This window comes from Nelumbo nucifera, chromosome 6, assembly GCF_055504915.1.
Source record: "Nelumbo nucifera cultivar China Antique chromosome 6, China Antique-T2T, whole genome shotgun sequence".
Lineage (NCBI taxonomy): Eukaryota > Viridiplantae > Streptophyta > Magnoliopsida > Proteales > Nelumbonaceae > Nelumbo > Nelumbo nucifera.
In genome coordinates this window covers 6297875-6433492 of record NC_142654.1, presented here as the reverse complement: position 1 = coordinate 6433492, position 135618 = coordinate 6297875, and the positions used below count along the sequence as shown (strand labels likewise).

The window sequence follows — 135618 nt, the reverse complement described above, 5'->3', positions numbered from 1 at the left end:
GAGTGTAAATCATTGCTACCATTCAAAACTGGACTGGATGTAATATTTGTATCTGGTTCAGATTTGAACTGCAACCAAACACAGCTTAAACATAATTCAGAAAGTTTTTTTTTTTTTTTGTAATCTTAGAGAGTGGAATTTATGAGCATGGAGACCTTTCTATGATCCCTTCCCCCCACACACCAAATGAAAAAAAGAAAAGGACAAAGAAAACAGATGCAGATCTTCTAAGAATACAAAATGTTCCTCAAAATGCCTTAGTTGAGTCCTGCCAATTGCCTCAATTTAGCACCTGAAACACTATGATTTTCAGTAACATTTTTTTTTTAAATTTCTGCTAATTTCTTTCACTTTTTAATTCTCAATATTTTCTTGGCTTAACAGAAGTTGCTCTTCTTAGACACTGTTGGAAGAAGCTAAGCTTAATCCGATTTAACCCAAGCTTCTGCACAGGTTGGGTTTGAAAATTTGGGCTCCAGGTTAAGCCTAGAAAATTAAAATTGGACCTAACCCAAACTTGGGTTGGGCTCGGGTTGAGGCCTCATGTAACCTGAGCCTGATCAGCCCAACCTGAGCATGTCCATTTGTATATATTTTGGATTAAACTTGGTGAACTTGGGCTTGACTTGTTATTTAGGTTCTCTGATTTCCTTCATTTTTCTAAATATATAAATAGTCATGGGTGTGGGTTTTGGTCATTGCTTGGTAACTCCAATGTTAAAATATTGGGCTGACAATCATGAAGGCATGCATTCCAATCAGAATTTCCACTTGGCACAAAAAAAAAATAATAATAATAACAAAGGTTAGATGGATGTATGACTCTATATCCAAGTCCACACCTCACATAAGTATTGAGGGATATCTAAAAACCAACTAATTTTACAATCTATTCCCATTGTAATTTGCAACGCAAGAGGACTTGCGTTTGACATTCAATGGCAGTTTATCCTTCAAAGATTGAGGGGATGGTGGAGGGAAGACATTAGAATTAATCTGTGTATCCAATAGAATAGACCCCGAGTCCCGACCCATTGGAGATACGGTTTTGGCAAAAACTTAGGTGAGAGCTATCCTTTTAGGCCTTAGGCAGCTAGCAAATTAGCAATAGAATTATAGAAACCCCCCATCTCCCTTTTGACTGAAGATACTTTGCAAATGCCATGAGAGGTCCTTGGAAAGTGTCCATGTTAAACAAGATATGTTTACATTTGAACTCCTATACTCGTGCCTTAAATGGATTTCTAGGACAAGGAGATTGCCGATGGCTTGCCTAAGGTGGGGTTAATTGGGTTGAAACTTGAAATGTGTCATGGCTTCCATCGATGACTTTGAATGACATGTAGAGGTTTTTCATCTGTAATGGTCGCAATGACAGTTATACTTCAAATAATTATACGTCTAGGAAATTCTATAGGAATTTAAGCAAATTATATCTATGACATTCCCAAAACATCTCTTAGTAATGAATTGATAACCCTGTGCATTATATGATTGCGGATCGAAATTATAGCAGATGGTGCTCTGCTCCTGCCTTTTGTAGCAGGATTAATCCTACAGTTAAAAATATGATCACAAAAAAGAAAGGAATTACCATTTTGTTGGGCAGACTAGAGGGAAATGGTCAATGAAGTGCTTCATCCACAGGGTGCTTCCTTCTTGTATTTTTGTATAATTTCCTAATTCAAAGAGAGGGAAGTGGCCCTTCTTTCTAGTCCTTGGGTGTAATATTGCATCTAAGATTGATGGATGAATTTTTAGGTTGAGGAGATGCACTTGAGCAAGGGGGAAATCATGAAGTCGATGCACAGATGGAGATCTCCTAAAGAAATCAGTTTCTTAGACACAGAATTTGATCCTCTAATCAGGATTCCATGGTTACTGTAACCATTCAATACATTTTCCTTTTTTTTTTTTTGTTTTTGGGAAAGATAACTGTCCAATCATCCACAAGTTTGCTCTGATTCCCTGGTCCATAATTATCTGCTTCACTATACGATTACATACAATTTGCAATTTCCCAGATCTTTTCAGGTAAGAGAAAATCATCCACGACAATTTGGCTACCCAATCTGCTACTGTTGTTTTGCATTTGGCCAGTGACTCAAGTTGGAAAAATAATCTCAAATTCCTCTATGCAGAGGAATAGGAAGCCTTCAGCAACCCATGAAGCTATTTCTCTTACCTAGCAATGAAAAAGAGCTCCTTGAGGTCTTCTTCGATATGAAAGCTTTAGGAGTATATGATTTGTTGGTGTCCAACCCACCATAGCTCTTAGACGACTTCATTTTCTTTTTGTAGGGATTCACTTTCTTTATCAGATCTTCTATGCACCTCACATTGGAAAGAGATGTAAAAGACTGGGATTTGCCTTGATAATGCTTTGAAAGTCCTCTCCTGAAAACACAGAATGCCCATAAATCTTTGTAACGAGAGTATTTGATGCTTCAGGCGTCAATAACTTACAAGTAACCATCGGATGCTAGCTAATTTACTCACTTGATGGGAAGTTGGGCCATCAGCTCAGATAGTTCATACAAGGGCCCCTTTGAAACCGGCGGTGGTGGTGAAGACGAACTCGAGGAAGAGGCATCCTCTGTGAAGTCTAATGAAGAAGATGAAGCAATGGAATTTGCTGAGTCTTCGAAGGAAGATGCAGTAGATGAAGAGTCACAAACATCGTCGTCACCATCCATGGCCGCCCATTGATCATGCCTTGCAGCACTGGGAGGAAAAGAATGAATTGCTGTCAAGATTGGGCCTCGAAAATTTTGATTTCGGCCTTCACCCATCATGAAACCAAGCCTGAAGAAGGAGGAGATGCTCAAAGGGCGTTGGTCAGAAAAGACTTATATATCTTTTTGTCATGCATACGAACTAGGCCTTTGCTGAAGCAGAATATATATCCGTATACACGTAATTTTTCTATGATTTTGTAATACAATAATTGATTAGAGTCTAGAGAGAGAGAGAGGTTTATCGGTTTATGTTTAGACTTTAGATGGGAAGTGGGAAACAAAGTTATTGATGAAGAATTTTCGAGAATAAAGATTGATTTAATGTATTGGTGTTTTGCTTTATCTAGAGATTCGAGGTTATCATCGTTGTGGTTAGAATTACTTGGCGTTGTCACTGTATCAGAGAAAGAGGATAAGATCCAAAGGTTTGAAGGCAATCACTTCATATCCCAGTCACCATCCTCCTCCATAACAAAGTATTGTCCTTTTCCTTTTAATTTTAATATTTCACGGAATCCATGGAGAGACTTGAGTCCTGTAAAAGAGGATCTTCTAGATTTAACAAAAACACCAACTGCTGGCTTCACCTACTTAGCAAGATCTATGTTGCAAATGCATCTACCTCCAATTTTTCTTTTAAACCAAACTTGGAAATTATGCAAATCCCATGGTCAAAGAATAGACCATGGGATTTGGGCGACCACTCTGGCCATTAAATAGAAGTGATTCTGATTAGGCGGTTTCAACCATTTGATTTTACTCCATTAGCTCCTTGTTTGTGCCTTGTTCAATTCTGGGTCCCATGATCAACCCCTCCGTCTGACCCTCTCATCTCAGAAATCTGAATCACTCTTCTGGTTATACCCAAATCTCAACCCTTTCTTTTTCTTACTTATTAGATAAATCACTTCACCGCAAAAGTTAAAACAACAATGGTGATTTTTCAAGAAAAAAAAAAGCTCAGATAACTTGTTTTGCTTCTTTTTATAGAATCAAAGAAGGTCTTTGACTTTGTGGCAGATAAGTTATTGTTAATATAAATTAACTGTAATCATAGAAAGTTAGGGTTTCGTGGGTTTGAGTCGAATCAGTTCATCATAGATGAGAGTAGAGAGAGATAAGAGAAGAGGGTAGCTGGATAAGGCGGTTGACGAGAGTACAAGTCATAGTATTTGATGGGCACTAAAATCTCGGCCATAAACTTGAAAGGCTCGTCTGATAAGCGTGTTCTTATCCACACCAGCAGCCCACAGATCGGTCTCTTGAACCCATCAACTGCCACACCGCGTTCAATAAAGTCCGACATAAAGTTCATTTTGGTCAGAACTCCATCGCTTACGCTTAGGTGGCAGCTGAGATAAAACCCTTTTTCCCATGTGGAAAGTGTCAACTAAATAATTCTCTATCGCATTATTTATTTATTGATTGATTCATACATTTGTGTTGGAATCCGCGTGTGTTTTATTTTACATTTTGTCAATTTTTGAAGAAAAAACTTGAAAAAAAAAAATTTCTATATAAACAATGTTAACAGAGAGAAATCCCATCGAATGATCAGCCAATATAATTCCCCTTTCCCATTTCCAACAAGTTTGGAAAAGTCCTTCCTCTTTTCTTCAGAGTGGGTTGTTGTTAATAAAAGAATTGAGGATTAGCAATTCCTTTCATTAGAATTAATTGTCATAATTTTAGCAATATATAGTCCAAAAATGCAAGGAATTGGTAAATGCGATGAAAGTAATTTGAGGCTTTTGATGATATTGTTGGTGGACACTCAATGGTTATAGTAATAGAAGAAGAGAGATGTAGTGAAATCAAATATTCAAAATATCAAACGGAAAGGTGAGAGGTGGTCAATTTTATTTTTGACATAGCCAGATTCATGCGTGCATTTACAGCTTGATTGGCTTGGTTAACTAGTTGAAAAAGATTGGCTTCCAGCTTCCCCCACTTAAAAGTCAGGATTCGAACCAGGTCTGTACCGATCTGATAGCTGCCCCTAAAAATTCAATTAATCTATGAATCCTAGACATTTTATCTACTTAAAATGCGTATGTCCAAATTAATTGAAGAAAATGACATCTTTTATTATCTACTCATGGAAGATAAAATATGGACTCTCTCCCTTCCAGCTGCATAATGGGCATCTAGTCCAAGATTCCTTTCATGAACCATGTTAGCTTGCATTTGGTAGGATGAAGAGCCCTAGGTCCATAACTACAAACTTCTCGTTTTAACAGCTTACGTTATGTGTGCACATAAATATCTCTAGGAACCCAATGAACAATTGTTTGTGGGTAACCTTGGAAGCAGAAAATGGTGTGACGCACGATTAGACTCTAGCTGAATCCGCTAGAAACATCACATGTAAACCAGGTTGGAACTAGAAACACTAATAATTAAGGAGATCGGATCTCTTACACATAAGATGTGCACAAAGGGATACATAATTTAATCACGAGTCAAAACATAAGTGATGATCTCAATAGTCATCAGATGGTCTGGCCGTCCAATTCGAACGAATGGCCCACACTCACAGAAAATTAAAAAGATTAAAATAATAAAAAAAAAACGGCCAAAAAATATTGTCTGAATCAATGGTTCAACTGCTCGGGTCAGCAGTTCATTGACCAAATTAACGGTTTTTATTAAAAAATGGTTTTAGGGTAAAACAGAACCAATTAGATGACCAATTTCCGGTTTTTCTAGTCTGACAGTCCGGTCTGATCTGGTTTTGAAAACCATAAACGTGTTTACTTTGGATTGGATTTCATAACCCTTGTTTTGTGGCTGTCCCAGAGTCCAATTAGTAAACCGTGAGATGTGTGGTGACCATTCTTGCTAGTTTGGCAAATGATAATATAAAAATTTGGGCAATTTCTATGATGCTATAAATGTAGGATACCTGAGAAAATTTAGGCCCTGTTTGGCATGCCTTTTCATGTGGGCTGTTGGCTGCTTAAAAATCCAGTAGTTCACATTTTGGTTTTTTTCCGTTTGGTTGGAAAAGACTTGGCCACCAAAAAATACTGCCATAAAAAGATGCATGAAGCTCATTTTGGACTATATTCGGGAAACTCCAAATAAAATATATATATTTTTTTTACTTTTTTTATTATGTTTTTGTATGGAAAGACGTTTCATAATCAAATGGTCTTCAAGTTGCTAAGATCTTAATGCAAACACTTACATCGTTTTTTGACAATCAAATTTACTGAAAAATCTTTCAAAAAAAAGACTTACCAAAGCGCACCTTAACCAATAAAAATTGCGAGACGATTGGCTACTATTATTTTGGGTATGATACCGTTTCTGTGTCGATAGTCGGACACAAAAATGTGTTATGTTTCTTTGAATGTTCACTCACCTCCCCTGTTTTTTGAAAGATGTATTTGATTTCTCCTCTAGTTTTAAGAGATTCGTGAATGAAAAATTCAAAATGACATTAACAGTTACATCATTCCAACCTGTTCCATGCCAATATCCACTGCTAAATTGTGGACCCTTAAATCATTCTTCACTAATTCAGTCCCCATCAATTTTTATCATGGCATCATGCCCTTGTGTAGATGGTCTTCGAACCATCGTAGTCCACCTTTCCTCATCTTATCACCTCTTGGGGCCACTTTGCCTAAACAACCCCTCTCCCAAGACCCATGCCAGACAAATGGGATCAAGACCAACATCGGGTAATGGACTTCTTATTGCTAGGGCTTGAGAATGAGCCCAGGTCACCAATGTGACAAGTCGGAATTTTGACCACTATAATACACCACAAATACTTTGAACCTTGATCAAAACAACACACAGAGTACAACACAAAGTTCGAACAGGCCATGATCCAAAATTAATAGTCAGTGTTATTTTAACATGACCCAGGAATATTGCTACGTTACATCCAATCCAAACTCTTAAGCTGTTTTTCTCGTACTCTGCTATGTTATTTCTCCTTGTCCCTACACACTCTAAAAGATTGTTTTATCAGCAGTGATGAAGTAGGCAGCAATTGAAACTGTTCATTATCAAATATTAATGATAAAGGTAAGAGGTAAAATTTTCATATATAGAAACGAAGGCTTTAACCTTATAATAATTAATTATGCAAACTTTGCTCAAAAGGGAAAAGCATTGAAATAAAGACATCAAGATTACCAAGCATGAGCATGAACACAATTAAATATTTAACTTATCAGTTTATCTCCAAGCAAGATCAAGGCCTAACTTGAATGCTAGTTCCGCATTGTTTATGAGAACAGTAGACTCATTGCCCAAAAGTCTTCAAATTTGCAACAGCTTATCTCCCAAGTCCTAACAAAAGATAAAGAGGATATTATGCATGTGGTCCAGGCTCTCTAGGGTCTTGGGAGGAGTGGACTAGAAACGGATCTAAAATTTCTCTCCTCTTTTTTTTTCTTATCTAGAACTTGCATTCTCATGCTTGTTAGCCTGAGAATTTACCATGAGACCGAGCAATGGCCCCACAATCTTAACAAAATATGAATAAATAAAATAATAATTTGTCCATATGGCATAGATGTTTATTGTGGATGGCTAGCAGTCAATATTTATCAGTTGCCATAGATGTTTTATAAAACTATTTTTGTAAAAGTGTTTTTATAAAAATACTTTCGTGAAAGTGTTTTTATAAAAGTACATTTGTAAAAGTACTTTCATAAAAGTACTTTCATAAAAGTACGTCATAAATTTACTTTTATAAAAATGCTTTCGTAAAAGTAATTTTGTAAAAATGCTTTCGTAAAAATACTTTTATAAAAATACTTTCGTAAAAGTGCTTTCACAAAAGTAATCATCTATGACAACAGTTTTGTAGGCGGAATTTCCTCAATGAATGAAAATGATCAAGATGGGGCATGATTATTTTTCATGTTGTGGCTATTCAATTTTTGTGCTATGGAACTAATTTTTCATTCTAAAAATAATGTATCTCATGGAAAGAATTTTGTAACCAAATACTATAATGTTATTCATTCTTGTCCATACATACTTATTTAAAATGAGCAAAATTAAAAGAACCAAGCCCAGAAAAATTAACCACACATGGCCTTAATGGCTTAACCATGTCATTTTAGTCTTAATCAAATTATAAGGTCAAATAAAGTTGAAATGAAAATTTGATTTTAAATTAAATGGGGTGAGCTACTTTTACAGCGTTTTGATCTCAAAATTTTATCATCTTCACCGGGAGAAGCAATCAAAATCGATTTATTTCTGTTTATCCGGGCATGTCTCAAATCTGCTGGGATTCCCAAATCCCAAACCCATTTTGTTCGTCCTTTCAGGGTTTTACCGTTCAGATAAAAAGTTAAAAACAAAAATGGCCTAAAAGGATTCAATATCACGCTGCTTGAATCAACTCGGGCCCTTCGTAGGGGAAATCTTTATTAATAAGGGCATCTTACACCACACATCTCGATTATTGAACGGAGCCCACATATACATCTCGAGTTATGGATTGGGCCCGTGTGTGTGTACCGACATTTGACTAACTATTGACGGATCAATTAGAATTTGACATTTCATAATTGCTTAATCGGATTCACCTGATATACCCGAATTTGTCTCAGCGAGATCAGATCCAATTCGCGTGCCCCACAGCCTATCCCATCCGTGTATTGGGAACATCTTTCCATAATTATGGGAGATATTCTCAATCCACGGTGAAGTGTGCATGTGGGGCGTCAATCTAATCTCGATCACATCAGTGCCCCACAGGTGCCACTACAAGAAAAACGGTCAAAGCTGGTGGTCAGAGGACTGTCGCCTTTGACACTTAAACTGCTGCCTTAGACCTAAGGCAGCAGTCATGAGTCCGCCCCCTAAGACATTGCCGGCTTAAACAGGAAAGATCGCCGCCTTTAAGGACCGGTTCGATGCGGTTCAACCATACCTAAACCGGCGGTATGTCACAACCACTGGCTTAGAGTTAATAAAGGTGGCAGTTAGGTCCATCGATATGTTTATTCCATTTTTAGGTGGTGGTCAGAACTGCCGCCTTAGGTCTGTCAATATGTTTATTCCGCTTTTAGGTGGTGGTCAGAACTGCTGCCTTAGAGTTCTTTTATGTCTAAGGCGGCGGATGCATGACCGCCGGCTTTAATTTTTTTTTTTATGTCTTTTATTAATATCAATTTGATTTCAACATTTTTTGCATATATTTAATACAAATCTCATGATAGATAATGCATAAAAATCAAATTAAAAAAGTATTTAATTAAATTAATAATTATTATAATATCTAAAAAAAATTGAAAACAATATAAATGCAATTTAAAAGATGTATTTCCATTCGAATCTGTTAAGTCTAAAATGAATACAAATTAATACATGAAAAACATCTGGCATTATGCTTGTGTGGGCTCAAAAACAATAGTCAATGGAACACCAACAACTAGAATGGCCGATGTCAGTGATAAAGCCTCTTGCATGCTTCCCAATTTCATGCATGCCTAGATTTTCCGAATTGAACCACTCCTAAAGCATCAAGAACTCTTCCATGTTGCACATATGATATGATGATTAGACTAAGGAATGAGACTCTCTTTATGAGGCTTAGGTCATGGCCGTCATTCTGCAGGCACATATGATATGATGATTAGACTTTGAAACAGACAGAGAGAAAGAGAGATGCCAACAAAACAATTTGGGTATTTTTTACAGTTATCTATAGGTATCATAGTCAAGAATAGCTTTATTGAGGAATGAGGCTCTCTTTATGAGTACTTCTTAAGCTTATGATCCAATTAATCACCATTATTAAGTATCTTTCAAATACAAGTTCCAACTTATTAAATATCAGATCAAGCTCATGACCTTGTAAGATAGGATTTACTCCGTTGTCTATCAGATCCAAGCCCACAAGAATTGGGCCCTAAAATGGTGATCTCCAATATTGATGGAACTTGGTTCTTGAACATATGCCCAATAAATCCAATCTGGACTTGCTCTATTGAGATGGTTAACCTTCCTTATGTTCCAAGTAAAAAGACATGTTCCTGCTATGGACTTTGATGTGGAAATACATGGGTAGAGATTAAATTATACATAGTGTTTTACATGTTTTTGATACCAAAAGCAGAAAGGATATACATATTAATTCCTTCTACACACTTTATTTGTAGTGAACTAGTGATACCAAAAGCCTCATCCATCTGGCTAAACTAAGATCTTTCTTTGAGCATTTCCCAAACTAGAAAAAAATTAATATAAACGATTAAACCGGTTCATTGTAAACGATTAGACCGGTTCATTGTAAAATCCGTCAAGTCTATTAATATAAACTGCCGCGGCAGCATTTAAAACCAATGTAGGCACCGCCTCAGATATCCTTATAGCGGCGGCCAGAAAGACTGCCGGCTCTAAACCACCGGGTTAGACCATTTTTCTTGTAGTGTGCCCTACATACACATCTTTTGTGCATTGAGAACATTTCCGATACCTGTCATTGGGAACATAGTTGGAATGTATTGTAGGGCACCCATATAAATTTGGAATTGGCTGCTACATTTGATGGCTGTGCCAATGGCTATTGCAGAAACAAACTAAAAGAGTAGGACGCTCAAACTCTGATAGTGAGAAAGGAACTGTCCTCGATGAGTACAGGTGCAAATGGGGTCAGAATATGATTACAGGTGCAAATTGTTGAACCCTCAACCTTAACTCTAATTAGTATTGGGTTGGGTTGAATCGGTTGATGCTTGGGTTGGTTCAATTTCTCTATTTTCTGTCAAATGTATTTATTTTTATATGAATTCCTGTTAAATATTAGCATTATTATGTGTAAAACAATATGATTATCATGTTTTAAAAATATTTATTTTTGAACTTAAAATTTTTAGCATGCAATATAGATGAATACTTGTATAGATAGATAAATACATAAATACTTACAACAAAAAATACATAAATATATAGATATATACATTTACAGATACATAATTGCATGTATATACATGTTTGAATAGTGAATAATATGAGCATAAGTATATATGCATAAATACATATCTATATAATATTCATACATGTAAATATGAAGTTAAATCAGGTTTGAATTGGGTTGAAATCGGTGAAACTGTCAAGGGTTGCAACCCTAATTCAATCCAAAATTAACTTGGATTCATACTTTTCAACTCTAACCCAAATTTCAAGCTAATCCAATTCGACCCTAATTTTTTCAAGCTGATTGGGGTAATTCGGCCCAAATTGCAGCCCTACTTAGAGCTAAGAAGTAACAAGTGGGCTACACTGTTAAAACAAATGTCAGTAAAAGAGAATATAACATAAAAAACTGTTCGAAAGAGCTGAAATATCCTGAAGATGAGAAATAACATCAAGATCAGCACAAGCATCAAACCTTCCTTTCCCTACATTTTCTTTCAAATCAAACACAACCTAAAGGATAAGATAAAATATTATAATTAGACGAATTCTTACCAAGGGCTCTACTCCTCCATGTATCATGTATAGTAATGATAAGGTTGGATGGTGATCTGGTGAGGGCCCCACCAAACAGATATCAGAATTTAGACCAATGTATTGTAGGTATGGATCAAGTTAGATTAACCAGCGGATCAGATTCCATCAGGCTTGCTATTATATCAATTACTTGCTATATACCGAATAAATTTGATATATGAGAAAAGATTCCCTAAATGGTCAAGTAGGGAGATTCTCAAAATGATCTATCCTATTTCTGCAGCGTGGACAATTGATCTGGCAGAATGAACCACTACGTGAAAGGCCATCTGGATTGACCACATATCCCATTCTTTTGTCCAAATCAATACTATATACCCCACCTTGCATGGATGGCTTTCCCCAACAAATTCTAGCCATCCATGATCCATCTAAAGGAAATTCTTAATATATAAAAGTATGTACAAAAGGAGTGGCTATTATTCATGCATGAATAGTGCTATAGGTTGAAACGGTCCAAATATTAATATATTCGAATATGCAAAATTTGTGTATTAAGGGTTTATTGTCACCATTTTTTTTTTGTTTTTTTTAACTTATTGTCTTGGTTTGATAATTATTTGTTAGTGGGTATGTCATCTCATTCATTAACATATCACATAATTCTTAACATTTAGAGGATCGATGGCCAATTGATACATATTATAGGTCCGTTCTAACTCCATGCATTTTAAGTGAAGGTTATAATTAAATAAGCACTTATAGAATAAATAGCTTACCAAATACTTCAATACAAGTAAGTGCTTATTCTTAAAATAAGAATAAGCAGTTTGAAAAAAGAACCTCCCAAACTCTAATAAGCTATTGCTTATTTCATAAGCATATATATTAGTCTAATTAAAATAGACCTTCAATACAAATATGTAGGGACTTTTTGACCTCTCTACTAGATTGCCACATGTTCATGAATCAAATGGGGCTATCCAAATCTACTACACTTTTTCATGCATTTCCATTTACTAGTTGTCCAATTCAACATGTATAAAAATAGGATATTTGTCACAGACTGAATGGAAGCGCAGGATAAAAGATTAGACATTCCGGACTTCACTCCGGCTGTGTTTGGTTTGAAGGAAAAAAAGTAAGGAATTGTAGGAAAACCTATACAAGGTTTGTAAAGGTTTCCCTACATTTCCCTTCCTTTCCCTACCTTTTCCTTCAAACCAAACATAGCCTTAGGGTAGGGGTGTATGATATGATTTGATCCTATTTAGTCGAATTCAGATCACCCCTATCCGATCCAATATATGTTATAGATTTATTTATATAAACATACGTATATATAATACATATATATGTTATTTATTTATTTATAAATATATTATTTATATTATATTTTTGTAAATTTATTATATTATTTGTTTTTTATACAAATATTATATATATGATGAAAATAATTAAAAATACTTGTATTTTTTTTTGTTTAAATTGGTATATTTTATTTTTCTTTTAATAATTTATTAATTTTTAAAGAAAACAAATCAGATCATATCCGAAGATCTGACTTCTCGATCGGATTCAAATTCAGATCATTGCCTATTAGGTCCAAATAGATCTACCATGAACAGTGCCACATCAGATTCGAATATACCCAATTTTAAATCCAATCTGATCCGATCCGTTTGCATCCCTAAGTTAGGGGAGCTCTCAGCTCACTATAACTCAATTAGATAAGCTCCCATAAAGGTTTCGTAGTAGATCAACCTGGAAATCTCCTGTAATTCTGTAACATGCATGGAGGAATCTTGTGAATAGCATCCATTAGCAAAAGGCTTTTTGGATGGAATCGGATATGCTCCCCACACCAACCCCACAATACATTGCACTTGCAGCCACAGATTAGAAACATTTACTGGGATCCTACACTCACATCAGCCTGGAGTTTTGCCCATTCAGCAATAGCTTCTTTTTCATCACATGGCAATGTCCTTTTACCAAAATTCTTTTTCTATGAGAATAGGGAAAGAAGAGGAACAAACTAAATAGCCACGTGGGTTGTCTAAGACTTTGTCACTAAAAGACACAACTAGCAAGCTCATTTTTATTAACTGAGATGTCTTGTTTTTCTATTACAATAGTAGGCCTAAGTCTCATGAAAATTACTTGATTTTGATAAACAACGTATTCTATTTGAGCTAGATCCAAATGCAACAAATCAAGTTCCTAATATTTGATAAAACTTGCATGTTTTCATTACAGCCAATGGGCCTTAAGGTTGACTTATGTGGTTTTGTTAAAAACTTGAATAGATCCGGCCCAGAAAGGCAGAAACCCAAATTAACCTGAAGCAATGTAAATTCTTCAATTTCAAATCAGACCTGCACCCCCAGACACAGACCTGATATTTGGCACTTCTCCACAAACTTGAACCTACATTCTCGCACAGTTGGAGATGTGGATAATGCAATTATTCGAGCCAAAAATGTTAGAATTATAGTCAAATCTAATTCAGTTTGAATGGATTTGTAGACCTAGCTTGCTATCGATCTACTACCGTGACTATCCTCATAAAAAACAGTGTCTTTAATGAGGGATGAACTTATACATACATCCTAATTCCTAACCTTTGACATTTTTTCAGCCCGCCCAAGCAATCAAATTCAGCTAATCCGCTCTCCAATACCTACAAAATAATTCAAAATACAAATTGGTCATTTATATTATGTGCAAACTATGTGTATCAAAAAGTCAGTCATGATTACAACCTAACAAGAGGTGAATGGAGCCCAAAATTGGTCCTTTTAGTGTGCCTCATTTTGAATTTGCCTTAGGCGAGTACTGAAAAACACTAGTGCCTTAGGGTCCATTTGGTTCTTAATTGGAATTGGACTTTCGCTTATTTGATTTAGACCGGAATGGAAGTCAGCTGGGATGGGTTCTCATTATCATTCTCTCAAATGGGAAAAAATGCCATTCTGCTAGAAATGAAAATAGAATTTTAATTCCACCCAACCAAACAGTTGAACCATTTCGATTCTGATTCCATACCCCCTTATTTTCTATGAATCAAATGGACCATTATTAATTCTTTGTATGACTTTGCCACAAATCCCTCACTCCCCCACCCGTTTTTCTTAGGCTCAGTTTAAAAAGAATACAAATACAAATACAAATGCAAGGTTTTACACTCTACATATCTATATTTGTACTCCTTCCAAACTGAGCTCTCTGCGACATATTCATATGCTGCGATTTCAAAAGGTGAGTCAGATTGTTTGTCATTTCTTATGCTTTCTCGGGCCTACATGATGTTCAATTGTATCACATACGGTCCAATGTGCCATGACATCACCCCAAGCGCTAGCGCTGCGCATGGTAGATTCCAGTAATCCGGTCCTGACTTAGCTCCTGTTGGGTGGTCTGAGCAGCAGCTCGATAAGGCTAAGTGGTGGGCCAAAGGGATTTCAGATAATCCTCCAAGGCTCTTGCCTCTAATTCAACAACACTCGTCCAATTTGGTCCGCTTTACATGACCAAAACAGTTGTCCTAACTACAAAAGTATTGGCCTCAACTTTGAAGCAACTCTAATGAGGGTCCCCCTCCCCCTTCCCCCATGTCTCATGTCTCCTCTCCAGTCTCCACCCTAAACCCTGGACCGGTCCTTGGATTTGGAGTACAGAATCCCTAACTCATCAGATTAATTAATACTTCTCTTAGATGGATTTGGATGCCACCTCTGGCCCAAAGGCCCCCAAGGCCCAAATAGAGAGTTGGGGATTCTGCGACTGCGAGCCATTCTCTCGCAGTCGCAAATGGGTTTCCATTATCATCAACATTCAGAATGTCTCGTCCTGGAGCCTGGAGGCTGCATCCTGAATTCCCGATTCCTGAAGTAGAGATTAGAGATGCATCAGATCATCAAGACGAACTGTCAATGGAAATTATCTTTGTTATATGATCATTGATCGGTCATTGAGGAAATGGTGGTAGCCCACAAACGTTATCATCTCGTTGTTCAGATGTAAGGGAAGACAGATCATTCCCGTCCTCCCTTTCTGCGGCTGCCTGCCCCCGAACCCGATTATTATTTTTTATATTCAAACTTTCTGATAGAAATCACGAAAAGTCCAAAACAGCTGAATTCCAAACGCATCAAACAAGAAAATTTTGCTTTATTAATTATTTCCCCCATTTCTTTCTTACCGTTGTAATGGCGTGTAGTATTCTCTCAAAAAAAGTAAATAAATAAATAAATAATGGCGTGTAGTATTATTGTAGCCTTCACTCTTCAACTTCTCAAGGCCCAGCCCAGACCAACCAACATACTCTAGTTCAACTACGGGACCGAGATGAGTTCACTAAATCCAATTTCATAAAACCGTCTGAAGTCCGGTTCAAGTGCTGACAACACCAGAATGTACGACGTCGATGAGTTTCCTTTCCCCTCTCTCTCTCTCACTTGGAAGTCGGAACTCGAGAATCGAGTGTGAGTGAGTGAGTGGAAGTGTGGAACTGTGACTGAGATACAGAGAACGAGGGTGAATATCTCGGCAAAGCCAAAACCAATACTATAATCGGAATTTCTGCCCGAAGGAAAAGGGGTGGGGGTGAAGCAATCAAGCAAGAGAGAGAAAAATAAAGAGAAGGTAAGGAGTAAAGTTGTGGTCGGAGGAGGGGAAGAATGGCGAAAGGATTTGTATTTGCGACTCCGGTGGTGGTGCTAATACTGCTACTTCTTTTCTATGCAGGTTCGTCGTGCATTCTCAGCTTCTTGCTTTCATATGCATTTCCTTTGATGTATGAACCTGGGCAACGCTGTTTTCTCTTCAACTGTTTTGAGCTTCCTATGGTTATGTTCTTTATGTTATTTGACATCAGTCCCTATAAAATGAAAATCTGCAGTTTCTGATGCTTATGTCTGACTTCAGATTTCAGAAGAAAAAGGGATTCTTTTTTTAGTCTCCCCTCTTACCGGATTGTTGAATGTTATCCTACCTTCTTCTTAAGCTAAATTTATATGCATTTTGTTTATTCTCACTCTGATTTGGGCTATTGTTGTTAATACTTTTTTCTTCCATTGTTTTTTCTTCGATGTAAGCTCATGCTATAATTCCTTACTTTGTTTCGACTCAATAGTTTTAAACTGCCAAGCTTTGTCGAATGTATTTCTCCATTCAATCATCGTGCTTCCCCCCTTTGGGCGCCCCTTTACAGTTCTCTCCTTCGGAAATCCTGCAACCCTACTTTCTTTTCCATTGATGTCGAGACTCTGGAGGTCTTTTTCTGTATAATTTTCTTTGGAAATACTTGAACACAAAAGAGTTTTCCTTTTTACTCTCCTATTTATTGTCTAAGTCGATTGTTTGTAACTGCTATATGTTCTTCGTTGTGATGGTTTGGTGCTAATTGCTAAGTTCTGACGCCTACTGTGGTCTTTGTGGGAATTAATGGTTTCTCTTTTTTGGCACATCACTTAAAATAATAACGCCAAATTTGGCCTCCATGGTGGTCCACATTTGCTGCTTCCATTAACTGCATTTGATATTATTGTTCGTTTTGTTTTGGAGGACTTAGTTATTTGCGGTCACTTATCTGTTCTTTTTTCTGTTCCTTGTCTCTACCTATTTTCTGTTTGTGCTTCATGAACTTCACCATTTCAAATGCACACTTCCGCTTGCTGCAATATGTCGCACAGGACAGTTGCACATGGGATGCATCTGTATCAAACTGCATCTTAAATATTTTCAAGTGGATTCAAGATTCATCTTGAATCATGATGTAGCATGCATACATCTGTTTAGCTGCGGCTTAAAAATGATGATGAATCTTGAATCATAATGTATCAAGCATGTCTATTTTGTATCTTCTCCTATCCATCAATAAGCCATGAAAGACTAAAGCAAGGAGTCAACAACCAGGGTTTGTTGGAAGGATCCTTCTGTTGAGTGAAGTAGTGAATTTCATTGTATGAATGAAGCTCACAAAGGTACATTGTGCACGGGAAAAAATAAACCCTAGTTTGTAAAGAGAATTTATTAAAAATTAAGCAGAGGAAAAAGACAAAAATAAACCCTCGCATTTGTCCTTCCTCTTTTAAAAAAATTTTAAATTTCTTTCTAACATGCTCTTTATGGATTGATTTTGTATTCTGCTCTCTTGCACTTGAAGGTCCCTCTCTAAAGTGGAATGTAATCACTTTGACCATAACATCTTCCATCCCTAGGGGCCCTAACTGAATCAATTTTCTGACAACTAGTTGAGTAGTGGTTTGCTTAGTTGTTTTTCATGAGGAACAAGGTTCTGCTTTTAAACCCTCTAGTTCTTGTTCTTCAGTGATGCATAACTTCACCAACCTGAGTGATATTGACGTCATGGGCTGTGCTTGTTATGGAGCCCTTGTATCATAAAGGAACAAAATGAATAACCCTATAACCCTTGTGTATCTGTTACAGAATGTCCTACTTATGTTTTATTCCTTTGCGATCTAAAGGTCCATTGAATTGCATGCATGTGACGCTAGCTTTTTAGTCAACTATTAAGCTTTTAATTTTCCTTTTGTTTCCATGCATATGGCTTCAAACAGGGACCTGTATCTCCTACACCTGACACACTGTGCTAAGTTGTAAACTAACCAATGAGAATTTATCAAAATTCATGAGGGTGGTTTTGTTTGGTCCCACTCTCAAATATGAGAGTGGGTGGGTATGATACAGGAAGAAAAGGCTCTAGTAGATCTGGATGGTTAGTGTACAACTTAGTAGAAAGCATCAAGATTTGTAGATCTGGATGGTTCAAACAGTATAGATTGAAGAAAAGGCTCTAGGATTTTGCCTCAAGGACTAGGCCTCAATTACATATTTTAAGGCCTAAGTCTCCTGGTGAAAAGGTGGATGCCCTTAGGCACAAGGTGGGTATGCAGACTAAGGTGCAGAGAAGAAGTTATTGTTTTTATTTTTACTTATTTGAGGTCTACAGAAGTTAAATTTGACATATGTTAGGTTGTATTGTGGCTATCCAGTTTGTTCTCTGTTTGTGTATTTAAATACATAACAAGACTCGTGCGCATGTGATTTATGGTTGGCAGTTTAATATTTCCTTGTAGCCAAGCTCATGTTATTTTCCTGTTTTTATCTTCCTGTAGTATCTGTTTATAAAAAGCACCAATGTTTGTTTTCTATTTTCTTTTCTCTTTTTCTGCTTTCACAAAATTGTTGGAATTGCCCCTACAATCTCACCCAGGGCCTCTAAAAGTTTCCAGTTTCTATTACAGAACTCTGCAGGGCAAGTACAATTGGAGTCTGCTATGGAAGAAATGCTGATGACCTTCCTACCCCTGATAAAGTAGCCCAATTGGTTCAATTACACAAAATTAAATACCTGAGGATTTATGATTCCAACATTCAGGTTCTCAAGGCCTTTGCTAACACTGGGGTAGAACTCATGATAGGGATTCCAAATTCTGATTTGCTTCCATTTTCCCAGTTTCAAGCCAATGCAGATACATGGCTTAAAAACAGCATTCTCCCCTACTACCCTGCCACAAAGATTACATATATTACAGTTGGTGCTGAAATCACTGAAAACCCTTCAAATGTCTCTGCTCTTGTCATACCTGCCATGCAAAATGTCCACACTGCTTTGAAGAAAGCTGGCCTGCATAAGAAGATCAAAGTCTCCAGTACTCACTCACTCAGGGTCTTGTCTAGATCTTTCCCACCATCTGCTGGGGCCTTCGACCCCAAGTATGCCTTCTTCTTGAAACCCATGTTGGAATTTCTTGCAGAGAATGAGTCCCCTTTCATGGTTGATATCTATCCTTATTATGCTTATAGAGACTCCCCTACAAATGTTTCTCTGGATTATGCTCTGTTCCAGTCATCCTCAGAAGTTATTGATCCAAACACCGGTCTGCTTTATACAAGCATGTTTGATGCCCAGATTGATGCTCTCTATTTTGCATTGATGGCTTTAAATTTTAGAACTATAAAAATCATGGTTACTGAGACTGGGTGGCCTTCCAAAGGATCACCCAAAGAAACAGCTGCAACTCCCGATAATGCTCAAACCTACAACTCCAATCTCATTCGCCATGTCATTAATGATACTGGAACTCCAGGAAAGCCCGGGGAGGAGCTTGATGTCTATATTTTTTCATTGTTCAATGAGAATAGAAAACCTGGCTTGGAATCTGAGAGGAACTGGGGCTTATTTTATCCTGACCAAACTAGTGTATACAGCCTTGATTTCTCTGGAAGAGGGGCTGTTGACATTACACAGGCAAACATTACAAGTTCAAACGGAACCTGGTGCATTGCTTCATCAACTGCTTCAGAACTGGACTTGCAAAATGCTTTAGATTGGGCTTGTGGTCCTGGGAATGTGGATTGTTCAGCTATTCAGCCTAGCCAGGCCTGTTATCAGCCAGATACTTTACTCTCCCATGCATCATATGCATTCAACAGCTATTACCAGCAAACTGGAGCCACTGATGTTGCTTGTAGCTTTGGAGGTACAGGGGTGAAAACTAATAAGAACCCAAGTAAGCATGTTGTTCATCTATTCTTGTTATGATTCTCTCTCTCTCTCTCTCTCTGACATGAATACCTTGTACTGAGCCAACTCATCGTTATGAAAGGAAGGAAACAAGAATAAGAGCTGCACAAGGGTCCTAGAAAATACAATTATTAGTGTAGAAGATCTACTATAACAAAATGTTTCATGGTTGATTGATCATGACTTAGCAGACCCTATTTGTATGTCCATTATCCCATCATCAAAACTTTTTTACTTTTGAAAACCCCTTGTTGAACCATCTTGAGTTACGTTACATTAACTTGCTATTTAATCAGGATTTTTCACTCAAGCTGGGTAATAAGGTTTTAACAAATTTCCTGTCTAAGGTCTCTTGTAAAACATGAAAACTTATTACTCACAAGTGTGTAATATGTGCAGGCTACGACAACTGCTTGTACATGACATTTGGGTATGTCTGCTAGAGATAAATCCCTTGTTTCATTTTCAATGGCAATATATATATATATATAACTTTGTTTCTTCTGTCAACTACTCATTGGAGTGGATTTGATTTTGCAATTTTAAACAGGAGCAACACGAGTGCTGCAAATAATGTGACAGCATCCCCTTCAAGTTCATCTTCTATAGAATTCAATATAACTGCATGGATATCTGGTTGCCTAGTTGTGGTTTTCCTCTCATTATTCTGACATTGTGGCCATATCCAAATAAGCCTGGTTCCAGAAGCCTGTGGAGTTTTTTGCAGAGAAGAGGTATCCTGCTGCATGCAGGTAGAGACGACAAGGAGGGAATTGCAAGACAAACCTCTTATCTTTTGTATTTGTAGAGTGATCTGTTTCCATTTGTTTTAATACATGAAAAATTGGTCTGTCCAAGAGATAGGATTGGTTGTAGATCTGTGTTGCTCATATGTGGAAATGTGACAATGGGTAGTAAACGAGTATAGGAATAATTTGGTGTCATTTAAGAGTTCTTGTATATCAATTGACAAATCAAGGTCCTATCTCAAAACTTATGGTTGCTTTGATTATCCTCTGGCATAGTGACTACCAATAACGTAATAACTTTACAAACAGCAGTATTTCAGAATTCTTGGTTCCAACCAAGGTTCAAAGTAGCGACACATTGTTTCAGGAGCTCCCTAATATGCCCCTACAGGGGGTATATCGGGATTCTGACCGGTTCAGGGGGTGGAGGAGCCTTAAACCAGTCCCTTGAATCGGTTTTGAAAAAAATAAAAAAAAGTACCAATATATCTCTTCTGGCGTATCGAGCGTATTGATATTTTGAACCTTGATTCCAACTTCCAATATCAATGTAAGATGATGACAAGGGTACTGGGAGTCCAGATCATCCACTTTGAAACTGAATTTTTTGTTTCGAGATCTCTGACCTTCCGAAGCTGAACATGTTGGTCCTGCCATCAGTTCAAATCTACAATGCCATTGGATATCCTGAGAGCTAGCTAACTGAAGTCTTGGGGAGATGCCTTGGCAGTTGGAACTTTATAGGATTGTTGGTTGAATGGGTCGGCCTGATCAGTCTGGACTCGATCTTTTTTATTTCTGCAGAATGCGAACTGATCGAGCAGAGCCTATTCAATCAAGGTATGTCATGGAGTAGAGACCTACAGTCTGCAAATCTCGGCCTTCTAATCTAGGTTAGGATATTGGCTAATTCCGCTTACGAGAAAACTCACGCAACGGAAGAGTTACATGCATCTTGGTCCATGGTATGGTAGAAGCTAAAAAGTCTACAAGAGAAAACATCTTTGGGCAACCATGCCCCCATTAGCTGCATGGCTATGACTTGTGGTAAAACAAAGCATTGAATCGAACTGAGCATAACTTTGCAAATTGCAAGTCGTCACGGTTCTTCTGATACACCAAGGAGATAAAACAATTTTCCTTTAGAGCAGCGATTGCAACTTAAGCACCTCACTCTAGTTGGGTACACCCAAGGTCAACTCTGCTGCGGGGACCTCGAGACACGCCTGTGCTTCATTTTCATTTCCTTCAATGGTAGAGAAAGAGGATCTATGCACTCTTGTCATAACAAAATTTCCGTTGGAGTATCGGATCGGAATGCCCAGACTCCCTACCTTTTTTCAACGTACCGTCTACACTCAGTAGGAGTTTTCATTCATCGGGTAGGACTCAAAGCTGAATTTGGGACGTCTACTTGACAATTGACATCTGAATAAGGATATTAAACAGAACTCAGGTGTACGTGCGAGAGAGGAAAAAATGGAGTAAAATTTTCGGAGAAGTACGTACACGTCTAATGCAGATTTCTGAATTCTACTGCAGATTTATAAACATTCAAAATGTCAAAAACCCATACTCCATTTTTTCAACGTACCATCTAGAATCAGTAGGAGTTTTCTGAATTCTACTTGACAATTGACATCTGAGTAAGGATATTATACAGAACTCAGGTGTAGGTGCGAGAGAGGAAAAAATTGAGTAAAATTTTTGGAGAAATACATACAGGTCCAATGCAGATTCTTGAATTCCAATACAGATCTATAAACATTCAAAATATCAAAAACCCCCATTTTATACACTAATGTGCCCATGAATTGGCATCAATTCCGAACTAGCACCTACACCAACTGTACTTTGGGCCTAAAAGTTCTGACCCTGGGCTGAACCATCATTCTCCCTATAGATTTCAACAAGAGGGCTAGGTATCCCGAATACCTCACAGCACTTGCAGCTGTGCATCTAGGGATGGCACCCCGAATGGGGCAGGGATGGGGATGATTTCTCCCGCGGGGACCCTAATCCCTGCCCCATTCGGGGTGAACCCCCACTAATATATATGTATATATGTATGCATATGTTGTATATGTATATATATGCACACACACATATATAATATATATAATTATAAATTTCAATTATTTTATTTTTATTTTTTAAAATAAAATAAAAATAAATAAAAATAAAATGGTTAACATTATAAAAAATCACAAGGATTGGGATGGGGATAACCTTATCCCTGTTAACAGGAATGGGGACGGGGACAAGGATGGAGATTTTTGGTGGGGATGAGGATGGGAATGAAAAAAATATATAAGTACGGGAGAGTTATTCATATTCCCCGATGTGCAGCTGTAACTTGCTGTGAGAACGATTCTGTAAGGAGGAAATCTTGAACTCCCAAAAACCATCCTAGACCCATGAAACTTAGCAAATCAGGCCATTTAAACCTTGACGAGTTGAAATCCGTTGCTAACGAGATCACATTTGCTGCCGTCACACTTCCTTGTGATGTAATCCCAACAATTTCCTTGTGAGTTCCCAATAAACCAAAGACACCAGCGATTAAATCATCAATTAGTTTTGAATTTCTGAAAGCAATGGGGTATAATTAGGGTTAGCTATGAAGAGTTTTTTACGAGTTATTCGAGTTTGCTTCGTGAAAAGTTTGATTCGATTTAGTCTAAACCAAGCTTTGATCTGAATTTAAACCTCCTATAAAACTCTATTCATAAGGCCCACGAGCAGTTGAGTTCAAGCTTACAAGTTTTTGACTCAAGCTGAATTCGAACTCAAGTCTCTAGTTCGAATTAAACTCAGGCCTGATGGTTTACTAATGAACTGAGCTTGAATAACTGATATTCGACTCGGCTTATCCACCCTAAAAATATTGTGTTTTTATTTTGTTGATGGTCACACGACTAAAATCATGCTGGGCAAAGTTTAAAATTGCATCGGCAGTAATAGATTTGCTCTTTCACTATAACTGATGATCATTATGTAACAATTCAAATAGCATACGTTCTATAAATAAGGTTTCTGTTCTGCAGCCATCGAATTTGCATTGAATTTACATTGGCACCCGAGAGCACATCCCAACTAAGTATTGGGAACATCTTTCAATGACAAGTATGGGAAATATTCCTAATGCACGCTAAGATATCCACGTGGGGCATTGATGTGATCTTGTTCACATTGTGTCAGATTGAATTAATAAATACCAAGTTCCCATAAAATAAATTATTTACCCATGAGTTCACCATGGGTAAATTGGGAAGTGTAATGTGAAAATTCCTACTTCATTACTCTCAATTGTATCAGATATCCTAAGTTAGAACAAAAATTCAGATTGATGATTTGCATATCATAGGAGGTGTTCTATAACGTGGATGGAAAAATTGATGGATATAAATTGATCCACAACACATGATAGGGGCCAATACATATCACATTATATCCACATAGTTGTTTTGAACTCTAGACAAATTGTATGGATTGAATCAATTTACACACATAGTGTTCTACAAGTGTCCATACTTTTTACTTATATGCACTTTACATACAATTTGTGAAATAGCTACAAGTCGATTATAAATGAATAATTATATCCAAACTAATTTGGAAATAGTATCAATAAATTCATATTAGCCAATAAAAATTTATTTTAACAAAAATATTTTTTTTGTTAAAAAAAATTTAAAATTTAACATAAAAAGCTAATAAGTTATTTAAAACACAATAAAAACAAAACTTATGCTAAAAAAACTAAAAGGAATATCATCAAATTATAGGTTCCATTGGTTCACATAAACAAAGGGCATGCGATGTGCTGAGATTTTGGATTGAGATGGTTCTCTGCCCATGAGATATTAGGGACATGAATCATCCCCAATGAACCAAACTGCGTGGACAAGATCAAAATAGGTCCGTCCATGATATGAAAACAGTAAGACTCTGTTTGTTTGCAATACAAATGCCGAACCAAGGTATTTATGTGCTGTGGTTCACGTTTGCGAGTGTTTGTTTGACATCTGAAAAGTAATGTTTATTATATCAAAGATGTATTTTTTTGACATTTTTGTACTTTGAAAAGTGAGCATTACCATGCCTATTTTTTGGATACAATTTTGTATTCTTTTGATAATTTTTTAACCAAAGTTATGGCGTTAGAGCATAAGGTAATTGAAGCCAAGGTTTAAAGTATCGGAAACGCAAGGTGTATCGGAAAGACAATTTTAAGAAACGATCGGGATACGTTTTGGATATGCATGGATATGGACGAAAAATCAAGATACACATAAATATGTTAAGAAATTCAAATATATTATTAAAAAACCATAATTTAACTTTTATATAAAATGTGACATATCGATACATAATTAGTAGCCATTGAAAAATGATGGAATAACTAAAATGTGAAAAAAATAAAAAAAACTAAAATATGAATTTATATACATAAATTTTCAAATAACCGATATAATTATCTTAATATTTATTATATATAAATTTTAATAATTAATTTCAGCATTTATTAATAAGCACCACTAAGAAAAGAAAAACAATTGACTTAAAACTAAAAATGCATGTAATTACAATAAACAAATCGTACTGGTTTAGTGGTGAAATTATATGCATTAAAATTTGGTGACTAGGGTTCGAGTTTTGCTATTGTTAATATTTGTAGTTTACACTAAGAAAACGAAATTAATGAGAGAGAGAGAGAGAGAGAGAAAGAGAGAGTCATTAATTAATAGAATTAATGAGAGATGTAATTAGACGCTAAAATTCAAATTTAAATTTAACTTTGCCTTAAATATAGGAGTAATTAACTAATTAATGAAGTTAGACTTAAATAGATAAGTAATAAAAGACATTAATGAGAGAGATCCAGTATTAAATATAGATTAATTGAATAAGGGAAACCAAAATGATTCTGTTTCGGGATTGCATCGTCCCATACAAATCCGAAACGGGCTGATACGGGCCTGTATCAGCCAATACAGATCCTAAACGGCCTGTACTAGCCGATACATTCGAAAAGAAACGAAAGACATGAATTTTACATGTTCTGTGTATCAGTTTCTTATGAAAACGGTACGTATCAGCTGATATGGGCTGATATTTTAAACCTTGATTGAAGCATTTAATGATGAGGCCCACACTTAACACTAATTTCAAATAAACAAGATGAATGCAAAAACGATTTAGAATCTAAACCGTATTTATATTCATGAACCATAAAAAGGATAAATATGCAATGTACTGTATACGTATTTACATTTGCATTGCAACCAAACACAACCTTAATATCGTTGTCTATTTCAAACATGCCGGGAGGGACGAAAGTCTATCGGCACAATCCAGGTTTTTCTCATGAACCGGCCGTTCCCGGTTTTCACCGATTCATAATGACCAATAGAAGTGGGATTCAGTGACAAATGGGCTAGGAAGAATTAGAGATGCTTGCGTGAATGGACATGCTTTTCCACATCTGGAAATTTGTTTTCAGTGGTATAAGTTCTCGTTTTCAATGGGTCTCTTTCTCTTCTTGACAATTACATTGGATGGAAGTTAACGCCTTATTTGAAAAGGGATCAAATTAACAAGTTGGACTATAGGTTGCACCTACTAATTACTGAACCAGGGGGTTTAGAGGATCCGGCAACCAGGAACATCCTTATGACCTACCATTTTCAGAAAATGTTACCTCCGTTGAGGTATATGATCTCAGGTCCGCCTTGGTTCATTCAAGGCAAACCTTGTATGGTTGTATTGGCATCTGATCTGACAAGGGTCTGAAGTTTTAAACTCTACCACCCTCGAATGGGAACACCCAGATAAAGGAGCCATAAACCAACCAGACAACGTTTCAACTTTCAACTTAAGGTGATACTTAAAGTACGTTGGCTGCAGCGAGTGAATAAAAAGGTGGTGAATTATATCGAAGATATCTCAGAGTTACATCACACATCCAACAGCAAGCTAACGTTAAGGGAAGGTGTGTGCTTCTAACAGACCTGGGCAGCTCATATTGTTCATGGTTTGTGATGGAGTTGGGGGGCTTATGGGTCCTCACAATTTAGCATTCATGTTTCAGATCGTAGGGATTCTGGAATTATGGAAAACGTGAAAGGGAAAAAAAACCAATAACTTGTTCTTAATCAGAGGCACAGCAATGAGAATAGATACCAGAAGAGTCTCAATCTAACAAATCCATTATAAAGAGAACCCAGAACCCACTATTAAACAGAATGATAGATAAGACCAATAGGTATCTCACTTGAAAACCATCATAACCCCTTCAACAGGGAGAATACAAAGACAGAGCATAAGTACGAAATAGAGCATTTCTACCACGCCCAAGAACCAAATACCTTTGTTTCCACACAGTTTCCCATGACCTCAAATTATGTAATATTATTCACTGCAACCATTACAATGGCAGGTAGGTAGAAGCAAACCCATAAAGAGAAGCCGAAAAAAAAAAAGAATTGCTATAAGTAATAAAACATACCAAGGCAACTAAAGACCCTGCTCAATAAGATAATCGCCAAGCCTCTCGACAATCATGTTACACTGGCCGGGAGCAAGTGGCTCATCATAGACACCAAAGATCAAGGCCTGATTGGTCTTCTTGACAGTAATACCACCGGCGCCCTGGGTTCAAAGTTCAGGAAAGTCAACAGCAAACAATTGCTAGATATCAAATCTGACAATGTTATGACATAGGACAACTGGAGAATCAATGTTAGAAAAAACATAAGGCATTGAAGAATAAATAATTTACTTCTCCTTCCCATCAACCAACACAACACAGGCACAGATACAGCATACAAGAATGTCATTACATAAAAAAAAAAGATTCTCATCTAGCTCTTTTTGAAATGTGAACTTCCAAAGAAAGCTACAGCGAGATAATGAGGTCCACCATGTTTACAGGGAAGCCAACTCGGCAGCTCATGAGTTGGCTCATTATTCTCCTTCTTCTTTGGTTTTCTACTCTTGAATTCATTAATCATTTTGTATCCTCAGAGAAACTAAACCCTGGATCCCTGTAAACTGTTTTTATTAAGCTACAACAAGAAACCATGATTACAAGCTACAAACATCTGGGATGACTCAAGATGATGGCAGTAGCATTTTCTGTGAATTGGATGTCTTCTACATAGACAGTAGAGTATGGCCTTTCTTTTGCTGGTTAAAATAAAGATCTAAACTGAACTGTCAGATCAATTGCTTCAAAGTCCCTAAGTGAATATGGGATGACGCAAGATGATGAACCTATGAATTTATAACCACGCACAAATGCCACCTAAATCACCAGTATAGAATTTTACCTGAGAATTCAAAAAAAAAGGCACTTCGATAGAGTGTTAGCCAAATGGATGATTTGAGTCTTAACCAATCTGATACTTGAAAACTTAACTTCAGGTTTTGGCAGTTGGGAACATCGCATCTTAGATTAAACCTTAACATCATTTACTACTAGCTATGCATGTATGCGTCTACATACTTGTGTTGTACCCAAAAGAAAGAAAGAAAGAAAGAAAGAAAGGAAAAAAAGGAGTTGCGAGGAAAGGAATATAACGTATCACCTTCTTGCCTCGAATAACAGCCCCTGGTTCTCCTTGGATCACCATATACTTTGTGCCACCGAGATGTAAGCCAGTTGGAGCAAGGGATCCAGGTTCATTAAAGTCATTCATAATGGCAGTTACTTCTTCAGGTTTAAACTACATTGCCACAGATTAGATTAATGAGTTGCAATATGTTAACTAAAAACAACAGGCATAAACACGAACATACATGTATATGCTGCTAATTCTTCTAATACAGAATTTAATCAAGACAGAAACCACTCTCTCAGTCCAAGTTAACATCATAACATGGAATCTCATACAACGTGAATTTCCTTTTGTGTAATCAGACCATACATTCTGTGCATACATGATATAAAGCATTTTAAAGAGAAGCAGAGAAGCATACATACGATGAAATATTTAATAGAAATATATAACTTGTACAAATATTTATTAAGGAAGAAAATGATGCAATGCGAATATCTTTGCAAAATCATGTTACGATATTAAGACAATGTGTTCATATCCAATCGCAGATGGCAATTTAGCTTAAATTGAGCAGTAAAGAAGCCCTGATGTTCTATATCCATAAAAATCTTCAAAATATCCTCCTCTGAAGAAAAACATCTAAAATATGATAAAAAGGGCAACTTGGAGATTTAATTGATGCTCTGGCGGGCAATGCCCAAACCTATGATAATTAACTGTTAATTGTGTTACCATTAGAAACAATTGATAAAGAAGAAAGACCAGGGCAAGTGCAGAAATGGGAATCCATTTAGTGCCAATACACATCATTTGCCTGAGATAAATCCATCTCAATTACATGAATACATGAAAATATACAAGGAAAGCTAATATTTCAAATATCATAATAATCCGAATCAAAGCAGCAATAAATTGGTAACAAATCCAAACCCTCGGACATATCCCCACTAAGCTAGTTCGGCTAGACAAATACATCCATCTCGTTACATACGGATTGGGTCGCTTCAGAATCAATTCGAGAATATGAAAGATACACATCAAATTGACAAACCTCAACTCCAAACTAGAATATAAAATAAAAACAGAGGCCTCAGAAATAATAATAAAAAAAAAGATAAGTGGTGATCTTTTTTTAGATTGAAACAATCAACAAATTAACAGGGGTAGTCAATAAAAGAAAAAAATAGAACAAAAAAAAAGATATATTAAAGTAATGCATGTAAAACATAAAATCGGGCATGATTTCAATTGAAACCAATACGAATCTCAACAGATCCTCGTTAGATCCGCATAATCTAAGAAACCCATAAGTAATCAACCAAACCCATCAATTAAAAATCGCAAAACAATCGAACTTTAGAATCTAAACCAGGATAGAAACAAGAACTCTACCTGAGGAAAGGTGGCGCTTTGGGCCCAAACGCTGCCGTCTTGGCCGATGATCGCGGCGGCTGTGAGGTGATTGCCCTCGATTTCGCACATCAGATGGTCATCAACGTAAGTTTGCCAAGACATCTTGTTCGATCTCTGTGCTTCTTCTTCGATCTACTACTGAGTTTCTTTGGTTGTTGTTCGAGTTTCCACAACGAGGGAGGCTTGAGAGCGCGAGGATAGTAATATAAAGAGGGTAGCGTAGAAACACCGAAAATGTGAAAACAACGAATCAATAAATAATTTTTTCCCTTTTCTTTTTTTGGTAATCTGAATTCTAAATGATAAAAGCTCCTGCCTTGAATTTTTATGGCATCTCTCCCTCAAAATGCGTATTTAACGCGATTTCATAAGTGCCCCTCACGTCCGCCAGTGTTAAATTACAAGTTTCTCCCTTCGTGTTATATGGAAATGGAACCATGCAATATAAAGCTGCTGGTCGAGTCGTATAGCGGAGGTGAGGAATCTTTAATAAAGGACAGGGCATAGGAGAATCTCCACGTGGCAAGATAGTAAGTGTCCTTTTCCACCTATTTCTCTAGCGTTCCTCTATTACAGGCTTTTATTTTTGTTGGTTTAAAACTCCTTACACGTGGCTGAAGTATATCCATTAAAATTCTGAAAAATTGGAGCCAAGAACCCGTTTGGCAGGGCTGAAACTTTGATTGAATTGCTTTTTCGAGGAATTAAAAGAAATTTCACAGCAGAAAGTCTTTTTTTTTTTTTTTTGCTATAAGAGGGCAAATGCAGGCTTTCCTAGAGTTTCACAAAGCAAAAACCGTTATGTGAAGCCCTAATGCCCGTTATGGAGGGCTTAAACACAGCTGCACTGGCTTTTTAAGGTGGGCCTTACATAGTCCATAAGCTATGTTTAGTGAAAATTAGGAGAGCCTTTTAAATCAGCTGTTCATTTGAAGGCTATCCACTTCAGCCTCGTTGAATAATTTATCTAAAGCTTTTTAAAGCAGTTGAACTCTAATTTATAGGGCTGTTTACGGATTGGGTTAGGTCGGTTTATTGATGTTTTTTCAATCAATCCGATCTGGTCGGGTTACTTGAAATTGAAACCAAAACCGGTCTTGTGTTAAGCAAAATCGATCTGATCGGTTTGAGTTGGTTTGGGTCGGTTTTGGCTCTACTTAGTGGTGATTTAGTTGTTGTTCAAGTGTTCATTTTTGGCTCTACATTCCCAAAGAAAACCAGTATTTCCTTAATGTTTTGTGGCCCATCTATAGATCCAGATGTGGAGGGAGCAGAGTTTGAGAGACAACTTAGTTAAGTAGGTTGTAACTAGGATAGAGACAACTTAGTTAAGTAGGAACTAAGTAGGTTGTAACTACTAACTAAGAACTAACTACTAAGTCAGTTCGGTTCGAGTTGGGTCGGTTTCGGTTTTTACACATGAAAACCGAAACCAAACCGAATCATCGGTTTGTGATTTTTTATAACCCGAAACCGACCGTTGCTGAAGAAAACCTGGTTGACTCGGGTTGGGTCGGTTTGGGTTGGTCAATTTGGTCAGGTTGAATCTTCTTATGAACAGCCCTACTAATTTAGCTGAATTTTAAACTCAACCCTCCCAATATAGGACCTAAGGGGCCGTTTGATAATAAGAGCAGAAGTGGCTGAACTGAAAATTTTGAAACAATTCAACTATGTCATGTATTATTTCATTATTTAATTACTGTCTCCACTAAATTCATCAACTTAAACTGTTATCAATCTTTTTCTTCTTTTTTCTTAATAACTTTGGTATTGTATGGTTGAGCAAATTCCAACTCAAAGTTATCTTGCCCTGTGGAAAGAGGGAACAAACTACAATGTAAGGATGTCGGTGGAGAGACGCATGATCATTCTAGGTCCCTTCTCAATGGAGGGACCAGCATTAGATTCGTCCACGTGTCAGACATAGGTAGTTGGGGGCTTGGGGCCTTCCGAAGGACCTTTTCCATTAGACATTAGGAGTCCTGATCATTTCGAAAAATAGAAAGATTATATGGTTGGTGAGCTAATAATATTTCCCACAATTCAACTAGTGATAAAGGTAATTAAGTTTGATTTTTGACATTAAACATAATTAGGTTACATTTGGCGTTCCTTAAATTTATTTCTTTTGGCCTCAACTGTTAAAAGGAAATAAATCCTTAAAATAAAAGACAAAATTAAATATTATGTAGTGAAATTTAATTTTTATCGTACATTAAAACTAAATAAGTATCCACTTTCTAATAGTATAGATTAGTATAATCTTTTTTTTTTAAATATTTTTTTACATGGAATAGCAAAGGTAGCAATTCAAATGCTTTTACATATTTCTTCCATGGGAAAGTGAGGTACAATATGTCACATACGTATGTAGAGATGAATGTGCTTACTCTATAATATTGAGTTCGGTTTCTGTTAGGGCAACGCCTGTCCGAACAGCCTTTGAAACCTTGCATTGGGAATATCTTCTAATATCTCTCCATTTATATGTTTTATTTCATGGGAAGATATTCTCAATTCAAAGTTGCAAGAGACTGTTGGGATGGTGTGAGCACAGGCTTGCCCTGACCGAAACCAATCTCCTATGACATCAATTAGGTATAAGTGGGGATGCAACTTGGATTGGGTTGAGTTGTTAATTTGTTATTTAAAATTTCAATGGGTTTGAATCCAAATCCAATAGTAGTGTAGCCCCATGTTGGATAACACGACTTGCAGCTCTAGATTTAAAAGACTCCAAGGATAGAATAAGAAACAGTAGTAGTGTAGCCCCATGTTATGGGTCCTTGCGTTATCTTTTATTGCTTAATCAGGGCCTTCTATGGTCTCTCCCTTACTCCTTTACAACCTTATATTAGCGTCAAGTCAGTTGTCGCCTTCTCCTATTATTATTATATTCATGGTTCAAAATATGAAAAAAAAAAACTAGAGAAATTTTCATTTTATCCCACCTCACAAATTTTCATTTGTTTTCTGATTTTATTTTCTAAAATCTCCATCTATGATACAATACCATACCATGGTACCACTCCCATTTATTGTGTCAAATTCGCCTACCTGTATAATTATACAGGAAAAAAATGTGAGGTGGGAGAATCTGAAAATTCCTTTTGAAATTGACTGGGTTTAAATATCTTAAATTATAGTTGGTGATGTAATATTAATCCCTGAAAAAATGTCATAACCAAAAAAAGTAAAGCAGAACTAGAGTTTTAGAGTTTTGGTTGTTTGAAACTAGATCTGTCATACTTTGAGCTTTGATTTATTCAACTATATTAAACATATTTCTTCCGTTTAATCACCTGTTAGAGCATTAACTATGGAACTTAAAGAATGATGGAAGGGAATAAAAAGAAAAGAGAGGGAAAGGAAAAAAAAAAAAGTAGAATCCATATTCCAAATGAACAAATTTAAACTTGGAAAATTATCTTTCTAGTTCTTGGAGAATAAGGAGAAAAGGGATTAATCGAAAAAGATCTCTTGTTCTTATTATAAGACTGTCCTTCCAAATGTACTCATTTCTAATTCAATATTTCTTAGACTGTGTTTGGTTTAAAAGAAAAGGTAGGCACAGTAAGGGAAAGGTAGGGAAACCTATACAATTTCATATTACTTTGCTAATACTATTCTTCCTTTCTTAGGCTGTATTTGTATAAGTTTCCTTACCATTTCTTTCAAACTAAACACAGCCCTTGGTGTCCATCTTAGCAATTTCATCTGTCTGCACAATATTTCTTAGTTCTTACCATATTGCATTGCTAACTACTGTTCCTCCTTTTAGCCTCTTAGTTACTGAACTCGTTTCTTTGACAGTTTTGAGTCTTCTGACTAGTCAAAATTTTAATTGCTAATCTTATAAAACAGTCCTCTTCAGTTTGAGTTTGACTACTCAAACTCTGTAACTCTGTAACTGTGAGACCATGGTTTATAATTCACCACTATTTAGGTGCAATTTTGGTCAGGTTGGATTGTAAATTTGTTAAATTTTCAATGTGTCTAAGCCCGAATAGCTGAACCCATTAGTTAAAATTCTACAAATCTGCAACCCCTTATTCGTGCTTTACACCCATCTGTAGTAATTTCATGTCTATGTAAAGAATTTTATTTTTCTTTTTTCTTTCTCAAAAGTATGGAATAGCATATATATGAAATTTGCAAAGAAAAGCAATCTAAATTTATAAACATTAGAACCTTTTTCAAAATATTCTGATAGGTGATAATATGCACACTGATATCTCTTTTATTATTTGAACAGAAGATTTCCTTTTTGAAGAACTTTTTTATTAAGCATTTACCGTGTTTTTATCCCAATTTTTCCTTGTTATAACATTGTAAAATCCTGGACCTACAAAAACCTCAAATTTGGGTAACTGGAGAGTTCTAAAATCATTGCAGATTACAGAATTAATGCTAATGTGGTACGTAGTTTTATTAGTGAAGCATTGACCAAAGTAACTCAGGGGACAGTAAATATGATATGCATCTTTTCTCAGGATTGAACTTTGAACCATTTATGTAATCGTTGGCAGCTCTTTTAATTATTAAAGTAGTGGACACTAGACCATCACCTTTTTCATGGATTCCTCAATTCAAAACACGTAACCGGATTCATCATAGATAAGGGCGGAGACAAGTATCTTGGTGCCAAACCTTTTATTAAAACCATCATTTATATGCGCTTAATATGTACAGATTGGATCAAAACCTAATAAAGTGATAAAATATAAAGGATTATTCTCTTTAATACTCTTTCCAATTCTCAAATGTATATAATTTAAAATATTTATAATCTACTTAAACCTATTTTCCCTCGAACCCTATTTTTTCTACTCCTTATCTCATTTTATTGTTTAACATTTTAATTTGCCCTCCCCACCCACCAAAAAAAAAAAAGAAAAGAAAAAATCCCTTGACTCCACCACTGATCATAGCAGTCTTCAAATGGATGCCTTTGATCCAGACTAAATATCAACCACCTGTCCCATAAAGAAGTGAAACATGGAGCCTGTGTTTAGTCGCTGATGTGGGGTCGTTCATAAGGGTTCCTTTTCATCAAGAGTGAATTGAGCACATCCCAATTTTGGGATGAAATAAAATATCCTTAATTATTTATAAAATAATGATTTTTTTGTAATTAAAAATAAAAATAATAGTTTTTTGTGAATGTTATCACTTACCATGATAAAAGGGGTATGCCCACAAATCAGTTGCCTTCCTTTTCTTTTGATTGTAATAGTGGAGGTTAAAATGAAAGAGAGGGGATGATCTGCCAATAAAATACATTCCAACACTCTGTCAATTTGATATGACACCACACATCTTACTATAAAATTGGGGCCAACTATAAAAGTGAGATCCGTCATGTATGAGATGTATGATGCCAGATGATGTTGATAGGGTGTTAGAACATAATCCGGGTTCAAAATGAAAGCACATCAAATTTTCCATGTTATGATAACAACAACCTATTTTCAAAATCCACAATTAATCTACTTTTCAGAAAAAAATGCAAATCCACTAATTACCGAAAAGAAATTCCAAATCCATTTACTAATTACATCTGTCCGTATCAAAGATTAAAACATTGATATGCCTGATAATCTGTTTTTTAATTTTATATTTTTAAATTTAACAAGTATTAGAGGATATTACAGAGTATTTTAATGTATATTCTCTGGATGCACCGATATTGGTGTATATATCAAATTGATATTATAATACTTAATTCTAAATATTTTGAAAGCATATTTTATTCTTGTCCATACCTTGTTCGATTTATTTGAAGAATTCAATCCCTTTCACTTTCAGGTGACTCATATTTCTTTGACTGAATAGTGGACGCCAAACGGACTATTTTGAGGGCATAATTGTAAAAATATCTACGTTAAACGACACAATGTATCATATATGGGGACATTGGAATATATATATAAAATTGGGAATTGGACCCATAAATCTTCACTAGGATCCACATAAATCGCTGTTCAGTAATTTAGAATTAAGAGACGGTTGTATGGACGCCTTCAACTTCATCCAACCAGTCAGCTTCCTTAGTTTCCGTTTCATGGATAAAGTATTAAAGTATAGACATCACCTTTTCTAATCCAGACTCAGCCCGCCTGCAGCAAAGCGAAGCATATCATTGACTAAACATCGAGACTTTATCTATCATCGAGTTGCTATACGACGATTCCAACTATTAATAACCCATTCACTTGGAAAGTTGGAGCCCCCCTCAAAGCATTTTTTAGGAGATTAATTTCCAATTAACAAATTATGGTAATAATTGAGGCAAACAAAGTATTACAAAACTCTTTTTAGAAGAGACCGGATCTGCTCTTCACACAGGGCTTCTCACACCGACCTCACACACATATCCTATCATGCATTGGGAACATTTCCCGTATTTATAAGTTATTATTCATAGGATATGTTTCCAATGCATGGTGGATGTGCTTATAAGGCGCCCATGTGTGAGGAGCAAATCCCGTTCCTTTTTAGAACCCCACTACTTTGTTGGGGTTTACTCACAGATTGCTGCTCACCAACTGTGGTCATTTGGGATTTTGAGATTGAGGGTGTTCTTTGGTTTGAATTATGGGGTAGAACTATCTACATTTGTTGTTGGTCATAAAAAATTTGTATGAATTAGTGAAGAGGGATTTTATGTTGGGAAATAGGGTCATTGAGACTTGGAGGAGAAGGTTTGATGCGCGTATTGTCTTTATAACGTCATTTGCCCCTATTCAATTTTACTGAATTTGTTGTTGGGTTACAAGTAAATCCATTCCCAGGATACAACAGAGCCTTGTGCGAGAATATGCAACCAGCAAAGTGGAAGAGTCTTCGAAGAAACCTTCTGTGAGATAGTAATAGATCGGACTGAGAGAGAGAGAGAGAGAGAGAGAGAGAGAGAGACAAAGTGATTTTTGAAATTGTTTGTAAAATTCTTAATTCATGCTCCTCAAATAGTTTCTAAAGAGTTATAGAGTAGAGGAATGTGTTGCTTCAGAGAATGCACATTGAATAGTCACAATTTCAAATATTGACTGTTTAAAAGGTAATTAACAGTTAATGACTCTTAACTTTGAATTGTGCCTCTTGATCACACCTGATCGAATTGTGATCGTTAATCCTATCAGCGGTCAACCTCGCACCAAAAGTCAAAGCCTCCATCCGCGAGCCACGCAGGTGTGAGCAAAGTACCTCTAAAGCACCTCATTGCACCACACACACGCGTATGTGCACGTTGCGTGGTAGCAAGCCTCCATACTCTCATTTCTTTATCTAATAAGTGTAAATAAGCTCCTATTAAAAGACCTAAAACAAAATTTGTAATTTTCAATATGGAACAAGTTGAAAAATTGTTTTTAGTAAGAAAAGAAGCTATTTTCAAGACATATGTATAAGTATAATTTTTCATGTAATTGACCAATCAAACCCCATTAGATTTAATCTCCATTGAGATTAAAATCCAACATTTTATTAACATGAAATATTTTGGATTGATCAATACAAAGTCCTCAGCCCCATAAATGCAATTTTTTTTCCAATCGAAGGGATTATTACCATTGTGATGTAATACTACATGTTTCTTACAGCTGTGTGTTGATCAAGCTAAAACATTTTCAGGTATAAACAATTATAGTACCAAAATATAACCTAAATGAACAGAAAAATAAAGTTTTTTTTTTTTTAAATTATGTTATCCAAATTATCTTAACTTTTTTATTCTCTCTCTTGATAGGGCCCATACACAGAAGGGTGCACATGACTGAGGCCCACTAACCATGCCACAAAGAGACTATAGTTCCACAGGTCCTTTTAGATTGGAACCGAGTGACTGTCAATTAGGGTGATCCACGCAACATTTTCCTTGGAAGATCCATTGATGATCTCTCATAAATCACTATTTATTACCATAATTGTTCTGCCACCTTTTAACCCAAAAACTTATCTAGGTAGGGTAGTAAGACTGAAACTAACCGTACAGTGCAGTGGAACAGGGGCCTTTACATCATTTTCACCGCTATCGGACTCTATGGGAGTCATGATTTCCTCGGAATGGTGTAATTCTGTCTCCACTCTCCATGTACACAATGCTGAAGCGGGCCCATCTACAGAACTGGTCAGCCACATGAATCACTTGACTCGGTAAGGACGACTGATGAAATCTAAAAAACAGGCTAACCCAAAAAAGTAGTAATTATGTGATCAAAACAGAAATACTCCATTTTTTAAAATACGTAATCACAATGGAATGTTCAATTGACAGTATCGATCATACAGGTAGTTTATTATCATTTGTCCAAACTCCAAATATGGCTGCCTTCATCCAAATTTGATTCTATTAACAAATTCGATCTTACCCATTGGATTTCGATAATAATATAATTTGATAAAGATAGAGGTCCAATTAAAAATGGATCCAACCGAATCCTCTTTAAATGGATTATTTTTGAATTCAGTTTTATTTTATTTTACTTTTTAAGCCCCTTTCAATTCAGGATTTCAGGTTGAACAAGTGGATACTAATATGGTTTTGATTTTTTGAACAAGGTTCAAACTTCAAAGATACTTGATTTTGAAGCTTGGCGAGTCATACTGGTTGCCATGAGACTTAGGTCATTATCGAAAAAGATACATATCTCACACATTTGGGTATGAGCCATTTGGAAGCCAAAGTCTGAAGTTTAAATATAAAAATATGTATTTATTTAGATATTTTTAATATTTTTGGAAGTTCAAAATGTGTATAGAGGGGATCATCTTGGTTATTTGAGCAATTTTATTTTATATATTTATTCTTTGTATGTACCGACTACCGACTTATTTCTTTTATCATTTTAACAATTTTGGATTTTGGGACTTGGCAAAAAATCATTGGATGGTCCAGAGGATGTATGCTCGCCCTATACAGGCTCAGACCAGGGGCTTCAGGGGACTGGCAGTGCTGAAGACCCAAAGTAAAACGTAAAAATAATAGTGCTACAAAGCCTTGTAGACAGTAGTGGCTGTCGGAACGTGGACAGCCAAAATTTTCTCGATGAATGGCCAATAATAGTAAATTAGTAATATGTAGCTGCAGTTTCCAATTCCAGTTTACCACATGATAGTTAATCGAATGTCAAAACCAATTGAAATTTCAAATTTATATTGCAGGGAAAACAAACGAGAATTCAAAGATCAATAAGACTTTAATGTTCAACTCAAGTAGAAACTTTTGGGTGGAAAGGAGGAACAACCATAATCCAGAAAAATATGGTGACAATGCAAAAAAATAAAACAAAATAAATAAATAAAAAACCCTAGGATTCCAAAATAACCGTTCATCTTCACACAGTTATTGTCTGCAAATCCTCCATTGCCATTCCCGGCCATAGAAGGAAGAAATTGATAAAAGGAATTACAATCCAAAAAAGAAAGAAAGAAAGGGACCCATGATTACGATCCAGACCTACAGGCCCTGCTCAACGAGATAATCTCCCAACCTCTCAACAACCATATTGCACTGTCCAGGAGTCATGGGCTCTTCGTAGAGACCAAAAATTAGTGCTTGATTGGTCTTCTTTATGGTGATGCCACCAGTTCCCTGCCAAATTAAATACATGAGCAGATACTAAATATTAGTTATTCCCCAGCAAATATCTGGTAAAGTAGATAAGCAAACTGCAAAAGTAATTTGAGCCTGTTTATATGTAACAAAGACACCAGCAGCAACTAGAAATTGCTAATGTGATTTTAGATTCAACTACTGGTGATTAATGGTTGCCGCTTAGACTGTCAACCAATAATTAAGCTGGCAACATCTAATAGGTTGATTTGGGTTTTCTTTACAAGCATGAATTGAACCATGCCTAGAGCATATAGCTCATCACGTCCCCGGTATGCATATAACAGAAGTACACAATAGAAACCCTTGTGTTTTTGCTTGTGTTTCAGATTGCTATACGTGCACACATGTGCATATCATAAAATCACAAAAACAAGAAAAAAGATACCTAGATTTATTGTGTGAAACTAAAAGCCAATTTGTTCGTGTAGATATATTGAAGATCTAAGTATAAATTAAATCACCTTCTTCCCACGGATGACAGATCCCTGCTCTCCTTGGATAACCATGTATTTTGTACCTCCAAGAAATAAGCCAGTAGGGGCAAGGTGGCCTGGTTCAGCAAAATCTTGCATGATACCATTGATCTCCTCAGACTTAAACTGAAAAACAAAACAAAAAAAAAAGCAACAACGGGAAAAAGGAGGTTAGTGATTTATGCCAAAAAGAACATTTTGGAAGAAGCGTCACACCATGAAAGTAAACATTTACAAGTGAAGAAGTCAACCGGCATGATGAAATACCATCATGTTTTGTTGACAGATAATCAAAACATATAGAGAAATACCATCATGTTTAAATGTTTTTCCCCTAACAGAATAAATAAACAAATAACAACTCTGCAATATAAAAACAGAGAATGCAAAAAGGGATGAACCAGAAGGGCAAACACTGTTATTGATCGGACCGGCATAATGTATCACAATCATAAAAAACGAAGTCGAATTAGAAAACTCAAGGATCCTAGCAAAAGTGGTTGAACCTAGAATACATATTTCAACAATGCAGCATCTCCTCGATGAGGATGAATTCTTTCATTCTTCAAATCATTGTATTCGGATCATCAACACTAAACCACCAAAGAATAAAGACAAACGAGAAATAACAATGAGTGTAGATATGTGGAGTTGACGGTTGATCAAAATTAATCAACTAAATAGATCAAACTATACGGACAAATCATTACGAGAATGCTTTCCTGATTCAATAATAAAACACCAAAGGGATATTCAATCAGAAAATAGCCATAATAATGACCATCCGATTGACTAAAATCATCACTCAAGGGAACATCTATCAATACGGAGTCGGACTAAGAAAACACCAATAAGAACATAGTCAGATCATATGGAAATCACAACAACAAGGAAGAAGAAAACAATCGAAACTCGAAGAGAAAGGAAACCTGAGGAAACGACTCGCTCTGAGCCCACACGCTTCCGTCGTGACCGATAATGGCAGCAGCGGAAAGGCGGTGGCCCTCGATGTCGCACATTAGGTGCTCGTCAACATAAGATTGCCACGACATTTTTGCTCTTCGTCTTCTGTTCCTTCTCCTCTGGTTTTTCTCTTCTCGTGCGTTTTGCGCGTTCCTCTTGTTTCTTCTTTCTCGTTCGGAGTTCAAATGAACAGAACAAATAAATAGAGGTCGATTTGAGAATTGAGAGAGGCTTTGGAACGAGGTTAAAGAGAGAGAAGATGAGTAGAGGTCACGATGGATGGATCCCGCTACTTCTCCTTCAACCGTTCATCCCATCCGATTCAATTCGTGCCATTCACGTCCGCAAAATACGTCCTTCATGGTTACAGAAAAATACGCCCGGATTTCATTGGAAATACGAAAATACCCTTCTACTTTAGTGTTTGCACGATTGCACGTTAAAATGGTAACCCCACAACTCTCATTGATCGGATGCGTGCCTCGTGTCCTCTGACTGTTGCTTTCTTAATGCAGAGGCGATCTTCCCCATGATGAACCCCCAGGGGAGTGTCGTGTCTCGTGTGGAATTCTTCAAGTACACTACAAGCATAATTTGCCAGAGGCTAAACAATAATGGGACCCACCATGTGTTCGGAGATCATTAACGTCTGATCACTGAAGGTGGGGGAATGCATGGGAAATCTGTGTGGTGGGGTACCACCTCCAGCTGGCCAGCTCAGTATCACATGAAGCCTCATGATGAGATGATTCCGAAGTAGGGCAATTAGATCTGTTAGGCCACGCCGGGTTTCAATTCCATCATGATGAGATATGCTACTTGCTAGTGATGCCCGCGTTGCAGTTGGACCGTACACGTGTCAGGGGACCCGTGCCTTGGAGCACTCAGACTCTGAGCTCACCATTAGGTAGGCCCTACTTAGCTGGCCCAAGATTAAGCTCCTCAACATGTGATATTTTCTGAATCCAGATGGACTATTAATTTAAAAGTTTGGTTCCAATCAGTCGTTTAAAATTGATTTGATTAAACTGATATTAGTGTACCAATAGTTGTAGAGTTCTAGTTGGGACCGATTCAACGGTCGTTCACAATTCTTGAGAAAATTGTTGGCAGGTGGCAGCAATTCATGGGCCCCAAACACGTAGGTAAAATAACCATCTTTTGACCTAGACTCCCTCGTGCATGCAAGGTCCCAAATCTCAATATTCTAAAGAAGGAATTAATCTTCTCCATAACAAAATTTCAACTAAATTTTCTATAATTCAGGGGGTGTTTTTTTTCATGTTAAAAAAAAAAATGGTTGTGTTTCAAAATTATACCGCCACTTTTTCTAAAAAAAAAAATGAAAAATATTGATTTTGAACCGTAAGTGTTTATAGATTATTGTTGTGATTATGACCATCAATAACTTTTTTTTTTTGTATGATTTACATGTATATAAGTAATTCACCTGCCATCATTTAATTTTGATCATACGGCTATTTGTTTATAATATGTGAAGAATAATATAAGAATATGATCATCCTTCATTTTAAACCACGTATTTATGCTCAAAAAGCTATATTTCATAGATTAAAAAAATGGGAATTTTTCTGGTTTTAAAATTATATTTTAGGAATGCTGGTTGCGTTTGTGAACCAAATGAAACACGATCATGAAAAGAACAACCCATGAGTTATTTATTTATTTTTGTGTATTTAGACCCGACCAGTAGACATGATCCTTTTTGTTTAAGCTATTAAATTCAAAATAAGGAATGATCTTCCTTTTTGAGTTTGAAAATATTTGCATCCAACCCTTGAAAAGGTAGTTGAAACGGCAACTGTGATCCTCTCCAACATACTTGTTGAGCCATATCATGAGCTAACATGATATGTTTTCCACTTACATAATAGATATTACAAGTATCAAACAGCCTCTTGATAGAATAGATTCTGTCTCTATACATTTTTCTTTTCCAACCAGCTATAATTAATATTACAGTAATAGAATTTATAATGTCTATTACTGCCTTTGCATCACATAAAATAGTAATGTCCTTTAATATTCCTACTTTTTGCTTCCTGTAAGCCCATAAGGATTGCACCTATATCAGATGGTTGGTTTGTTTGGATCCTAACCCCTGCAACTGCCAATACCTTGCATCCATTTTGAATTAACACATGCTGCAGAAGCTATGTGAGCCCCATGTGGATAGGCTCCATCAGTATAAAGAGAATATTGGGTGCTAAGATTGACATCCAATATCCTATTTTGAGTTGGAGTAATCTTTGAAGAGTAAGTATATTTTGCTCACAAACTTAACAATCTATATGGGATCTGGTGATATATTTTCATATATTTTCTGATCCCTAGAGTCCCATATCAACCAAAGTGCAACAGCTGCTCTTCCTACTAGAAGAAATTGCTTCTCCTTTAAAAAAAAAAAAAACTAGCTGGCAACATATTTAACCATTGCTAAATATGATAGTAAACATGAGCATCATATGATAGTAAACATATGCAAGCCACACTAAACTTTTCTTACAAAATTACTTTTGAAGAATAGATGTTGAGGTGTTTCCAGATGTCTATTACATACATAACCCACACATCACATCTTGGAGTAAACTAAAATTTGTTTCTTGTAGGTATAGCATCTCAAAAGATTTTCCAAAGGAAAATATGGAATCTAAAAGGAATTTGTAGATTCCATATCTTATTCCAATCAACTGTTTGACTTGATGGGCCAAGCAAGTCTTTAATGAAGACTGCATAGACAGACTTGACTGAGTAAATATGTGAAGCATAGTGTTTCCATAGAATCTGATCCTCTGGTAAGTGTGAAAAGATTTGAATTTCTGAGATAGAAGCTTGATCAAATATCTGATAACATTTGCATATCCCAATCCCTATTTGGTTGTAGTAAATCCTTGACTTTTAGACTGTTGTAAAAATCTTGGAAGCGTTTACATAACCTCCATGCATTGTAGGCACCCAAGGATCATGAAACACAATAATTGAGGCTCCACTCCTCATAGATCTGCCATATAAAATCGTTCTTCAATTTCTACGAGTGTGACTGTTTTGGTTTTTGAGTTGATTGCCGACTATTTTTGTTATGCAGTCAAAGGGATTGGGCCATTTAGATGATCCATGATTTTATAATTAAATATTTAAGTAATTGCAAGGAATACTTGTAAAATATTTTATAGAAATACGTAAATAGAACTATTTTTTTTTCTGTCCAATGTTGTTTTTTCCCCTTATCCTTTCTAGCTAGATGCTAATAAACATTATTAAATGTATTAACTATTAAGCTAACATGATCGAGTTGAGTAGGCTGTTTCTCAAAAACCCTTTTTTTTCTGCCTTGTGGAAAGATTATGTCGTCAATCCAAGACTCGTTATTGCAACGCATCATACTTAATTGTATAATATCTGATGGGTCGGTACTGTTTTTTTATTTTTTTTTCGAATCTGGTTTAAAGGGGCCAGTCTACCCCTGAACCACTCGCCGACCCGAAACACTCTCTGTAGGGGCGTATCGGGAAGACTCCAATACGGTCCGATACATGATGATATTTTTGAACCTTAGGAATATCTAAAACTTTAGCTGTCAAACATGGACAGCCAAACTTCTCACAGGATGGGATTGTCTCTCTAGCCTTAAGACCCTTGCAACGGGGATCAGTGGCAGTACACAACTTTTTTAATCTGCAGAGAACAAAGTAAAATACTACAAATTAGACACAAACAAAAGGTTCAAAATATCATTACATATTGACCCGTATCGGCCGATACATATCATATTGGGGCCTTCCCTATATGCCCCTACAGGGTGTGTATCTCTGGTCAGGCCATGGTTCAAAGGGTAGCTAGGACTTAAACCAACCCCTCTAAACCGGTTTTGAAAAAAAATTAATAAAACACAAAAAAAGACTCCAGATCTCCTGCCCACGAGAACTCTACCCACATTTATTACAGCCACACATGGAGAACATCTTATCCTCTACATAGTATTATGCAGGGAGATGTTGCCAATTCAAGGGGGGTAGTGTATTGTGGGTAGGCGTGGGCAGGAGATCCGGAGCAAAAAAAAATGGCACTGATACAGGCCTACCGGCTACCGGCGTGTCAGACTGTATTGATATTTTAGAACCTTGCGCAAACATATGGGAGATTGTTGGGTTGGGATTTGTAAGTTGTGATCACATTACTTCATTTTTTCCCATTTTTTTCAAGCTCTTTATTTCATGGGTTAATTTCAATAGATCTGTTGCAACATCCACGAGTACAGCAAAATTTATTGATGAAGAAAATAAACAGTTCGGAGGATGTATAAAAATCAACATTCAGAGCTTTTCCCTTCATAATCTATAAATCCCATGCGACTAAAATGCGAAAAACAAAAGGTGAGAGAAATCAGTAAGAACTCAATTTTCAGTTAAATCTTCATTGGGATAACATCAGATCCGTCTTTCAATGATGAATGTTATAGCTCAGCCCGAGGTACTGCACTGTGAGTCCATTCAGGTGAATCTTTTTCCCCGCAACATTGGTTGCTAATTCTTTTCTTCAGCAGTGTCATCAGAAATGCTAGCAAGTAGAGATAAGAGTAGATGTTTCGAAGTTTCCACATAGCATAACTGTCCTATCAATTTAGCCGATAGCTTCTGCCTCTGAAAGCAACTCCAGCTGCCCTATCAGACTGGGAAGACATACTTGGCTGATGTCCTATACCCCACCGGGCAACAAGCTTATGCCTATAAAATAGTAGTGAAGGAACTTGCAACAGAGGAAAGGAAATGTACACATTTTACCAGTTGATGTTAGTTGTTTTACCTCTCAAAAAGATTAATTATTAGGGCTTGGCTTTTATAATCACCTCTTCAAAGAGAGAATAAATGGCTTTAGCAAATGGTTTTACAAATTTAAATTTCATCTTGGGGCATTAGCAAATGTTTTAGTTAAAAATTAATATGAACACTTAGAAAAGGGTGCAAAAGATATAACGGTAAGACATGCAGTGTATTTAGAATTGTAGACATTATATATACATATATATATATATATATATATATATATATATATATATATGTATATTTACACTAGCATGTTTATACCTTTAACCAGGGGCCATTACTTGTATAATGGCAAGATCTCAGGCTATCATGTGTGAGAATGCTAGTTCGCCAGGATGGTCATTCTGTGCAGAAAAATGTGAACGGTGAAGACCGTAACCACTCTACCCCTCCCAAGAACCCAGATAACTGGGACCAAAATTGGTTGTAATGGCCTTTTATATGTTTGTACGTTTAACCAGATCAAATCCTAAGAGGATTGAATTAAGGTTTGGTCCATCCTCAATTTGATTATTGATGGAGCCGTAAAGTGAGCTACGTTGCTCCAAACTCCAGGATCTCCTTATTGGGACCCAAACCTGTCCCAAATCCAAAGTAATAGGATTGGATCAACTGACTCTGGTTGGTTGATTGTAGGATAACTGCCTTATACGGGTGCAAGTTGGGTGGGCCTGACCCAAGCCCAGATCAGCCTAGCCCACACTTTTATGGATTGAGCTTGGATTTTTGGTCCTTGGGCAGGGCCTGGGGTCAAAAGTTCAGGCTTTCTATTTTTTTGGGCTGGACTTAGGACTAGCCCTTAGGTAGCCCGAGCTCACCCTGACCTTATCCCAACCTAACCCCGGCTTAATATATAGACACATCTGCATGCATACATACATATGGGCTTAGTCCGGGATAGGGCCCTAGTCCCAATTATTATGGTTGGGCTTGAGCCTGGGTTGAGACCAAACTCGGCCCAGCCCCGACTTGTACATTTACTGCCTTGATATAGCTAAAAGAAAACCTTGATTCCAGGTCAGATGGCCATCCACTCATAAACTCCCAAAGGCACCAGGGGGTAGGGGAGGGGGAGAATGAAAGGGCATTCCAAACAAAGGAAAACAAAAGGAAGGATACACCCATATTGGTGTCTTCAATATGTTCTTTCCACCAGACAGAGGATGTAATACCGTAATGAAATAATATAGATGTCCTGCAATGATCCCAAGCAGATCTGGCATGAGAGGTGAACCAAAAATTACATCCAAAGCGAGCATTGTCCAGGGTAGATAAAATGCCTGCAAATAGGTACATGAAATACGTAAGACAAGCATAATAGCGAAATGGACAGTAATTCATATGCAAGAATAAGCAAGAAAGAAACAGAACTTGGCATACCTTGAGTGTAACGAGTCCATATATATTGATCTGAGCATTTGGGAACTCTCTACTCCAAACATAGAGAAGCATAAACACCAGTGAAATGCCTAAGAATGGGGTCCATAATAGAGGAATGGCAGATAAAACCTATGACATCCAAGTGCAAACAAAATAGGAGAAAAACAAGTATTACTTTATTTTTACATGCATGGATAAAGATAATAGAAAAGAAATGAATTTGAATTTGGGAAACATGGGAACGGAAATGCAAAATGAAAGGACTTTAAAATGACACCCCCAACTTCCCGCATAAAAAGACACCACCTTAAAAAAGAAACACACAATGTCAGAAAATGCAATGCAGCAAAACGTCCACTGCTCTCCAAATTTACCAAAGCTCATTCTTTAGAGCCAAAAGAGCCAAACAGTGTAATCCAAAAAGTAACGGATTTGTGGTTCCTTTTCTCATCTTGCCTTTCCATTTCTATCCCAACTAGTCAACGGGCTGGGGGTTAACTTCACAAAGAGTAGTATAGTGACAATCAATTCAGTTGAAGAAGCTCTTGTGGAAAGGTTCAAGGAAATTCTGAACTGCCGAGTGGAAAACCTTCCCCTAACCCATTTAGGCTTGCCTCTAGGTGGGAACCCAAAAAGTCCAAGTTTTTGGGAGCCGGTGTTGGAAAAATGTGAAAAGAAGCTAGCTACTTGGAAATGATGTTATTTGCCAAAAGGGGGAAGGCAATCATTAAGACTTCCCTTGCAAATCTGCCCACCTATTTCTTCTTAGTGTTCCAAATTCCTGGCAAAATCAGAACACAGATTGAGAAACTTCAAAGAGACTTCCTTTGGGATGGTGGAGGGGAGAAAAGAAGTCATCTAGTAACTTGGGCCTCAGACTTGTAAATCTAAAGAGGCGGGAGGGCTGGAAATTGGTCACCTGAAAGAGAGAACACTTCTCTACTTGGAAAATGGCTGTGGAGATTCCCTAAAGAGACAAACTCTCTTTGGGCAGCTGTCATCACCAGTAAGTCTCGGTTGGACACCAATGGTTGGGATTGCAACCTTCATCCAAACTGTGTAACTTCATCAAGCCCTTGGAAAGGTATCATCTCAACCTCTAACAAATTCTTTCCTTTCGTAAGGTTTAAAGTGAGCAATGGTACTAGAATAAAATTCTGGACTGATCTGTGATGGGGCAACACTACTTTAACAGTTTCCTACCCTAGACATTTTAACCTCACCCTAAACAAAGAAGCAACCATCTCCCAGTGCCTCCTCTCTTCCCCCACTGAAAGCAACATAAACTTGAGCCTTAGAAGACCCTTAAGGGATTCAGAGATCAATGAGCTAACTGAACTCCTCCTCTCCCTCAGAGAAGCCTACATCTCCCCTAATTCCCTAGACTCCTGTGTCTGGAAATCTCACCCTATAGGCGAGTTCTCCTCCAATTCTTTCTTCAAGGTTCTAGTTGCAGAGGAGCAGAATTATCACTTCCCTTTCTAGAAGGTCTGGTGCAACTACATCCCCTCTAGGGTGTGTTTCTTTGTATGGGAGGCCTGTCTGCACAGGATACACTTGTGAGCTATTGCAAAAGAAGAATTTTGGCAGACTTTTCATCTCCCCTCATGTCTGCATCCTTTGCCTGAGAGAAGGGGAATCAACCAACCATCTCTTCATTCACTGTCAGGAAACCAAGGACAACATCTGGAGCCGTTTTCTACAGCTAGCTGGGTACAGTTAAGTGTCTCCAAATCACCTCCAGGACTTGTTCCATCAATGGCAAGGCAAAGGACCAAGTAAAAGAGGTAAGGTATATTGGCAAATAATTCTGCATGCTGTACTTTGGGGAGTTTGGGAAGAAAGGAACAACCACTTGTTTGAGAACAAGGCTAAGACAAAGACTGATCTGATCTCTCATATTACCTATCTTTGTAATCAATGGGCTTCCAGCTCAGACAAGTTCAAAGGAGTCTCTATAAATGACCTAAACAGGGATGCTGGTTTTTTCCTTTTCATCCCCCCCCCCCCCCCCTTCACCCCTCCTCCCCATCCACAAGGGCCCTTTACCTAGGAGGGAAGGAACTTGAACTCTAAGTTTCGATGGAAGTGCTTCAGATAACCTGAGAACTGCTGGTATTGGACGAGTATTAAGGAATGAACACTTGCTGGGTGTACAGTGGGCCGATAGGTATAGCTGACTCCACAAAGGCAGAAGTGACAGCTGCACTTACAGGAATCCAATCAATCAACAGACTAGGCATTCAGCATCTATCCATAGAGGGAGGCTGGACTGTGGAGCTACAAACGTACACCTGTGCTGGATTCCAAGGGATCTTAATGCTCATGCAGATGAGTTAGCAAAATTAGGTGTTCTTTTAGAAGTGTTGTACTGTGATAAGATCCCTCCTGTGTAATTTTCAGGGGTCTGATCCCTGTTTGTTTGTCTTCTTTGTACACCCTCTTTGTGTACCCCTCTCTTTTCTTAATGAATTCAGTTAACTATTCTCAAAAAAAAAGCACGACCTAAATGTTTTCTTATTGTTTTAATTATCAGAGCAAATTTCTGTATGCATAAAATTGAAATTTAGTCATTCATAAAAAAAAAATTGAAATTTAGTCCTTATACTACTGAACAATAGGATAGCAGACTTTTGCACATACTAGTAATGAAATGGCTCCAAATATCATCATCCACAAGAAATCTGCAGTACGCCTTTCAAAAGGTCCCCTCTCTAGTTGGACACCATACCTTGCTCTGTAAGATCAAAGCTGTCTTGTTAGAAGTGGTTAACAAAAATGTATGTTCTGCCAATCCAGGTTTCAATGATTTCTATAGTTTTCTTCTGCCAAAAAAAGGGTCAAGGATTACATAGTCGAAAAATAAACACCTTATGGTTGAATGATTATCTTGGTGGACTATTACTTACATCATCAAGAGCCGAATTCCAAAATTTATAGAAAACTTGCCAAGGAAGAAAAAGTTCGTAACCAGCCTCCAGACCTAGAATAAATGTAAAAAATAACAAAAAACTTTCAGAAATGGACGTATATACTAAAAAGAGGTCAAAGAAAAGGATTGCAACAAAGAACAACTCTCAGATCAGTAGAAAAGAAGAGTCCATGAGAATTAAATGACAGCACATTCTTGCAATAAAGAATCTTTACAAATTCAATCCCTTATTTCCAAATTTATTTATTTATTTATTTTGATCGGTAGAAAATTGATTCTATTAATTAATTAGTGTGAGAACATTACAATTTGATGATCAAGACGTCATCCCCATGTATATAACTATGTTACAAGGATGCCCAAAACAATTGCTGCCTTGCTGCTCCTTGTTTAGCAAGGGAGTCAGATAAACCATTTGCACTTCTTCTAACCCACTTGAATTCATCAATCAATTCTCTTGCGAGCCTTTCAACTTACCTGTAAGCATTCCTCTTTTTTGTTGGAAACACTTTCATTTAAATAACAGTTAAATACAATAGTGTCAACCACTCAGAGCCTGAGAGTTGACCCCATACAAATCTCAAATCTTACAATACAGCCCAAAACAAGCATTCCCTGAGAGTCCCTTGCTTTGCCAAATTGTCAGCCACAGCATTGGCTGATCTCAAATCTTACATACACCCAAGCTTTCTGTCTGCAGCCATCCTATTAGAAGTTTAAAGTCACCCTCTACCTCAAGGTTTGATATCCCCATTGCTTAGCCAATCTCATACCTTGAAATAGAGACATAACTTCAGCCCTCAAGGAACCTCCCACGCCTACTGGGCTAGAAGAAAGTGCTAGCATCCTGCCCTCCCCATCCCTGAAAACTCCTCCAACTCCAAAGGGCCCCCGGGTTTCCCAATGAGCTTCCATCAAAATTCAATTTTACTCTTGGTTGTGCTGCAGATGTCCAAAGGGGCTGAACCACACTTTGTGTAGCCGAAGAGTTAGCCACTATTGACCATCCCCTTAGGATATCTTCAGCTGAGAAATTTTTGAACATTTAAGTTGCTTTCAGCCAATGTATGACCCTAACAACTATGAAGTCAATGACTTGCTCCTTAGTTCTTTCCACTCCTTGGAATATCCTGTTATTCCTCTCTTCCTATAAGGACCAAAGGATGGCAGCTCTTGTTGCCCTCCACATTATTCTGCCCCTTTTCTTTGGTAATGTGAAAAAACTCAGATCAAAAAGAGTTGCCACATCCGAAAGAGTCCACCTGTAACCAAACAGAGAAGAAAACCAATTCCACACAACAGAAGCAAGAGGACAAGATAGTAAAAGGTGTAATTGTCTCTTCACAACCCAAGTAAAGGCAACAAACATGAGGGGAGAGGCAGAAATTTGGCCTTCTTCTTTGTAGCTTATCCAAAGAGTTGATTTTCTGTACCACTTCCCAACAAAAGGCTCGTGTTTTTGGGGGTACCGAGTTACACCAAACTTCCTTTGTGGGGAAGGATCCTAACAGATGAGAGGAATGGAGGAGAACAGTGAAAAAGGAAGCATAAGTGAAATAGCCAGATAGGGATACTACCCAAATTCTACTATCTGAACAAGTGGGGTCTAGAAAAACAGTGTTGAAAAGGGAAATAAGCTCATCTACCAACCCCATTTTGGACTCTCTCAGTCCTCTCCTCAAACCCAAATCCCAAGAACTGTCATTACCATACATTGAGGATATTACTCTCCCTTTATTACGAGGCAGGGAATAAATGGATGGGATTGTCTTTTAGAGAAGTAACCCCAAACTAGACATCTTCCCAAAACGCACTTTATTACCTGCACAAGAATCATGCCTAATAGGAAGGTAGCAAGCTGTGGATTGCTTTCCAAGGAGACGACTTTAATGCCCTAGGATCAAAACCAGCATCCCATCCATTGTCTGCCATGCCATGAATGCTTATAATCACTTTATGCCACAAGTTTTCTTGTTCCAAAGCCAACCTCCAAAGCCATTTTCCCAACAGAGCCGAGTTCCTTAATTTGATATTTCCTACCCTAAACCTCCATCATCCCTACTCCTAAACACTACCTCCCACTTCACCAAATGTTCCCTCTAAGCATTCTTAAGATTCCAAGGAATATTTCTATTATTTCTCGCCCATGAAATAATTACTTTTGAGTTCCCTTCCACCTCCAACTGTCTGAACCCCAATTGCTTAGCTAACCTGAGACCATGTAGCAAAGCCATCAATTCAGCCTTTATGGAATTAGCCACACCAATTGGCCCGAAGTAAAGAGACAATAATCTACCCTCTGAATTTCTGCTTGTCCCACCTTTTCCAGGCATTCCAGGGTTACCCACGGAACTTCCATCAAAATTCAACTTCATTTTACTGCCTTGTGGGTGTTTCCATTCCAATTTTACCCTATCTTTGCCTCTAGAGGACTATCCTACCTTCGCTTTTCTAGTCTCCATTACCTCTTCCACAATTCTACTTTTTCATTAAAAATTCTGTTATTCCTATCCTCCCATACTGCCCATATAGTTGTGGCCTTTGTAACTAGGGATGTCAATGGATCAAGTAAAACGATAAACCCGGCTTGACCCGACCCTATGGGGTCAGGTTAGGGTCAGATATATTCAGCTTTAGGGTCAGGTTAGGGTTTTGATTCTTTGACCCGAGTTGGGTTCGAGTTTTGACTGACCCGCTCCGTTGGGTCATGATACTATATGCATAGTTTTCTTGTAACTTTCTGGCTTCTAACTCCATAGCCTTAAAGTTTAGGATTTCTTCATATGTTGGTGTTGATTTTCTTCTTTTTTTAAATGGAAAAGGTGACACCTTAAAATCTATAAAACAACTTTCTAACTTAAATTAATGGCTTTTAGGTTTTCAAAACCTGTTAAAAAAATACAATTGAAATGCTACAAGTTGGGTCAAGTCAGTATCAGGTTAGGCTCTACAGGGTCGATTTGGGTTTGGAAATTATGTATTTTTGAGTCAGACTGGTTCGGATTCGGGTTGGGACACTGGATGGTTGGGTTAGGATTGAGGCAAACCTATGCTGAACCCGACCCGTTGACATTCCTATTTGTAACTTTCCACATCAATCTCCCTCTTTTCTTTGGTTTCTTTAGCAAGTTTGGGCTAAAAATGTCTACCACTTCTTAGGAAGGGTCCTACCTGCTACCAAAACAAAGAAAAAAAAAGAATCCCAAATATGAGTAACAAAGGAACATGAGATTAATAAGTAGGGTAGGGTTTTTCCACTTTTCCTGCAAAAAAAGCACATATGAGGAAAGAGGCAAGAAAAAGGCCTTCTTTTCTGTAGCATATCACAGGTGTTTACCTTTCCAAGGAAAGATTTCCAACAAAATGCTTGAACTTTTGGTGGGATAAGCTTAGTCCACGCTTCTTTCACCGAGAAGTCCACCCCTATTGAAGTAGGTAGGACTAGAATCTTGAAAAACGAGGAACAAGAAAAGAGTCCATTAGATGAGGAGATCTAGATTCTAGAGTCATTCAAGATAGGATCTATAAAAAACAACTTCCAAGAGGTCAAGAAGGTAAATCAAAGATGAGCACTCATTCTCCCTTAGAGCTCTTCTAAACCCAAGGTCCCAATTGATGCTTGAGGGAGAGGAAGATCCCAACTTGGAAATAGGTTCCCCTTTGAGGTTAGAGAGGGCAAAGAGATTAGGGAATTCCGCTAACCAAAGGTCTTCCCAGAAACGAATTGTCACCTCTTCCCAAATCATAGCAGATAGAACCAAAGAACAAAGAGTATACCTCATGAATTGCTTTCCAAGGGAAAGCTGAAATTGAGTGAGGACTGTGGATTGAGTTTGGAATCCCAGCCATATTACCCTCCAAAACATGAATGCCTGCTATTACCTTACCTTGTGCTACAGCCTCTCTCTTTCAAATGGAATCTCCAAAGCCATTTACCCAATAAAGCAGTGTTTATGTTTGCAATCTTTCCTAACCCTAGGCCTCCTAGTTCCTTTGGTTTGCAAACTAGTTCCCACTTGACCAAATGATCCTTCTTTTCCTCACCTGGCTCCCACAAAAAGTCCCCCATGTACTTCTCTAGTTGTCTTACAATCCTAGTTGGTACACGAAAAGTGGAAAGGAAATAGATGAGTAGATTTACTAGAGTAGCTCTAATTAGGGATATTCTTCCTCCTAAAGAGATAATTTGTTTTCCAAAGAGCTAGTTTCTTAGCAAACCTCTCTACTACCTCTTCCAAAAACTGTCAAGCCTTGGGTTTCCCCCCAAAGGTAAACCTAGGTAGGTTGCAGGCAATTCCTCACATCACACTCCAATAGTTATGCAAAACTTGCAAGTTCCCCTTCTTCTAGGATAGTTCCAACAATTCCACTTGTATTCCAATTGATCCTCACCTTTGAATATCCCATAAATTTGTCAATCAGGAACCTCAAATTCCTCGCCATTTCTAAATTGATAGCATCACAAAACAAAATTGTATCATTAGCAAATTGAAGATGGGAAACAACTACTTGATCCCTACCAATCCTCCATCCCCTAAACAGACTTTGCTCCTCTCTTAGCCGGAAATAAGTCTTTTGCTACCCCATTTATAAGAATTAAGTAGTTCACTGAACTAATATAACCCATCACCAGGACCTCCAACTAACTCCAAAACCCATTTTCTCTAGGACTTCCAATAGAAAATTCTAGTCAACTAAATCGTAAGCCTTTTCCATATCCAATTTATACACCAACCCTTTCATTCTACTTTTCCTTTTCTCAGCCACACATTAATTAGCTACTAGGATTTGATCCACAATCTATCTTCCTTCCACAAAAGCCCCTTGGAAAGGTGATATAACTAGAGGCAATGCCTGCTTAATCCTCTTAGCCAAAATGTTTGATATGTATCTTGTAAAGACTCCCAATCAAACTTAAAAACCTAAAGTCCTTCAGAGAGGTTCTCCTTCATCAAGGAGATAAAGGTAGCATTTGCTCCAAAAGGGATTTACCCTCTAAAGTAAAATTCATTAAAGACTTCCAATAGCTCATATTTGAGGAAATCCTAGCACTCTTGGTAGAATACCAATGAGAACCCATCCGGTCCAAGGGCTTTAGACCTATCCATTGAAAAAATTGTTTCCTTAATCCCTTCTAGTGAAAACTGTCTTTCCAGTGCCTGTGCTTGTTCCTCAGAAGTTCTATTCCTATCCATCTCTGGTAAACCTAGACTAAGACCTTCTGATGCTGAGAAAATTGACTTATTCACAAAGGACCTTACTCTTATCTAGCTCTCTCTTAGCTCTAGACCATCAACCACCACATTATGAATGGTATTTTTTTTTTTCTATTACCATTAGCTAGTGAATGAAAGAATTTGGTGTTAACATATTATCCATTTGGTCCTTGATTTTTTTTTTTGATGAATAATAATAAGTTTATTGATTCAGAAGCAACTTTAGAGTGAGTTCATACATCATCCCAACGAGAGGCACGAGCTGCAGCCCCTCCTTGAGTCTTACAAGTAAACTAGGAAAGAAAAACAGTAATCACAACTGAGCCCAAAATAATTCTTCCCTATTTACCCCTTGCTTAGCTAACACATCTGACAAAGTATTTGCTGATCTGCCCACCCACTGTACAGTGACCAACATATTCCTTGTCAACCAACTAAATTTCTTCATTTCATTCTTGTATCGCCACATAGCCTCTTCAGAATTTTTTAACCAACCCACCACCACTTTGGAATCCCCCTCGATTATTAGGTGTTGTACCCCCAGCTGGTTTGCAAATTGCACCCCTTGTACAGTAGCTAAGAGTTCTGCCCTAATGGAGTTCCCAATTCCCAAGGGACCTGAATAGAGCAACAAAATCTCTCCCTTCTCATTTCTCAAAGCACCCCCCACTCCGGATAATCCTGGATTACCCATGCTGCTTCCATCAAAGTTCAACTTTATTGAGCCTTTGGGTGGAGGAGACCAGCTTGTAATTGATTCATCCTTTAAAGATGAGCACCTTGCTACTGCTGACCAATTTCTCCAAAGGTCATTAAAGGAGAATTGATGGAAGATTTCCAAGGTCTTCAGCCAATGTATTGCCCTGTTTAACACATAGTCTTTCAAATCTTGGCTGTTCCTTTCCTTGTCTTGAAAAATCCTGAGATTCCTTTCTTCCCAAAGAGTCCAAGTCAAAGCAGCACGAGCACATCTCCACATAATTCTCCCTATTTTTATAGGCCAATAAAAGGTAGAATGGTTGAAGAGCATGTGAACTTCTGCTGGTAGACTCCAACTACCCCCAAACAACGAAAGTAGCCAAGCCCAAAGGTCTGCAGAAAAGGGACAAGATACTAGTAGATGGTAACAATCCTCACCGTGAGCTCTACAGAGGATACACCAATTAGGAGAAATACAGAGAAAAGGTCTTCTCTTTTGTAGGTTGTCTAAAGTGTTTACTTTCCCATGGAATACTTCCCAACAAAAAGGTGAAACACAAGAGAAGGTTCCAATGGGTCTAGGAGTCCAAACTCTCTTATCTGGCTTGAAGGGATCCAAACAAACCTGATTAAGACAACCAAGCAAAATAGAAAGAGACTCAATTTCAGCATCCCTAAGTCCTCTACGAAAACCAAAATCCCAAGTAGGATCTAAGGGTGTTCCCAAAGGTGAAACAAATTTTGAAACCACCTCTTTTTTGTACAAAGAAATAGAAAAAAGCGAAGGGAATAAGTCCTTTAACGGTGAGTCTCCTACCCAAATATCCTCCCAAAAAAGAACAGAGTTGCCAGAACAAACTTCATACCTGATAAAATTGAGGAATTGAGGAAGGGTGTTGTGAATAGCCTTCCACGGTGCTGCTAGGTTAGCTTGCCTCGATACACCAGCATCCCATCCGTTCTCTGACCTCCCATGAATGCTTCCCACCACCTCATGCCACAATCTCTCTCTTTCCAAAGGCCATCTCCACAACCATTTCCCTAACAGAGCTTGATTCTTTCTAATTACCCTCCCAATTCCCAAGCCCCCCTCTTCTTTACTTCTGCACACAATTTCCCAATTAACCAAGTGATCCTTTTTTTCTTGTCCCGACTCCCATAAGAAGTCTCTCATCAACTTCTCTAGTTCCCTGGCTTCCCTAACTGGTATCCTAAAGACAGACAAATAATAGGTAGGTAAGTTAGCCAAGGTAGCTCTTATTAGGGTAATTCTCCCTCCTAAAGAGATATAGTTCCTCTTCCATGAGGCTAATCTCTTCTCAAACTTTTCTATCACTGGGGTCCAAAATCTACTCTCCCTAGGATTTGCCCCTAAAGGAAGCCCTAAATATGACATAGGCCAAGCAGAGGTGGAACACTCAAGACACTCTGCAATAGCCTCGACCTCCCCTACCTCCAAATTTATACCCACTATGCAGCTCTTTTCTAGATTTATTCTCAAATTAGAGACACTTTCAAATCCTTTTATTATCTCTTTTAGGTTTGCTACCTTTTCACTAATACCTCCTTCACAAAAAATCATTAGGTCATCTGCAAACTGAAGGTGGGTGACGGGGACTTGGTGTCTCCCTATTCTCCAACCCCTAATGGCATCTTCGCTGTCAGCCTTAGTAATGATCCTACTAATCACATCAGCTACTAAGGTAAAAAGGAAGGGTGAAAGTGGATCCCCTTGCCTGACACCCCTGCAAGCTGGAAAAAAGTCTCTCACTGTACCATTTACCAGAATAGAGTAGTGACAAGTACTGATACACCCAAAGATCCAACTACACCACTTGTCCCCAAGTCCACAGTTTTGCATAACCTCCAATAGAAACTTCCAGTCCACCAAATCATAGGCCTTTTCAAGATCCAAATTACAAATGAATCCTCTCTTACTAGATCTTTTCATTTCCTCCACACACTCATTCGCAATTAAGATCTGATCTGTTATTTGTCGCCCTTGAATGAAAGCCCCCTGGGTTTCACTAATGATGGTAGGGAGGACTGTTTTGATTCTCAATGAGAGCACTTTAGCCAGAATTTTATAGATGCTTGTCACCAGACTAATAGGCCTATAATCTTTTGGGTGGTTGGCATCATTCTTCTTAGGTATCAAGGCCAAAAAGGTGGCACTAATTCTAGGGCTTATAGTGTGATTGTCTGCAAATTCCTTAAAGAGTTCAGCTAGATCCTCTTTCAACACCTCCCAACAGTCTTGATAAAAACCCATTGTAAAGCCATCTGGACGCAGAGCCTTGGATCTATCCATTATAAAGACAGCTTTCTTAATCTCTTCTTCCTCGAAATCCCTTTCCAGCCACCTTGCCACTCCATCAATTCTTGGCCAATCCACCCTTTCCATGACTGTCCTCTCTCTCAAAGGCCTTCTATAAATCGATTTGAAGTGGTCCACAGATTTTCTGGCTATGTCATCCTGGTTGGTAAACACCTCCTCTCCTATCTCTAGCTTGGTCACAAAATTCTTTCTTCGTCTCCCATTTGCCAAATCATGGAAGAATCTAGTGTTCCCATCGCCTTCCTTAATCCACTTGTGTCTAGATTTTTGTCTCCAACTGATTTCTTCCCTCAATAACACCTCTTCCAAATCCTTTTTTAATTGTCTCCTTAACACTCTGTCCTCCTCGGTCAGCCCATTGTGAGATTCCTTTACATCCAAGTTCTCTATTCGAAAGATAGGCCCAATTTTTGCTCCTCAATTCTACCAAACTGATCTCTATTCCACTCTTTTATTTTGGCTCTCAACCTTTTTAATTTCTTGTGGAACTTGATCCCCTTCCAACTTACCCCCTCTCCTCCTCACCCCACCACTCCTTCACTTTTTTCACAAAATCTGGATGGGTAAGCCACATATTTTTAAATCTAAAAGGTTTGGGTCCTATAGGAAAAGACTCAGTACCTATTTGGATAGGACAGTGATCGGAGGTGACCCTGGGTAACGCCCTAGCAACCAAGTTTTCCAAACTATTCTCCCAGGCAAGGTTAAATAGGAATCTATCCAACTTCGAGCACAAAAGGGTTTCCTGAAGGTTGGACCAAGTGTAACTGGCTTGCAACAGAGGTATTTCCTTCAGATCACAATCCTCAATAAAACCATTAAATTTCCTCATGCTTGTTGAGATTACCTGTTGGGGATTACTAGTTTCATCAGAGAATCTAATGACGTTAAAATCCCTGCCCAGGCACCAAGGACCATCCCATAGCCCCTTGATTGCATATAGTTCCTCCCACATCTCATTCCTCTCACTATAGGAATTAGGGCCATAAACATTGGTTAAAACCCATACACACCCATTCTCTACATTCTTGCACTTAATGGAAACTGAGAATCTGCCTATCAATTCTTCCACTACTTCCACCACATCCTCCCTCCACAGTGTTACAATCCCCCCCGAGGCTCCCTAAGAAGGAGCCGAGCTCCAACCTAAACCTCTAGACCTCCAAAAACTCCTCACCCATCTCCCATCTAATTCCATCAATTTGGATTCTTGTAATAGCACAATATCAGGTTTTTCCCTTCGGAGTAGGTCTTTGATCACCCTTCTCTTCCTTGCACTCCCTAACCCTCTTACATTCCAACTAATAATTTTCATAGAGACAAAGTAGCAAAAGAACCCAATAAGAGGCCATATTCTCCTTATTTTAGGCCCTTCCTCCTATCCCCTCTACCACTGAATTCTAAATCCCCCTCAATGTCTGAAATTAGCCTTTCCACTTCAAATCTTTTTTTCTTATTTGTTCCTTCCCCCCCCCCATCCTAATACAGCAATCATCCTCTTTCTTTTCTCCATCCTTTCCAGCCAATGTCTGAGGAAGAATTTTACCCTGCTCACACTTATTTTGGCTACAACACTTTTCTCCAAGTCCTTCCTTTTTATTTTGTTCCTCCATCATTGTACAGATCAACTCCCAAATTCTGTCCGCCTCCCCCTTACTACTTCCTTCCAACACCCTCTCTCCTCCTTCCACTATCACCCTCTTTCTTACATCAGAACCTCCAGGATGGGAAGTTGGGATATCTGTTACAGGCAGAGCAAACAAGTCAGTACCTAAAACAGAATTGACACCCATACCTGATAGAACGGGGGTAGGACTAGAATCACTGGAAATGACTTGCTGACAGGCGACAACTGGTTTTAAAGCCTTTCCCCTTTTTGGACAAGGTTGTGAAGTAGACATGGTGAAAGAATCACTTCCTGACGACCTACCCACTTGGAAGACCTTTCTCTGTGTTTCCGACACTAGAATACCCGCATCCATCCTCACAGCTGATTCTTGTCCCTCTCCACCAACATCCTATAGTTCATTAGACTCAGGGTCAGCTCCCTCGACGAAGGGAGGAGGACTTTTCACAGCTTTAGAACCATTTTCTTCACCATTTCTAGCCTTCTCGCCACCTGCCTCTTCAGTCTCTTCCTCTAGAAACAACAGCTCTGTATGCAAACTTTTTGTTTCAAAAAAATCATTGTTGCTTTTTAGAGACAAACTTCCCAGACTTGGCGTTTCGTCTCTATCAAAATCGTCATTGCTGTTTTGTTCACTCGACCAGTCTTCAATCCCTGTTCTGTTCTCATCACTAGGCTTGAAGTATCTCGGCTTGCGCCTATCTGGTGAGAGATGGTTCGCCAAGTTGGATGGGACCCATTGTAGAGAGCCTCGCGACTACGAATCTGGAGATTTTTTTGCGCCTGAACTGTTCGAACGAGAGGAGGGGTTCGGGGTAGAAGAAGATAGACGCTTAATTTCGTCTATCAGCTCGTCCCTCCTCCCAGTCACGTGCTTACTTAAAGTACCCCTCGACCCATCTATCTTGTAATGGGCCTTGGGCTGAAGCCTATGGGAGCCCACCTTTACAGCCTTTATTTGAGATGCCTTCTCTGGCCCTTCATCAAGTGGATCCACTCGATTGGGCCCTTCATTTCATCCCACGTGACCACTTAAAAGGTCACGCCCCCCTGATTTAATGGTCGAACCAGCAACCTTCCCTGTCTGAGGTTGCTTGTTCAGCCCTCTCCCTTTCGAAACTAGTGAATTTTTGTTTGTTTCCCCTGACACCACCTGCGCAAATGATCTGCCATTTGTCATAATTTTTTCTTGCTTTCTCCAGGTTTGACCTTCCAACTGCCCCATAACTTTTTGGCTTCCCAGAATTTGTTGGCCCTTTTTAGTGAAACATCCCTTCCCATTTGAATTAACCACTCTCACAAGTCCACGTAGTGCTTCTTCTTCCTCCTCCCCTCCAACCATACGAGCCTCCTTCCACAGCACTGCTTCAATGGAGGAAGCTAACCATACAGAGACAAAGCTCCCCTCTGTTCGTACCTCTACCTTTCGTGGAATGTCTTCTGGCTTCACACCACTTAGCAGGATTGCTACTGAGTAAAGATCTCCCCAGAAAGCACCTTTCAAGATTCCTCCACACAACACAGCTATAGATTCTACTATTTCTTGTTTCCATAGATGGAATGGCAAGCCTATTACACGCACCACCACACCATCTTCGACAAAAAAATCCTTGGAGTTAGATGTTGGATTCCATTTGAAGACTGTGAATGATCCGAACTCAGCCTGAACATTGATAGCTGATATTTCCAAATCATTCTTTGATGGATCTAGGATGGCTTTACAGTTATCGAAGGGGGTTACTATGAAGACACTCTTCAGCTTCAACCTGGTTGCCAGTAAGTCAGCTACCCTCCTCCAATCATTAACCTTTTCCTTGGCTTGTATCACAAGCTTACTATCCCACTCCTCTCTCTCTAGACCTCCCACCATTCTGCAATGGCCTTTTGTTTTTGCCATGACCACTGGCCCTTGTTCTACCCTGCTGTTGTTGAGATATACCTTCTCCTCCCTTATGGAGGCTTTTTTCTCATTTGCTACTCTTTGAGCTAAGAATTCTTTGAGCAACCAGTCAACTTCCCCCCAACCTTGGTTCTGTTTTCCTGTTGGTAGACACACCAGTTGCCTTTGTCCCTTACCAAAGAATTCAGCCAAAGCTATGAAGAACCCCTTTCTATTCCTCTTACATTCAACAACATATCTTCTCCCTTCTAATGTACTAAAATCCTGCCAGTTTATCTGCTTACCTTTTGAACAGGCTCCAGCTATGAACTCTCTTAGCCACTCGATCACTTCTAATCCTTCCAGCAGTATTGTACCCTTTTTCGCTTCCCTTACCTTCAGGCTTACCTTCCCCTTAATTCTCATCTCTTCAAACAGGAGATTTTTTGCTTCTATCTTCAAGGATCTCCTCCACTGACCTGCCTGCACGAACTCCATTCCACAAGCCACCTTTGTACCAAGCCCCTTGAGGCAAAGCTCCGAGAACCCCCTTGTCTAAGACCTCGAAGCCCCTCAATGAAATCAACTGCCGACCCATTAACTATAACAGAGAAAAACATCATTCTGCGTCCTATTTCTCATTTCCATGACCTGGGGTGATGTAGGTGGTAGCTGGTGGTGGTGCGGTTGAAGCTGCTTTATCTGTCTACTTGGAGCATCTTGCAACAACCTTGGGATCCCGAGAACAGTTGGCAATTGCAGAATTTGCTGAATCCCTTTTGATTATACCAAAGGTTCTCTTTGAACCAATATCATTTAATTTTATTTTGTTTGTTATTTATTTCATATCCGTTTTATAACAATCTAAGTTGATGATGCCTGTATTTGGTGCAGGTTCTTGCTGTAAATGCTGCAAAGGATGCCACAGAATTGGTTGCAAAGCTTCGGGCATATCATTACACTGCACAAACCAAAGCTGATAAACAGCACCTGTCAAGGTATTTTTTTCCCTTTCTTATTTTACTTTGTAGGCCTCTGTTTAAGCAGAGCACAAGGTTATTTGGTCCTTGATTTTTGACACCAACAAATTTCCTCTTCTCTTAAAATCTCTTCCAGCTCTACTTTTTTTCCATCTTTCCTCCCTTTCCTCCTCCAACAACGTTCTAAGAGTTTCTTTTCTGTCCGACTCTGGAATCCTAGAAGAAATTGTCACTTTGATCTCTTCAACTCTTCCAAAATGCTCTTTGTTCCAAGCCTTTATTTTCTCTTTTAGATTTTTTTAGCTTCTTACAAAATCTCCCTATTTTATTTCTCCCTAGGACACCTTGATTTCTTCCCACCAAGTCTTTAACCTTTCCTTAAAGGATGGATCCTCAAACCACATGTTTTCAAAACAGAAAGGTATAGGCCCTCCAAATGGAACTTCTTTTTCTAGAATCTAGACATAGGAGACAATGGTTTGATGTAATTCTAGGCAAAGCTTTTGAAACTAAAGTCCCCCACAATTCCTCTCAATCACAAGAAAAAAAGAATCTATCCAATTTAGAGCAAGTTGGGGGGGATTGGAAACTTGACCAAGCATACTCAGTTTGCAAGAGGGGAAACTCTTTCAATTCCAAGGTATCAATGAGATCACTAAAATTCTTCATAAATATAGTAATACCTTGGTTTAGATTATTTGTTTCTCCCAAAAACCTGATCACATTGAAGCCACCCCTAGACACCGGGGACCCTCCCAAAGTTCTCTAGTAGCAAACAATTCCTCCCAAAAAAGAGCTTAATACCTATACAAGTTGGGACTGTAAACATTTGTTATTGTCCATTTCCTCCCATCCGAAGAATTTAATTTTCACAGAGACTAAGAATTGGCCTACTAGTTCCTCTACACACTACATTTCCTTATTCTTCCATTTTTGTTAAGATCCCCCTTGAAGCTCCCCAGGAAGGGGCCAATGACCAACTAAGACCCCTGATACCCAAAATGCTCCTGATCCATTTTCTATCTATCTCTACTAGTTTAGTCTCCTGGATCAAAATCATGTCTGGTCTTTCTTTCCTTAGAACACTTCTTATTAATCTCCTCTTCTTTTCACTGCCCAACCCTCTTACATTCCAACTTATTATCTTCATTTCAAGCATTCAATAAGTCCTAGTAAATCCTAGAAAATCCTAAATTCACCTCTCCCCTCTTTTTCTCTCCCTCCTCGTACTTTCCTCCTTATAACTTATGCCGCATTTAAGCTTTTCTACCTCAATTTTCTTTCTCTTTTGTTTTCCTTTTTCCTCTTGTAAACCTTTGTTTCCCCTTTTTTCCTTTCCTTTACCCCAATTCCTTTCTCCTCACTCCTTTTTTCTAGATCTATTGGGGCCACTACCTCTTGATGGACTACTCTTCTTGACTAGGGTCCTGTATTTGTCATTTATGTCCACCCTAGTTTTATCAAAAGTCTTTTCTAGGGCCAAAGTAGTAAGGTTTTCTAGGATTAGGTTCAAAATTTGGTCCCTTTCTTCCTCAATATCATTTCTCAATAACAACTCAACACCAAGGCCTGTGGCATTACAATAGCAAGCAATAACTTCAGGGGAGATTGATAAATCAAGTAGAGAAAAGGAATGGGTGGGGTTAGAAACTCCCTACTCCAAAATGGAGTAAGCCTTCTTTTGCTCAAAGTCTACCAAGAATTAATCCTTATCAGGTACACCCTGATAGGCTTCAATGGATTGTTCCTCTTGTGCTTCACTACTAGGATTAGAGTTGAAACCCAAGTCCCACATACGGACACCCCGAACCATTGCTTCCCCTGGTTAATATATACCTTCTCTTTCATCTATAGGTAAAACCTCCAATCCTCCACCAAATCCGAAGCAGACAGATCCAATCCATCTTCCTTCAATAGTACAAAAGTTTCTCCCAAAGAATCTTCGAAGAAAAGCTCTATACCAAATGTATCATCATCCCAATGTTTACAATCCTTGGTAGTGTCCACACTTCCTATGCTTGAAGGTTGGTCAACTTCAAAATCTTCCTCCTGGCAACAGTCTTCCTAATCACTATCTCACTTTGAATCTTCTCTAGGATGCCTGAAAAATTTTGGGTTAGGCTTATTCCGAGTCGTAGTGTTTTGAGCCAAACACCGGCCTCCACGCCCATGTATTCTCTAGATTCAAACGTCCCCTTGTTGACCCTCCAACAAAGAGGGAAGGATTATTGACTCCCTGTTTTGCCATAGAAATTTTGGGTCCTGTTTTGAGAATCAACAAAGAAGATGGTTAGTCATTATTCCCATCCCCTAAAGCTCAGTCTGGCCCTGGCACATGCATTAACTAACCTAGTCGAAGCCATCGATTCACCCAACAATTTGGTAAATGGCTCCTTTTCAAATTCCATGGGAGTTTCATTTTTTCTCCAAACAAAGCTTAAGTTAAGGACTTATATTTAGTTCTTAGAAGTAAATTGGATGGCCCATATTTACTGGACGAAATAGTAACCTACAAGCTTTCTTTCACTAAATATGGCTCACATTTACTCTTCAAAGGAATGGTTGGGTTTCCTTCCTTAAATTTGAAATCCTTTCTTCATACAGTTTCAGCTTGCCATGTCTCCTCAACTTTGCCACATCATCATCTTCTTCTACCTTTGGCAAACCCTTCCACATCTGGGCTTCCAATGGTGAAAGGATAGACCTTGTGAGATGTTTCTTTGAGTGCCACGTTCACCAAACAAGTAATGCTTCAGGCTTTACTCCCTCTAAAGTGATGGTTACCAATAGGAGTATTTAGAGATGAAAATGGCAGAATTGTGGCTACATTTTTAGGACCAATAGGAGTGGGGGGACTCATTGAGAGTGGAGGTGGTGGCCTTGCTTCAAGGTGTAAGATATGCCAAACAATTGGGGTTACACCAAATTGAGATAGAGGGAGACTCTAATTTATTGATTGAGTGGCATCTGGTAAGTTGGGAGCCTGGATTTATAGACAGCCCATAAGGGAAATCCTCAACACAACAAGGGAGATCGGTGCACGCTTCAAATGGACAAGGAGATCAGCTAATGGTTTAGCTGACACGTTGGCTAAACAAGAGACTGTGAGGGAGAGAATGTTGTGGGCAGTTTTGTAAGAAAGATCCCTGGAGGCTCAACACCTGTTTAGGGGTTGAAAGCTGTACTTAACTCTGGAAAGTTATTCTTAAGTTGTATTAATGAAGTTACCGTTTCCAATAAAAAAAAAATGTGATGGTTACCACACTCAAGTCTAAGGCAGCAAACATCATTTGGAAATTCTATTCCTCCCTCTTTGGGCAAGGAGTATTTCAGCCAAGTTCAACAGAAGAAATTTTCTCTTCTTGGCCAAGACTTGGGGGAAGCAGGAAAGCAAGGATAGTTTGGAGCTGCATTCCCTTTGCCGTAAGCTGGACTCTATGGAATGAAACATAAGGATTTTTGAAGATAAATAAAAAAATTCTGAAACTCTGGTGGCTCTGGTGGGGAATCTAGTAGCAGATTGGGTCTGGATGCTTCCAGATTTTGATCAAGTTAGTAGGTCAGATTTGGGGGAGAATTTCTGAAAAGTACTTGAAATTCAATCAGTGTAGTTTGTCTCAGTTTTGTATCAGTATATGCTGTTTAGTTTAGAGCTGTTTCGTTTTGCAAGATAGGTGTCACCTTGTCACCTACTTGACTGTATCTTTCTCTTTTTTATTTAATAAAATTTTCATTTTACTCTTCAAAAAAAAAATCCAGCTTCTTAATGGTTCCTCTACATTTTTTAAAAGTACCAGACAACCACAGATGAAACAGAAGCCCTAACACCTTCACCCAAGGGGTTCCTTCTGGTTCGATTATGTTTGCACTAGGGTTCCAATGTCCAACGACCACCAAGCCTTCTGTTGATTGTATTGGAAGAGAATGGATCTCCTCTAGTCTTTCTATCTCCAGAAGGGCTTTATCTTCCTTGAATGGGATTAGATTCATTACACCTTCATGGCAGAGTCTTCTTTTAATGTCTTCTGCGACTTTTTTCCAGTTTATTTTCTTTTTATTGGCATAAACCACAAACTTTTTTCACCACTCCAACAGATTTTATTTAGCATCAGCCCCCTTTTCCATGACTTTTTCTTTTGGCAGATTTAGTTCCTTCACCAGTCTTTCCATTTAACGTCTCTCCACAGAAATTCTTATAGCACCTCTGCGAAGGATGTCGTCCTACACTTTGTTTACCCATTGGAATACACATTAACTGTTTTCTTCCTTGACCAAACCACTCAGTTAGCATAATGAACCTCTCTTTGGAGTTAAAACACAACTCCACTTTAAAAATCTTTTCACTAATCTTTAGAGTATTACTCCAGTTGTGTACTTTCTTTGAGACCATTGCCATGTCCAGGAATCCTTTTAACAAAACTATGGAATCAGATTCAGATAAACCATCGCTTTCTTCTCTTCTCTCACCTACAAGCTGGTCTGGTTTCTCACCTTCAGCTCTTCGAACAAGAAGTTTTTGGCTTCCACTTTCACAGTCTTCCTCCATTTGCCAACTGGTTCAAAATCGTCCCTACTGTCCTCCATTTTTTTTTTGATCAATACCTACTGTCCTCCATTTTCCCATCTCCCCTCCTAATTTATTTCCAAATTTATTGATAAGATGATTTGCCTGCATCAAGCTAAGGGAGGTTTGACACTTGTATATAATTCATTCATTTTTCTAAATCAATTAATTTTGTTACTCGTAATGTCATAAAAAGTTGACCACATGCTTGTGTGCACATTATCTGTGTGTTCAATTCAACCCTAACCAACGCAACTCCACTGAATAGAACTTATTACATCTAACAAGAGAATCTTATAAATATTCTATATCCAGCACTTTCTTACCATGCTTAATTTTCTCTTTATTTAGCTTTCTAGCTACACAACACCATTTTATTTTCTGTTAAAGCCTTCCTATTGTGTTTTCAAATCCCAATAAGCAGTGCTACCAGGGTTGTAATTATCAATCAACTTTTTATTCCTTCTATTTTTCAAAGCCAATAAGAACCAGGGGTACAAAGAACTTCCAACCAGAGTTAAGTGGGTGAGAACTGCCAACAGCTTGGCAGATGGTCTAGCTAAGCAAGGGGTACAAAGAACTCAATTGTAATATCTGGGTTGAGTAAGATTTCTATAGCTGTGCTTTTTCTTTTTTCACAACCTCTTGTTGTATTCATGCCTGTTTTTTATTAATGAAATCAATTCTGTGTTATGATAAAAAAAAAGAACCAGTAAGAGCTGGTTATTCATTTATGCGACAAAGCCCCCTCCTTTACATCTGTCAGTGATGGTCATCTGTCTAGAATTGAGGAAAGGCTTAAGATTGTAAATCTTGATATGTAACCAAAAAAAAATGACAATACATATCCAAATGACAGATGCATGGGATACGTGTTAATGATCTTGTAATACCATACTAGTAAGATTACTTGTTATTGGTATTACTAGTATTATCATTACCATGATATGTGATGGTGGTTCTAGTAGTATCGTCAAATAGTTCACAGTAAGCCAGTGGATGATGATTCAAACGGTTGAACCATCTATCAGATCTAGTTAATAATTGCATTGCAGGTGCCAAAACAGAGTGCAAAATGAATCGGATTTTAAGGTTGAATGTTTCAATAAATGGCAGAAGATCAACAAACAGAATAACATACCTGAAAACGAAAGAGTACTAGTTGATATATTAGTGCAATATTTGCAGGATGATAAAGTCCCAAATGAAATGCTGTTGTAGCCAATAAACAAAGAGTCCCATAAGCCTTGCTCACAGATGGAAGTGATTTATAGAATCTGGGGAAAGAAAAGTGAAATAAGAAATATTATGATGATCATTAGAACTAGACAAAGCAAGGAGTACCTTTGAAGGAAGATAAATAGGTAGAAAATTTTCAGCTAGTAAAGACAAAGTAAAATAAAGAACTTAGGTGCATATAAAGTTAATTGTCACTTAAATCAAATTCCATCAAATAAAACATATGACCCTTGGTAATGGAAAAGTAGTTACTATGAGGCTTTATTGAGTGAAGTAATCTTTTTCCAGAAATTCAACTAAGCAATTGATTTGCAAACCTCTTAAAAATTATCTATAAAAAAAAAAGAAAAAACTCTCAATAATTCATGATATAAGCATCATTAAACCTAGTATAGCCAAGGTAACATCTACATGGTACCTATTTGGTTTGGCCTCCATAGGCAAATGACAATTAGGAATTGCTGAATTGCTTAGGAGATGATGGGTCAATTGAACAGGTCAGTGGTCTTCTACTGTAACCTTGGCTTACAGAAGCTCCTTCCTCACCAGCTCACTGCTATTTCAAATATGAAGAGGTAGTAACCTAAAATTCTCTTTTTTTTTGAAGAATAAAAATAAAAAATTTATTAAAAGAAAAGGCTCGGGTACAGACAACTAACAGGGTGTTAAGATTACACCCATCCATCTACAGAACAAAACAAACAACAAAAAAAAAACACCAAGATCACAAATATAGGTAAATAGTTGAGAGCCACCCTGAGACCAAACAGATTAAAATTCCTTATCGAGCATTTCTTCTTGTCCATCTCCTTCAACTCCTTCATCCCAAGCCTCCCCTGACCCCTCCTCCCCCAACTATAATCTTCTTCTCACTTTCTTCTCTCTTGCTCTTCTCACTTTCTTAAAATGCTCTCAGCATGGGCCACTTCCCTAAGAGAGCCATATTGGCATCCCACAGACTTCTAATTCCAGGCCCCCCATCCTTCCTTGGAGTATAAACTCTTTTCTACTTAACTAACTGAAATTTAAGCTCCTCCCTCCACCCCTCCCACAAGAAATTCTGCATCTTTTCAATTGTTTTTGCAATTCCAAAATCTTTTCATATTATCTTCCTGCATTCTTCTTTTCTGGGAGACCAGATTGGGGCACAAGGCTTCTTGGGCTTGGCACAGTTTGCTGTGGGGAAGGGATGTTCCGAAACAGCACTGCATCTGGAGGATTGGAAAAGGGGATAAGGTCAAGGTTTGGGAAGATAGATGGATCCTGAATTTACTGAATTCCTTGTAGGGGTGGCCACAAGCCGAGCCTTTCACGAGCTATTCGAGCTCGGCTCGGTTTAAACTGAGCTTCGAGTCGAATTCGAGCCCGATATATAGGCTCGTTTGCTAATTGAACCAAGCTCGAGCCCACTTTAGCTTGGCTTGTGAGTCTCACGAGCCTAGTATTAAATAAATAATTTTTATTATATATACATACATATAATAAATAAATTTATCTTATATATAATAATATTTTTATTTTTTATGTATAATAGTAAATAATTTTTACAATTCTTAATTTTTTGTCTAAAAAATAAAAAAAAAATTATACATATAATTTTTATTTTTCAAAAAAAAACTTGTCCTATAGTCAAGCTCGAACTTGCGAGCTATGAACTGAGCCGAGCTCGAGCTCAGGTCTCTAACTCGAATCAAGCTTGAGCTGAGCTCGAGTATCCAAGTATTCAGCTCAGCTCGGCTCGGCTCGGCTCGAATCCACCCCCAATTCCTCGATAGCCGCTCCTCGCACTGTGAACTAGCAGTTTGAGAAGGTCCAAAATCTTATGTATCCAGGAACTCAGAGATGGAATTTATTAATGGTACAGTCATATTTTAACACTGTTGAAGCAAGAGCTATCCAGAGTGTCCCTATCAGTTGGGCAGAGCACCCAAACTTTTTGATCTGATTCCTAGACAAAACAGGAGAAGTTACAGCCAAATCAGCACACCAAGACAATGAAAGATGAAGAGAACCAAGTTCATCTGGCAAGACAGGCCGGCCCCTAATCAACTGTGTAAAGGAGTTCGGAAGATTGATGCTCCCCCAAAGGTCAGGAATCTGATTTGGTGAGCTGTCATAAGAGTATTGTTGAAAAAAAAAAAATCTTAGGAGAAGAGGCATCACTCTGAGGATTCCTGCCTAGACCGACCAGTTTGATTCTTACCAGGGTTGGACCCTCAATTGGGTAGGTAACAAGAAGGATGAAATTTCAGTCAAGCCCGGTGTATTATGGCCTTAACTTGCTGCCATTTGTGGGTGGCAAGGAATAACCTGGTCTTCTCTAGAAAAGACCTTTCTCCAATCCAAATACTATCCCAAATCAGAAAGGACTGGAACTGGTGGTGTCAAAGTATCCAGCAAGTGGTTCAAGGCTTCAAGCTCATTTGGAGCCTCATTATCTCTCAAGGTGTTGACAGCATCCTCCGGAATTATGGCACAAGCTCAACACTGATGCAGCTTCCAGGTCTGGCAACCTTAAAGCTGAGCTTTGGGCTGTGATTAGAGATTCCAATGAAAAGCCTGTGACTGCTTGTATGAGATCAGTGTGGTGCTCATCAGTCCAAGCCGCAGAAGCCCACACTATCAGATTAGGCCTGGCCTTGGCTTCAAATTACAGAATTCAGAACCCTATAGTCAAGGCAGATCCTGCAACTGTTGTTCATGAATTACTGGATACAGAAAAGTTTCAGCACTCTCTGCATGGGTCAATCTTAAAGGACATCCTAAATTTGTCTTCATCTTTCCCCGATATCATATATTCAAGTTTCAGTTTAAGCCCCATGTCTGCAACCTGGTGGCGCATGGGTCTCAGTCTGATTTTCAAAATGAGTCCTGGTGCCCCATGTCTTCAGTTTCCCACTAATTCGAATGAAGCTAAGTTTTTCACCAAAAAAAAAAAAAAAAAGGATTGGAAATAGGGATAACATGTATATTGGTAAGCATGATAACACATTTCTTATCAAGACTAATTTCCCCCTTTTGATAAGTACTTTGTTTTCTATCTTTCCAGCTTTCTATCCATCCATCAACCATTGGATCCCAAATTGCTTTTGATGTACATCTCGCTCCCAATGGTAGCTCAAAATATCTAGTTGGCAGGCTCCCCAATTTGCATCCCAACTCATCAGCCAATAAAACCAGATTTCGCACTTCACCCACTGCAGTAAGCTCATTTCTATGTAAATTGATCCTCAATCTTGTCACTACAAACAATATGAGAATCAACTTAGATTTGACACTTGTTCACTTGGCACTTCACCCGCTGCAATAATCCAAGAAACGTTTTGCAGTATCCATCGATAGAAAGTTTCTAGAAACCCAAGCAGCGCTAATCAATTCTTAACCAAAGGAAAATCATCTCATCGAAAAAGAAGTTGATAGCTACTGTCCCCCCCAAAAAATTTATACAACAGACACATAAAGACCATTGCATAGAGTTTTCAAGTATTTCTGAACAAATAACCATAGAGAAAAAAATGGAAGCTCAGAAATGAAATGCAGAAGATTCACCTTCGAAATAGAACACATCAAGCTCATTCAAACGGAACTTCAGTTTGAATCCCCAAAAAAGGAAAAAAAGAAGATAATTTTTTTAAAAGAATTATTCTAGGGCTCTGGAGTTCAGAATCGAGTACCAATTATAGGAAGCTCAAAGTTCTAACACTTGTTACATAAATGAGACCAATAGATAGAAACAGCAAAAAGAATAATATGAATCTGGAATTGAGGAAAGAAAAGACAGAGATAAATAAGGTTTACTCTGCAGGAGAAGACATTGAAGACCCGCTGGCTGTTCGAAAGAAGCCCCACTCCAAAGATCTCTCAAGTCTCAATCTTAACTTCAGACGACGAAACGCCAAACGCCATTAAAGACTAGTGGCCGGTCCCAGAAGAATCTCTTGCACGACTTCCGCCTTCGCACGTGTTCCATCTTCCATGTTTGGGTTAGCGCCTGATCACAGAACCGTTCTGCATCCGGTCGGGTTTCCGTTGACTGAGTGGTCTAGTCCGGTCTCAATCATTTAAACCGTCTTTGAAATAATTAAGGCGCCTCCACCTCGAAATTGCTGCCGGACCGTCATGCAGGTAGTAGGATTTGTTTTAGGCTGCGTTTGGTTTGATTGAGGTAAAACGCAATAGTAGATTTTGCATTTACAGCTGTTTGTTTCTAGTGTAAAACTCTATATCCAGTTTATTTTTGCATTTACACAGGTGTAAATTACACCAGTGTTTCTCATGTAAAAGTTATATTGAAAATTGATGCAATCCTATTTTTTGGATGACTTTTACATTGTTAATCGATGAAAATCGATGTACATTTACATCCGTTCTCATCGATGAAAATTGATGTACATTTAAATTCTCAATGGTCTAGGGGGCCTATATCAAACCCGGAAATTTTAGGGTCGGGCTTGGGTTTAATATTTCGAGCCCAGTCCGGGCTCAGGCTGACCCACATATATTTAAATTTATTCATTTTGTATATAATGTATACATGTTATTTTACATTATATTATATACTTTATATATAAATATTATAACATGACATGTATAATTTATATCATATATAATATTTTATATTATATAATGTATAAAATAAGTTTATATACATATTATGTCATTTAATATAAAATATTATAACATTTTATATATGAAAGATATTAATCCAAAATCAGGCCCAATCCGATTCGAGTCCGTATAGACTTAAACTAGGACTTATGTTTCAAACCCGAAACCTCAGGCCAGACCGAATTGGGCCTAGGCCTAAACTATAACCATTATCATAAATGCAAAGCCCAGCCCATGATCACCCCTACTATTTATAAAATCACTGACAATTTGACTATGCTTATTGACACTCCGTCGTATATAACAGGTAAGCATTTTACATTAGAAGCCTCTGACGGATGAGTATTCAAACGCCTTTAACAGGGGGTTGTCTTGGATTGAGCTCCGTAAAGAACTGAGTAGAAGGGGTTTTAATACCATATATAGAGTTACAAATTGATAGAGATTTTTATTACTATTGTACCAGTATAGATGGGTAATAGAGCTATTGGATTGATAACACAAGTCAAAAATAAAATAAAATTAAAAAAAAAAATTGCGGTACGACGTTTCCAAGAGCGAGTATGTCCGGGTTTGGGTTTTGACTTTTTACTCTGAATCATCTTATAAAGCTTAGGCTTTAATCTCATGAGAAGTTATTTATGTAAAAGCAATGGCATTTCGGAAGGGTGTCCTAATGTCGGTTTTGGTACGTTAATCACGTTGTATCTACACTTCAGTCTAAAATAGTTCTTTTGTTGTATATATGCCAATCTTTATACATGATCATTTTTCAACTTGCAGAAATAAATCCCACTTTAATTTCTAAAACTCAAGATCCATTTCTTAGTGGCCCATGGATATCCATTCCTAGCCATTTAAACCCATCTAATGGGCTAAGCAAATAGGTGGATTATAAGTGGTTGGGTTTGTGAAGGTTCCAAGTCGTTTAATAATAAGATCTCTGGTTCGTTATAGTGAGGATTTGAGATTAAAATCCATTTTTACCTGGGATTGGGATTGGGGATTTGGAAATTGGAAATTGGCTAATTCTATTTATGTACTATCTTAAAGTCTTCTTAATTTTTCTGAAAATTGTTTAAAATCTCTCTTACCGTTTCATTTATATGTAACATTACATAACTGATGGAGGGTGATTTGGCCTAACTTCATAGCACGGGGACACGTGGGTGTAAACTTGCTTAAGCAATGACTCAGCGTGACAGTACAGCAAGCGTAACCGCAACTTGGTGGGAAGGGTTCACTGAGTTTAATCTGGCAACTCGACGGGTTAGGCTACTCGCCGAGAGTCGTTTGGCTTGCACCCTCTTCCCAAGGCTGGGGCGCTCCGAGCTCGGGGCCCCCTGACTTTTCCTAATGCCCAAGCTCCTCCCAGTGGGTTTTAGGCCACTCCAAAAAAGGAACACCCCGATCCGCCTCTAGACACCCCGAGGTAGAGACATTTCGGGTCAAGCAGCTCGACAGAACTTGCTACAAGCAGCTTGCCACTTACAGACAGCTCGGTGTAGCTCGCCACTTATAGGGTAGCTCGGTACAGGGTAGCTCGCGGAAGAGCAGTTCGGCATATTGCAGGAAGATCTCCTGCCTGACAATTGTACTTGACAAACCTGGAGACTGTGGCCACGTCTTTTGTCAGACGGTGTTGTGCCCGCCACCTCTGGAAGATGTTTTACATCTGACAAGTACGTACCCTACAACGACGGCCCCGCACGTGCCACCTCAGCCCTGTCTGTAACAGCTATGGCAGGACGACAGTGGCGGTTATATCTGCCCTGACAGAGGCAGGTGGGCCTGATTTGATAGAGTTCTATTATAAGTAGCCCCAATCCCAAAGGGTAGGGGTAATCTTTTGATACTCGCGCTATCTACACTCTTAGCCTCCTTTACTCTCTTTGCATTTTTTCACAGAGCTCTAATTTAAGCGTCGGAGTGTTCCCGTCGAGCAAGTTCCCCGGAAATTCCTCATCTTCTCTATCTCAGATATCATTCAGGAGCCACGCAACCACCAGCTAGGAGTGATCGGACCGTGCACTATCAATAATTGTTATATTTTTTAAAATTCTTAAAATACCCTCCAACACCATCGGAGCCACTCTTCTCCTCCTGTTAAACGTAAATGTTTTGTTTCCAATAATTCTTCCCTCCACTACCTTCCCCTTCACAGTGTTCATCGTCCTTTGCATAATCCTATATTCCCTCAAATAAAGAGTAAAAGGATGTTGTTGTTAGAGGATAGGTTAGGCTTGCGCGACATCGGAGACAGCAAGGGTCATGGAAGCAATGACATTCGGGTGATTCAAATGGAGCATCTTCTCTGTCAATGGCCCGACCACCTTGTTGGAACTTGAGTCGTCGAACAGAATAGGTGGTTGTTCGACGTCGTACTTGAGCGAGTAGGAACCAACCAGGGTTGCCCAAGGGGGAGACGAGAAGCAGTTGACGGCGGAAGGGGCCATCTCTTTCCCTACTTTCTGAGGATCGGCTGTGGTTGCCTTGGTTCTAGGGATTAGACAAGTGTTGTAACAAAGTAAACAACTCGCTTGCTAAGTGTGGATTCCACTTCCCCCACTACTAGTCTTTAGTCTCTGCTCTTTCTTAGAGACATTACTTTTTTTCAGTTTTTAGTTTTCATGTCTCCGATGGCTACCACTCTCTTCCCCATGTCTATTCTCTTTTTCTTCCTCTTATCGCTCTTCAATCTTCCTCTTCAAACCCTAACAGCTTTGACTGCAGGGCATGTAGTCGGAATCTAATTTAAAGTTCCAATGTTATAACTGGAATCTGGCCTAAGCGGTGGAGCTTCTCCGATCTGAATTTTGGCTCTGTTTCGACTCGATGGAAAGGTGTCTATGAGATTGGAGTTCAATTCAGCTTTGCTCATTGTAACCGGAAGCTCATCGGAGCTAGGTTTTTCTCTAAAGGCCATGAAGCGACGGGGAGATTCGATAGAATGGAAGGGACCAACGAAATTGTTGAGTTTCAACCTCTGAAGGATGCATGCAAATGGTCATGGAACTCACACGACTTCGATTATTGTAGGTAGACACATTCAAGGCAAGCATGACCGGGTGTGCGTATGGAATTGTGAAAGGTGTATTTTCCAAGGCTCGATTCACTGTTTACAAGGTATGCTGGAAGAACTCTGGTTGCTACGATTCCGATATACGGCTGCATTCGGTGTTTGCGGCCCAATTTTTGCCCAGGTGTCCATAAACTCCATCGACCAATCATAGTTTCAGATGAGGAACATGCCTGCGTTCAGGCTCGTCTAGCATCTTTTATCGTAGATCAAGTCCGTCCACCCGTGGACTACTATATTGTGTTCCTTGTACCTCTCCATTGGAAGCTTGAATTTGATGTCCGTGAACACCTGAAAGGGGTCTCCGATAAGAGTATCTTCCATGCTGAAGGCTTTAGTCAATGAGATTAACCGAAAAACTCGTGTTTTTTTGGGAATTACTTACCCAATAAGTGATGGGTATATGACTTTTCCACCTAGCAAAAAATTGCCAATACTTGGATGGGGCAAAAATGACCCTTGTAATAATGAATATCTATGACTAAAAAAACCATTACCTTATTTACTTAGGAAATAAAAGAATATGGATAAGTACACTTACTTGAATAAATGTTTCCCAAAAAAACTCAAATCCATGATCATCCAAAATTAATCAACTTGTTTTTCCTACTTTGTGGACTAGATTTTAAGCCTGGCTTGTCTTTTCTTTTTTGTTTTTGGTTGTTTGTATTGGGACTGGGTTGAGTGTGTGAATGAGAGATGATAATATTGGATTTTTGGGCAAGACTGGGTTAAGTGGCCATGGGCAGAATAATTTCGTTTATGGGTCGTTGCAATTTGGGCAGATCCAGGCTGAGATTTAAAAAAAAAAAAATGAACGAACCCAATTTAAAAGCCCAGGCCTAATGCATGTAAATTCTTTAAATCGGATACTTGCATCCCTATGCACATGCAACTCAACTAGTCACCGGTAAAAATAACATATTTAATTGGAATTATTAATAAAATGAACCACAAATGGCTTCAATATCATTTTGTAATTAGTCAAATATATATTAATGGTCTTATTGCATGTGGAGGCCATGTTTAAGATCCAAATCCTACTTAATCAGTATAATAGCCCCAGAATATGTATCAAACTCTGTGAGAGACTCAGAGCTTTAGTTTATTTTAAAGTTTTCTGTGCTGGTGAGAGACCATTTGTCTTATTTGACACCCAGATTGTGATCATTGGCTTCAATCAACTCAACTCATATGTCATTTTTTCTTTCTTAATCTTTTTGTTTTTTAGTTCGGTGCTTGAAACAAAGGTCAGTGGTAATTGAAGCTAACCTTGCTCCGATGATGCCTTCAACCATGATTGACTTCCTAACTATGACGATGGACGTTGATTATGTATAATGAGGTCTTAATTTGTGGCTAACAAGTGTGAAAAACTATGGAATTAAAATTCAATCTGGTCCAATATAAGCCCAATAGAGACGGACCAGGTCCTTTACAATGATATGCCACTAAAACATATTCTCGTTGTGCCAGCAAGGAAATAAGAGCAACGGTATTGTTAAAGAGTCGGTAGAGGAGATCAGTTCGGATCTGCTCTCATAGAGCATGTCTCACACCGACCTTACATCACGTTTCAGCGTGTCTCACACTAATTTCACAGCACGCGTTCAGTCATGCATTTAAAATATCTTAATTTTTATTCATGGGAGATGTTGTAGAAGTAGACTAGAACGTGCTGAGGTCAGTGTGAAACGTGCTCCGTAAGGAGCAAATCCAAACTCAGAGGAGGAACATACAACTACAATGTTGTGGGATTTTTAGCCTTGGCATATGCCATATAATGCTAGAAGGATATTATACCGAGAGAGCTTTCACCAATCAACCCCCATGGCGTTGATGAATACAACCTGATTATTTTTGGCCTTGGCATATGATGCCAGAAAGACATATACCAGAAAGTCTGATAACAGAGACTTTGTTAAAAAAGAAAAGAAAAAAAAAAAACTGCAGACCCCCTCTTAAGTCCATAGATACCCGGAACCAACACATTTGAGCCAGGCCTGAACACAAAATCTAGACCAGAGACTGGAATTTCTGGATTAGACCCGGCTGAGAATAATTACCTCTAGATCCCATATCAAATAGTGGTCCATGTCAAATTGAGAAGAAAACTTAGGGCCTGTTTGGTTTGTGAGAATAGGGGGCTAAAATCGAGATTCAAATGACCATTCTGGAGAAAATGGTATTTCCCTATTTGAGGGAATGGGCATCCCATCTCCCTCTCTTGGGAATGAAATTTTTTTCAAGCCGATTCTACTGATTCTGATTCTGATTTCAATGCTGATTTTTTCAATTCTTGTTTAGTTTTTTAATTTTTAAATTTTTTAATCCATGTCATTTTTAAAACTATCAATTAGAAACTCTACTTTTCCTAAAAAAATCTTTCTAAAATATCTCTTTCTCTCCGACACATTCCAATAACCTAAATAATCTAATATCCTAAAATTTCTCCAAAAAAACATCCCCTACTATCTCCAACTTTCTCCTAAGTTATCTCTAATTTAATAGAGAGTTTTCTCTCCTAAATAATCTCTAATTCTTATTTATCTTCTCCCCCACTTTTTATCTAATCTATCTAAAGAAAGATTGAATTAAAAAATTTAAGAATTATTTAAATATTCTAACAAAATTATATAATAACTTTAAAATATTTATTTAAAAGAAAAATTTAATTATAATCGATTTAATAATATTCATATTATTATTAATTATATATTTTTACAAAATTATGCACAAACAATATAAATTATGATTTTTTGGATTATTCAATCTAAATGTTATTCACATAATAAAAATCTAACATTAAAAATGAAATATTATTTAAATATTCCAATAACTAAGTATCTTAAATAACAAAATATTAAAATTAATGTTTTAAATCAGTTAATAATATATTTTAAATAGTTACTGAATAAATTTTAATTATAATAAATAGATTAAGATTTTGAATATTTAGTTAAATAAATAAATATTTTAAATAATGAAATATTTAATATAACAAGATTTTAAATCGTTAAAATAACAAAATTATGTATTAATAGTACTATTATTTTATGGATTAATAAATTCAATAAGTAATTGATATTTTAAAATTTAAATAATGATATTATTTCAATAAATAAATAATATTGTAAATAACTAATTTCATTTATACCAATTAATAATTCAAGAAAATAACTTTCAAAAAAATTATTTTTTATTAAATATAATTTTAAAAACTTAATTTATATTTAATATATATTTATATATACTAAATTTATTGTATTTTAGTAATTATTTATTATTTTTTATGATAAATATATTTTCAATAATTATGTACAAATATATTTTTTTTGTTATTTAATGAAAATTTTCAATAATTATTGGAGTTTAAACTATTATTATTTATCTTTTTAAATTTAATTTATTGTGTATTTTTGCTCTAAATTTCTAATAATTATTAGAGATTAAACTATTACTCATGAGTTAGTTTAGTTCAGTTGCAGGTTGTTTGGCCAACCAAATCGACCTGTTGAGGTTGGGGAGTTTGTCACTCAGGTTATATCGGTTTGGGTCAATTTTCGGTTTGGTTGATCAGTTCAAAAGATTTAAACTTAAAAAATTAAGTTTAAATTAAAAAAATACAATAAAATTATTAAAATAAATAAATTTATGATATAAAATATTTTATCCTAAGAAATATTGGAATTTTCTCACTTTTCAATATTAAAAAATATATTTAATATATATATGTGTATATGGTTGGGTCGTTCTATTTTGGTTAGCTTATAAATGGGGAAAATTGACATTCCTAAATTTGTTAAACAACCCTATCTAAAATTAATTATTATTATTTTTGTATCATAAAAAAATTATTAAAAGTAATATATAAAATATAAATAACTATTAATTATTATATGAAACAATTGTATACTCTTACATATTTCTATTATTTATCTTTAACTTAACAAATCTCATACATCACAAGAGTCCCACTAATTAATTAATTAAACGAACCTTAACAGTGAAAAAGAAAAAGAGTCTCAAGTATCAAAATTAGTGTTGCTTATCTTAGAGGTAGGTTCTCTCGGGCATGGAAAATAGTGTTGCTTTCCAGCTCCCTATTCCTATCAATTACCTTAATAATGTGAATCGTATTACTATGGGAATTCAATTAATCAATTAATCAATTGCTAGAGCAATATTTAATTTTTATAACAGGGATCGATATGGAATACACAATAGGCTTGTGTGTGGCAGCTAAGAAGGATAATCACACATTGTTTCATGTGGTCTTGTTCCATTTTTAGTAGTTGGTTGAAATTATAGAAGGAACCAAGAATAATTGTCCAATCGACAACAGAATATACGGCAGCTGATATGTGCACCCAGGCAACGAATTGGCAGTCGAATAAGATGATCGATCACATAGGCACATAGCTAGTTTACAGCTGAAGCAAAGACACAGGGGCCACATGTCTAGCATAAATATTGTTTCTTATGTATTTTGTTTCGGAGTCCAGTTAGTTGTCCTCTCTGAGCAAAATAAGACTGTTGTAGGTTCAATTATCAATAGTCTACGCCTGGAAATCAATTGACTCAGCAAGCCCAAAATGGAATATTTGCTAGTCCATCGATCACATCTCTCTCTTCTTCGCATGGCCCAAGTTTCAATCCCATACCTCTTGTCTTTGTGGACATAAGCACAAAATTTGTATGCTCACAGATGGTCCGCTCAGGTGGGTTTCATTTCTTGTCGTTAATGATAAAACTCAGACATTGGTGGACCACATAGGTGTGGAGAGTCTTTGTTTTTTCCTGCTGTGTGTATTATCTAGGTTTCTGCTGCTGTAAATAAAATTTTATCTTAACAAAACGAAAGTATTTGTTCCATATATTATTCATTTAAATATGTTCTTAAGAGACTTCATATCTGCGCCCCACAGCACATCCGAACTATATATTGAGAACATCTCCCAATTACAAGTGCATGAGATGCTTTCAATGTATGTTGACATGTACATGTGGGGTACATCCAGTGGGGTCCCCTCACCCCACCTCGGTCAGGGCGGGTTTTTTGACCATTAGTTGGGGTTCATGGCGAGTTTGGAGAAACCTAAAACTCTAGGGATCGGGGAGAAGATGGGGATGGTATTTGTTCACCTTGCCCTGACCCCGGCCCCAAACTCACCTCGACTATATTGTATAATGTCATATTATAAATTATATTATATAATATTATATTGGTCTAGGTAGGTTTGAAAAAAATAAAGAAATAAATAAATTTGTAGGTATACAAATAGGAATGATTGGAGTGGGGCAGAGAAAATTCAAGGATCTTTGTTTCCTATGGGGACAGAGATGGGGTTAGGATTTTGCCCTGTTGCCATTCCTCAGAGAGAGAGAGAGAGAGAGAGAGAGGTATGGGCAACTAGGCCATTATTAGATAATTAGGGCACCTTTTGGTTTGTAGGAATAGGCATCGGGAATCAGAATGATCCATTTCGATTCCAACTGTTTGGTTGGACAGATTTAGAATGATATTCCCCCATTTGAGAGAATGGCCATTCTCTCCCCCCCCCCTTCCTTTGGGAATGAAATTCCACTCCAATTGATTTCAATTCCCATTTCGATTCCTGTCTAAATCAAACAGACTATGAGAATAGATCATTCTTATTCCGATTCAGATTGTAGAACAAATAGGCCCAATTCTGACTGTAAAACAAATAGACACCCTTATATTGTGGTGGAATGTGGACTCAATACACCATTAGTCTCGACATTTTGATTATGTTTGGTTTGAAGGAAAAAGTAGGGAAAGGAAAAGAAAAGTAAGAAAATTTTCTATCTTAATTTTCCTTCATTTTCCTACTTTTTCTTTCAAACCAAGCACAACCTTTGAGTTCCTCCCTTTCAACGCTCCACGGCTCTCGATCCATCTACCTAGGGAAGGAACAAAGAGCCTAAGAAGTAGTAAGATCTAGAGGCACATAGTCACAGACACGAGTGTTCTGCTTCCCATGGAATCCGAGGAACCAAGGATAAGATGATTTTGGCAATTTTTGGGTGGTTAATCAATCGACCAAATTTCTTCATTCTTCACACAAGACCATTCCACAGCTATCTTTGATTGTTTTTGGTTTCTGCTTTGTGCTGACCAGGATCCGATGCTAACCAACATCTTGATGTTCCCTTTTTATCCAACCAAAATGTCATTTCCTTAGATACCAGAAACACCCTTCACTTCCCCATATATTAACAAAAAAATGTCCTTTGGTGTTTGATCCCACGAGAGCCCGTCCTGGATCATTAAACGTGAACTCTGCCTCTGCTCTCTCCGTCCTCCCTTTCCTCATGCGTAAGAAAAGAAAGCCATTAAAATAACATATCTAAAGGGAAATACGAGATGTCGATATAGCTCCGCTCGACTATTAGTTATAACGCCAGCTCCAAGTTGCTGCGTGAATTTTGGTGCCGTAAAATTGAAACAACCATCATGTACCAGCGTCAGATTTCAGAGTCTTTCACTTCAGGAAACAAGAATCCTTCCGTTTCATGACTCATCCCTTGCCACTTGCCAGGCCCTGCGGTATGTCCACACTCCACAGCGTGACGTTTACACTATTTTTTTCGTTACCACGTGGCAAATTCTTACTGCTTTTTAATGGAATCCCAAGCTCCAGTCACAATACCCCCCTTCCCCCTTCCCCCGTCAACAACCATATGATAATGTATAATAGACAATGGCCATGTTCATGATCATTTATGGCCACGTGATCCGTCTCTCTCATCCATCAATGTTGCTAGTCTATATCAACGTACAAAAGGTACGTGCAGCCGTCTGATTTAGGTCCCATGCGTGGGGCCCGCAGTCAACTCCAGATTATTGAACTTTGAACGTCTCATGACTCATGAGTCATTCTTTGCTTGCACAGAGTTGATAAATCACAATTTCATTCAAATAGAAGATCCCAATTGCATGGACCTTATCCATGACAATTGACAACCGAGTATACACATACACACCACCAAGTCATCAAATAGAAAGAAAGCTTTAATAGTGTACGTGTGGAATGGGAAAACAAGATTTGTTAAACCTAATCCCAGTTGAGATTTGTTGAGATATGCAAGATGGATGATCAGAACATGATAAAAATGACACGTCAATATTTCCGTCCAATCGATTGAGATAACAATTTGCTTACATCACCGTTGACACCGTGGTGACAACCAAGAACCAGCTGTTTTTGGACCTCTTGTGGTCCTTTGCTTAACTACGTAAAAAGAGCTTTGCCTAACAATGATGTGTAATTGTTTTTGTATTAATCGAATTAAACTATCATTTCAACAATACATTCAAGATTTCTTTTCTTAATAATATATGTTATGGATAGATCACCAAATTATAAATTATATGATGGGAAGAGATGAGCCATTATGATCATGATCTGATTGGATCTCAAGCTTCCAGCCTCTGCACCTTTAGATTCTCTGAATCAATGGGCCGGCGTTTTGGGCATGATAACTGTTTATTAACAGTAAAGTAGTACATATACTGGATTAGTGCAGTTTGATCTGTTGTTCATCATATGACAGCTATTTATCAAACGGCCAAAATCGATTCTTTATTATTGTTATTATTTTGATAAATTGGGGCCCATATATACCGAATAATAATTTTCAAAATTGAAAAAAGAAAATTGGAATTTAGAATTTAGATGCTTTTCTTTTTCTCGTATGGATTTCCCCGCTAGAAGAAAAATTAATAGCAGAAACTACTAAACTACATATCTAAAGAAAAAGAAAAAAGAAGGAAAGAAAGAAATGTGGAGACTGGTGAGAGAAAATGAGAAGGAGAGAGAAATAAAACTTTAATAAGCAGCTGAGCTGACAGACATCCAGTAGTATTCTATTCCAGTCCATGAGCATCAGAGCATAGATGTTTCTGAAGAGTGAAGAGTGTGAAGAGTGTGAAGAGTGAAGCTGTCCTTGTACGCATTCGACGTCTGCCTCGTAATCTACAAATCTTTCGTCGTCGTCTTTGAATCCATCGATTAACCTCCTGGCTGCAGATCGATACCCAAGAGCAATTGAGACGGAAATCAGGAAGAGCGAGCAGACCATGGATCCGTGCCCATTTGTTCGAGTCATCGTTGAGGGGCTCGCTCTAAAACTACCAGTCGCCAGCAAGCACGCCGGGTCAGAAGTACACCCTTCTACTACCCCATGCTTCTGCAAACTCCGTCTTAAAAACTTCTCATCCCAAACTGCTATCCTCCCTCTTTCCACCACCCCCGGCGACTCCCCACCGGAGTCCACCACCTCTTCCGCCGGGTTCCACCTTGATCCCCTCTTCCTCCGGCGTCTCTCCGGCAAGCAGACCACACTCCATGTCTCGGTATACACCGGCCGCATGAGTCGCACGTGCGGGATTAGCTCAGCGAAGTTGCTGGGCCGGGTTCACATGACCTTCAACCTCCAAGGTACCGAGCATCGCACTTGTATGTTCCAGAACGGGTGGATGAAGCTGGGCAAAGACTCCGATAAGTCATCGGCTCGGTTGCACCTTGTGATTCGATCGGAACCGGATCCACGTTTCGTGTTTCAATTTGGTGGCGAGCCGGAGTGCAGCCCGGTAGTTTTTCAGATCCAGGGGAATATCAGGCAACCGGTCTTCAGTTGCAAGTTTAGTGCTGATCGGAATTCGAGATCCCGGTGAGTTTTTATTTCATGTTTTCCTCCTTTTCTCGAATCCGGATTAGCTGCACTTAATGCTGTATTAGGGCTGATTAACCAATAATAATTCCCCACGCCGGCCATGCACGCGAAGTGAGAGATTGGATTAGTTGTGGTTGTGCCGTTGTGGGGCTGGGGCATATATATATACGTTGACGTGGGGTATTACTTATTATCGGTCAAACATCCCTTAACACCGCCATCGAAGTGCAGCTAATCCAGACTCCAAAAAGCCTAAGTCTCCGTTTAACAAACCCACGTGGCAAACCACAATTAATACCAGGCTACTAGCTTGAGTTTGCTTGCTAAGTTAAAGCTCATTTAGGTTGTGTGTTTGTTTTGTTTTATAACTTGTGAAATTGTTTGTCTACTTGAAGGGTTGAATAATCCTTGTATGGTTATTATTAGCTCAACTCAGAGCATGTAAATGCAATTCAAGTGGATTCTTGAACAACCATTGTTATTGCTCTGCTTTTTAAGTTTGATTCCTGCAAAATCTTAATTATTCCACTTTTTCTTCTTCTTCTTTGCTGCAAAAATCAAAATTTTAATGCAATTTGATTAGGTTAACCATTGATTTTTATTTAAAATAATAAGCTCTGAAACTTAGATCAACAGAACCGCCATAACTGTCCCCAGACCAACTACCTTAAGAGACATAGACCCTCCCATTTGCATTTGTTTAGTTATGGTGGTTGAGTTATTGTTGTTATTAATTCCAATTTTTTTTTTTTTTATTGGGTACTTCAATTTGGTGGTTGTGTGTGTCCTTATATTTGACTTTCCTCTGTTATATTTCTTGATTAAAACAAAATCGATCATGTTGGTCAAGTTGAGTACTCATGTAGGTTTCTTGTCTTCAGATCTCTGCGACTAGATTCCAACAACAGGGGTGGAGGATGGATGAAATCCTTTTCGAAGGAGAGAGACAGGCTGGGGAGGGAGAGAAAAGGGTGGATGATAATGATATATGATCTGTCAGGTTCCCCTGTGGCCGCTGCATCCATGATAACACCCTTTGTCCCCTCCCCAGGTTCAGACCGAGTGTCGCGCTCCAACCCCGGCGCTTGGCTCATCCTCCGTCCTCAGGGGTTTTCTGTCAGCAGCTGGAAGCCATGGGGACGTCTGGAGGCCTGGCGTGAGAGAGGACCCGCTGATGGCCTTGGCTACAAATTCGAGCTTGTCACTGACACCGGCACTAACACTGGGGTTCCCTTTGCTGAATCCACCATGAGTGTTCGGAAGGGTGGCCAATTTTGCATTGATACCAATTTGGTTGGAGATACTGCATCCAGCTCGTCGTCATCTCGTAGAGGATTTGTAATGGGTTCCACAGTGGAAGGTGAAGGGAAGGTCAGTAAGCCAGTGGTTCAAGTAGGAGTGCAGCATGTAAAGAGCACGGCCGATGCCGCCCTCTTTGTTGCGCTTTCTGCAGCAATCGACCTTAGCATGGATGCCTGCAGGCTGTTTTCACGTAAACTGAGAAAAGAGCTCTGCCGTTACCAGCAAGAGTACCTTTCTTAATTAATTAAGAAATAATTTTTGTCATCGGGAGCTTGTATTAACAGGTTCGAATACACAATATATGATCCATTATTCGTTCTTTCCCTTTTGGCCCTTCTTTTCAGTTTTCAACACTTGGTTTTACATTGAAGGGTGGCCTCTGGTTTGGTTTTGGGGGCTCTCTTTAAGTGTTGATTATTTATGATTTTGGTCTCCTAAATCACATATTTGTTTTTGTTCTTTTGCTAATTTTTGGTCCTACAGACATTTGAGGGCAGAGAGATGCGAGGTAATTTCTTACAGGAATGTCAAATTACAATTTTATTTATAATTTAATAATTCATACTGATTGAAGGTTGAAACTCTACCGACAGAAAAATTGGGAGTTGCATGCATGTTGACATTTATCTGCTTTTTAATAAGCACTTAAAGTTGAGGTTTACTATGTACCATCAGTTTTTGCTTTGGGGGTTGAGTCAGAAATCAGAATGTCTTTTAGAGAGTGGGATCCATGGGTCGATAGGATGGATATTGGATGGACACACATATATGGAATATGGAGTATGAACTATTGTCACAAGTGACTCCTTCGCCGCGCCATCAAGCACCTACAGTGAGCCATCCGAGTGCCAACTGCGTGCCTTCATGGTGTCAACATGTGTGTCATGGGTGGGCTTTACTTGTATTTTGTAAGGGGGACCGCCAATGGCGTTATTGTAATTACTTAGTATGCTTTTCCATCATTTTGATGTTTCCTATTGTCACTCCCCCAAAAGCTTAACGTACTCTTTGAGGGGAGGTAGGTAGTCGAGTGAGCTCATAAGCGTGTAAAGGTTAAGCACGAGATCCCCTCGACACTGTACTGTGTGCTTGTGCTTACCACTGATTAATGCAATACAAGTAGCCTTTTGCTAATTCATGTGCCTTCTTGTTGCCTTTGTGTGTGTGTTTGCTTTGTTTCGTAGGCTTACTCGCCCATTTCGAGTGCCGCACGGGGCCCCAACGATTACCCCCGTGGCAGTTGGTATCAGAGCAGGTGCTCCTACAAATACTCTGGACCGTCTTCGTCCCTACATCAACCCAATGAAGAGCAATCGGGGCGTTTCCGATGACACACCACATGGGCGGACTCAAGCCCACGATACCGACGAAGCTCCACTTGACGAACCTACCAAGACACAAGCCCCAAAGGGGCGTACACCCAAAGCTAGCAAGCACGACAAATCAGTCGACCAACTAGCTACCGTGGACATGTGCCTCCTACGTTGCGAGGTGACAGTGGGAGAAACCCGAGACCGGGTTGATGAACTCCACCTCAACCTAGAGACGGTTGAGAATGCAGTGGTGGAACTAGAAGGACGTTTCAATGGCGCCTTCAGAGACATGCACACCACCATATAGAATTCGGGAGCTGGGCCTTCCCAAAGCAGCCTACAAGGCTTGCTAGACAAATTCCAAGCGCAATTGGATGAGATGAGAGATGAGATGACTCTCCTAAAGAGGGCAGTGGCCAACACACCAAGCACTCCCTCCACCCTAGCTTCCATGAACATCAAGATCCGAGAGCCAACGCCTTACTCGGGTGCCCGGGATGCTAGGGAGCTTGACAACTTCTTGTGGCAACTGGAGCAATATTTCTCTGCCACTGGCATCATTGACAACCAAACTCAGGTACGTACAGCTGCTATGTATTTGACTGATATAGCAATATTATGGTGGCGTAGGTGTTGCCAAGACATTGAACGTGGAACCCGTACCATCGACACTTGGGTTGGATTCAAGCGTGAGATCAAGCGGCAGTTCTACCCAGAAAACGTAGAGTACTTGGCGCGCCGAAGAATGAAGAATCTCAGACATCAAGAATCACTACATGACTACGTCAAGGAGTTTTCGGCCTTGACGCTGGAGATCACGGACATGTCAGACAAGGATCTTCTGTTCAATTTTATGGATGGTCTCAGGCCATGGGCTGAGCTCGAACTCCAGCGACGCGGGGTTGAGGACCTCGCCACCGCCATGGCCATAGTTGAACAGCTTGTTGATCTGAGAACACCTAAAGAAGATGTGCAAAGACCATCCAGCCCAGGTACCATGAGTTTGAGTGGGGGAGATTCACAATCAACCCCTACAAAGGAGAAGCCAGTGCCCGTGAACAAGCCCTACACTTACCAACAAGGGAAGAAGCCACAAGGAGGCCCAAGCTACCAGGGCCACCAATCAACTAGAAGACCTCCTCCTGCGCCGTGCTACCTTTGCAATGGGAAGCATTGGATGAGTGACTGTCCAACCTGAAAGAAAATAACTGCCCTCATCGCCAAACTCAGCGATAGTGAAGAGAGTGATGAGGAGAAACCCACAGCGGCGCCCAGAGTAGGCGCCCTCCAACTCATCAATGCCATGGTCAAGAAAGATGCCACATCAAAGCGACCCACCAAAGCCCACAAGGGGCTGAGTTATGTAGACATCACCCTCGGCGGGAGGTCAACCAAAGCCTTGGTGGACACTGGGGCCACCCATAACTTCATTTCGCTTGCGGAGGCAAAGCGACTCGGCTTGACCACCACCAAACAAACTGGGTGGGTCAAGGCTGTCAACTCCGGGGCCAAGGCAGTAGAGGGCACGGCCCGTGGAGTAGAACTCCGAGTTGGACCATGGAAAGGACCCATCAATCTATCTGTGGTTCCCTTGGATGATTTTCAGGTGGTTCTTGGAGTGGAGTTCCTCAAGCAGGCGGAAGCAGCACTTATGCCACACATCAACAGTTTGCTTATTCTGGACGAACACTCCCCTTGCATGGTTCCTGTCTCATCAGCCGTACAGATACTTGGGAAGCAACTTTCAGCCTTGCAGTTGTACCAAGAAACTATCAACCATGAAGACAGCTCTGCGTCAGCAAGGAAGAACCCCTGTCAAGTACCTTTCATCGACACTGGAACGGGTTGGGAAGTCGTCACCAGGAAGAAGTCACCCCCAAGACAGTTCCAGTTTCAGCGCCAACACCGATGCCAGCGCCCAAGTCAACACCAGCAGCAGCATCAACTTCAGCGCCAACCACATCAGCAGAAGTCGACTTCGCAGCAGAAGCCGCAAGTGCCCGCAACTGGTGGGCCCAATAGAAGAAGACCCAAGGCCGTGTCAAACCTTGCCCACATCTGCTACCACAACCACCGGGGAGAGCGAGTGCCACCCAAGCCATTCAGGGACCACATTCACGTCATCCCAAAGGCTAGTTCCCGTAGTAGCCCGGTGAGATACCCTTGGGGAAAAATGCATGGGAATCCACACCTTAATAATCCAAAACACCATTTTGATCCTTACCTGGCCCAAACCTACCCCTTAGCCAAACAGAACCAGCCACTAACATACCTTGAGGCTGCCAGGAAAGGACTTAGCCATAGGAAACCCCTACAGAATGAGCCAACCCGACCATGCCACCAAAATATACACCTCGGCCTTGGACGACAACCGGTTCGGGGAGCAGCAGAAGAACCCTCCTTCCGCAACAGTAACTCTAAGGGACCAGCCGAAGCTGATCTCCGAGGACGTAGATCGAATTGAGTGGGGGAGAATGTCACAAGTGACTCCTTCGCCGCGCCATCAAGCACCTACAGTGAGCCATCTGAGTGCCAACTACGTGCCTTCATGGTGTCAACATGTGTGTCATGGGTGGGCTTTACTTGTATTTTGTAAGGGGGACCGCCAATGGCGTTATTGTAATTACTTAGTATGCTTTTCCATCATTTTGATGTTTCCTATTGTCACTCCCCCAAAAGCTTAACGTACTCTTTGAGGGGAGGTAGGTAGTCGAGCGAGCTCATAAGCGTGTAAAGGTTAAGCACGAGATCCCCTCGACACTGCACTGTGTGCTTGTGCTTACCACTGATTAATGCAATACAAGTAGCCTTTTGCTAATTCGTGTGCCTTCTTGTTGCCTTTGTGTGTGTATTTGCTTTGTTTCGTAGGCTTACTCGCCCATTTCGAGTGCCGCACGGGGCCCCAACGATTACCCCCGTGACACTATGGCATATATCCTGACTCATGATAATTGATAAACTCATCTGCTGCAACTATGGTGGCATTACTCTACTCCTCCCTGCGAAAGTGTAGGAGATCGACTGATGAAACATCATGCTGAATTTATTTATTTGGGTAAAGATTAAAGAAAACTTCTATGTTTGAATTTATTTCAAGCGTTGCATATTCAGACCAGATTGGCTGAATGCAACGGGGGCTGTATAAATATAACCAGCAATTACACCCCAAGCTACCATCCACGTGAAGTGAGAGATTCGAGTGGCTTAAAATATGAGCCAAGGTTTCAACTTCCTATGCATTCAAAACTTCCACCTCAGTCCCATGCATGTTCCCGATACCAGACCCATGCGACAGCCAGCTTAAAATATGAGCCCAGTTGGTACAATATATATCTTGGGTGGGCTGGAGATATTCACAGTCTGCCTACCCAAGTTGCACAACTTGGCCCAACTCCGGTTGGCAGTCTGCCACTAGGCTTGTCCAAAGGTAAATATGGTATGGGCTTACCATTTATACCATTGTCCATGGTCCAACCTAGCAGACCAAAAGCAATCTAGTTGGCTTTGTCTTTTGATAGATAAAGTATGGGATAAAATATTTGAAAATGTAATAATCAATCAAACTTTTAAATTCACCTATGAAGTAGCTCACAGCCTAGCTACTTGATGACTTATTTATAAAACATAAAATAATAAGTCATTTAGCCACTTCAGCTGTTATCAAATAGTCCCTATGCTAAGAAATTCACGTTACAGCGACCTTTGGTGCCATTGTGGTATGTGCAATCCTAATTCCCCAGCGCTAAAATGGCAAATATGTAGTAAAATTCACTCCTGAAGAAGTGAATGCAGATCTTGAGAGTAAGATATCTGAAAAAAAAACCTTGGAAAACATGAAATATATTTTTCTGGAATGAGACCTAGTTAAACATATTTGGCCACTTACTAATCTAAAGTGTAGTGGCCCCAGTGAAAAACTGTACCTTGCCAACTAATATAATAAATAAGAAGTTGTAGGTATTGTTTCCTTTCCATTAACTTTAAATTGCATAAAAGAGGCTATTTACCTAATGCTGGTTCTAATTTTCATAGTCTTTGGAACGTGGACTAAATAGCAGCCTATTTCCAACAATTTTAGGTCTTGTTCGTTTTTCGGTAAGTTATTTATCCAGGTAAATGTAGTTACCTGGGTAAGTTTTTTCAGGGAAACACTTACCTGGGTAAGTGCATTTACCCATGTTCTTTTATTTCTCGTGTAAATAAGGTAATGACCATTTTATCCATAAAATTTCATTCTTAGAAGGGACATTTTTGTCCCATTCAAGTGTTGGCAACTTCCCTCATAGGTGGGAAAATTATTTACCTGCTTAAGAGATACCCAAGAAAATAAACATTCCTTGGTCCCTACATAAATCTGAAAAAAGAACATGGGATTCTTAAACAATGGGAACCAAAATCCCATTGACCAACTTTCCCCCTCTCAAAATTCAAAAAAGAACGCCCCCTTAGAACGAAATAGCTGCTTCCTGGTGGGGTTACGAAAAGAACTGAAAGCATTGTTACTTGAAAGCCTGGACACAAAAGCAAAGAATAGGTTATAGGGGGGGGGGGGGGGGGGGGGGGGGGGTTTAAAGAACTACAACTACAATATGCATGGCTCTATTGGCCAAACTTAGTTGGAGATTTCTAAAGGAAATTAACTGATGCACAGTGGGTGAAAATCCTTAGGGGGCATTCCTTTTTTGGGTTTTGAGAGGGGGGAAAGTTGGTCAATGAATGGGATACCCATCTCTTAGGTGGGTAAATAACTTTTCCACCTAAGAGAAAGTTGCCAATACTTGGATGGGACAAAAATACCACTTTTAATAATGGATTTTTATGGCTAAAACGGTCATTATTTTGTTTACCTGAAAAATAAATTAAAAAAAATGGATAATACACTTACCTGGATGAGTATTTCCTAACAAACATTTACCCAGATAAGTGCATTTGCTCGGATAAATAACTTACCGAAAAATGAACGGGGCCTTAAAGCCGTACCTCAGAAAGAAGGGATCTAGGAGGTGTCAGCTACCAAGAGGGGCTCATACATTTGGAGGAGCATCCTAATGGGAAGAGACATCCTGAAATTGGGTGCTTGCTAGGTAGTAGGAGATGAAAGAAATATTGATGCACTCAATGATCCGTGGGTTCCTGGCCTGCCTGACTTCAAACCAATAAGTAGTAGAGAGATCCAAGAGAAGATTCTTGTAAAGGACTTGATCCTTTCAAATGGGAATTGGAGTAGACAAGAGATTGCGGAACTGGTCGACCCGGTTTCTGAGAATACTATAAGTAGAATCAAGCCCCAGTGGATTCAAGAAGAAAATCTGGACTCTCTGGTATGGCTGCCAAACCCAAAAGGAAAGCTCACAGTCAAATTAACTTATAAATCTATTCTCCCCTTTTCCTAAGTTGGCACATCTGGTAGCAGTAAGGAAGGAATATGGAAAGTCATTTTGAGCCTAAAGAAGACCCATCCGTGTGTGGTTTGCTTCCTGTAGAGATGCCTCAACAATGCCCTCCCCTCCAAGAGCCTACTAGCCGCAAGGTCAAAGAAAACTGAAAGCCCATGTCCTCTATGCCTCACTCAAGAAGAGACAATTCATCATATAATGTTCAACTGCCCAACAATCAAACAAGTATGGTTTAGCTCACAATTGGGTATCAGGATGGGTGAAAATGAGGACTTAATGGCAAAAGCTTCCTATTGAAGGCCTCCCTACTGGCTAATCCATCCTTGTTAATGGTACCATCATTGCTTGGAACATATGGAAAAAGAGAAACAGCTTCATTTTTGAACAAGCTGAGGTGAAGCCAAGAACCACAGTCCTAAAAGCTCTGGCACATATTGCAAAGGTCAGAAGATGGGCAGATGGAAGGCGCTGATGAGACACAGGATTCAGGATGGAAGCCAGTAGAGAAGAGCATTGGACCAAATCAAGGGGGGATTGAAAAAAATCAATGTAGATGGAGTGACCGGTTGCAGGAGCCGGAGTAGTGGCATGATCAAATGGCTGACCCATCCAAAGCAAATCAATGTGTTCAGGCTTGCACTGCTGAAGAAATCAAAGAGCTAGCAGTCTTTGAAGCCATTAAGATGGTCAAGTACTTCTGGAAGAAACCCAAGTGATTGTGGAGTCAGAAAGCATTACTCAATCTTCTGATCTTCTGTTATCCCAGGATATATAAGGAACTACCATGGAGACCCTCTAGCATTTCTAGCATTCTTAGAGACTGAAGATTCTTATTGAACACTTTTCCAAATGTAATGGTGAAGCATGTATCAGGAAGTTGTAATTCTGTAGCTCATCAACTTGCAAAATATGCAGTGGAGACAAATTGTAATGACGATTGGTAGCAAACTCCTCTGTTCTTAGAGACTTAGATAAGAGAGGAAGCCACGTATTCTGTTGACAGATGAATAAAGTCATCACTTCATAAAAAAAATTAAAGAGAAAACCCATGTTTTGACATTTATTATCCTAAATTAAATTTACCACTACACCAAGCAATTGTTTCATATTGAATACATTTTATGCCATACAAAAAATAGGGTGCTGATTGTGCACTATTGGCGGTAAAAATACAAGTGGAAGAGCAAATGAAAATGGTTAAATTCTTAAGGTTGATGCTGGTTATGGATGCAACTTGGGTAGGCTCAAGGTTGGGATTTTGTTAAACTTTGAATGAGCTCTGCATGGATGCAACAGAAAGAGAACACATTACCTGCTACCAAGGTTGCATAACAATCCAATGACCTCTCCAGTGATTTTTTAACATACCCATGTTTTAATCAAGGGATTTTTGGACTGCAATCCCCCTCAGAAATCTGATTTGCAACCCCCTCCTAGTCTACTAGTAGCTCTCCTATAAACTGCATCCTGAGTAGAGCACTAGATTTCTAGGAGTGGATTGAATGGTAAAAACCCCTTTAATCAACCGCTGGTTTGATGTGATATTTTGTCTTTTTCACCAAATACTGGTGTGTTAAAAAATCACCGGGGATCGTTGAGTTGTTCTGCAACCTTAGTCGTAGGTAATGTTTTCTCCTTGTACCTTGCTTGGGTTGGGATTTTGTAAAATTTGAATGAGCCTGCATAGGTGCAAATTGTACCCCTAATTTTGTTTTTTTATAAGCCTTACACCTAATTTTTGTATGGACGGAATTTAACTGATAAATGTATGAAGTTGTCTTGAAAAACTAAGGGGGCATTCGGTAATGTGTTCATCTCGTGGATGGACTGTTTCGGTTCATGCCATGGGGTGAACATGCAGTTCGGTTGGGCATGGACGGGACCAGTCCACACTATATCGTGACTGGCCCCTATCCACACCCCAAAATATCGACAACATGTATTTATCGTGGAATGGCTCTGTCCATGGTTTATTTTTGATAATATGTTTCACATACACAGTTGAAACCCTACATCATTTTACAGTTAACCTCTCCACCGCCAAAGTGCTTTGTAGCTGTGTTCCTTTGCGAAGGGAGGTTTTCTCCACCGAAGCGCTCCTCCAGGCTTTCTCCACCGTTGGTATGTCATCTTTCTATATTGTTGTTTCTTTCTCCTTTGTTTTTGTTGTTGCTGTTGGTGGGTTTTTGTATGTATTGGTTGGGTTTTCTGTTGCTTTTGGTGGGTTTTCAATTGATTTCTGTTGGGTTTCTGTATGTATTGGTTTTTTGTATTCTGTTGATTTCTATTGGATTTTTGCATGTATTGATTTCATTGCTTTTTCTCACCATCCTTTTTCTTATGAAAAGAATAAGAAACATGCCATAGACTCATGGCAATTCTAATCCAAGACAAGATGATAAGCAAATATTAAGGTCCTCTAAATTCAACAGTGCACATATACCAAAAGCATAGTCGTAATATGCTCTGTGGTGGAAGTTGTAAACTAGCTATTGGTAGTCTAGTTGTCTATCTAAATTCAACTTATCAACCTGGACCAGCAAACTAGTTAGCTTATATGTCAAAAAGTGTGGTGTGGACCTTCAAAACGCCACAATGGGTGTGGACTAGTCCAGCCCACACAATCCAGAACAATTGTGAACTATGGTGTGGTGTGGATTGGTCCCTTCCACAAGGTGTGATATGGATCGATCCACGCCACCCAATTTCTCATCCACACTAAAGAACACCCCAAAGAAAAAGTCGCTTTTAACCATCTTTTTTTTACAATTCAATGCCACTAGGTGCTATATGCATCAAAAAGTAAAAGTCACCCATATATCTAAAAAAATTCATTTTTGTATTTTTCTAATAAGCAACTCTTGTGTGATTTGAGAAAAAGGTTTATCAATTAAACAATTCAACCAAATAATAAATGGGATATCTATCTATATATTAAAATGGAATGTGCCAAGTTGGCACTTTCTTACTTTCTAGTTTCTTCTCAAAAGCACTTGTCTTTTTCTGTTTTTTTTTTTTATTTTGAAATTTTCTAATTTTTAAATAAAATTGAATAAAATAACTCAAATGGCAAATCACCTTTTAAGACTTTTAACTCTCCTCATTAAATGACCATTAATTCTATTCCCATTAACTTTTTTTAATTATCTCTCCTCATTAATTATGTCATTAACACTTTCATTCAATAACTCATGCCACTAGTTCTCTCTCCTCTCCATATCCATAATTAGAAATAAGGTCGAGTGATGGTTTGAATAATTCAACTATTTGAGTCAATAGAAAGTTGAAAACATTAAATAAAACATCATAAAAATTATAATCCATTTATATTGCACTTGGAAATAATAAAACATTAATCAACATAGTAAACATAATTTAGTAAGATACTTAAATAAAATAAAAATAATTGATGATTATTGTTATCGATAATTTTTTTTATTAGTATAGTAAAAATAATTTAATTAATAAAAAGGAATAAGATAAATAAAAAACTAATATCAATTTAAAATTAATGTAGAACTAATACAAAATTATCTAACAATTATTAGTTTTACAATTAATTTAAAACCTACTTAAGTTACATTGAAAAAATAAAAAACATAATATAGTTAATTAAATTGAATAAGAATTAGTAAAAAAAATTAATAAAAAAAGTATTAATTTTAAGTATAGTTTAATTAATTTAAAAAAAAATTAAAAATAGGGAAAACTATAAAAACCTCAAGTTTTCTAACAATCCTATGAAATTCCCTTGCGTTTTGACCTTAACAAAAACCTCCCCTATTGTTTTGAAAGAAGGTGCAAATACCTTCCTTTGTTAACATACTAAATAAAAAATGCTGATGTAATGCATTACTTTTTTAAATACCAAATTTACCCTTATCCTACTTTATTCACATGTAATTTTACTAAAATACCTTAAAAAAGATTTGCTTCCTTTTACTTTACTTGGCCTTTTTATGTTACTACGTCTAGGAAGAATAGGGAGAATTACTCTTTGAACATTGTTTGTAAAAATAAATTAGTGGAGGGTAAATTAAATTGAAATTTTAAATTGTGTACGTTAATGCCTTAACAATGATAAGGGTATTTCAGTAACTTCAATGTCTTTGTTACTTAAAAGCCAAGGGAAATGAGGTATTTTGCACTTTTTTTTTCAAAACTATAGGAGAGGCCTTTGTTAGGGTCAAATAACAAAGGTAGTATATAGATTTAAGAGGAGGATTTTTTTTATAATTTTTCCTAAAAATAATATGAAAATAATAATAAACCAATAAAAATTAGTAAAAAATCAATATTAAGATACAAAAAGTAAATGCTTGAATTAAACTTAAATAAACATCGCTTAATTGAAAATATCATAGAGCTCCGGTCTTAGTTTTACTTATAATGAATCCCATGCATCTTACAAGTCCTGATTAATTTTTCACACTTGAATTAACGTCATTGCTATGAAAAACGATATCAAACACAATATATTAGTTGGTGTTTGGCATCGTTGCTAGGAACAATGCATTGTTTTCTAAGAGAAACAATGCTGGGCATGTGGAATTGCAAGCACCGCTTTCTTATTTTTTTGTTTGGAACCTGATGATGCGCATTTTGACAGCTCCCAACTGGCTAGTGACTTAAATGCTTGGCTGAATAATCCCTACCTGGGAGGTGGCTTGGACGCCTAGCTGAATGGTTCTTACCTAGAAGGTGGCTTGGACGCCTAGCTGAATGGTGACGAGCTGGAAAGGTGACTCTAATGCCTAGCTGAATGGTGACGAGCTGGAGAGGTGGCTTTGATGCTTAGCTGAACGGTGACGAGCTGGAGAGGTGGCTTTGATGCTTAGCTGAATGGTGACGAAGTGGAGAGGTGGCTCTGATGCCTAGCTGAATGGTGACGAGCTGGAGAGGTGTCTTTGATGCCTAGCTGACCAGTGATGAGCTGGAGAGGTGGCTCTGATGCCTAGCTGAATGGTGACGAGCGGGAGAGGTGGCTCTGATGCCTAGCTGAATGGTGACGAGCTGGAAAGGTGGCTCTGATGCCTAGCTGAATGGTGATGAGCTGGAGAGGTGGCTCTGATGCCTAGCTGAACGGTGACGAGCTGGAGAGGTGGCTTTGATGCCTAACTGAATGGTGACGAGCTGGAGAGGTGGCTTTGATGCCTAGCTGAAGGGTGACGAGCTGGAGAGGTGGCTCTGATGCCTAGATGAATGGTGATGAGCTGGAGAGGTGGCTCTAATGCGACCTACAAGGAAACAGTGTCAGAGTGCCCAAGTTGCTTTACTAGGGGTGGGCACTCCGATGCTTAAGTTAGCGAATAAGAGATTTTAAGATAGTAAAATGTGAGAGAGCTGGAGAGTTGCGAGAACTAAAAATTGTGCATGTACCTGGGTCTCAGGGGCTAATGTCCTTATATAGTTGGGCTACCGTGGGTCTCGCGAAACGCTCCCGAAATCCTCGGCCCACGATGTAGAGGTCCGTTCTGCTTTGGAAGGAGGATAGCGTGCCAGTTAATAAGGCTTACCGTTTCCCTCCGATTCGGGCGGGATGAGGATAAGGCCTACGGTTACGCGGCGTGATCCCAAAAGGTTCGGAGACAACTGGCAAGCTTCTAGAAAGGTAGGTCGCTAGGTTGGCGATAGAGGCAGGTCACTAGCTTGGCGATAGAGGCAGGTCGCCAGGTCGGCGGCAGAGGTAGGTCGCCAGGTTGACGATAGAGGCAGGTCTCTAGGTTGGTGGTAGAAGTAGGTCACCAGGTTAGCAGTAGAGGCAGGTCGCCAGGTTGGTAGCAGAAGTAGATCACCAGGTCAGTGGTAGAGGCAGGTCGCCACCTGGGACCCCATTTTGGCTAAGACAAGTTGTCGCCTAGGTGATGCTGGGATGTAGTTCAACTGTTCTGATATGCTATGTGTCATGATGTCAGTGGAGGGCCAAATTTGCCCTCATCAGAACTGATACTTCCACATAGACTATTTTTTGAGAAAACTGCACTGGTTTTGTTTGGTACCAGTGCTGGCAGAAAACGTTTTCAACATGGTTTATATTATCCAACGTCCAAGATGATGCCACATCATTACACCGTTGATAGCAATGCACTGTTTTCTCATAAAACATTGAATTTGACATTACTTTAGACTATACTTTATCGACTTTGAAGGCGTGGTCTAAAGCAATGTTTTTTTTTTTTTGAAAATACAATACCAAACAAGAGAACGTTATTTAAAGCACCATTTTCTCTTATGTGGCACCTACATGGTGCGTCTTTTCAAAATATGACATCGATGCCAAACATCAGAAAAGATATCCGTGGATTGATGCAAAATCCACGGGCAGAATGCGGTTTACTTATCCCTAAAAAAAGATATAATTACTAATTGCCCTGTACTTAATAAGGGATGCTCATAATGTAGTAATTAATTAATTATGTTATAGTTGTGGGTTGTCACAACTGACAGTCAAAAAGAGCTAGAACAGTTGGCCAGAGCAAATTGGGATATTAGAATCCAGAACAGAATTCCAAACTTCCAAACATTAATGCAAAAGAAGAAAGGAACTCCAAACATGAAACACGATTGACCATTCTTTTATTCTGGTAAGAAAGTGACTTATTTTCCACGTCTTTTACACCTAAAAAAATCCACTGTTTTTGAAATGCTAAGATGTGTGCCCATAGATAACGCATCATAATCCGTAACCCCGATCCCACGAATATCCAATATTCAAGTCTTCAAACAATCTTGAATTCTTGATTAGACATGATCGAGCCTAGGTCCCTCCTAATTACTTCACATATCATTATTTTATGATAAAGAAGAAATCCCAAAAGGCAGCTACAAATGTACTCACTGTCCATTCTCCATCCACAATCTTATACATATATAACCTTTCAATAGCACAAAATCACAACCTAATTTGCTCAGCTGTTCGCTGGAGAAAATCAGAAAGCCCCTCTCTGTAAATACTTTTATCTAAGTTTTCCGGCATGGGTTCCGGTCGGTTCGTTCTCCTTTTAGTCTTCTCGAGTCTCATATTTGGCGTCTTTTCACAGCCAGTGCTCAAAATCCTGCCGGAAATCCGAAAATCCGCTAGAGTGGACCCTATCGCCGGTGACCGCAAGATCCGAGTAGACGATGGGATGTTTTGCGACAGTTGGAGGTTCTCGGTCGAGACCAATGACGCCGGGCTCTGGAAGCAGATCCCGGAGAGGTGCGTCAATTTCGTGAAAGAATACGTGACGGGCGATCGTTACGCGTCGGATTCAGTCGTGGTCGCCGAGGATTCGTTATCATTCGCGAAGACAGTTAAGGTGTCGGGGCACGGGAAGGACGTCTGGGTATTCGACATCGATGAAACTTTGCTCTCGAACTTGCCGTATTACGAACTTCACGGTTTCGGGTGAGTGTGGAACGACAGCTCTCTTGCCGTTCGTTGAGTAGAGGAAAACAGTTAGCTTATTGGTGGTGGTTCTCTGCCCTTAGATCCGAAAACCCACTCCTTCACCTCACAATCTTTTTGGCCTTGACCTTACAATTACGTTATCCTTGCTTGCACACCAACTACCACCAAATTATTTCCGCAAAAGACTTTTTTTTGTTTTAATTCAAACCTGGATTGATGGTTCAGGAATCCTTTACTTTCCAGCTGACGTATAGGTCGGGGATTGGCGAATTGCGGAATATATAATTGGATAAAATTTTACTTTTAATAAAAGTATAAGAAAAAATAAAGTATTTTTCAGAAATTTTTTTATTAGTAGCCAGTGCCACTTTGGTCCCCCAAACTTTAAAATGCCGATAATTCATTACCCTAACTTTGAAAGTGTGATAATCCAGTACCTATGCTTTTAACTTACTGTTAATCAGCTGTTAAATGGCATTTGAAAAAGATACAAATGCCCTTTGAATGTCATTTAATTTTCTTTATCAATCATTCAAATATTGACAAAAAATTAACAGTCCCAAATCCTTGGTTCTTCTATTCAAGAAAGTTAGGGTCACTAGAATGTCCACTCAAATGTGACTCCAATTTTCTTGAATGGAAGAGGCAAGGACTTGGGACTGTTAATTTTTTGTCGCTGTTTGGATGATTAATAAAGAAAATTAGATGACATTCAAAGGGCATTTGTGTCTTTTTCTCAAATGCCACTTAACGACTGTTTAATAGCTGGTTAACGGTAGGTACTGGATTGTCACATTGTGAAAATTCAAATACTAAATTTGTCACATTTTAAAGTTTGGGGACCAAAGTGGCACTAGGCTCATAGTACTAATCAGGAATTTTCTTTTTTTTTTTTTTTTTACCCTCACCAAAACCAAAAACCAAGGCAAGAGTCCGTTTTATCATAGTATATATAAATTTTGAAGCTTATCCAGAGATAAGCTCAATTTGCAATTTGAAGCTTAATTTGGGACTTGAAAAAAAAAACATAAATTTTGAAGCTTATCTAGACATAAGCAAGTTCAAATCAGCCCCCACAACGTCCCAGCACATTCCGACCATGTATTGGGAACATCTCATGATGATAATATCGGAAATGATGATGTCATCATTGGAGATGTTCCTAAGGCTTTAAAAACCGACCCAAATTGGAACCATTCTGGTCACTAGTTTTCAGGTTGACATTTCAATAGTTTGATTCGATTGAATGATCCGTTCCAACTTAAAAAATAAAAAAAAATAAAAAATATATAATTAAAATAAAAATGGCCAAAAACCATTGAACAGGTCAACGATTCAACTACCCATGCTAGTGGATTATTGACCAAATCAATGGTTTTTGGCCAAGGATTGGGTTGAATGGTTCGACCGTCCGATCAACGATGATTTGAAAACACTGGTGTGAACTGCTCTCAGGGTTGTGACATTAGTTTGGGTTTGACTCAAACTTGTTCATAGACTGGATAGTTCAATGGATTGGCCTGTTCTTGGTAGAATTTGGATAAGCTTTTAGGTCCATAGGCTCGGGCTTAGGCTTTTTCAAAAATGTTCAGCCCATACCTGAGTTTGACACAATAATATTTTATATAATAAAAATATATAATACATATTTTTTTTACTTCTTTTCTTTTCTTAAACCATAAACCATATTAAGATTAAACTATGTGTTTGAAAAACCAAAAAAAGTAAGAATGAACTCATTTATTGACACTTAGGCACCATTAGGCGTCACATCAGCAAAATAGTGAATAAACGCCTACCATTGGGGGAAGCACTAAAATGAAATTTCCCCCAACGGTGGACATGCACATAAACTGAAGCCTACTTTTACAAGTCCCTATACATATAGATTCATATAATGGAGGAAATGGTGAAGTAGTAGTGCCTATGTGTCAGCATTTATTCAATAAACGCCCACGGTTCCAAATACATGCTATTTCCAGTATTTTTAAATTTTAAAGTTATCTAATATAAATAATATAATTTTATTATTAAATAAAAATAAAAACAATAAACTTCTTGTCCAATTTTATTGATTCGGACTCAAGATTAGACTTAATGGTCAGGCCAATCTCAGGCTCATGCCTGAATATATTCTATCAATATAGAGGCAAAACCTGGCTCGTGATCAGGCCTATCTATAACTATCGTCGGATATTGAAGCAGTAAGAACTAGGACTACAGACTAACTCGGTTCTGACCCAGATCCTAAGGAGTTATAAGTACTGGGCCCATTACCATTTACCAACCCTATCATATTAGGTCAGACCCGAGCGAACCTTTTATGGTAATTTGATGATTAACCTACGCAGTTCCTTGCTATTTGTTGTCAACGTTTGGACTCAGAGGAGAATCCTGGCCTTACGCAGTGTAATTAGGTTGGATTTGTCGAGTCAACCTGGACCAGAGACAGCGTTATTAGATTTCATCTCTAGGAGAATTGCGATTGGTCGTGACCTTGTTATGGGCTTTAGACCTCCATGTAAATGAGTCCTGTGGCCCAAGCCTTTATGGGATTAATTATTGAGCACACTAGGTTTCGTCTTGCAGATCGGAGGAGTTTGACGAAAAGTCATTCGATGAGTGGGTGGAACTGGCGGAAGCGCCGGCTTTACCAGCTAGTCTGAGGCTATACAAGCAACTCCAGCAGCTTGGGTTTACGGTGGTTCTTCTTACGGGACGGACCGAAGCTCAGAGGAACGTCACAGAGAAAAACCTTCTATTCGCCGGGTACAGCAACTGGGAAAGGCTTATCTTACGGTATGCATTTATGTACATCTCTAATTATTCTCTATTTAGGAACATTAAAAATGGTGTGGGTGATTGGCCATCCATTTCTGTTATTGTTGTTTCATATTTGTTGCTCTTAATAGTGATGATATAGGATGGGAATCATGAAACAGGGGACCTTCAGATGAGGGCAAAATTGCGCTGGTCTATAAATCAGAGAAGAGAATGCAATTAGAGGAAGAAGGGTACAGGATTCATGGGAGCTCTGGTGATCAATGGAGCGATCTATTGGGTTTTGCCATGGCGAAACGATCCTTCAAACTCCCAAATCCCATGTACTACATCGCATAAAAAATTTGAAAGAAATAAACCGCTTGGTAGTATTTGTGGTGCAATTCTGCTTATTTATAATTATCTTCATTATAAATTGTTCTGTGTCAATAATCGAGATTTCTTGAAGAAACTTCTCATATTCAACTACGTCTGAATGTCTGATCTCTTTGGGAAGTTGGGAAAATTGGGAGTTCTACACAGGACTTACAAACAAGATTTGGAGTTTGGAATTTGGACAGTGGACACCACCTTTCACCTTTGGTTATCACACTAGTTTTTACATTTGCGGTTTTCAGCCTGAATTTGGCTTACTCTAATCCCACTTCGGACAGGAGACAGGACCCACTTAAATTATGACAAAAGCCTGACCCAAATCTGCCCAAGGTACACCTACTCATACGTGCATTCTACCAAACATCTTATAAAAAATTTTAGTAAATAAATCTGCAATAGTAGTTTCCATATCCATGGTTTTAAGTTGTTCTGAATTTTTTTATAGAAACTGAAAAGAGAATTGAACAAAGTATTTTCTTTAGACCAAATTTTGTATATAGCATTGAAATTAATAGAAATAAATAAAACAATTATAAATTTATTATAGAAAAGTAACAGATGCCAATAACATAAAAATTTATTATTTTTTCCAAAATTCCATTTTCTTAAGAACAAAATATTTCTTATCTTTGGTCTATAATGACTAAATATTCTGAAAACTAAATCCGTTACTAGGCCTACTCATGCATGTAAATAATCTGAAATTATCAATAAAACCACTCCTCACTTGGGTAGAAAAAAAAGATCATTAAACAACAAAATTGTACAAAAGTTTCAAACCAATCAAGGTCAAAAGACACCTCATCACGGCTATGGCATGGGGCCACGGGCTGCCCTAGTAGAAGAATGAGGTCTATACACAAATTGAACAAAAAAAAAAAAAGCTCTTAACACATCAACCATGTCGACCTATTTAATCAAGACCCAAGGAATTGATTCATGTAGCGTAAGGGTGTCAATGGACCGGTTTTGGATTGGACCAATCCAGTTCAAAATATTTATTAGATTGGATTTGATCTGGTCCATCCGTAAGAAATTTATATTGGATTGGGCTGGATTAAGTCAATATCTGGTCCATTGATATAAGATAAGAATATATGTGTCAATGGACCAGGTTTGGTTGAAATTAATCTAAGTCAAAATGAATTTGAACAGATTGAACGGTCTAAACATTGAATTGGACCGGTCTAAATTAGTCCAAAAACATTCATTGAATTGAATTGGACCTGATCCATTTATAATGAACTCACACTGGACTGGATCAGATCGGACAAAATCCAGTCCAATTGACACCCTTAATGTCGCCCTTCTAAAACCTTCAAGACAAAAAAAAAAAAAACACCAGAAATGATAATGATATCCTTCCATTGTTTGGCAAAATTAAAGGGTTAGAAGAGCAAAAAATCCATTTATTCAACAAACTCATCCATCACTAACACAAAGGGAGGGAAGGTTACATAAGGGACTGACGTAAGTCCAGCTCTACTCGTCACACAATTCTCCTTACACCAACCTCATAGTACGTCCCAGCTGCATATTGGGAATATCTTCGATATTTATGTATTGTTATTCATGAAAAAATGTTTCCAACACATGGTGAGATGCATTGTAAGGAGCATCAAACTTGACCTGAGTTAGCTGGTTTTCAATTTATGCCAGTCACCTTTTCAAGTTGGTTCAATTTGGTCATATGTAAACTGATCAAAACCGACCTGACCCTACCTAAATATGGGACGTGTCCACTTCTTTATACAAACCGTAGAACCAGTCATCAAATCGCTGTCATGCTGAAACAAATGCTAGTTTAGAGGCTGTTTTGAACCAACCCGACCAAACTGAGAAATTGACCCAAACCGTTTATATTTAGCTCTGTTTTCACTCATGATCAGTTGGTTTAACTCTCTCTTTCCTTGCCATGGGTTCTGTCATAGCTTTTTTTTTTTTTTTCTTTTGATTAGATTTTTGCGATAACTTCTTAAGTGCGATCTCCCTCCCATCCCCCAACTTCACCAATTAATTGAATTCGTAATTTAATCCTCTAATTGTCAACAAATCAAACCCATTAATCTTAAACAAAATTTCAGTTTTGCCATGAATTTCTGTTTCAATTTCAGTTTAATCCTCCGTTTTTCTTTCTGTTTTAGATTTTTGTTTTCTCCTTGTATCGTAGTTGTACGATACAATACCCATTTCTACTTTTGGATTATATGCTTCACGTCCTGGTGGTCGTATCGTATTCAATGGCGTTTACAGGGTAAGGAGCTGGTATGAGTATGGTCACTGCCATCTCGCCTTGTAGACTTGCGGTGAGATGAAAGAGGATGGAATTTACAGAAAGCACCGGTGCATGTTTTGAAAATTTATTAAATAACACTTGATGACTTGAAGTCATTTTTGGGTAAATTATACGGATCCCGCTGTTGTATAGGGTCTGCGACAAGGCGCCCCACAATATATCCCCGCCGTATATTAAGAACATCTTTCGATGATTACATTATCATTTTTGATATATCATCGATACACGACGGAGATGTGCGGAAGTTATAGGGGCACAGATGTGAATATGTGACGAAAACCCTATATTTTTTTGCGACAAAGACTTCTTGGACTTTGCCCGTTAGACAAAAACCCCCTCTGTTAGCGTTCCGTCAGTTAACTTCCTAAAAGTTTCTTATTCGACTGTTAAATACTTTGTACTGTTCATCGTCTTTCCTCCGCTCCGCTTTCCTTCATGCCATGACAGCAACTAAAAGATTGAGCTTGTTATCACAACCAAACCCATGAGCGATGGAGATCAGTCTCATCAAACCCAGTGATCACTTCTTCAACGAAGTAGCGAGTGGGACTGAATCTCCCTCCCTCCCTCAACAGCAACGACGACGATTTCGCCTCGTCTATACCAGGACCGACATCCAGAATTCCTTCAAGGTAACTGTTGACCCAATTGTTCCTTCAAGGTAACTGTCGATCCAATTGTTTCCCGCCATTAAAAGTCACCAAAGAGCTCGTTAGCTTTTCTTTATTACAGTTTGGTTGTATGAACTGTGAAGGATACAATAACACAGGACTGAGAGCGCGCGCGCGAGAGATTTATGCAGTGGGCTTTGGGTTTCAGCATTACCTCACTCGCCTGTCGCCTATTTTCAACTCTTCCGCCATCACCAGCTATTATGACAATGCCAAGAAAAATGGTCAACTCCATCTATGCTAGCGCTACTCTCAGCGAGTTGGATATGCGACCTGCCCACGTCACCCCTGCTTCCACAACAGTCAGAAAGACCAACTTGACACTCTAGTCGGCTAGACGAGATGCAGTAGTCAATGTACAGAACTGCACCGATTTGGATTCTGCACTAGCAAGGTTCTCTCCATTTTAATTTGAACCAACATATCTATTATATTTTGAGTTCCATTGCTGAGTTGGTTTTATTGTAATTTTCAGAGCATAGTTTTGCCAAGCTCAATGGTTTGCTATGCTAGAACATTGGTTTGTTATGATGATCGGATCGACTCCTTCAGCCGGTCCACCTGCCATTGCAGTACACCTTCAAAAGAGTTCCTCTGTTCTCCGCCATTGGAAGCGCAAGGAAGAGCTAGCAGTGTCTAAGCTCAGAAGCTGCCGGAAAACTTCTCTTGTTTAAGTACTAAACGTAGTAGCATCAAAAAAGCAATTTGAAATCTTCACCATCCGACAATAGCATCAATTGATCTCTCCTTGGTGGAAAGGTCAAAGCAATGTGGAAAGGTCCCACTATATGACACCCCAATCCAGACGAACAGTCCTAATCTTGTTCATCATGTCTTTCACCCTCTCCATTCTTATCTTTGCATTCAAAATGCAACCCTTTTTCTAAAGCGGCTTATTCACTTGCTATTTGCACTTTTGAGAAATTTTAAGTGCTTAGTTAGTCACTACCACACCCGGTAATCCCCCTCTCATTAATCGACGAGAACAGGGGGTGTGAAGAATGATGAGGCCTCATTAGTTAAAGCATGAATAGTGCATCGCCACTTTCACCCACTGATGCTACTATTCATCCCATATTAAACCAGATATGCAAAGAATGACTCAGGTTAATGTCGTTGCTGGTTTAGGCTCTGTTCTTGTGGAAGAAGACGATGAACAGTAGTATGAATTAACTTTGATTGACCTTTGCTGTTACTTTTACAAGTTGTCGTGGTTAATCTGACAGGTTGCTTGAGATTGCAGATGGGTTGCTAGAAAGTGGTCGGTTGTTCTTGGGGGGTCATCCGACGAGATGCGAAAAGTAGAAGACACGAGTTTGAGTATATTGGAAGAGATGAAAAAAGAAGGAATGATCGTTTCGTGGTGTAACAAGGTGGAAATTCTATCTCACCGGTCGGTGGGATGTTTTCTGAAGCACTGTGGGTGGAATTCGACGTTGGAGAGTTTTAAGAGAGAATGAAAAAAAAGGAAAATAAGGAAAGGTTAACGGGGTATTTTGGTAATTTAACGGTCGGAGGGTATTTGTCGTAACATAAAAATCAAGATGAACTTGTAAAAAAAAGTGCAGGGTATATATTTTAATAGGAGAAAATTAACCCAAAGGTTGCATTTGGTAGAGGTGTAAAATCGAACCCAGGTATCAATTTTGCAGATATTTGGTAAATATGTAATTTTAAATTAGTGTAAAATTAGCGAGGGGCGCTCGTGCTAAGCACATGCGAGAAATACAGAATGATTGGAAGAGTAAAAAATGAAAAAAAAAAAAAAATATATATATATATATATATGTGATTATAAAATTAACTAATTTCTTCTATTACAAAAATAATGTTCATGCACAATTCTTCTAATTAACATGGTCCTCTAGAAACTGCAATCATTATTCATTTCACCATCACCCAATCCCTTGAAATGTAAAACATGAATAGATCAAACAATAGAATTGTAGTTGGAAATTGCTAAGGCACATCATAGCAATACAACTCACTCACCCCCCACAAAGTATTCTGATTATGCAAGGTTCTAATGGCCCTATTAACTAGGGTGAGCAAGAAAAACCGAAAAACCGATGAAATAAAAAATTTAGCCAACTAAACCAGTAACTTGTTTTCTGTAATTTTGTTTTAAAAATCAAATTGTTTTCAAACCAGGTTTTGAAATTTGTTTTTGGAACTTACAATTCACATGGGAGAAGTCTCATTTCTTTTTTCAACTTCCCAAGTTAATCTCTCCAACAAGTGGATCACAATGATACAGGTTTCTGCATCGTTACCAGTTTAGCAGAGCAATGACCACCCTACAGAGAACAGGAAACTGCTATACTGGAGAGAGGACAAAAATAAATTACATGTATCCATCTGCAAAAAAATATATATGCTCCAAGCTCTCATCTAAAAAAGCTTAGAGAAATATAGGAAAATACAACAGTGAGGCAACTACCAAGTCCAAACTATCAAGATAAAGAGTAGTAACCGTTAACCAAGATTCTCTATGCAGTGCCTTTAGGTAGCTGAGCAGCTTTTGCAGGTGGATTGAGCTCATCCCAAGCTTCAATCCATGTGACCATGGCATCTTCTAGCTTGGCAAAGTAGGGATCTACTTCCCCAAGCTTAGCCTTGACCTGCTTGGAGAGTTCAACGTAACACATCTGAACAGTGGTGCATTCCTGACTGGAAGAAAGGGATCAGCTCTTCTTGTCAATAAATACCCTTGTATTCCTTCTTAAGGTTCACCAATGGATTGCTTGATTTGCTGTGCCAGATGTAGGGCAGACCAGTTTTGATACCCCATCCCAAGTGGTCACATATCACCTACAAAATCACAAACCAGAGGGACAAAATTTCAACAATTTTCTATGCCAAAAGTTTTCTTTGTATTTATGCCACATTTTGAGCCAATATGAGAAATTCATAACTAATTAGGCAGGAAAACAGACAATTCATACGAGAACAAAGATCTAGCTTCATAGTATCACAATAAAACTCATAAGAAAAAGAAAGAACCGAGAGATGGATTTACCTTAGTGCACCAACCAGCCCACATATCGTCATAGCGCCCAACTGGTTGACCATCACCCATGAGTCCAAAGTACATTGCAGGACCAATCATGTCCCGGTTGAATGCCAGATTCATACCACACAGGGAACAGGGTGCCCTTAGGTACGGTCAGAACCGCATCGACATACCTGATAAAGATAAGAAAATGGTTAACAAACACCAATCATGGAAAGAGGGTACATATCAGGATCTTCTGCCACGCAAAAGACCACCACACCACACCTTGTGTTTCGCTCAAGAGGCTTGACAAGCTGGGTGGGAGCATCATAATCTGGGATTTTGAGCCAAAGGCCATGAGAAACAGCAGTTGGTACACCCTCATGTAGACTGAAAGGATATCCACGGACAAAGTCTGTGCCTTCTTGGTAAGGATCATACAGAGTGTTGAAGAAAAAAAGAGTAGATGGGGAGAGAAGATTTTTTATGTGCTGCTCCAGTGCACTGATCTGTTTGAAAGATGGATCCTTGGCAACCTGTGTATATCCAAGCACAAACACTGAAACACTTGGATAACAAATAAAAGAAGAGAGAAAAAATAGAGAAAATCCAAGCATAAAGATCCTGTAATTGATCCCAAGCATCTATAACATCCAAATTGTGCAATTTAAAGTGGAATTCCATAAAGCATCAATCTCTGTGCACTTTTTGGTGGAGGTGGCTTAAACTATAGGAATTGGTGTTTCATAATGATCCTCTCCACAAGTAGAGGACCCTCTTTTAAATACTCACATCTGTACATTACATTATGAATCCAATAATGAATTTAAAATTGCATAACTAATGCTCTACAGCATCTGGAGAGGGGGAAAACGGTTCTTTCTAAAAGTGAAACCTCAAAACAGAAAAACAAATTAGTCTAGCCCAAAATGCAATTCAAATTGCTGTAGTCAAACCCTTCAAAACACTCAAATCGACATCTTATCTTAAGACAACTACTATAGCCAAATGAATATAACACTTCACAAGGATGATAGAAAAGACAGGAAATCTCTAATGGAAGAGTACAGATCTTGGAGAATAACAAATAAGCAAAACCCAGAGAAGTTAAATGAAATCCCACTCCACAAAAATCCATTGTCAGAAGTTCCCAAATATTCAAAAAAGATATATGCATGTATACATGAACAGATTATAAAAACCAATCTTGAATGACACTACAGATGATGACATTTTCGCTTCAAAGTAGTTAGCACTATGCAGTAACCGGATCTTTTCTGTTTAACTCCAGAGAAGGCTGCCAGTTATTTATTTAGCTATTAGGGCAAGAGTTGAGGAAAGAAAGAAACTACTATTCACACAATAAATTGAAAAGAAAACATTTTCGTAAAATATTCATAATAAAAATTCAATCTTTCTAGTCACGACATCACATCAACAAGGTTGATTTTGGAAAGTGGATGAAAGCAACCTCATACCTAGTAATACAACAACAGAAAAATTAAGAGTTCAGCCCATAATCAAACTATGACTAAAAGTGAGGACGAAGCGGAGAACATAGTAAACACAAAATTAAGGAGATACAAGACGCAAAGAACAGGACCAGATCTAATATGAATAACTCCAGACAACCCTACAAAACCCAACCAAGAAATATGCACCAATTCACAATAAACAAAACTGTGACAGCAAAAGAGTCATCAAAGCAAATCAAATCAAAATCTGGTCTTCACACTACAAGCAAGAGCATGTGAACTAAATCACATTGAAAAAACCTACCCTTCCCAGAATTTACCAGAAAGAAAATCATCAAACGCCTAAAAGAAACCTCGAGCAGTGATCAAAAACGCGAAAGGGAAACCTCACTGAGGTTTCTCCACCTCGGCGTTCTTCCCCGCAGGCCGCGGCGTCTCCATCTCTGGATTTAACAAAAACATCAATGATGCTTGGAGGTTCGGAAACTTTGGATACTCGTGGGATCAATTCAAAATCTGCTTCCTCTGGTGGTTTGCAAGTTAAGGTGAACGCCCAAGCTCCTCCTAAGATAAACGTGACCTCTGTTGGTCTAACTTCAATGGAGTGCTTGAAGACTGAGGGTGATACACCGTCCTCGCCACCAAGGACATTTATTAATTAGTTACCTGATTGGAGCATGCTTTTTGCAGCCATCACGACAATCTTCTTGGCAGCTGAGAAGCAGTGGACGCTTCTTGATTGGAAGCCAAGACAACTCTTTCAGCTTAGTAAAGAAGAAGAAGATGGATAAAGTTCCTGTTTTTGCCACAGGGAAGAGAAAAGAAGATAAAGAAATAAAAAGAAACGATTGGAAGCCAAGTCTTGGCGAGATTGGAAGCCAAGACTACCGGAGAGATCGAGACCCTGGAGGCTTTGACAGTACTGCAAAGAATGGGGGATCAGCCCGGCGAGATTCATTGTAGGGAGGTCGAGTCGGATGAGACGATTCTCCCTCTCGTTCCAGCACGAGACGCCGACAAACTTGCAAAGGAAACCGACCGAGTTATTGGAAAAAATCCAAGAACTGAGCTTTCCTTGAGGATCACTGAGCGAGTTCTTGACGCCAGCAAGGCACTTCACATCGTCCTCCATAGACGTAGAGGCAAAAATCATGGCGGAGAGGAGGATAAGAAACAGCTGGGATCGATCTCTCGATCTCACCATGGCGGCAACGAGTAGTCGAAGAACAGAAGTATGAGCGGCAAATTGACTTCAGTTATGAAATTAGGAGAGAGAGAGAGAGAATGCGGGTGTGGACTGAGGAGGGAAGTGGAGAAATAGAGTGACACAAAGAGAGGGAGAGCGGGAAGACAGAGGAAAAAAGTGACACGCGTTATGCATGCAAAATGGAGGAGAGAGAAGTGATCATAGCACTTATCTCTCGTGCATTGTTCCTACGTGCAATTCATTGACCTAATGCTAACTACAATAGGATTCCATTTGGCGAAAGGGGAGACCACCCCTTTCGCTTTAATATATATATATATATAAGATTACATTTTACCGTTTAATTACATTGATTATCAATGTAATAAATACATCAAAATTACATTGCTCGCTCGCTCTCTCTCTCTTCTCCTTCTCTCTTCTTCTTCTCCTCTCTGTCTCTCTCGCGCTCTCTCGCTCGCTCTTCTCCATCTCTCTCTTGACGTTCTTCTCCGTCTCTCTCCTGACGTTCTTCTCCGTCTCTCTCCTGACGTTCTTCCCCATACCCTGCGTCTGTCCGCTCCGGCCGTGTAAATGGTTCCGTCGATAGAAACAGCAACGGCGTTTATGGCATCTTCATGCGCTTTCACGGACTCCAAGCAACGGAGATCCGACACCTGCATACTTTCAAGCACTTGTCCTAGGAAACGAGGAAGACTCTTGCTCTCTTCTCCTTCTCTGCTTCTTCTTCTTCTTCTTCCTCTCCGTCTCTTTCTTCCTCTCTCTCGCTCTCTCTGCTCTGCTCTGCTCCAACAACAAGGATAGCATAGGGCACCCACAAGCTAGGGAGGGGGGAGACTAGGGAGTTAATTCACTATTCAAAGAGTTAATGATAAATTAATACTGAAAATGTAGTGCACATAAATGGGAGTTAATTCACTATTCAAAGAGTTAATGTAGTGGCAAATTAATGGGCTGTTCTGTTTCAGTCCCTAGGAATCTAGGATACTATTTACCCAATGTTAAAATAATAATGAAAATGATCAAAACAACACCATTGCAGTTTTGCAGTGCATTTGTATTCCAGTTTCTTGTTCTGGGGATTCTAACTATTCAGCTCAATCTACATGATAACAGCCCAGCATTCAGCCTCTCTTCTCAAGCTGAACCCTACCGGATTCACAGATAACAACCATGCCAATTGCAGCGTTTAGGAGATGTTCAGTGCTATCTCTCTGGTCTGAAACCTGCATCAGACACAAACTATACTGCTTTGAGAAATGGGTCTAATTTTCTTGGTTATTGTCCTCTTGTGTGTCTGTGGGCTGTGGCCTCCTTTACCTTTAGTCTTGTTCTGGTTGGTTCCTCTGGCCAGAAAAGTTTTTCAAAGAAACAGATGGAATCTATGGAGTGGCAAACAGCTAGAGATACCCCTTTTGGTATAGCTAAGGAGGAATGCTGGCAAGCAACGAGATGTTGCAACTCTTGCATCACAGTGGGGCCCATGGAAACCTGACCAGGACATTGAGGTGCTTGCTATTACTGATAAAAAATAGTTAGTTGATTTTTATATTTTTAATTTAAAAATAAATAAACCACATGTATGAGAAAGGGGAGGAAGAGGTGCTTGCAAACATTGAGGTAAAACAATTCTTTGCCTTCCTCTTTCCTCTATATAATATAGGTATAGATTAGTTTGCACTCTCTTTGTCCTTGAACTATGTGCTAGGGGTGCTGGTCAGGCATACTGGTTATTGGGGCATGGCAAAGTGATAATTCTATTACTCAGAATAAAAGTAAAAAGTAAATCAAATCTGAGTTATTAATTAATGCCAACTGTGCTTACCTCAAAATATTGTCCAATTAGAGGCATAATTAACAATATGTCCTTAATATTGTCAAATAATATGGTCCTTTCTAGTGGTGGGATGCTATTCATCCTTGTGGTGACAGTGCCTTATTGGTATGGCTATAGATCTGCAGTTAGCAAATCTGAACCCATTATGATACTCATTCCATATGGACCTCGTTTATAGGCAAATTTTTAGTATTTGACTCCATCTTCAGCAGTAATACCAAAGACATCCTTCCAACCCCCAACAGGTGCAGAAGTTAGTAGGGTGGGATAGGGGCCTAAGTCCTAACCCACCCAGGCTCTGCCTATGTTATATTTACCATAGGCCTAAACCTCTAAATGCCCAAAGGAAGCCAAGTGACTGCAGAACAGCTCTTTATTGGACCATCTGACTTTTTAGCTAAAAGAAGTCCTTGGACAGTCTTCTCCTCCCAAGACCCAAGACCCAAGAGACAACAGGGCAGCTGCATGATTTGATTAGGAAGCTACATGCATGAGAATATGGATTTAAGTCTGAGAGCAGCCACTTAGTGCAAGAAAATGACAAAGGTTGCACTTAATCCACCCTTACCAAGGCCTTGGACAGCCGGGTCCAGCAATAGTTTTTTGAGAGTCTTGAACTGGGGGTAGCCGAGGCTACCCATTATTTGTACTTGTTTTAATTTCATTAAGTAATAAAATTTGCTTCTGTTACTGATAAAAAATGAACAAGGGATTTGGTATTTTAGGCAAGAGATCAAGGAAATCAAATGGATTATCAGAAATATGGAGGTAGCAGTTCATTGGATTTCTGGGTTGGCAAATGGGTTGCCAAACAAGGGGTCACTAGGGACAATTATTCTGGGCTCACTTGTAAAGAAGTAATATTACAAGGGATTAGGTTGGTTAGTCTAGCCTAAAAGCAGGGCAGCTCATACCATCTCTAAATTCTTGTATATGTTATTGATCACAAAAATATAAAAGAAACAAAATAAAGAGGAACCAAAAGAAGGGGTGGAGAACAAGCCCTACAACACAACAAGAAAGAAACACAGAACAGATAACCCTCCACCTATCCAAGCTTTATGCACCAGATGGACTCCTCAGTCCTCACAATCCCACAAAACCACACCCAAATTTACTGCAAAATACCAATCCAGGTTCCTGCAAAGATGGAGCGAAGCCCATCCCTCACACCCTGAATTTATATATACATATATAAAGAAAAAAATCTTATACACAGATCAGTCCAATACCACCAAAAAAAATGAGCCAGGTTCAACCATCAAGAGCTTCTGGCTGATGCCCCTATATTTTCATTTTGTATGCATGCATATGCTTCCTAGTCATTTTGATTTTTTTTTTTTTAATTTTTATCCTTCACTCTTCAACAGTGAAGGCCTTCCACCAAAGAGAACAAAGACCATGAGGATGAATTAATTTAGTCTTATCACAATAAATCTACGCATTTTTTTTTTCTTTTGAGGAAAATTTAACCATATTTCATTAGAAAAAGAAAAGGTACACAAGAGGATGTACAATGCAGGGGGAGAACCCCATAGGTTTACAGAGAAGGAAGCTTGTCACTATGCAGAAACTCCAAGAACACACCACATTTGGCTAGACCATCTGCTATGTGATTTAGTTCCCTAGGAATCCAAGTTAGTCTTGCATTTAAGCAGTCCAGATATGTTTCAGAGAAATGGAGAAAAGTGAAGGGGAATTTTAGATAATAAATCTATTATATATATTACATATATACGCATGTATGTATGGCTATATTACATAATGGTTATGACTTATGAGATAGGTTACGGCATTTTCACACATTTTCTAGATAAAAATTATCAATTTTAAACCTTATAATTTTCATTTCGATATATTAAGTGTATATCTTTTTCCAATTTGGAGGTAGGCTCAACCACCTGGTTGCAATGTGGCATGTCAACCATTTCTGCTATAGCCTCTAATCCAAAGCATTTTTAAACTACTGGTTGAAGTGGTAAATCACATATAACATACCTTCACATAGCCGGGTAAGTAAAGGTTGAAATCTCCCTGCTGCTGCTAATTGATGAACATTATCCTCAATCTTTTCCATCCTCTTCAAGATTTCCTCAGCTAGGTTAGATAAAGAAGGATGCTCCTGATTCCCAGCCACGCTTGAGAGGAGAACTAAGGCTCCTTTCTCTGATGCAATTTTTGCACAATAATCTTCATCACTTGAAAATTCAAGTAATAACTTTACCGCATACTCTCTCTCTTTCTCTGAGCTCCCAATAAGACCGTGAATAGCCAATCTAGTCACACCTTCTTCTAGCATTTTTAGCTTTAAAAAAACTGACTTTATCAGATATTGGCTGCAAGAATGCAAGTATCAGATATTAATTCTGCAACATAATAGATACAGTTTAAATTTCATAAAATTAAGACAAGCACTTCAGCATGGAGAGCAATACAGAGAAACAGTTAAGTGGGTCCCCATGTCATAGGCTCATAGCCTATCTGGAAATGGAGATCTATGCATAAAAGTTATAACTACTGAGGAATCATAGGTATAATTGGATTTGCAATGGCCATGTTTGTCCATGAAATTTGAAAGCAACTGATGCATTTCACTGATCAAAGGGAAAGAGTGAATCTCTCACTATCAGCTTCGACTTTGCAAGTTTCTAATCACTCACCACGGCTATAAAGATCTAGCCCAATTATGGGTATAGGTACTGTTTCTGTTAGTACAGCTCTTATTTTTCAAAACTCAAGACATGTATACTGATAGTGTTTAATTCACTATGTCAATGCCACATTATAATTATATTATGCCAAATTTGCTCAGATTTACTTCAAGGTTCTTCATCATACAATAGTTATACATCTCCAAACAAAAAATGGAAAAGAACACTGTAAGCAGTTTAGTAAAATAGAGAACGAGAAATCATATTAAAAGCACTATTATCAGACTCAGATTAGACCAGACAGACTAGAAATAGGCAGCTAAAATGGTTCTTCAAGTGCCCAGTTCTTAGAAATGTTGTTTTAGGCCTATTTTAATGCAAAAGAGCTTTCAGATAGCTGGAACCATTTAATATTTGTTTTCACATTTTTTGCTTCAGCAAGTAAAGCAGTCAAACCAGATAGTTGGATCATTTGACCAATGATCCAGTAGACAAAACAGTTTTATACCCATTCAGAGTGTGACAGTGTTTATGAAGTATCAACCTATTATGGGCTACCAGCATCAGTATTTTATCATGTTCATATAGGCACACTAAACAAGCTTAAGAATCTGGATCATACATATTGACCTAGTACATAGTAGTTTTTTCTTGTTAATTTAACTGGAGACGGTAAGGGTGAATCTGGGGAGAGAAAGTAGAGAGCTGAAGCATATTTCTCCCTTGATCCTCAGCATAAAGTACGAAATGATCCAAAACTGGCTGTTGTTCCATGTTCTTCTGCTCTAACATAACTTGTTGGTGATCCATTGCCGCTTGAAGCTCTGCAATCTAATTAATTAACCATGACCCACAACAGTTAAATTAACATACGTTTCAATCCAAAGCAAGAAGATTTTTCTACTTTTGTACACTATAATCAGCCCAAAATTGGAGAGTGAAAAGGCTAGCTAGCTGCATTTGGTTGCAGTGCTGTGCATCTTGACAGGTGCAAAATTTGTACCCGGTTCAATGAGTTTGCTTTTTTACTTATTTATGATTTGCATTTCAGGTACTGGTACAGAATTTGCACCAAAATAGGTAAAATGGTTTAACACTGTAGGAGATAGTCACAATCCCGAAGCAATCTTTTTCCAACACTTCTTTTCCTCTCTTTATTGCATGCTCTAACGGCCTGAACTTGAGTTCCCAATGCCTCCAAGTGGTATGAAAATAATTTTATGATTAATTTTAATTATATAGAATATAAAATTTAAGAAAAAATTATATAAATTTATATATATGTATTTATTGTGTTTTAGGTAAATATTATGTAGCGGATTCGGGTTTCACCACCATTACAGGATTTCTCACCCCATTTAAAGGTGATTGTTATCATTTGCAAGAATATAGGACAGTGAGACAGCAACCGAAAGATGCTCGTGAACTGTTTAACCTTCATCATTCATCGCTTCGTAATGTAATAGAACGATGCTTTGGAGTGTTAAAGGAACATTTTCAAATTTTGAACCACATGAAGCCGTACAATATTGACACACAAAGGCGCATAGTCATTGCATGTTGTACACTTCATAATTTTATTCGGCAAGAGACATTACTTGATCAAGAAGATCCATTATTCGGAATATATGAAAATGAAGAAGCTATCAAAGATAGCAACATAGTTGCATCATTAAGCACACAAACACTAAATTTAAGTGTTCGTGATCGAGATGAAACAATGAAAAGGGCAAGGATTGATATTGCTAATCAATTAGCCGATAAACATGGATATCAACAACTTCCAACACATTGATAAATAGATTTAATGAAATTGATAGACATTTTATACTTCTTTATATTACTTATTTTGATGTTATACATTGCTTCTTTTCATTTTTTATATATATTTTTAATGCAACAAGTTATAAAAGTTTCTCAAGTTTTTTTGTCTTTTTTCATATTGTGTTATTGATGTGGGACCCACATGATTCCATGATATGTATTTGCCATCTAAGTGTTGTATGTAGGGGTGCCAATTGGACTGGATTTAGTCCAATTTAATCCAATCCAATTCAATGTCTAGACTATTTAATCTATTCAAATTCGTTTTGATTTAGATTGGTTTCAACCCAAACTCAGTCCATCGACACCTATATTCTTACCTTATATCAGTGGACTAGATATTGGCTTAATCCAACCCAATCCAATATGAATTTTTATTACAGACAGATTGAATGGTCCAATCCAATCTAATAAATATTTTGGACCGGATTGGTCCAATCCAATATGTCTTGTTGGTTTGTCCAATTCGTTTAAATTTATTTTGGATTGCATGGGAGCCAATCCAAAACTGGTCCATGGACACCCTTATTAGAGGTGTAAATCGGGATGTACCGCCTATGGCCCGGCATATATAAGCAATTGTATACACCAAAATTCATATAAAATTAGAATATTAAGTTTTTTTTTAGTTTTTTTAAATAAATAGCTTTGGCCCAATCCATGGCCCGATCTGGCACATGGGCCAATCCGACCTGCAACATGACACGGGCCTACATGGGCTTGGGCCATGGGGCGTGCCGGGCCGACTCCCAAGTTTTCCCAAGGGAAGGCGGCACAGCACAATGCGCACTAATTGTTGCGTTTTAAAACCTTGAACCCACCTAGGCTAGGGTCGTTACCATTCTGCATGGGAGAAAAGTTGTATGGTGCCCTTTGAAATAAGGTCATGTTTGAACCAATGTCATTTCTTCATAGGTATTTCTTGAGAAAAGGGTATTGCAATTTTTTCAAAGAAAATGGTGTTACATTGGCATGCTGATTTTTTTGGAAAATGTTTTTTTTTTTTTAATTTTTTTGTCTGGAACTGTTGGTTGCTGGCACATAGGTTGTGCTTGGTTTGAAGGAAAAAGTAGGGAAAGCTTTACAAACCTACATTTGTAAAGGTTTGTAAACCAAACATAGTAATAGTATTTTCCAATGCCACCTTTCCTTTCCCTACCTTTTCCTTCAAACCAAACATAGTAATAGTGTTTTCCAATGCCACGCCAGCATATTGCTAAAGAACAAAAAAAAATACCGAAAGGATCCTTTTCTCATATCATATCTTTATCAATTTTCAAGACGTGGTCTTAAAAAATGTTTCTGAGACAAACATATAACCTAACATTAGATGGTCTGAAATAGAGGTATAAATTGAGTTGTGTTGGGTTAGCATGACACGGTTCATGGACAGTTCGTACCGTGCCGGATCACGGGCTGAGCTGGGCCATGCTTCCCTCCCTTGAGATATATTTTCTTAAAGAAATTGAAAAAAAATAATAAAAATTTTAAAATGGGTTTTGCTAGGCCGTGCCTATATGTTGGAAATCACCGCCCCACAATACATCTCCGCTGTGTATTGGGAACATCTCCCGATGATGTTATCATGGGGACTGGTACTATTATCCGGAGATGTTACCAATACACGGCGAGAATATGCTACTCTACACGCTGGCCACGGATGGCACGGCGTGTCAGTCCATAGACTTGAAAACCCAAGCTGGCACGACCGTACGGGTCGTGTTTCATGTCGTGGCCGACGTGGCCCGCGTTCCGTCATGCCGCCCGCACGGCCCGAACCTCTAATATGAAAAACCGGATTTCATTTGTGGTGGTGATGTGGCGGTCTTTTTGAAGAAGGCATCAGTTCCGAACACTGCCACACTGGCCAAGTGTAATGGAAGGTCAACCCGCTCAGCTGTTGCAAGAAAATAGAAATACTCTAAAAACCTGATATTGGCAGTTTTGGCATCACTGTATCAACATTCGGCAGTCCATATAGGTAATCCATCATCTTCATTAGGAATTTACTGTTTAGGACTAATTAATTGAGATCATTGAAATTTGTGTGTATTGTGGGTAGACGTGGGCAGGAGATCCGGACTCCGGAGTCGTGTGTTACAGATGAAGAGGTAGCTTCATTTACTGGTATTTAACAACTTAATAATGCTACAACCGGAATCCCAGAATCAGCCAATGGAAGACAAATAAATCCTTACTTTTATCCTTTTGGTCTTTTCATACATCTTGATTCTTATCTATACAAAATAGGGAAACAAACAATAATCCATTCAGAAATCAGGATACTGAATTCATTACTGAATTCATTCATGTAAAAAATAAATGCCTGAAGCTCTGGTTCATAAGTCATAACTACCCTCATTAAATGAAACAAACACCGACTCTGTGATACAGAGATGTAATGGTCCCCCCCCCTCCCCTCCCTCTCTCTCTCTCTCTCTCTCTCTCATGGATGAGAGTTGGAAGGAGCTAACTTGTAAGAAGAAGTGCTAGGATTGACCTGTGGTGTCTGATCTATTGAACCACAGACCAGGGGCCTTGGTGAAGGGATCCTCAGACAACTCAACCCATCTCCGGGTATCACAGAACACTCTGGTTGAGGCCTCTGCATATTCTTTCCAGGAATGCAGTTCCCTGAGAAATCAAACCCCACGTTCCTGAAGAACAACTTGGTGCATTCCTGGCTAAATCCAGAAAAGAAATTGTGAGAAACAGTAAGATTAAGAAGACTCCTCAGAGAACAAACCAGGTCAGGTAGATCCCCGGATAGCTGGTTATGAGCAATATTGAGAACCTCAATTTCATTCAAGCAGGATATCGAGTCCGGCAAATGACCCGTCAACGAATTGAAGCTCACGTCCATGACTTCCACTTGCGTCAGAAACCCCACTCCCTCAGGAATGCAACCTGTTAACTGGTTGTTGAGGAACAACACCTCCTTCAGTGCAGTACCCATGTAACCAAAACTGGGAGGGATGTTTCCACTGAACTTGTTATTTGCTAAATTTATCACAGAAGCTGGTGAGTTCCCAAAATTTGAAGGAATCTGGCCCTCAAACTGGTTGTTGTTGAGGAAGATGGCGTCCAGTCTCTTGTTGAAAAGCTCTTCCGGGATGGGACCTGAGAAGTAGTTGAATCTTAGGTCCAAGTAAATGAGGTTTGGAATGAGAAGAGTGACCGTAGGGAAGGGACCAGAGAAGTGGTTGTTACTGAGGTCCAACTCTGTGAGAGATGAGAGATCTCCGAAGGCATCTGGAACTGTACCCGTGAATCTGTTACTGTTAAGGTGAAGGAGAGTGAGGTCTGAGAGGAGGGAGAGTTCCTTGACTAGAGTGCCTTGGAGGTTGGCATGGTTGAGATCTATTCCTGCAACAACAAGCCCCGGTGCTCCGGACATTTCTTCTTGAGGATCCACACAGAAAACCCCTTTATAAGAACAGACATTGTTTCCAACCCAACTGTGTAGAATGCCAAGTGGATCATCTGTTATTGCAGATTTCCAGGCTTGAAGGGCTGTGTAAGCGTTGCTTAGCCTTGAATTTGGAGACCCAGATGGTGTGCGAGGGTTGATTCCTCCACCAACCCAAACACTTCCGCCCCCGCCCCTACCTCCGCCAATACTCACACCACCACCAACAGTAAAAGCAGTTTTCGATGGAATGATTTGGAGGAGGATAAGAGCCAGAAACCAGCTCCTCCCCATCTTAGAGGAAGAATGTAACCCGGGATTCAAGAGATTTTTGTTTGTAAGGTATACAAATAGTATTGAAGCACCGAAGAAGGGAAATGGTGGGGTTGGTAGGTTCTGAAATCTGGATCTATGTATCTTCTTGATAGATCCGCAATCAACAGAAAAACAAGCGCATATGATGTAATTGAACAAAATTGATACCTCTAAGTTAGCCCACACAGGCACATGCACAGAGGGTATGTTTGGTCGACCTGTAAACCCCAACTACGGTACCAACCATAACCCAAGTTCTTCAAGGAGCAAGACAATTTCTTTAGGGGCACGCGGCCAAACACACCCTACATCTGCACAGGGAATTTACTGTTCATGGGTTTCGCCAGATAAGCTTTGAAAATGTTGGGACAAGGGTGGATTGTCCAGATAAACAAAGGGTCCATTTGTCTCACGCAAATTCTTTAAAATTTAATTCAATTGCAAATATAATAGAGAAAGCGGGTTAACTATTTAATCTCAAATGGAGGCAAAGCTACAAAGGTGGTTTATATTCTTTAGAATTTGGATGGCTCTCTTTTGACAAGTCTTTTAAAGTAGATCTTTCAAAAAGAAGATACGTTGAACTTTTAGGGTTTGTGCTGTTTGGTTTATGTCATAGTGTATCAGGCTGTTAAATTAAAACAGCTGTGAAGGCTATTTTCAGCATAGAAAGACCAAAATCTTTATTTGAAGTTTTCCTATGTAACATCAAACGGAAAAGACTATTTTTTAGTCTTTTGAGCTTTTAGCAAACTAATAGATACACTGAAAACATGCGCCAAACACCACCTAAGTACTTAACCAAGAAGGCAAGAACTATTGTCTAATTGCTGAATGGACAGTTGGAGTTGGAGGGCCACAAAAGCTGTGTCCTCCTTGGACAGTTGGACATGGATTGAGACCGTTAGTACAGGGGGGATTCACGTAATGCATTTAGGATTATTAATTTAAGGAATAACAGAAACTTTGGTGGATTGTATTTGTGCTTGTGCCATTTCTGAGCAAAGAGTCTACCGCTAAAGCTGGGTCTGGGCAAACCTGTGCCCACACTGTTCCTAACGGAGATATTTTCAATGCAAGGCAGTAAAGGCTGTTGGGACGGGTTTCTCATCGTTTGCTCGAAAGCACTGTTGAATAACTTTGCAAGCAGACATGCTTTTTTCTTTATGAAAAATATGCACTCTCTAGACATGCTTTTTTCTTTATAAAAAATATGCACTCTCTAGATGTCACGGTGAGGTAGGAACTCTGTATGGATTCATTAAAAAACAAAAGTATCAAAGGTAGTGCTTCCAAACGAATGAGAAGCAAATTCTAACTCTATTCAGCAATCGTTGTGAAGAAACACCTGGGCTCAGTCTAGATTCACTACAAAAGAAAAATTAGTAGAGACAGTGCTTCCAAACAAACCACAAAAAGATCCCCAGACAGTTGTTATGAAGAATCACCTTGACTAATCTGCAATTGGCTTTATTTTGGTCTTTAATTGATCTCTTAATTAACGTTCTATAATTTTGTCATTAGTGGAAGATCAAATGATGAGGAATTAATGAATTTGGCGGCTAGTTGAATGCCAAAAATTATTAATCTTAAACATTATGACTGAACAATTGAGGAAAAATCATTTTACCATCTCCTTTATATTTAATCAAACTTATGTTCTCCTTCAGTTGCAACAAGATACGAGCAAATCTAGAATTTAAAAGAACTAAATCAACATGGTAGAGCAATGAATGATTATGATTTATTAATTGAAAGGATTCTTGAAACATTAATGGTAGAAGTTGAGACAACTGTCATCATGTCATGGAATTAATAGAAAGAGCAGTAGGCATGGAATATGAAATTAAGGGGGCACTCTTTTTTTAGATTTTGAGAGGGGGGAAGTTACGTGGGAATCAGATAAGTTTATTTTTCTTGGTATCACTTACCTAGATAATTGATACATATCTCGTATGTGGATAAATAACTTTCCCACCTTGGGGTAAGGGGCAAAAATGCTCATTGTAATAATGGATTTTTATGAATAAAATAGTCATTGTCTTATTTACATAGGAAATAAAAGAATATGAGTAAATGTACTTATTTAGATAAATTTTTCCTGAAAAATAATTATCTGAATAAATGCATTTATTCGAGTAAATAACTTACGGAAATGCTAACAGAGCCTAAAAAGGAAGATGAACTTAATTGGGGCTTTCGACCAGTCAATTCTGAATTCTGATGCTGTGTTGTGTGCATGTGTAAGGAGATGTAGCCAAAAGCTGATCAATAAGTAAATGGAATACAAACTAAAATGATGGAGGCCCATCTCATCCCTAGGGGCGGCAACTCCTAGGATAAGGATAAGTTAACTAAGATCCAAGAATTCAAGATAAGCAAGGGATCCAAGAATCCAAGATTAGCAAGACTCTTCCAAGATTAGCAGGATAATGCAAGACTCTTCCAAGATTATCAAGAAAGACTCCAAGAAGCATCAAGATTAGCAAGATAATCCAAGATCCATGCATCTAGGGAGATTGGACGGTGGAGATCAACTAAGGAGAGTTCGATCCTATCAAATTAGATATTTAGATCTATCCTAGTTATTATTTCCTAGTTCTTGTACAATTTCCAAATGTATTATAAATACTGCTATTTTTCCAAAGTTATTCATCAATTCATACTTCAGATTTTCTTGAGTTCTCTTCTTTGAGTTTTCGCCACCTTTTCTCTCTCCTAGAGAAATCGGTGTTATTCGCTAGGTGCTAGCGAACGCCCGGTGCTTGCATAGCCAGCTCCGGTGCTCATTGCTTCCACGTTGCGTCAGGTGGTATCAGAGCAGGGAATTCGCCCAGTCATGTCCAACCCAGACGGTAGCAGTCGCAACCCACCCCGTGACGGAGATCAGGGGTTTCCAGCTGTTTGGAGAGCAATCGAAGAACAGCGTACATCCACATGTAACATCGAGCAGCAGTTGGCAGAGATGGCTGAACAACTGCGAACCTTGTTACGGGAGGTTGTCCCACGGAATCGGGAAAATCCACAACAGATCGAAGGAGACAACCACGACAGACCACCCGTCGCTACTGCGTCCCGACATCCAGTTCTTGACGACGACAGTGATGATGATTTCGAATTTGGTGGGGTTCCAGTTCTTCCCGGCAACGACAGAAACGGTAGGAATTGACACAATTAAGGTAATTTCAATCCCCGTAGGAATAATGATGAATTTAAACTCAAGGTAGATATTCCTACTTTTAGTGGAGATCTTGGTATAGAGGGACTTCTAGATTGGATCACAGAAGTCGATAGGTTCTTTGATTACATGGAGATACCAGAGGAACGAAGGGTAAAACTGGTAGCTTTTCGATTAAAGGGAGGCACATCTGTTTGGTGGGAACGGATGAGAGAGACCCGGATGAGAGAAGGAAGGGGTCCTGTTCGAACTTGGAGGCGCATGAAACAATTAATAAGAGGTAGATTTTTACCTCTTGACTATGAACAATATATGTTTGAATCTTATCAGAGGTGTGCGCAGGGTTCTCGTAGTGTTAACGAATATATATCTGAATTTTTGAGATTAGCTAAAAGAAACCAATTATCTGAAAGTGATAACCAGCAGGCAGCCCATTATCTAAGCGGTTTGAGACCGTCTATCAGAGACAAAATTGGTGTACAAATGGTTCTTAGTGTGCAGGAAGCAAGGAACTTAGCCTTAAAAGCAGAATTAATATTCCAAGACAAGGCACGCAGTGATAATTATCGCCGGTCCCGGTACAGCGGGAGCGACAATAGACCGGCAACTGTCGATAGGAACAAATCAGTCCCGGCAGTACAACCTTCTCACCCGGCAGGTACAAGTAACGCCAGTAAGGTTACTACAGGAGGACATACTCGAGGTAACCCTTCCAATCCTCCTAAACCCAGTAACCCTTATGCAAGGCCTGCTCCTATTAAATGTTTTAAATGTAATGAGGTTGGACATAGATCCAGTGACTGTCCCAGGAGGAAGGCAGTTAATATGGTAGAAAGAGAGGAGGAAGAAGATATTGAGGAAGAAGTATATTGTGAACCTGATGGGGAGGATGAAGAGGGTCCATATGAACATGAGGAGTATACTTGTGTGGTAAGAAAATTAATGTTGTCCCAGAAAAATAAGGATACTTCTCAAAGGCATAGATTATTTCGTACCAAATGTACTGTCAAGGGAAAATTATTTAATTTAAATATTGACAGTGGTAGCCAGGAAAATATTATTTGCAGGGATGTCATCCAACAATTACAGTTGATTCCTGAAAAACATCCCAACCCATACACAATTGGGTGGATCAAGGAAGGAGGCGGAGTACGAGTGGAAGAACGCTACAAGGTACCTTTTTCAATTGGTAAGTACCATGATGAGGCATATTGTGAAATTGTAGATATGGATGCTTGCCATATTTTGTTAGGGAGGCCTTGACAATTTGATACAGATGCAAGGCACATGGGTAGGAAGAATACCTACCAACTTGAAAAAGAAGGTACACGTTATACTTTGTTACCCATAGCAAAAAAAAATATTACAAATACTCCAACGGCACATGAAAAGAATTTCCTTACCATCACCCATCATCATGATGAATTTGTTAACGAATGTAAGGATACTCATGAGATACATTTGTTAGTAGTAAAAAGAGAAGATGTTAGTGATGAAAATACGATTCTAGCTAAAATACAGGGACTACTGGATGAATTTAATGATGTAGTTCCAGAGGAGTTACCAAATGAACTCCATCCCATGAGAGATATACAACACCATATTGATTTTGTCCCAGGTGCTAGTCTACCTAACCTCCCAAATTACAAGATGAGTCCCAAGGAGAATGAAATCTTACGGGAAAAGGTAGAAGAATTATTGAAAAAGGGACACATTCAAATCAGCATGAGTCCTTGTGTAGTACCTGCCTTATTAACACCTAAGAAAGTTGGCAGTTGGAGAATGTGTGTCGACAGCAGGGCCATTAACAAGATCACCATTGGGTACAAATTTCCCATTCCTAGGCTGGACGACATGCTGGACCAACTAAGCGGAGCTGTAGTTTTCTCAAAAATAGATCTCAGGAGTGGATATCATCAAATCAGGATCCATCCCGGAGATGAATGGAAGACAGCCTTCAAGACTAGAAATGGCTTGTTCGAATGGTTAGTCATGCCCTTTGGACTAACCAATGCACCCAGCACTTTTATGAGGCTAATGAACCAGGTATTGCGCCTCTTCATTGGTAAATTTGTGATAATCTATTTTGATGATATTTTGATATACAACAAATCTATCACTGAGCATGTGGGACATATTAGGGAGGTCCTGAAAACATTGAGGGAAAATAAATTATATGCTAATTTGAAGAAATGCATCTTTATGAATGATACTTTATTATTCCTGGGATTTATTATAAGCAAGGATGGTGTGAAAGTAGATGAGGAAAAGGTGAAAGCCATTAGGGAGTGGCCGACCCCATCCACTGTCACAGATGTCAGGTGATTTCATGGGTTGGCAACCTTCTATAGGCGCTTTATTAAGAATTTTAGTAGTATCATGGCTCCCATTATTGAATGCTTGAAAAAGGGTAAATTTCATTGGGGAGAAGAACAAGAGCAAAGTTTTGCTCTCATAAAAGAAAAGTTATGTACTGCTCCTGTTCTTGCCTTGCCAGATTTTAATAAATTATTTGAAGTTGAATGTGACGCCAGTGGAGTTGGCATAGGGGCTGTATTGTCCCAAGAGAAAAGACCCATTGCTTTCTTTAGTGAAAAATTATGTGAAGCCAGGAGAAAGTGGTTTACTTACGACAAGGAGTTTTATGCTGTGGTTAGAGCCCTGAAAACATGGAAACACTATTTAATTGCAAAGGAATTTGTTCTCTACACTGACCATCAAGCCCTAAAATATCTTAGTGGGCAAAAGCAATTAAGAAGTGATTTACATGCCAGATGGTCTGCTTTCCTAGACAAGCTCCCATATAAAATTGTGTATAAGACAGGACAGCAAAATAAAGTGGCTGATGCACTTAGCAGGCGTGTAGCTCTCATCAAGACCCTCAGCGTTGAGATTGTGGGTTTTGAGTGCCTAAAGGACTTATATGCCCAGGATGGAGACTTCCAACAGGTATGGGAGAAATGTGTGACTAACCAGCCAGCAGAGGACTTCTTTATTTATGATGGGTTCCTTATGAAAGGGGAACAGCTGCGTATTCCTCGCACCTCCCTCCGCGAAAAGATCATCAGGGATTTGCATGGAGGTGGATTAGCAGGACACTTGGGAAGGGACAAAACAGTAGAAGCCGTTAAGGGGCGATATTACTGGCTGAAATTAAGAAGGGACGTGTCTATCATCGTAAGCAGTTGCTATGTTTGTCAAACAACTAAGGGACAAACCCAGAACACAGGTCTCTACATGCCCCTACCCGTTCCTATTACTATATGGGAAGACTTGTCTATGGATTTTGTGCTAGGCTTGCCAAAGACCCAGAGGAACAAGGACTCCGTCTTCGTGGTGGTTGATAGGTTCTCAAAAATGATTCACTTCCTCCCATGCAAAAAAACAGCAGATGCATCCACAACAACTAAATTATTTTTCAGGGAGATTGTTCGCTTACATGGGGTACCCAAGACCATCACTTCAGATCGTGACACACGGTTCCTCAGTCACTTTTGGATGACCCTGTGGAGGATGTTTGATTCATCACTTAATTTCAGCAGTACAGCCCATCCGCAGACAGATGGACAAACAAAAGTGGTAAACCGGACCTTAGGGAATTTAATCCGCAGCATATGCCGGGAAAGGCCAAAACAGTGGGACTTCGCCATTGCCCAGGCTGAGTTCGCCTATAACAATGCAGTGCATAGTTCTACAGGCAGATCCCCATTCTCCATCGTATACATGAAGGTCCCTAACCATGCACTGGACTTAGTGAAGCTACCCAGAGTACCCAACGCAAATATCTCAGCAGAACAGATGGTAGAACAAATCCAGTCCGTCCAAGAAGCCGTGAAGTAGAAGCTAGAGCAATCCAACGCCAAGTACAAGATGGCCGCAGACAGGCACTGCCGACCTCAAGTGTTTGATGTAGGTGATGAGGTTATGGTCTTCTTAAGGAAGGAACGGATTCCCGTAGGTACTTACAATAAGTTGAAGCCTCGGAAGTATGGTCCATATAAGATCGTGAAGAAGATTAATGACAATGCCTATGTAGTAGATTTGCTAGATCATATGGGTATGTCCAGGACCTTCAACATTGCTGACCTTCATCGGTACCTGCCGGAAATAACACTCGCCTACCCTAGTCACGACTCGGGGTCGAGTTCTCTCCAAGTGGGGGAGAATGATGGAGGCCCATTACAAGGCCTACCGCTCCTAGGATAAGGATAAGTTAACTAAGATCCAAGAATTCAAGATAAGCAAGGGATCCAAGAATCTAAGATTAGCAAGACTCTTCCAAGATTATCAAGAAAGACTCCAAGAAGCATCAAGATTAGCAAGATAATCCAAGATCCATGCATCTAGGGAGATCGGACGGTGGAGATTAACTAAGGAGAGTTCGATCCTATCAAGTTAGATATTTAGATCTATCCTAGTTATTATTTCCTAGTTCTTTTACAATTTCCAAATGTATTATAAATACTGTTATTTTCCCAAAGTTATTCATCAATTTATACTTCAGATTTTCAGATTTTCTTGAGTTCTCTTCTTTGAGTTTTCGCCACCTTTTCTCTCTCCTAGAGAAATCGGTGTTATTCGCTAGGTGCTAGCGAATGCCCGGTGCTTGCATAGCCAGCTCCGGTTCTCATTGCTTCCATGCTGCGTCAAAATTAAAGGGACTGAACAAATGGATTGACCAATGACCGTAGAAAATATAAAATTAGAAAACAAATGAGGCTATAAATCTATAGAAGCATTTACATATTTATTGCAATGTGTATCTGTATGTGGCCCCTGCTTTAAGTAGGTAAGTTTTAATAAAAGCCATGTCCGATGCATTAAGAAGCCAACTTGCTAGCTAGTGAAGTCGGTGTTAAGGAGTTGAGTCATTCTAATGATCTGGGAATGCCCTGCCCTGCTGCTTGCCTTCAACCTTCAACTACTTGAAGCAGATGTAACTCGCAATAACACCCTCATGTTCATTGTTATCCCTGTGCACATGGAAAGAATACTTGGAGAGTGAGCTTTCTATTCAGATAGCGATGGCATTATTGGCACCACCACCGATTTCACTGTGCTAACCAAACAATAATTAATATGATGATGAAGTCACCCTGATGTATGCACTTCATCATTCGGCAATTAAATCGATCTGTATTTGTACTAGTAACTCTGATTAGTACATTTTTATATTCAAAATCTTTCTGCGTTCTGCTTTTAATTCCTGTTTCATCTCAACAATTATCAAACACCTGCAGACTGAAGTTGTAGGTTTCAGCTTCCAAGTATATATGGCCACAACCCACAAGTATTTGTGGTTTTTTGTTTTATTTCTTCTATCCAACTCTGAGTAAGTAGTGGGACTGGGGACTGGGGAGTGCTCAGTATGATTGTTCATATTTTCCTTTCAACAGAAAGAAAACGAAAGAAAAGAAAAAAAAAAAGTTCATGTGGTCTCACTCTGATGAAGCCGATATCATTATATCATCAGCTTGAACTCCAACATTGTCTGATCGCATGTCTTGTGTCAGCACTATGCACAGGACAGGCCCTTGTCTCAGACCGGATCTAGAACATCTCACGTACTTATTAATTATTATTCACGAGAGATATTCTTAATGTACGGTGATGTGACTGTGAGGCGCTAATTTGTGAGAAGGAGATCCCGCTTCGTCTCAAAGAGTATGAAGAAGCTAGACTCTCAAGTTCCTCTCAGTCTCAATGTCCCTTCATCTCCCATCATCCAATCTATTCGTTTTCTATAGAAAAAATAAAAAGGTTTGGTCGTCATATGAAAAGAAATGATGCTAGTAATTCATGAGGACTGATTTATCTGGTGTACAAAAGATGGACTATTTTTTTCTGATTCATGAGGACTGAGTTACAAAGTGGTTCGGTGGGCATTAATGATGTCCCCCACTCTTTCACTACTTTCATGCTGTAGAATATCATGATGATTCCTCCCCCTTCAAACTCCACACCATGGTTCTTAAAACCGATCCAGTGATCGAATCGGCCAGGGGTCTGGTTATCGGTTTTAACAGTTCGATTGTTCGATTTAAATGGTTGACCCGTTCTGATAAAAAAAATAAAACATTTTCAAAAAATTAAAATAATTTGAAAAACGGTCAAAACCATTCAAACGGTTCAAATGGTTAATCGGCCGATTCAGCGGTTTTCTGACTAAAATCAACGGTTTTGGGGAAAAATGGAACCGATCAAGTGACCAGTTCCCGGTTTTTCCGATCTGACCGTTTGATTCGGTCTGATTTTGAAAACCATGCTCCACACTCCACAAGATTTAGATTCTACTTCTTTTTTTTTTTAACTAGTCAAATTTAAAAAAAAAAAGAAAAATTTAATTAATAATCATGAGAGATGTGTGGCCACCATTATCAATTTTTCACAACCCTAACAATATTAAACCCTAGTATTTATATTGGCAAACTAGGGTTTAATATTGTTGATGTCCTGATTCAATTCCAATTAGTCAAAATGCCCCCATGATCATTATATGGACAAATTTTCCACAACGTCCCCGAATACTTTTCGAAATTGGCAGTTTAGTTTAGTTTGATCTGGCCTTAAAATGGTTTAATTTGGTTTGATTTGGTCTGAAATGGGCCATTGCAATTCCAACTATTTGGTTGAATGGAATCAGAATCCTAATCCCATTCTTGGTGGAATGGCATTCTTCCACTTGAAGGAATGGTCATTCTATCTTCTAATGAAATCCCATTCCACCTAATTCCAATTCTCATTTTGATTCCTGTCTAAACCAAACAAACTATAGGGAGAAATCATTCCGATTATGATTCCAAGGGATTTTGATTTTGATTCCAATTCCAATTCCAACTATGAACCAAATGGGTACTTAGTGTATTGGTTACTCTCAAAATCTGTATGTCTCATTTGATACGCATTGACACATTTCAATATTTTGAACATTGGTTTATTGGTAACCGAATACTAATAAATTGCAAATCATTCATTTTCCTTCAACAAATAAGAAAGACAATTGTTCTGCTCATGTAGTGGTTAGATTTGATATGTCTTCTTATAATATGATTTGGGGTGTGTATTTGATTTATTTGGTTGAAAACCAAACTGAACAAATTAAAATAACCAAAATCGAAACAACCAAACAGCAATTTTTAGTTTGATTTTTCAGTTAGGCAAATTGTCTAAAACTCACAATGAGTTTTCGACATTTCTCTTAAACTCACAACAACTTTTCAAAATGTCTAAAACTCACTATGCCAGTAAGTTTTTATTTTCCAAAACTCACCTTCCGCTAGTACACCATTAATGCTTCTTAACAGAGGTGTTCATATCAGCATAAATAACAATTTTCATGACCAAATTACCCTTGAATGGTGAGTTAGAGAAAAAATGGTCTTTTTCAGTTTTCGATTTTCTTGTTTTTTTTTTTTTGCTTTTTTAGTGTTTTGTTATAATTTCCAATGTTTTTTATAATTTTTGTTTTTTTTTTTTACATTTTTCTATTTTCTACAATCTATAAATTTTCTTGTATTTTTTGTTATTTACTTGTAATTTCTGTGTTTTCCTATAATTTTTTGGTGTTTTTTCTACAATTTTTATTTTCTGATTTTGTTTTACATTTTTTATAGTTTCTATAATTTGAAAATATTTTTTTTTATTTTGTTTGCAATTTTTATAATTTTTTATATATTTTGTAATTTCTATTTTTTATGTATTTTATATTTGAAAATATTTTTTTGAACTTTTCCTTTTTCATGTCTAAATATTAAAATGCTAATATATTAACACCCATTAATTTATTTTGTATATGTTTTATTTTTTTTATAAAGGTTAAAATGGTAATATATTAACACCCATTTGTTTGTTTAACGTCAGTTAGTGACATGGTGAGTTTTAGACATTTTGAAAAGTTGTGATGATTTTAAGAGAAATGCTGAAAACTCAGGGTAAGTTTTAGACAATTTCTCTTTCGGTTAAAACCAAATTTTATATAATACGCATCATATAAATAATATAATATAATATAATATAGGACTTTTACAAAATGAATAATCAAATTTGATCATTTGACAAAATCAGTTATGTTTTTAAAATAATGACAAAAACAGTGAGCATGACAAGAAAATAAATTTTTGACCAAATTGTCCCTTTTATAAATTTACAAAAGGGAGGATGGAAGTTACTGTTCATCTTCCTCCCGAAAACTAAAAAAAGAAAACAGTAAGAAAGATGCTCTGAGTGGCTGGTATCTTGTGCGGGGTGCTGGTAAATCCTAGAGTGGCCGGTATCTTGGTTTCGGTCGTCGAATCGAATGGATGATTTCACTCACAGTCACAGGTCATAACACGAATGGATTTCCCAATTCCTGATTGTGATGGCAAAGCAGGTTAAAGAGAGGAAAGCGGCGATGTTTACAGTCATAGGTCAGCCGCATGTGTTGATGCATTATCCATGAGTAATTGACTGAAAATCCTGTTTGCGGTTTGCTACTGTGCCAATACTTCACACACATGTGGTAGCTTCTATTAACTGTTATCCATCATCCAAATAATACCCACCTTTAGCCAAGTAAGACAAGTTCTAGCCAAATAATTAATACCCATCTTTAGCTTCTACTAACTTCCGCCTCAGGAGACGGAAGGGAACCAGTTCGTTACCGACCCTTGTGGAGATGTCGAAGCTCAGAAAAGACGGAATGATGTAAATTAAGGCGATGATTTTAATCAAAATACCCATCAAAGCAACAGTCGCTATGGGATTTACCAGCAACCTGCACAATATAATCAGAGCATCTAGGTTGCTTACTGTTTTTGATTTGGTCAAAGAATTGTCCTGTTCACTGTTTTCCTAATGTATTTTAAAATATATCCGAATTTGCAATTTTATTATTATTATTATTATTATTTTTTTTTGTAAATCTAAAGACCGAAACCAAAACCAAATTACTCAAAAAACAAAACTAAAATTTTTTATTCACCTGAACAGTGCTCACGGGCCACGGCTGAATAAAACAATTACAGCGGGTTAGATAACATGGTTATATTTTGCTGATGCAGCAGTTGATTTTGTTTCCAGAAACAGAACCAACCATATTGTGGAACACCGAACACTCCAAGTGATATTCTCCTCCCGATTTCCGTGTGAATACCTTGAACCGTTCCACGCATGATCAATGAAATTCAACAGTTATCGTGTCAAAAACACATTCCTGAAAGGACTGCATAAACTATCAAGTTAACCATGTTAATGAGCCATTTAGTCATGATTGGTCACTTTCTTTCTTTCTTTAGAACTTATTACCCGTCATTCTTTAGATGGGTCACTCACAAGCTTGTTCAACTGCTTTGGATGGATTCAGCCATTGAATAGGAGTGCACTGATGTCATTGGGTGGGTTGAGCCTTGCAGCTTCTCATGGAGAACATACGGATATAATTGATAGTACGTGCAGCAGTAAATTGGTTTTCTTCATATGTCAGGCCCAATTCTGAACTGGGCCGGGAGCCCAGGATAGGGCATGGCTTTGGAGTTGGTCCTGTCCAAACCCAATCCGGGGCCAGAAAATATATGTATATTCATCCTAATTTTAAGAGGGCCTTCTTTTTTTGGATTTGGAGAGAGGGGAAAGTTGGTCAATCGATTTTGGTTCTTATTGATTAAGAATCCAGTGTTCCTTTTTCAATTTTATGTGAGGATCAGGGAAATAACACAGGAAAAAAATTGCCAACACTTGAATGAGACAAAAATACCCCTTTTAATAATAGACTTCTGTGGTTAAGATGATCATTGTCTTATTTACCTAAGAAATAAAAGAACAATTAACTAGATAAATGTTTCCCAAAAAAAACTTACCTAAATAATTTGTATTTACTCATATAATTAACTTACCGAAAAACAAACGGGCATGAGATGAAAAACATATAACCAATCAATGATATACTAATATTATTGTATCATTTCTGTGGTAATCGATCAGGTGTTATTTATGAAAAGGGGTGGGGGTGATTGGTCAAATCTTTTCGGTATCATGTCTTTCAGGTTCATGGAAATTGACGACTACCTTTTAACTCACACGAGATTTTTATTCTTGTATGAAGACTCATACAAGAGATTTTGCAACAAGCTGTAGATTTTATCCGTAGCGAGTTATCTTCTGTGACCTTTGCGCGTGGTGTTCCCTTTGCTGCCATATATGTAATTAACTGAGATGTAGACTTAAAGTCATTTTCTTTTGGTAATGGGGACCAGCAGTGAAACCTCGAACTCAAATGCATACATAAGACCAAAGAGTTTTTGATGTTTTGTTTTTGTTCTATTACAAGATTTATCAAGTTCCATCAGCTCCTTCTGGATCACCAAAAAACAGCTAGATCATTTACGTGAGGCCCCGTTTGGTTTGCGGGAATACAGGTTTGGAATTGAAATCGGAATGGGCTATTTCGATTTCAACTGTTTGGTTGAGTGGAATCGGAATCTCATTTTTATTCATACTGGAATGAAATTCCCCCATTTCAGGGAATAGCTATTCCTTGCCCCTCCCTTGGAAATGAAATTTTATATCAATTTCCTTTCTCATTCCTATCTGAATCAGACATAGTATAGAAATAGACCATTCCAATTCCAATTC

At 38.5% G+C, this 135618-nt stretch overlaps 6 protein-coding genes and 2 pseudogenes across 10 annotated transcripts; 3 read left to right on the top strand and 5 right to left on the bottom strand.

The window, feature by feature from the left end:
* The first annotated feature begins 14909 nt into the window (after positions 1-14909).
* On the top strand, positions 14910-20737 carry LOC104604468 (glucan endo-1,3-beta-glucosidase 13). 2 transcript variants are annotated; one of them, XM_088890621.1, is made up of 5 exons: positions 15453-15818; positions 15921-15969; positions 18443-19711; positions 20125-20155; positions 20276-20737. In XM_088890621.1, the coding sequence occupies exons 3-5, from the start codon at positions 18613-18615 to the stop codon at positions 20394-20396; spliced, it is 1251 nt and encodes a 416-aa protein (XP_088746747.1). In that variant the 5' UTR covers positions 15453-15818; positions 15921-15969; positions 18443-18612; the 3' UTR covers positions 20397-20737. The 2 variants fall into 2 exon arrangements, with proteins under 2 accessions (XP_010267108.1, XP_088746747.1); XM_010268806.3 differs by lacking the exon at positions 15921-15969 and having other exon boundaries at positions 14910-15920.
* Positions 20738-26655: 5918 nt separating this feature from the next.
* LOC104604467 (profilin-1) lies at positions 26656-29870 on the bottom strand. Of its 2 annotated transcripts, XM_010268805.3 has the most exons (4): positions 29432-29684; positions 28067-28204; positions 26986-27128; positions 26656-26895 (listed from the first exon to the last, which is right to left on the bottom strand). In XM_010268805.3, the coding sequence occupies exons 1-3, from the start codon at positions 29552-29554 to the stop codon at positions 26994-26996; spliced, it is 396 nt and encodes a 131-aa protein (XP_010267107.1). In that variant the 5' UTR covers positions 29555-29684; the 3' UTR covers positions 26656-26895; positions 26986-26993. The 2 variants fall into 2 exon arrangements, with proteins under 2 accessions (XP_010267107.1, XP_010267106.1); XM_010268804.3 differs by having other exon boundaries at positions 26656-27128; positions 29432-29870.
* An 8763-nt stretch (positions 29871-38633) lies between these two features.
* Positions 38634-40712, bottom strand: LOC104604466 (profilin). The gene is made up of 3 exons (XM_010268803.3): positions 40474-40712; positions 39533-39670; positions 38634-39047 (listed from the first exon to the last, which is right to left on the bottom strand). Exons 1-3 carry the CDS (start codon positions 40594-40596, stop codon positions 38913-38915), a joined length of 396 nt encoding a protein of 131 aa, XP_010267105.1. The 5' UTR covers positions 40597-40712; the 3' UTR covers positions 38634-38912.
* A 4051-nt stretch (positions 40713-44763) lies between these two features.
* Positions 44764-72159, bottom strand: DER1 (DERLIN-1). Its single transcript, XM_010268802.2, has 7 exons — positions 72004-72159; positions 68108-68243; positions 49641-49714; positions 49375-49468; positions 46732-46860; positions 46471-46631; positions 44764-45252 (listed from the first exon to the last, which is right to left on the bottom strand). The coding sequence occupies exons 1-7, from the start codon at positions 72018-72020 to the stop codon at positions 45144-45146; spliced, it is 720 nt and encodes a 239-aa protein (XP_010267104.1). The 5' UTR covers positions 72021-72159; the 3' UTR covers positions 44764-45143.
* An 11504-nt stretch (positions 72160-83663) lies between these two features.
* Positions 83664-87028, top strand: LOC104604464 (uncharacterized). The gene is made up of 2 exons (XM_010268800.3): positions 83664-84589; positions 85474-87028. Exons 1-2 carry the CDS (start codon positions 83997-83999, stop codon positions 86132-86134), a joined length of 1254 nt encoding a protein of 417 aa, XP_010267102.1. The 5' UTR covers positions 83664-83996; the 3' UTR covers positions 86135-87028.
* Positions 87029-99183: 12155 nt separating this feature from the next.
* Positions 99184-103239, top strand: LOC104604463 (acid phosphatase 1-like). The gene is made up of 3 exons (XM_010268799.3): positions 99184-99990; positions 102583-102792; positions 102936-103239. The coding sequence occupies exons 1-3, from the start codon at positions 99578-99580 to the stop codon at positions 103111-103113; spliced, it is 801 nt and encodes a 266-aa protein (XP_010267101.1). The 5' UTR covers positions 99184-99577; the 3' UTR covers positions 103114-103239.
* Positions 103240-108252: 5013 nt separating this feature from the next.
* On the bottom strand, positions 108253-111983 carry LOC109115203 (putative UDP-arabinopyranose mutase 1; annotated as a pseudogene). Its single transcript, XR_016077096.1, has 5 exons — positions 111253-111983; positions 110907-111029; positions 109397-109647; positions 109136-109302; positions 108253-108927 (listed from the first exon to the last, which is right to left on the bottom strand). The product of XR_016077096.1 is annotated as a putative UDP-arabinopyranose mutase 1 (transcript).
* Positions 111984-120281: 8298 nt separating this feature from the next.
* On the bottom strand, positions 120282-122063 carry LOC104604462 (leucine-rich repeat extensin-like protein 2 pseudogene; annotated as a pseudogene). The gene has a single exon (XR_016077700.1). The product of XR_016077700.1 is annotated as a leucine-rich repeat extensin-like protein 2 pseudogene (transcript).
* Positions 122064-135618: the final 13555 nt, after the last annotated feature.

What these genes read in the sequence shown, in the direction of transcription:
- LOC104604464 (XM_010268800.3), top strand. Translation starts at nt 83,997, where the DNA reads ATGGATCCGTGCCCATTTGTTCGAGTCATCGTTGAGGGGCTCGCTCTA. An exon ending in GATCGGAATTCGAGATCCCG is followed by an intron (nt 84,590 to 85,473) that starts GTGAGTTTTTAT and finishes TCTTGTCTTCAG; the next exon opens with ATCTCTGCGACTAGATTCCA.
- DER1 (XM_010268802.2), bottom strand. An exon ending in TAGTACTCTTTCGTTTTCAG is followed by an intron (nt 49,715 to 68,107) that starts GTATGTTATTCT and finishes CATTTATTCTAG; the next exon opens with GTCTGGAGGCTGGTTACGAA. An exon ending in ATGGACTCGTTACACTCAAG is followed by an intron (nt 46,632 to 46,731) that starts GTATGCCAAGTT and finishes ACCTATTTGCAG; the next exon opens with GCATTTTATCTACCCTGGAC.
- LOC104604463 (XM_010268799.3), top strand. Translation starts at nt 99,578, where the DNA reads ATGGGTTCCGGTCGGTTCGTTCTCCTTTTAGTCTTCTCGAGTCTCATA. An exon ending in TACGAACTTCACGGTTTCGG is followed by an intron (nt 99,991 to 102,582) that starts GTGAGTGTGGAA and finishes TTCGTCTTGCAG; the next exon opens with ATCGGAGGAGTTTGACGAAA. An exon ending in TGGGAAAGGCTTATCTTACG is followed by an intron (nt 102,793 to 102,935) that starts GTATGCATTTAT and finishes ATCATGAAACAG; the next exon opens with GGGACCTTCAGATGAGGGCA.
- LOC104604466 (XM_010268803.3), bottom strand. Translation starts at nt 40,596, where the DNA reads ATGTCGTGGCAATCTTATGTTGACGAGCACCTAATGTGCGACATCGAG. An exon ending in AGAGCGAGTCGTTTCCTCAG is followed by an intron (nt 39,671 to 40,473) that starts GTTTCCTTTCTC and finishes TTTGTTTTTCAG; the next exon opens with TTTAAGTCTGAGGAGATCAA. An exon ending in CTGTCATCCGTGGGAAGAAG is followed by an intron (nt 39,048 to 39,532) that starts GTGATTTAATTT and finishes TTAATTTGGCAG; the next exon opens with GGAACTGGTGGCATCACCAT.
- LOC104604467 (XM_010268804.3), bottom strand. Translation starts at nt 29,554, where the DNA reads ATGTCTTGGCAAACTTACGTTGATGACCATCTGATGTGCGAAATCGAG. An exon ending in AAAGCGCCACCTTTCCTCAG is followed by an intron (nt 28,205 to 29,431) that starts GTAGAGTTCTTG and finishes GTGGCAATGTAG; the next exon opens with TTTAAACCTGAAGAAGTAAC. An exon ending in CTGTTATTCGAGGCAAGAAG is followed by an intron (nt 27,129 to 28,066) that starts GTGATACGTTAT and finishes CTTTGAACCCAG; the next exon opens with GGCGCCGGTGGTATTACTGT.
- LOC104604468 (XM_010268806.3), top strand. Translation starts at nt 15,854, where the DNA reads ATGGCGAAAGGATTTGTATTTGCGACTCCGGTGGTGGTGCTAATACTG. An exon ending in GCTACTTCTTTTCTATGCAG is followed by an intron (nt 15,921 to 18,442) that starts GTTCGTCGTGCA and finishes TTTCTATTACAG; the next exon opens with AACTCTGCAGGGCAAGTACA. An exon ending in TGCTTGTACATGACATTTGG is followed by an intron (nt 20,156 to 20,275) that starts GTATGTCTGCTA and finishes AATTTTAAACAG; the next exon opens with GAGCAACACGAGTGCTGCAA.